The following is a 124,171-nucleotide window of genomic DNA, read 5'->3' as shown; positions in this document are numbered from 1 at the left end:
ATTCAAACTCCTCAGCATTTTCCATCCTCTGAATGTTGGTTTAAATTATTTCAGTGCAATGCCTAATATAGCCCTCAGTATTCCATAATGCATTACATTTCATCCCCACATTTGTTTCTCTGATAACTGCATTGAAAATGCTAAAGGAATGAGGCTCTGCATCATGTAGAATGGCTAGAGCAATTTAAAGTTATATCAAATGCCTTTTTTTAATGCACATTATATAACATTTTCTTTTTCAGAAAACAAACAACAAATATAAATTGTCTTTTCCCACACATCTAGTAATACCACTACTGTTTTTTAATAACACAAATATTTAAAAATAAATGTGGTTTTATTCAATCTGTGGAAAAATGCAACCTGAATAAGATCCAGATAATTAGTAATATCCCATTCCATTTTTGGAGAAGGTTATCAAAATTATGAACTTGCAACTCCAAATGCATCAAAATTAGATTGAATAACTGGATCCATCTCAGGTTTTTGGCTGGGATATGGTACCAAAGCTGTTTTGGCTCTTAGTGATATAACTGCCTAGTGAGATTGGGCCTTTGTAGCAGTGATTGCAGTTGTCTTTCTTATTGGGCCATATCAAACAGAGATGGTAGGGGACTCTCCTGTTTGACATCTTGGGAAGTGACCTATGCTGCCCCTTGTCCTCCACATTGTTCAACAGCTACATGAAATTGCTTAGGAAAATTATCTAGAGAGTTGGAACGGGATATCATCAATTTGCTGATGCTGATGACACCCTACTCTTTGCACTTACAATCTGACTTAATCCAGTAATAGGCTGTAGATGTAAGTGCTGTTAGTAATAGAAAATTAGATTTGGGAGCTGAAATTCAATCTGTTTTTGACATGGTTCAATTTTTCCTGGCGGAAAAAAGAGCAGCTTTTAACCTGGATTCACAGGATTCACTATGCCTTTCCACAATTACGCCTGGTACTTCAGTTGTAATTCCTTCATCTGGTTGGATTTGGATTTGATAACAATTGATACATGCTTTTACATTATATTCTGCATGAAGTTACTGTACTCTTAAAAAGAATCTGGAAGTTATAAACTGATGCAAAATATACTAAGTAGATTACTGCTAAACCATGCAAAGTAATGGAACTGTATTATGCCTTTATACTATTGACCCTGACATCCTTTTGGATCAGCTGTAGGGGATAGAATGGATGGCACAGTTCTGTGCTGGTTCAGTTCCTATTATTGATAGGGAGTGAAAGGTCCAGCCCTCAGCCACTATTCTGTGGTGTACCAAAGGGTACTTTTTCCACTCCTTTTCAACATCTATGTGAAACCGCTGGGTGAGATCATCCGTCACCATGGGCTAAGGTATATACTGTATGCTGATGACACTATATTTCCATATAGTTGGTGACCCAAATAATGCTGTGGCTGCCCTTTCACAGTGCCTGGAGGCTGTGGGGGTCTGGATGGGGGACAACAGGCTTCGATTGAACCCTGGTAAGACTGAATGGCTTTAGGTACGCAGGGCTCCAGGATCTGGGACTTTGTCCTCGTTGACTCTGGATGGGATGGCACTGCCCCAGAAAGATCTGACTGCAGCTTAGAGATTCTCCTGGACTCACAACTCCTGTTTGAGGAACAGGGAGCAGTTGCGGCTAGGAGAGCATTTGCACAACTTCATGTTGTGCGCAAGTTGCGGCCTTTCCTGGAATAGGATTCCTTGTGCTCAGTCCCTAGTCATCTTATGACTGGGGCTCTACATACGCTCTACATGGGGCTATCCTTGAAAAGGATTCAGAATCTACAGCTGGTGCAGAATGCAGCAGTACGGGTAATTTTGGGGCTTCCAAGAATGGCCCCTGGTCCAGGAGCTGCATTGGTTACCGGTCTGCTTCTGGGTGCAATTCAATGTGTTGATGATCACCTTTAAAGCAGGGATGAAATGCTCCTGGTTCGGACTGGATTGCCTGATCTGGTAGCGATGGTGGCGGGTGGTTCAGAGAACTGGTAGCAAAAATCCCTGCACCCCACCCCCATGCCCAGCTGAGCCGCGCGATCATCAGAGGCTTTTTTTTTTTACTTTTAAAAGCATTTTTTTCTACCACCTCTTCGGCCGAAAAAATGCTTTTAAAAGTAGAAAAAAAGCCTCTGCTGATCGCGCAGCTCAGCTGGGATCGTCAGAGGCTTTTAAAAGCATTTTTTCTACAACCTCTTGTAGGTTAGGTTGATCTATTCACATGGCCTTAGGTTTTAAAATACTAAAAACCAAACTGTGTCAGCTGTTTGATAGTAGAATGTTTTCTACTACCCTATCCTATTTTGCTTAACAGCATTATTTGAAATCTCTGATCTTTATTTACTTTGGATTTGGACCTGGGTGTTATAACTGGATCTAGTGGAATTATTGAGTTTGTCATCTGTACTTCTATAACTTTCTAGTTTGGTACAGCAACCAAACAGGACAGATACAAACTCTAACTGATAGTTAGAACTGCAGAAAAAACAATTGCAACCAGCCTACCTTCTATAGACCTCTATATTGTGCGTGTCAGAAGGAGGGCTGAGAAAATATCTACAGACCCCTCATGTGAACTGTTTCAATTTCTCCCCTTGGGATGCCACTTATAGGGCATTACATGCCAAAACAACTAGACACAGGGACAGTTTTTTTCTCTCGTTCAGCTCACTCTGCTGTACACCTAATGGTCACGGTATTGTCTTATGTCTAAGTATATTTATCCATGTTGTATGGCTGTAGTATTATTATTACCCTTCTAGTCCTCTCTACTACTCCCTTTTATTGGTATCATTATTATGATTATTATTACCCTGTTGCTTTGTATGTACACTGAGAACTTCTGCACCAGAGACAAATTCCTTGTGTGTATTGGTCAAATAAAGTTTTCTAACAGGGTTAGAAAGACAGATGCCTGGGTAATCAAGAACAAGGAAGTATAGCAGGGAAAATGAAAGAATTCACATTGTCTCATGCATTTGGAAAGTTAAAATGAACTTCTACCCTCTGCTTTTTATATGAAAAGGATCAACAAAACCTAATTTGACGTGCTTTTATGAAATAGAGGAGGAAACTGCAGAGAGTTAAAGAAACATCAAGCAAATATTCTAAAAGATCAAAACATTTTCTTCCCATTTTCTTGGGACAATATTCCTAAGTAATTACCCACATTTATTGAGTTTGGTTTCAGAGCCATATTTGGTCTTTGGGGCACTGACAACAGCTCTGAATGCAATTTTTTTTAAAATCTTGGCAGAAGCAGACAACATACTGGCAATTTCAGCCTGAACAGGGTTTATTGCATCATACACAGCAAACAAAGAGTGATCTAATCTACACAGAAAGTCACAGAGCAAGTGACACCCATCCTTGTGATAGAATGTTAGGATGGGTGGGTGGCAAAACCATTCAAATTTAGGCTCAATAGGTACAGTTGTGTACAGATTTTATAAATTCTGAGAAATAATCTGGATTATTTAGATGGGGAACTAGATAAATTTTCCTTCTCCCCTTCAGAAGCCTTAAGGTCACATCTCCATAGATGAACCCACTCTTCTCATACAGCTGAGAGATAAAAGGCAGGGAAACAGGAGCTAGGCAGTGGCTTCAGCTCACTAAGTTCCTGTGTACTCTGCACAGGGAGATGGAATAGATCCACAAATGGTCATTGTTTTCCTGAGTTCTGCAAAACTGATGGACATAAAATGTGGGACTGGCTCATGCAGAAGACCAGTAACTAGGAAGCACTTTTAATAGCCAAGGAGGCTGAAGCACAGCAGGATCTAAGGAAGATAGGGCTACACAGAATGCAATCACAGCTTCCCATCCTTCTTTCTGTAGCGAGTGCGACGTTTGGTCTTGGCCTCAATGATTTGCTGAGATTGACGCTTCAGAGCTGCCCTTGTCACCACATCAGCATCCTCCTCCCCACTGTCCTCCTCATCTGCAAATAAATAAATAAATAGACCAAAAATATCACAGCACCATAAGCCAAGGAAGATTATCCACCATGACAGGAGAATATGGTAGATGAGTTGTAAAATCTGTCATAAAACAAAGGTTAGAGTCAGAAAACCAGAACTCTATAACTGTCTTATAACTAAGGGAGATAATGTATCTGTGAAGCCAAAGCCGTGAGTTCAAGGTCACTAAGGCTATACACAGGAGTCATAAAGGTAAATTAATAGAGACCATAACCAACTGGTGTGATAAATTTGGACAATCAATTTTCAGATTAAAAATAAAGAAACTAAAATTAGCATGCTGTCTACCTTATGTAATATACTCATCATGTGCGGTTTTGCAAAATTTTATGGATTTTTTTTCACATTGTGGAAAAGCCAAAAAGAAATGCTAAGGTACTATTCCTAGCACTGAAAATTAGACCATCCAAAGTAATAAGGTTGGAGCAGTCAACAATTATATTAAATGTATAAATAAAAGAAATTCCACAGAATCTTGGCATAATTAAGATAAACAGTCCACAGTCATAAAAAAACAGTAACTTTAACTGCTGTACTCCCACCACCTGTTGAATCCCTGGATACAGAGCCACAGAAAAGGCAGCATATAGTTTTTGTTCTGTGGCCACACTGACCTCCTAATATAGGGGTGTCAAACTCAATTTCATGAGGGCCGCATCAGGGTTGTTTGACCTTGGAGGGGGCCAGGGGTGTGTGGCCAGGGTGGGCATGGCCAGCTCAATGTTACTTATGTCAGGGACACCTATGGGGGCCCAAGTGTTCTGCCAGCAAAAATGGAGCACCTGAGCTATGTTTTCACTGGCAGCGGCAATGCGGGCCAGTCCTTCACTGTTCCTAGGGCGGCCCCGCCAGATGTAAGCACCCTGTGGGCCGGATCCGCCCCACGGGTCTTGAGTTTGACACCCTTGTCCTAATCCCTGTCTAGACTTGTTTACTTACCATAATACATATCCTGCTTCTGTGCAATGGGAAGTTTCACTCTGGTATTGAAGGCAGGCAATCTCCTCTCAAGTTTAGAATGAAACTGCAACAACATAACTGCACTTTAGATTATAGACATGGGGGAGGGCATGGTGGTGCCCTGAGGTAGAGCCTAGCAATACTGATAGTTCAGTAATTGTGATCTACATTTTTCTCACCAAATTAATAGTGCTAATTCAGAGGCATTAAAGTTCATGAAACTCTAGAGTATATCCTATTCAAACAAATGAAGATCAGAAAGAAAGAACGACTGGGTAAGGTATTGAGTTTTGAGCTAAAAGCAACATTACAATTCTTTATCAGCCATGTACTTTGGTATTAGCTTACAACTAGCCTATCACAAAAATATCTATTGACTGATCACAAAACATGCTTAATTAGGTCAGTGAAAGATCTAGAAGCTGTATTTGCCTAACATGCTAAACCTAGTTACTTCTAATCTTAATTTGCTTTTGTGATTGTTTTATGCAAACCTAGCCCATTTGATTAATTTATGGTTCACTACATCCTGAAAACTCAGAAAAGGGGTTAAAACTGTGCACATGTTAAATGTGTTATACAAGCATGGCCATTTTTTTTAAAAAAAAAAAGTTTGCATGAGAAACTCAAAATCTCACCTGACTGGGCCTGAGATTTAATAAAATATATATATATATCCTTCAAAACTGGAAAGCTTTCTTGTTAGTGCAAAAATTTCAATCTAAACTTGAGCAACCCAGAGTAGGCCCAGGACCTGTTTCTATCTAGAATTATATGAATCATACACACAGCCAAAGAATGCCTTGAACAGTTTTACCCACTGTTGTAATGTCTACTATGATCACTGACCACCATGAACCTCTATAGAAGCTTGGAGGAAAAGTGCTTTCTTTGATCATTTGTAAACCAAAAAAAATTGCAAAAATCTAATTCTTCATTCAAAAGAAACTAAACTTCGGAGTATTGTTTTTAAGAATTTAACTGCTTGGTAAATTGGGGAATAGAATCTGTAAGAATCTCTTTAAACTGTAGAGTCCTTGGTGCTGCTGAAGGTTGGCTGTTTGCTCCAGATGTTTTGTTATCAGACTAGGCAACATCTTCATTGCTACTTTCTTTTTTCCATCCACTTCAATAACACTTTTCTTGCACATCTGCAAGAAAATAACTAAGCTCAAAGAGGACCAATGACTCTACAATTCAACTCTGAACTACATACATTCTCTTCTATTAATCCTTATAAAACAATAATCAAATACATTTTTAAGAAAATATAATTCTATGTTGCTCTTTAGCCTGATCTGGACTTACCTCCACTTCTTCAATTCTCCTAAGCAGCTCTGCCTTGTCTCGATCCTTCAAGAATTCTACCAAATATAGCAATTTCTCTTCTGTTTGGGTCATGAGATCAAGAACATATTCACTCGCTTTCTCATCCAACTCCATGGAAGCAAAGCGGCTATCTTCCTAGGAAAAAGAAGCGCTGCTAACTGGCCCGGGTTTCAATATAACACAACAAGAAATTCAGAAATTTGCTAGAAAACTAATCTGCTCAGGGTCATAAAGAGAACCACAACAAAACACCAAATGCATTGCTTTTTAGTTGTTATTGTTTCTAGTAGGGCAACAAATATTAGGGGTCTTTGTGGTGTTTGTTATAAACACTAGCCTCTCCTATCTCTATCTCTTTCATTCCTGCTATCTTCTGTGAAAGGACACAATTAGCTCTCCCTTTTGAAAATGTGGGGAACAGTCATGGTGTTAAATAAACAATGAAAATGGGAAGCCATGGTGGGTATCATGGGTATCAAGCAGCTTAGAGGTATTCTTCATTAGAAAGCTGATAGTCTCAACTCTAGACATAGGCAATTGGTGACTGCAAAAAGTAATCATTTAACACTCACCAGTTTGATATGCTGAACTTTGGAAGCCAAATGTTCAATGCCAGCCTTGGCATTTAACAGAACCCGGTTCACCTTGTTCAGTTCAGCCTGGGTTGCATCACGCCTCTTTTCTTCCTTTTGTAGGTGATCATGTAACTCCTTCATCAGATTCTGAGCTCTAGAGCAAAACAGGAACAGTACTGGACTCAAGAAAGGAACCTATGAACTTCAGCTCCTAACTTTCACTGCTCAGTTTTCTACTTGCTATACATAACTTCATACTGAATAGCAGAAAACAAAGGTTACCATTCTGTAAATTGGTGGCCAGTATATGCTGCTAATTACTCAGGTTCATATCTCACAGCCAAAGAAAAGCAAGTACTCACCCTACTTTCCGGGCCTCTCCTGAGTACTTAGTATGCTCTAATTCATGTAATAGCGCATCCTTTTCTTCTTTAAGCTGTTCCAAGGATATTTCATTCTCATTCTTCATTTCCTCCAGCTGTTTGAATGTTTCTTCTTGGGCCAGAAAGCAGGCCACCACATCCTATCACATGACCATAAAGTAGGCAAAGCATCATCAACCAATCCAACCTGACTTCTTCCTACTCCACAGGCTAGTCTTTGCATTCAAATCAGAGACAATGTGCTTATGTAATATACCTCTTAGGGAAGACTGCAAATATTGTTAATCAAATCTAACATATTCATCTTATTTAAAAAACAAGAAGTCCAAGAAAACTCCAAAACCAACATAGCTCTTTGGATTTATATGGCTTTTAATAACAGACTAGTCTTCAATTTACAGTTTAACAACCAAGTTGAAAGGGGAGCAATCTACAACATAGAACTATATGATGCAGATCTGAGAAAGATGGCTGTAGGAAAGGATAATGGGAGGACTCTGGCAGTATCAAGAGCAAGCTCAACAAAGGGCATCATTTCGGTTTAATATCATTGCATTCTGATGGGAAGATCCTAATGACCTAGGAATGAAAAGGCATCTAGGAGCAAGAAGAGGGTTTCTTAGTGTGACTGGTTTGGGTTTTTAGTGATTTTCTTTTTATTTATTTATTTAAATTTATATACTGCCCTTCTCCCAAAGGACTCAGGGCGGTGAACAGCCAGAGGTAAACACACAGAATACAAAAATTTAAGAACAGTTTAAAAAACATATTAAACAATTTTGGCCCAACAATTAAAATACCCCTTTTAAAATTCAAATTCAAATTAAGCAATTGGAGAAGTTAGGCCAGCCTGGCTTGTTGAAATAAAAAAGTCTTGCAGGCCCAGCGGAAAGTATGTAAATCCGGAATCCTCCGTATCTCCGGGGGGAGCTCGTTCCAGAGGGCAGGTGCTCCCACAGAGAAAGCTCTCCCCCTGGGGGCTGCCAGTCGACATTGTTTGACCAACGGCACCCTGAGGAGCCCTCTCTGTGGGAGCATACTGGCCGGTGGGAGGCTCTCGGTGGCAGAAGGCGGTCTCGTAGGTACCCAGGTCCTAAGCCATGGAGCGCTCTAAAGGTGGTCACCAACACCTTGAATCGCACCCGGAGGACCACTGGAAGCCAGTGCAGCTTGCGCAGGAGAGGTGTTACATGGGAGCGCCACGACGCTCCCACAACCACCCGCGCGGCTACATTCTGGACCAGTTGGAGCCTCCGGGTGCTCTTCAAGGGGAGCCCCATGTAGAGAGCACTCAATTTTGATTTTGATTTTGACAGATTAAATCCATTTGAGATTGGCTCATAGAACAGTTTGGGAAAAAAACCACAAGGGTTGAGACTTTTCAGTGTGTGTCTTGTTCAGAAGTCCAGTCTCACCATAAGTCACATATTCTGAGCACTGTTGGAGATTTTCATACTGTATTAATTCTATTAGTACACTGAGTAGGTGGATGACTATAAGAATGGGAAGGACAAGTACCAGGCATAAGTAAACCTCCAATGCTACAAGGCCAATGCGATAGGAAAAATTAACCCCTTCTCTAGAATAATGGAAAAAACCCCACCAATTTTGTTGAAAAAAATTAAGACCCTAAATGGATTGATGGCCCTAAATGTACTACTATGTTTCCAAATTGAAAGACTAGTGGCAGCTGATGCATGGAGTGGTAGGGCTGTTTTTTAGTCACACATGAATGTACTCTAAGCAGCTCTTGATTGTTGATGTCAAGTGTGCCTTGGTAGGGAATGATAATGGGATGGGATGGAGTTGCTACAAACAGGGCTGAAAGAGTACAGATCAGAATTGAACTTTATAACTAGCCCTTCTGATTGAGAAACAAAAAGGCAGACAGCTAAAATTATTTCAGCCTGGATCACCTTTTGCGTACATTTGATTTATTTTCTGGCTTTTTTCTCCTACTGATTTTGATTGATTCCTCCTGAGCTACCTTAAACTCTATAATGTAAACTCCTGGTGGTGGGTGGATCTGCTTGATTATTCTTCATTGACTGATCCAACAATTAAATTTGGGTTACTGTGCATATGGAACAGATTCTTTTTCCTGGCTTCAACGGTCCAAAAAACAAATATCTAAGGACTACATTGCTTACAGTATAAGCAAATATGACCGAACAGGTCATATTACTGGATCAGAGTAAAGACCTACCTAGATCAATATTCTGTATTTACCACACCAAGAGATATCAATGGGAATTTCACAAGTAGGACAAGAATGTTCATTCTATCTTTTTGGCTTCCTTTACTACTTGTTTGCATTTTAGTAAAAGTTTTATTTAGTTTTGTTCTCATTTGGACAAGATTTCTAATTTCTAAAGAAATTTCTTGCTTTAATTTTTTATTATTCATGAATATCCTCTTAGATACAATAGTATTTTTTCTTACCTGTTACAAATGTTCAAGTGTTTTGAGAAACCCCTGGTTATTCTAGAAAAACACTGGACCTCTTGATTTCAATTTCAGTTTCTATGTTACCAGTCCCCTACGTTTTGAACAGTCACTTTGTTCAACATAAATTAAACTTGATGTCACTGTAGATACTATTTTAAATTGTTCCACAGCACTCACATTTTTTGCAGATGTGGATGATATTTAGGATTAAATCCAGGGGCATTTCTCCTCCATTAAATGTCCATCTGTTCTACAATTCTAAAAGGCTTATCAGTCTTTTATCCAATTATATGAGGACTGATTTAAGTCACCAATTACCAGAAAACGCTCTCCTTTGGCTAGCTCTCCAATTTCATTTTCTAATATATGAGTACCTTGAGAATTTTGGTCAGAGGAATGACCAAAATGACATTGTTATCTACAGCACCCCCATGGAAAATTTTCCCTTCTGGGGTTTCTTGTTTGTCTGACATGCTGTTTGTGATTTACAGAACAGTACTCTCTGAATGTGCTCTTCCCTTTTCTTCTAATAGGGTTTCTAGAAGTACAACCACACTCTTCCACCATGTATGTTTGGCCATTTTATCCACTTCTTCATAAAAACCAAATATTCCAAATTCTCCATACCTGCACAGAGCTGAATGGGAAGCCAAAACCCCACACTTTAGGAAGGAATTAGAAAGGATTTGCAGCACACAATACATAAAGCTCTTACATTAGCCTCAGTGACCCCAGTGGCTGCTCGGACTTTGTCAAAGTTTTCAGATGCGGTGAGCACAGCCTGTTTGGTTTTTAAAATGTTTGATTTCTTAAATTGAGGTTCTCTAAGCAGATCTTCAGTTCCAAATGGGATACGATCCTTCTGGGAGTGCTGGAATACATAAAATACACATGGGACATGAAAACTGTTGGTCAGCAAATAACTGTTGCATGACTTTTTTGATTCCACTTTTATATATACATTTCAAAGCATAGAATGTGGTAGTGGAAACCAAATTCATAATAAACATCTCAGTTTTCAGTTAAAATACAAGACTATTTCTGGTCTTCTAGCATAGCCTGAAATCTGTCAAGCACGCATATTTTTCCAGATGGAAATTTTTCAGCTGTCCATTCAAGATAATATGCTACCGTTTCAAATGGAAGGCATTGTTATTTGGAATAAGCTATGTACAATTCTGTGAATAAAGTGGATTTCCCCCAAAGTGTTGAGGATTAGATGTTCACACATTAGAGTTGATTGGTGTCAAATTTTAGTTGTTAATGTTTTAATATTTTAATAGATTGAGTTTTATAGTTTTAAAATTATTTTATATATCTTTTAAGTTTTGATTGGGAGTCACTTAGAGTTGGTTGTGAGATAGGCTGTTATATAAATATAAATAAATAAATAAATAAATAAATAAATAAATAAATAAATAAATAGGTAGATTGACTATGGCTTGGTTCACATTATATTGTAAAATATAATATGGCTTGCTTGGTTTAATATATTATCTAGCCACTATGATCTGAAAACTATAGTTTATGACAGGATGATGTGGGCACTCAGTATTTATAACATATTTAATGAACCAAGATTAAAACAAGCCATGGTTTTAGGAAAAATCATGAATCCAATCTGTATATTGGGAAAGGGACAAGAGTTTCCAAAATGAGAGAATGACTTTCGTGCCTCATTACGTACATTATTTCTTAGCTTCAGAAATGTATAAAAATTAAGTAGATATATACAAAATACACTTTGCATGCAATTAGTAAGGGTTATATAACTCAGCCAATGGACAATTGTTTAGGATTTATTGAAACACTTTAGTGTGATTTATACACTGGTGTTGGAAAAGTGTGCTGCAATCCTAGTAAAAAAGGGAGGGGCATATTATTATCATCAGTTTTTAAAATCCAGTTTGAATTTATTTAAAATTTCAATATTAGAGTCATGAAGCCTAATTAATCTAATCTAATCTAATCTAATCTAATCTAATCTAATCTAATCTAATCTATTTATCCAACAGAATCTAATCTAATCTATTTATCCAACAGAACTCACGCATCCCAAATAATGGGGGAATTTTGCATTTTGTACACATCCTAGAGTTTTCTGAATAGTTTTTATCCCAGACCTACAATTGCACTCAACAATGAACTAAAGGGCCACCATCAGTGAGCTGTTGGACAGCATTACTTGATCTATTGTGTGGATGTTTGGGTGGTTTAGGGGTGGGGAATTTGTGATGGGTAGAGGTGTGTTTGGGGATTGTTATGTGTGTTGGACCTGGTCTTTGGGTGTTAAGTGAATTTTGTTGTATGTGTAAACTGTGTATACACGTACAATGACAATAAAGTTATTATTAATATTTGATTTGAGATGGTCAGAATGTAAATCTTATAAACAGATAAATAAACCTTTTATTTACTGAGAATAAAAGGTTGCTGCTGCTGGAAATCAGTCAGTGGGATTTCAAAATGTCTTTCAATACAACTGCCAAATAAGCTTGGATGTATTTAAATATCAGCTAAAGTCTAGACCATCTTGATTTAGGAAGGGTAGAGCTCATATCTGCTCTTTGTCTCATGACTCCAACAATAAAGGGTTTTTTTCTCTTTTCTACTCTTCCAGGACTGGTACCCTTTACCTAAACCCTATGCTATGTTTTCTATTTCTTTCTCTGCCTTTTGTGCTGCTGCTACTGGAAACAAAACAAAAATGCAGATGCAAGCATTTGCCTTTTTCTCATGTGAAAGTGGTTTCTATGAAGAGAATGGTTATGTATAAAGAGAAAGAATTAATTTTAGCACCTGATGGTTTATTTTACAGGTAATTAATTTTAATATATAGGTTTTATTCAATCAACATTTTTGGTCAGGCTTTACTTTTAAATGCTACTTCTATCAAGTTTGTATGTTCATATATATACTGTACATACTATATATAACTGTGTCACTCAGCTACATTTGTATTGATGAGTGAGATATTTACCAGATTAATTTCAATGGAAATTGGTAATTCTAGGTTGACAAAGAAATCTAGGCATCACATAGAACTTTTTCTGCATTTATAATTTTTTTCTATTTTATTTTGGGAAAAGGGCATCTTAACTTTTCCACTTTTTTGGAAAATATGGTACATCTTTACTTTTGTGCATATGCCAGGCAAAACAACCCCTTAGCTGATAATCAAAATGAAAAGAAAAATAAGCAGTCACTTCATGGATAGCAAAAAATGCTACACTACCCGTCTTTCTGCACGCTCATTCTGTGCTCTCTTTTCTTCTGTCATTTTCTTTATGTCTTTCAGTTTCTTATCTCGAATCTTTCTTTCTCGGTAGATGGTTTCTTCTTGAGTCAAAAGCTGCTCCTGCATTGTAAGGGGAAATAAACAGGACATACTGCCTGATCAGCACAGTTCTGCTATTCTTAAAGTTGTTTGAAATGGTCCACTAGATACATCGATGCAATGATAGCACTGGTTTATCCAGACCTGAGAATCCTTTTTAAAAGTTTTGGGGATTAATGGCTATTAGTGTTGATGGCAGTATGACTGCCTCTGAAGGCTATCTGCTGGGTTTCCTTGAGCAATTGGTTGGCAACCGTAAAAACAAATTGCTGGGCTACAATGGTCAGAGATAATCCAGCAAGATACTGGTTAAGTTCTTATTAATCTTTCCCCAACCTGTATGGATTTCCTCATGGAAATCCGCCCCATTTGCTCTATTTACCTTTAATGAAAACTCCGTATATTCCAGGAATTTGTCAAACAGAGAGCTTATTATTAGGCACGCTGTTATGAACACATCAGTTGTTATTTCCTGTTTGTTTTAGCAAGAGTTTTTCCTAATATGATTCTTCTAAGATGCCTCCAGATTAAATCATAATTTATTTAAAAGCTTGAAAAAAAATATGGAAATCATATGTCTGTATACAAATATAATTAATTCTGCAAAATTATGATTCCAGGTATATAACTAATAAGCTAGATCTCCTTACAGGGGCTTATTTTGGTACATCTCCTGACATTCACCTACACACTCCTGGATTTCTATATACCATGCCATTTCTTTCATATACCTTTGGCAATGTGGCTCCATCTATTGCAGCTCTGATCTTTCCTTACAACTGCTAATACCCATTAAAAATGGAGCAGTCTGGATATACCAGAAACCAATAGTACCTTATCTGAATTAGATCCTAAGCTATGGTTGTGATACTGAACTAGAGCATTGCATATTCTCTTCCATTGCTGATACCTCAACTCTTACTTAATACTGTGCTTATCCCATTCCCCTACCCTAGCAACGTTGCGAGCATGTTGTGCATCAGTGTTCACGCTTTCCAGTTCTTGGAGCTCATGGCGTAGACGTAAAATTTCTGCTTCCAGGGCATCCAGCTTGTTCTGAAAGTGCAAGCTTTCCTCCTGGAAAGGGGATGAAAATTTCAGAGTGAATGATAGAACAATCAACTTTAATGTTCCTACATTTTCCATGGGCCATAAAGTTACAGGTGTTGCAGATACAACAAAATTATTGAGTATATAAATTCCTAACCTGTCCATAATCCAGATATTAACAGGTCAGAGATTAGATACCTCCTCCTCAGGAAACCCATGAGCAAAAGCTGTCATGTTGCTTTTTGATCACTGCAAATTGAATAGCACTACACTAGCAGTGGCTAAAACGTATCTTCTTTCTTTCAAGATTATGGGGAATGCCTAGAGTTGTGTATCCTGTTTTGAAATAATCTATTTTGATGAAGGCATCATACCTGCATATGTGCTTTTAGCTTCTTATACATGTTGGTGATGCGTACAGCCTCCTCAGTCTTGAATCGGGCCTTTTCCAAACGGTTCTCCAGTGTTCGCAGAGTCTGGATGCAAAGAGCAGCAAACTAAGATAGCAGCTGAGCCAAGGATATTGAAAAGCCTATAAAACTCCATCCAATTCAATTTGATCCCTGTTGTAAAGTGCTATATAGTTGCTGAAAGGTGAGCAATTTAATTGCTTTACAGTAGCTCAATACCCCAAAGAGTCCAATTTTCCTTCTCAGTATTTTTCACATTGTGGAAAAACAACACATCACGTCTGGAGTCACTCCATATAGCCACAATACTAATAGTCTGGTCCAATGTCTGGGGAAAGAAACAGATCTCCAGTATCTTACAAAAGATTAGCAGGATCAGGACTCAAGGGATATTTTGTGCCATGGGGGAATGCTGCAACATTCCTTCCTTCTATTAGGCATAATGGTTTAACAGAAGGGTTGTAAATATGCCTACTCTATCAGACCTCTTGAGATGAAAATAAATTACTGGAGACATGTGGTCCTGTCCCTTTATATATAGTAATCAGCACATTGAGTTGCACTTGGAAGCCCACTGAGAACTAGTGAAGCTCACAAAGTAGATGCATTACACGGGTATACCAAAGTGCATTCAAAACCACTCTTGCTGCTGCTACTGGCTGAGGCTTCCAGATGATCTTCAAGAGGAGAGAGATAAGAAGATATGAGTAACAGTGAGGAAGACCTCCTAGTCTAGGAATGGAACTCCCACATTAATCACACTATTATTGAAGAAAAGTTTTCCAATATTTTTCTGAGTTTGAGGGAATTTACAAGCAAAAGAAATGGAATAGCTTGCCTCCTGGGGATGTGGCTACTCCATCACTGGAGGTTTTCAAAAACAATGTAACAACCATTTGACTCCTGTCTTGAGCAGGGGGTTTGGACTAAAAGATCTTCAAGATCCCCTCCAGGCTATGATTCTATGAGTCTGTGGTGTTGCCTTCTTGTTAGATTGCATTGTTCTGTTCTTCAAATAGCATGAACTGTAATTTGGTAAAAGTCCAGGATTTCTTATTGGACACTTGGCATCTGGTTATTCTTTTTCCCTTTTTTTCTTTTTAAATCAAGTTTTATTGATTTTTTTTCTTTCCCCCCCACTCAGCTGCATATTTTATGAACAGAGTATTGGCCATATCATATCTTATACAACATCACATGCAAATACATTTTACTTAGTTACAATTTCTGCCAAGATCATCTTTTTCCATATTTTTAAATCATATCTTAATATTTCTATGTTTATTTATATAAACAACATCTTTATTCGCCCTCAAATTCTAATTTCTCCATTTTTACTCATATTTATTCTTTTTTACTTTTTAATAATCCATTCTTTATCCTAATACATTTACACACGTTTGAGGTTGCCTTTCTTCCATTTCATCTTTTTTACTGTACAGCAATCTTTCTTCTCATTCTCTTCCGTCTCCCTCCCTTCTTTTATCCTTCCTACTTTCTTCTTTTCTCCTCTCCTATTTTCCCTACTTCCCCTTCCTTTCTCCCCCTCCTCCTCTCTTTCTCCCTATCTAACCTTCTCTCCTAGTCTTATTTCCCCTCTCTCCCTTCCTCCCCTCTTCCCTTCCTTCCATTCCTCTCTCTCCTTCTCCCTTCCTTCCATCCCTCTACTCCTTCTTTTGTCTCTCTCTATTGCTGTATTCATTTTTAATTTACTATTTTCCACTATGGTGTCCAGGCAACCCTGACTTTTCCTCCATTTATTAAATATATTTCTCAGAATTCCCCTCCTCTTTTTAATTATTAGCAATATATTTCAACTTATTTCATTTTTACCTTAAAGACTTTGCTGAGTTGGCCTTCCAAGCCTTAATCTATTTTACCTTTAATAATATCTTTCTTTTTTACTTCTTACTTATATTTCATTTCATTCTTACTTACATCATTTACTAACATTTCAATTTTATTCAGTTTTACATTTCAGTTTTTCATCTTAATTTCAATTAATTTCTTTGTTCGTCTCCATCTTTAACACACTCTTCTTTACCATCCACTATTATTTCTCTCCAATCTATACTTCTTCAGACAACAAAACATATAACCCATTCTGTCTTTCATATTACATCTACTGTTCTATTTTACATTAAAATCTTTCTTTTTTGCTTCTTGCCCACATTTCATTTCATCCTCTTATATCCCTTTTATAATAATCCCTTCTATATTTTTCTTCTAACTTACTTTTTACATAGTTTCTACTACTAATATTCTTCTCTTAAATCAGCATACTGATATTTTAATTTCCTTTCTACTATCCCCTTTTTAACCATTTTCTTTTAATCTCTCCACAATTCCATAATTTCCTCCCTTTCTCCCATTCTCTTATCTTCTTCTTTTTCTTATATCTCCCTTTCTGCCTCCTTTCTCTAATTTTTACTCTTTTAACTTTCCCTCTCAATATTTCCCCATTTCCTTCTCTTCTTTTCTTTTCTCTTCTTTTTTGAGAGATATTTCCCCTTATCCATTTTCATACTTTCACTGTCAATCCCAGTGTAATCATCTGTATCTTTATTTTCAATCATTTCCTTTTCAGTCTTGTCTTCTTGCTTCTCTTGCTTCCCGTTCATATTTTCTTTCATTTTTTTTACATTCTAACCAGTCCTCCACTTTTTTATTTCCCTTAAATGCTTCGCTTATCTTTTGAAACATCTCCCTTAGTTTCTCATATTCATCCTCCCAATTCTCCATGTTATTAATTTAAAGGGCAAGAGGTTTTAAATTTATTATTTTTTTTACATATATTTCAAATTCAAGTCCATATATTACATTTTTCAATGTATATAACTTCAATTGTATGACAGGTGATACTTAAAATGCTCTTGGGCATTTTATTTATTTTGAGCATCCCAAAAGAATAATGATTGATTTGTTTGTGGTCACAGTTCATTCTTTAGAGATGCTTTTGTTATCTAATGAATAATTTAATCATCTCAGTATTTCAGTCTGGTAACACGTTAAATAGCAACTGTATATGACCAAAAAGACATTTTATCAAAATTTAAAAGAAGTAAAAAAACCCACAGCATTATACAAATTGATTATAAATGGAAGACAGCAATATCTGGAGCCAACTCTATAAAATCCAAATATATAAACACCTGAAACTCTTAAGCTATTTATAACTTCCAGTGAAAGACATCTGTCTGTTTTTAAAATGCCATTTTTTTCTTTAAGTTATAATTTTGTTTTTCTTTCCCACATACATACAAACACACACACATAGCTTCAGAAAAGAATCATACCATAGAAATACTTGTCAGAACTTCTAGGATAGTCCCTTGTTGTATTCCAATTTAACCCTATAACATATGGCCTCTTATGTGAGTATAATGCTAGAAACCCAGGGATCTTCTCTACTCAAAACATGTATCGTTTCTTTGAATTATGGGCTCTTCCCTGGAGCTGTTGTTTATTATAAGCTAAAATGTAAAGAGCTAGTGATTATAATGTGGTGCATGCACGGAGTTAACAGCATGTATCTATGTAGGATACATAGTTCTTTATTTTCAGATGAGCAATAATTCAAATTAAAGTAGCCGAACATTCAAAATGGCAGAACATCTCTATGGAAAGACAAAGAAACCTGGTATAGAAATGAACAGTAAAGATCCAAAAGACTAAATTTTTGTCCATTGCTTGGAAATCTAACCATGTTACTCCTTCCTCATCTCTCTCTGCTTTGACCAGCTTATCTGAAATTAGAGTACATAAATCATGTCTACTTTTAATACTTAGATATAAATCTAATAGCTAGAATAAGGACAGATGTAAGGGAGAAAACAATAGACTTGTTCTTTGCCTCCCTCTTATGGTATATTTACATAACTTTACAATAATAACCAACAAACTACATATTAAAACTTATAATTAGCAAATACATGCTTGATTTTCATTGTCAAACAGAGGAGGTATTTAGGAAATTTATTTATCAAATTTATATAGGGGTCCGTTTCATAAAAAATTATTCTGGGCGGTGTAATGTAACAAGAGGAAGAGAGAATCATTACTCTCGCCACAATTCCAATCCAAATCAGCCCATCCCTCCTATAACTACCAATTGTCCCATGAGGACAGCTGCCAATAGTAAAAAATGAGAGCTGATATCTGATAATGTTTGAAATGTCTAAATAGCATAACAGCAAAATAGAAGATATCTTTTAATCATCACTGTATTCCAAGAAGAGGAGTTGCAGGAGGGCAACAATACACTCACTCATCTCTGTTTTAAAGCATGACCCTCATGCTACCTGGATGGCTCTAGATATTGGCTTTGCTCAGAGTGAAGCCATTTTCAAACCTTCATGCACTGATTCCTTTGGTCCCACTTTTGTAAGAAAAAAAGGAAGGCTAGGATCCTGGCTCTCAAGCCTTTCCATCCTACTGCAGGATGGAAGGGAAGGGAGGGTTCCAAACAGCCTTCAACACAATCTTCCAAGGTTTTATGGCAATGCTTTATTTTAGATAAACAATGAGGAAAGACTGCACCTATTTGAATATTGGGAAGGGGCCCCAGTCCATGTGAGCAATGGAATGGAATAACTCACCATGGTCAACTCGCCATGGCCAACTTGCCACAGCCAACTCAACATGGGCAACTTGTCATAGGACAACTTGCTGCTGGACAATTCAATTTCATTATTTAAAGTAATTTTTAAAATATTTTAATTTTTGCTATTCACTTTTCATTTTGTCCCTCCTTTGGCATCCTTTCTTTAATGATTCTATTCCACTATTTCTTTGATATCATTGTAAATCTTGTCCTGCAGTGAGTTGTCCTAGGGTGAGTTGGCATGGCGAGTTGTCCCACAGTGAGTTAGCTTGCCGAATTGTCCATAGCAAGCTGGCTGCAACAAGTTGGCCATGGTGAGTTGGCGATGGCAAGTTGGCTGTGACAACTCTTTCCAAGAGATTCAGACTTCTCTCACCTTGGCTGCCTCAATGTTCCCTTCTTCCATTTCTTGCATATCATTGATTTCTTGTGCCTTAGTACTGTATTGAGTCTGCAGCTCCTCCAGCCTGAGCTTCCTCATCTCCACTTGATGCTTCAAATTGTTTAATTGATTGATTTTCTCGCATAGTCGATGATTGATTATCTGAATAGCACCCTTTATAGTAGTGAGGAAAGGAAACAGTTTAAAGCAATCTGAACAATTGCACAGGCTGTTCATTTACTGGGAAAAGGAGGATTTGAATTATAGACAGATAATAATTTTTAATAGATCAGAAAAAGCCTAAATTGAGAAAACTTCCTTCCCATGTTGCAGAAGCATCTTCAGAATCCCATGGTTTTGTCAGAGTGCATATATAAAAGGAACAGACATTAAATTGCAGACATGCTGGCTCAGGAACTCTGGGAGTTAAGTCCACAAGTCATAAAAGAGCCATTGTCCTCCACTCTGCAGTAGAGGCATGTTAACTTGAGTTAGCCTAGAATTCTCAAACTTCTTTAACTCTGTAATCCCAACTCCCTAAATACCAGTTTTTTTAATCTAGCAATTAATTTCAGAAATGTTTGCATGATCAATTACCTCCCCAGTTTTATTTTTCACAGCTCCTTGTTCAGTTGGATGTTCTTGGAATGCAGCCTTAATTACTTTTTCTTCTCCCTGGAAAAAAAAAACAACATCCCAAAACAATTATAGTTATTATATGAAGGTAATCTAAATCCAATTTTTTGAAAAGAGAAATACCATTATTGGCTGGGTTTCAGTATTAATTTTCGTTGAATAAGAATTAGTAGTCTGGTTCATACATAATCCTAAAACATAGTGAATGGGTCCATATAACACACAAGGCCAAAAACAAGTAAATCAGATTATAGGTTTACATAACCTGAAGCCAGCTCATGGGTAAATGGGGGATAAGAGAAGGACATAAGCAACAGACTCTTTTAGAGTTCTGCTGCCTTCCTTCCTTCCTTCCTTCTTTCCTAATATAAAAAATGAAGATACAGAAAAAGCTTAAAATACAATTTTCTGATCAATACTGCATACTTATAATAAACCTTGCTAGAGCAGCATTAGGAAAGAAGCATTTGTGTTATTAAGTGACAAGCAAGCCAATCAGATACAATGGAAAGGGACAGGTTTTTAATAATATTGTAAGCTGTAACCCTGATTTTTTTTTATCACAGAATTTGATATTTGAGATTGTGTGTGTGTGTTTGTGTATGTATATAAGTATATATGTTTATAATATAATATAATAATATAATATAATATAATATAATATAATAATAATATAATATAATATAATATAATATAATATAATATAATATAATATAATATAATATAATATAATATAATATAATATATGCCTATGAAGAAGGCACAGAAGAGGCTGTACTTTCTGAGAATGCTCAGGAAGATAAATCTATCTCAGCATCTACTTCTGCCCTACTATCGCAGCACCATTGAGAGTGTCCTGACATACGGCGTTCTTGCTTGGTATGGGAGCAGCTCAATAGCGGACAAAACAGCTCTACAGAGAATCATTAAAACTGCCCAGAATATCATCGGACTCCAGCTACCAGCCCTGGACGACATCTTCGAATCTCGCTGTTTGAGAAAGTCTTCTCAGAGACTCTTCCCATCCTGCTTACAATCTTTTTGGACTGTTGCCTTCTGGCAGAAGATAGAGAACAATTAAAATTCAGACCACACATTTTCTGAATAGTTTTTATCCCAGAGCTATAATTGCACTCAACAATGAACATCAGTGAGCTGTTAGAAAGTATTACTTGGTCTGTTGTGTGGATGTCTGGGTTGTTTAGGGGTGGGGAATTGTGGTGGGTGGGAGTGTGTTTGGGGATTGTTATGTCTGTTGAACCTGGTCTTTGGGTGTTAAGTGAATTTTGTTGTATGGATATACTGTGTATACATGTACAATGACAATAAAGCTATTATATATAATATAAATATAAATATAAATATTATAATATATAATATAATATAATATAATATAATATAATATAATAAACATAATATAACATAATATAATATATATTATGATATTTCTAAAAATACATTGAATAAAGGCAAATGGCTGTTCCTGTCACTTTTGGAATACAAATGCAGATATACACACAGACGCATAGACACACAAAGGCAAAGAGCTGCTACAATATTCCAAAAGTGACAGGAACAGTCACTTGCATTAAGCTACCAGATCTGAGCAGAAAAATACAGACAAATTTCAGATGCCAAGAAAGTTTTTGCGTTCTGATTCTCTTCGTCATTTCATGCTTGTCAGGATCTGATCTGGCATCTGCACATTTATAGTCAATGAAACCAGAAGTTACGGTGCTTGACAAATGAATTTGCTAGTAACATGTTTTAATCTGGCAAAGCTGAAAAACAATTTGCCCTAAAGGGAGGAGGTAGTAAGCATAGCAGACTGTTAGAAAACCCATTTGATGAGGACCCAAATTGTTGGGGGGCAATATGCTGACTCTGTAAACTGCTTAGAGAGGACTGTAAAGCACTATGAAACGATATATAAGTCTAAGTGCTATTGCTATTGAACAGAGCAGCCCAAATGGAATAAGCAGAGAGCTTAAATATGTTTTACCAAGAGAAGATGAGATTAGAGTCATTATACTTTTCTTTTCCAATGTCATACTGTATGAACCCAAAGGGAAGCAATTCCAAAGAAAGGGAAAAGAAGTGGTGATTATGATTTGACAAGGGCTCACTGAGACAGGGCAGTAGAAGGCCACAAAGCTCACCGCTAGGAGGTCTGCCAACCTCTGATGCAATTTCTTATTCTCCTGCCTCAACCGCAAAATGGACTCCTTGTTCTTCTTGATGTTCCATTGGGAATTCTCATAGAAAGCTTTACGGTCACCTTCTGTAATGAGCAGAAATGAAACCACTCTGCTGATCAAGTAGTTGCTGGCTCATTGAAAAAAGCCAACAAAGCCAAATAGTTCCAAATTGACAGGTTGTTAATTTAGAATGAAGTTGTTTAATGTACCACAAAAATGAAGGAATTAATGCTGTAAATCAGAAGTACAATTGTGATGATAGAATTTCTTTCTATATGAATTTATATTTTCTTTATCTGTAGAAACAATTTTGAACTTTGATTTTGCAACAATGTTCATTTCTACGCTTCAAGCCTGAAAACAAGTGAGCTTTTACATAACGTTTTCATAAAAGATAATAGGAACTTTGTATGGTATGATATTATAAGGCAATCATCCATTGGCCATGGCAGAAATATCTCCCAAGCACTTTCACTAATTCCATATTCCATCAAAAATAAATTAAATTGAATATATTTTGCTAATGAGGACTAGTGTCTCCATTAATTTTTTATATTTTCCAATAAAGCTTGATTCTATCAAGCCTGGAAAATCCATACTGAACATTCTTCTCATATCTTCTGATACTTTTCCAATAGAATACCACTGTTTGATCCAGTTCACATGCAAACGATTTGTTATGGTTTTCTTATGAAGACCCTACCTCCCATATGTTGTGTCTTTTTAAAGTTGTCATTCTCCACATGTTAAGCTGATATTTCTTGAACAAACTTTTGTGCTTTTTTGGCCTTCAATGAATGTATTCTTTCACACAGATTCGTTCACATAAACACATGGCATAAAGTTACACATTATCACTACATCTAACAATGGACTGTATGGTACAGAGCATTATATGCTATGGACCACATTCTAGTATTAATATACCGTACTGATACAAGTTTACATAGACATTGCACTCCTCACAAGGAATTCAGCTTTTAATATTTAGATTATGGTGTAGTTGTAATTATCCCAGGTTTGGGGAAGGAGCTTTTTTTTTCTTCTATCCAGTTAAGAGGAGGATACTTGAGATCTAATTTTAATGCCAACAATGAATGAATGAATGAAGTAAATCTTTTGCTAAGTATTCTGAAACTATGATCAGCACACAATATGTGTAGGCAAACAAGGTGCAATAATTAAAAATTCTCTAAGGGATTAAAAAAGCAAAGAAGTTGGGGAAAAGTTTAAAATGATAGTTGATAGAAGGGCTGAAGGCATTAATGTATGTTTTTTCAGATGTCTTTTTTCTATCTTTGTGTTTGTTCTGTATATTTTTTAATTATTTTTTTTTTTGAGTGTGTGGTCTATTTGGTCTAATTACTCTTACTTCACCCTGGAATTTTACAAGAGCCAAGAGTCATCCTCTAGGCATAATGAGGCTTCTTTCTAAATGCCCATAGTTTTGTAATTTATATTTAGGGGCTGTACTTATCTTGTCCTTTTCCTCTCACCCTCTATATTTTCAGCACCCCTTACCTAGAAGCTGAATCTTGCTTTGCAGCTCCGATATCTGCTCATGAATAGGGGGTTTTATTCCTTCCAGATGTGTTACTGGCATGGCAGCAGTGACGGTGGCGAGAAGGTGGAGTCAAAAAAGATTAGTTGGACGGGAGAGAAAACACCAGCGTGCTTCAACCCGGGCTTCCTGAGATAACAGTAGGCAGAGCCTGTTGGGTGCAGAGGGCTAAACAGGGGATGCACTGAGAAGGAAAATGAAGTTACCACACGCATACAGACGCGTTTGACAGCAAATGGTGCTTCGGCTTGAGAAGTCTTAGAGCCTCTCCCGTTGGCCTTCCAACAAAGGCCACTGCCGCTCATCCAGGCTTTCCCCGCGCCCCTTGTCGGTGGCCGCAGCTCACTTGCCCATCAGCATCCCTACGCCTAGATGGGTCTCCATGACAACCACTTCCGACGCAAAGCGCTTATTGGTGGAAGGAGCGAGTTCTGCAGGGCACGATGGGAAAAAGGTCAAACTCTCCTTGCACCTGCCGGAAGTGAGGCCGGAAGTACCCTTCGTAATCCTCACACGGGGGATAATAAAATCCAAATTTATTATTAATTTGTCACGCAGGAGATGAAATGGAAACATTTCATTGTCCACGTGGAACAAGCAACAAATAAAAGCGAACTGCGGTTAAATCCTTGGCCAATCGTGTGGCATTGGCAGCATGGATGGAAAGGAAAGCACTTCCGCCACTCTTATGATGGTCACCAAGGAAAGTCGAAGTCAAAACGGCGACTGGGAGAAAAGGGCCGTTTAAAGTCCCCACCCCGTCCGCGCGCTTTGGAGCGGATATTTCATAACTTACTTCCGGTTTCGAGGTGGAGGGGCTTGGGACCTTTTTCCACGAGAGTTTCGGCGGGAGGCGGGTAAGGAGGGCGGCGGGGGTGGTGCATGCACGGGTAGGGGCGCGCCTGTCGGAGGTTGCTGTTGGGGGCAGATTTCCCGGGGAGTGGGGAAACGCGGAGCTCTACTGGGCTTGCCCCTCTGCTTGGCTCTCGGTGTCCTAGTCAGTCGCCACGTAGATAAGAGAGCCCGTTGGGTTAAAACGCAGAGCATGGCATGCACCGCATCGCGTTCAACACCCTGTAAGCTTACCCAGCTTTCCTTAAGCTGCTGCTGTTCTGATAACTTGTTTTGTAGCTTTCACCCTCCGTGGACAGTATGGACAGAATTCTAGTCCAGCACGTCTGGAAGGCTCTACACTAGGAATGGCTGATAATAATTAGCCATTGTTGCCTTTAATGTACGCTCCTCGTTTCAGTGCGAATTAGGTTGAAGGTCTGTCTTTCTTTCTGCAAAAAAAATATTCAGGCTTTGCATTATTGCTCACTTTTAAAGTTTAGAAAACCTAAAGTGCATTCGACTAACATAGAACAATACTTAATTGTTGATTCTTTGTCCTTTAGGTATAAAGGGCCATATTACTGCAACAGATCAATGAACACTTAATCTTAATTCTTAATAGCAAAGCTCTGGGTGAACTCAACTTTTAACAGAGTGGCTAACGTGAATGAGAAGCATTCATGTTGTTTATTTTTTGCTTTATGTGCCTATGAGGATATTTCAATTTATAAAAACTATGTGGCATATCTCAGCTGATTAAAAAAAAACTGAGATTTCAGCTTTTTTAATTTTCCAAAACTGGTTTAAATTGAAATTAAAATGCTGAGCTATAGCTTTAGACAAGTTACTGTTTCAAAATGACTCTTTGGGTGGTGTATCCAGGAATTAAGAAGTTTTCAAGACACCGAGCAATAGTTAAACTATTAATTAGGAAGATGGGAAGATAATTAAAGTTTGACATAAGCATTGCATATTTACTAGCTTAATTCTCCAAACGGAAGATTTGTACTTCAAAATGGCAACTGGTAATAGGAAGCAAGTAGAATCTTGACTGTGTTAAGTTATGATCATCATAGCAGAATTTTAAACTCAGAATGTGGGAGGTGCATTTTTCTGATTTGTACAGGTTGCTGCATTTGTGTGGTAGTTTGGAAAACAATAAAGTCTTTTGAGAGGAACTTGGCTCGTGCCAGTTTCATGGAATTATTATGCAGGATTTTTATTTTTTTGCAACATTAAGGAAGTGGTTTATCATTAAAAAAATCTGATTTAGCCTATAGCTTTTAGAGTATCTGGTGGTGTTTCATTGAAATATCAGCTGTAGAGATCTGAAATTCTAGAAAGCAATACAATGCTAAAGTTCATGTATTGTAAGTTTCAACATGTAGGAAGAATACTGCCTATATAAGAGCATTTTCAAGCAAGGTATTGCACAGTAAGGTTGGGAAAGGGAATAATCAACATTTGATTAATATCTGAGGGGGCTCAAAGTTGATCCAGCCTTCTGAGGTCAGTAAAATTAGGACCCAGATTGTTGGGGGCACAATGCTGACATTGTAAACTGCCCAGAGAGTGCTATAAAGGCGGTGTGCAAGTCTAAATGCTATTACTATTTGCAGGAAGCTTGTAGCGCCTGACTATAGTGCTATTGATTCGATTTATTTTAAAGGATGAACTGAAATCTCTCTTGAGAGAAAAGAAAAATTCCCCCAGATCCTTTGTCAGCTCTTGGAAGTTGAAGAATATGTGAAGCCATACCCAGTCTCCAGGGACCAGAGCTTATATTTGCCATGGTGGTGACACTTAGTTACTTCTATTCTGGGTATAACAACTTTATCATCTTGCCATAGGAAAAACCATAAAAATGCTTAGTGTTATGATGCTGCCCACATTCTAAGGGCCTTGGTATATTGTGTCCAGAACACAAAACTTTGTTAGCAGCCTTATGGCAGGTGCAATGAGTAATCTGATAGTTGTAGAGGCCATTTGGGAGAGCAGAGAAGCTATCTTAAATGGTTCATGTATATTCTTGTTCAGTTTTGGGATAGTCCTTAATGACACTAATTTGAGATGAGATATTACTATCAGTGGGATTGAGACACATTGGAATAGTTTTAATGTGTTCGGAGTGGTGGTCTAGTAGTAAAGACATTTGCCTCCCACTTGAAAGATAGAGAGTTCATTCCTAGGTAGTGGCAGATGCTTCCTAGGGCACAAAGAAAAAATATCTGCTGGAACTTTGCATAGGGAACAGATAGGGCATTGACCAGTAAAAGCACAGCTCCATTCAATAACCCGGACCTTACCCTGAATTAGAGGGTTATAAGATCATAAAAAGGGAGAAAGTGATATCAAAACAAGTACAAATCTTGGTCAAGAACACAAGTATTTACCAATTCTGTTAGAAACTGAAAATAAATCTTTGGACTTGCATTTTAGGCACTCAGGAGATCAGCTTCATAGAATTTTTTGACTACAGAGAAAAAATATAAATCACATGTGAGGATCCTACCTGAAACTTGGGTAACTTAATAGTTTTATTTAAAATAAAATTGGATGAGAGGAAGGAATATTCTGCATCTTCCTCCTCCATATATTCATGTTAACAGGAAAGTTATTTATTTATTTATTTAATTTATAGGGTCACCCCAACAAGTGGCTCTGGGTGGCAAACATGATTAAAATAAAAAGCAATTATAAATATTGCAAAAATTAAAATCCAAACAACTGTGAAACAGCAAATCAGTAGTACAACTAAGAAGTGGAAGTTTCTAGAGTAACAAGTCCTTTGTTTGCATTTTGTTCCAGGAGTTGCTGGTTTTGAGCTTCCGTTATGCTGCTTCTATATCTTGGACTGCTCTCACTTTCTGGCCTGGCTTATCCTGTGGAAGTGAAGCGTCCAAGAGGGGTCTCCCTAACAAGTGAGTTTTCAAGCGGATAATACAGGTAGTCCTCAACTTACGACCACAATTGGGCCCAAAATTTACGTTGCTAAGTGAAAAATTTGTTAAGTGAGTGTTGCTCCATTTTACAACTTTTCTTGCCATATTTGTTAAGTGAATCACTGCAGTTGTTAAATTAGTAACACAGTTAAGTGAATCTGGTTTTCCCATTGACTTTGCTTGTCAGAAGATTGCAAAAGGTGATCACATGACCCCAGGACACTGCAACTGTCATAAATGTGAGCCAGTTGTCAAGTCTCCGAATGTAAATCACATGACCATGGGAATACTGCAACGGTCATAAATGTGAAAAATCATCATAACTCACTTTTTTCAGTGATGTAACTTTGAACAGTCATTAAACGAACTGTTGTAAGTCGAGGACTATCTGTAGGTTAGATGACAGATTTGATCTCCTCTTACAATGTATCACTGGGAAAGTTTCATTATTTCTAGCAATCAAAGGTTGGAAATGTGTCTATGTGTTTGCATTATAAATCAAAAGATTGCATCCATGTTGTATAAGGAAACCTCCATTATTCTCCAATGTTTGTTTTCTTGGATTTAAAATGGTGGTATGAGAGAGAAAGATGGTAATCTGAAGAGAGATTTAAAGCAAATGAGTTACTGAAAAGAAAACAATTTAGTGTTTGAAGTTTGTTTAGATGTGCAGCTTCCTCTTGCCCTCAATACTGATTTGTGCTAACAATAAGCTACAGAAGTGGAGTGATTACTAATTGCATCCTGCTCAACATTTTTTTTGTCATTTAAAATATAAGTTATATAGACATAAGATATGGAATGACTTAACTAGACATGGAATATTAAATGCTGAATACTTTTCTGAATTGACATATCTTTTTTTCAGTATTTTTTCTTCCTTGAACCCAAGTGTGTGTGTCTGTTGTTTTTAGACCATCACTTCTATGACGAATCAAAATTATTCACTTGTCTTGATGGCTCTGCAACAATATCCTTTGATAGAGTCAATGATGATTACTGTGATTGCAAAGATGGCTCAGATGAGCCAGGTAAGTGTTGCATATTTAAACTTGCCTTATTTGCACATATTGCCTTCCCCATCCCAGCTCTTGTAATTACTGCTCTAAGGATGTTTGCTAGTATTGGATCTCACATCAACCAACATGTATCTCTCTTTTAATGAGGGGCAGTAACTGATCTTGTAATGTTCCCATCCCCATTAATTTTATTAGATTCTTAAGCAGTTAAACACTAATCTCTGAAGATTTTCTAAAAATTTGGTATCCAGACATAAAACCATAATATTTATCATGTAGATGATAGTAAGTGGCTTCCCACTGCAAAATAGGACACAGATGGCCAAGATTAAAAATTATTGTAATTAAAAATTACAAATTTTAAATTAAAAAATTAAAATGAAATATAATGTATATATCAATTAATAGAAACCAAATCCATTGCTGTTACGAGTCTTATTTTTTAAATCTAGAAGTTCTTAAAAATCTGCTTCAATTTATGCAAGAGTTTATTTCTTATATATTTCACAGTCATAGCTTTTGGACACCTTATGAATAGCAAGTAAATTGTGATTGCTAGGAGAAATTAAATTAATATAAATTAACCCACACATGCAAGCTCTGTATAGTAGACAGTTTGCATGTGTGGCTTAATTTATGCTTTCTTCTCTTCCCCAGCCCCCTTTCCCCCTTTTGTCTAACATACAACTGTTACATTTCTTTCCTGTCTTTCTGCACAGGAACTGCTGCATGTCCCAATGGCCGCTTCCATTGTGCCAATGCTGGATATCGTCCTATGTACATCCCCTCTTCCCGCATCAATGACGGGATCTGCGGTAAATATTGCTACTTGTTGTGAAAGAATCGTTTGGCTCTGAACAGTAGAACTCAATGACAGATGCTGATAGATAGATAGATAGATAGATAGATAGATAGATAGATAGATAGATAGATAGAATTCTTTATTGGCCAAGTGTGATTGGACACACAAGGAATTTGTCTTTGGTGCATATTCTCTCAGTGTACATAAAAAGAAAAGATACATTCATTAAGAATCATAAGATACAACACTTAATGATAGTCATAGTGTACAAATAAGCAATCAAATCATACTAGGAAACAATATAAGTCATAAGGATGCAGCAACAAGTTACAGAGAACTAATAGTTCTCCCTTTGCCCCCTTAGATTGCTGTGATACAACTGATGAGTACAACAGCGGCACAATGTGTGAAAATACCTGCAGGTAAGATGTTACTTGTTTTAGAAGAAGCCCCTCCTTTGTTCAGAGGAATGATTCAGAAGCAGACTCAAATACTAGTCATCAAATATACAACTTAGGGGAGAAGTGATTTAGAAGAGAGGATGGTTCTGCACGAGCAGCCAGCAAGCATGTGCATACAGCTCCATTTGCACAAGAGGCATGCATGTGTGCCTGCTGCTCACGCAAATGGCACACATATTCGCCCGCTGCTTGCACAAGTGACAATGTGCATGCGCACATTCGTGCTTGCTGGCTATTTCTGTGGCCCGGTTGCAATCCCCTCACAGCCCGCTAGTGGCCCATAGGATGTACTGTGCAAGTACTTGCACAGTACTTGTAAAGTACTATGAGCAGTATATAAATCTAAGTGCTATTGCTATTACTAACCTGCTTAAGAACAACTGTTCCCCCCCCTCCCGCCAGTCTCTAAAACCGGAAATGTTGGAAAACTCTGCTTTACAGCACTCTGAACAGTTTACAACGTTAGCATATTGGCCTTAACAATCTGAGTCCTCATTCTACTGACCTCATAAAGATGGAAAGTTGAATCAACCTTGAGTCAGTCAGGATTGAACTCCTGGCAGTGAGCAGAGTCAGCCTGCAATACTGCATTCTAACCACTGCACTGCCACAGTTCATCCTCCCTTTGGTAATATGGACATATCCTGGAGCTAATGGAGCAATTTGTAATTAATTACTTGTGAGCTGAAAATCCAGTTTGAAATTGCTGCTGAGATGTAAAACAGGGTTTTTTTGTGAGAGTAATAACATCATTCAAGACCCATAGAAATTGGGTCAAACTGTTTAAGATCTAGAACTTGAGTCTTTGTCATGGACGCTTACATAATAATTGTCATGGGAGTTGTCTGTTCACAATGTGGCTGCTAATAGTTATGAAAGGAAATGTCGACTACCACCAGGTGAACTTGTGAACTTGTAAGGTTGTTTTTCCTCTCAGGATACTATATACCACTCCCAATTTTCTTTCATATTTTGCAGATGGGCACATTTTCAAGTAGAACTGGACTAAAACCAGCCACAATGCTTGCTTTTTAAGGATTTCTGTTGATCTTTTTTTAAAAATTAATTGCAGAATGTGGTGCTTTGCAGCATACCAACTTTATAACTGCTCTTTTTACCTTATTTACTACTATATGGTGTTCAGAATGATGTGCCATGCTTATGAATTTGAAAAGCAACAATAGCTTTCAAGTTATTAGACAGTGTTCTGCATCCATACCATTTTCTACACTTATGCAGAATTTTTCACTTGTGCAGATTTTTCTAGGATAGAATTCCTTTCTATCCATTGGTAGATACCATGACTGAACAATATCTTGTCCTAAACCTTGGCATTCTATTCCCTTGTCCCTTTGCAGAGAAATGGGCCGAAAGGAGCGGGAGGCACTGAAGCAGATGGCCGAGGTGGCCAGAGAAGGCTTTGAAATCAAGAAGGCCCTGATGGAAGAAGCAAGTAAGAAAAAGGAAGAAAAACAGGTGAGAGGCAGCCTGTGGAGAAAATGCTTATTGCTAGCTGGTGCTGTAAGACTGGATTCTTTAATTTTTGCCAAAGCACTTTTGGCATGCTGAGAGGAGCCAAGTTATGGTTCTTCTTAGATTGGTTTTTTATATTCCTTTAAGAAAAGTAAAAACTTTGTGATTGTATAAGTAAAATTTGGGAGTGCACCCTATTTTTGAGCATCTTGAGTAGACTGGAGTCTTTCTGTACTCTGTATTGTCCTAAGTGCCAATTGTCCATATATGTTTTAAACTGGATATTGTGGAACATGTATGTTCATTATTAACATGTAATGTCATATATGTCAACACAAAATAATTGCTCAGCAGTTCTTCTCTGTCCATTTTTTTATTTTGACTTTTTTTTTTAATATATACAATTCAAAGTGGTGAACATTTATGTGTCTTCCTTCTATTTTCTCCTGTGAGGAAAATTGGAGTGAGAAAATGACTGGCCTAGTCAGTCACTCTCTCTCAATCCAACTCACATATATGCATACATGCATACAGTACATGCAACCATATTTGTATTGCCATACAAATCTGCCATATTTTGCAAGATGGGTAACTGGGATTCAAGCAGGAATTTCCTATGAAGCTATTTGAATTTGGATAAAATTCACATAGTCCTTTTCTTTCCTTTCTCTGTAGAAAAAACTAACAGAATTACAGGAGGGTAAGAATTCTGTGGAAGAACAGGTGGAGGCACTACGTTTAGCAAAGGAAGCTGCTGAGAAACCTGAAAAAGAGGCCAAAGATATCCACCAGAAAGCATGGGAAGGTTAGTCTTAGTTACTCTATTGAAGGCTTTAATGACATTGAATATTAGCATCTTTCCTCTTAAAAGAATGAAGGAGATTTTGGTTTATATTAGAACTACAGTAGATGGCAAGTTAGGAATGAAAACAATGACATTTTTTCTCATCTGAAATGAGAATTTAAGCCGATGTCTGAGAAATTTTGGGAGATTTGGGGAAACAATGGCAGATGTATGAAGCTGGTTCAGAAAGCTAAATTTCTTGTTAGGGATGTGCAAGGCTGAATGTTCTGGTGCATTGGCATGACCCAGAGGAGAAATTAAATGTTTAAGAATCATCTAAAATGTCCAGTTTCTAGAACACTTGGTTTTGTTAACACCCGTTACTGATTTTTTTGCTTTTTCGTCCCCAACAAAACAACCAAGCGTTTTAAACAATTTTTTTCATGTTCCACTGTTGTAGTTGGTTTTCTTTTTTTTCAAGTTTTTTTTTAATAAAAATGTCAAATCAATGCGTGAGCAGTGTGGCACCTGGGCACCATACATTCCAATACAAACAAAACTGATTAAATTAAACATTATTCTTACATTCAATTGACTTATGTAATTCCCATAACATTACACATCTATATTAGGTTACAGTCTATCATTATTCAATTATTCCATCTATTTATATTTATTTATTTATTTATTTATTTATTTATTTATTTATTTATTTATTTATTTATTTAATTTGTATACCGCCCTTCTCCAACAGGACTCAGGGCGGTGAACAGGTGAACAATTTCTCATTATTATTTTCATTTTATCAAATGAAAATATAATACATTAATATTCCCTTTATTTCTATCACTTATTCTAGCTTTTAATCATATCACCCTATATTAAAAAGCTTTTTCTTTCTTTCCTGTCTAACTTCTAATCATGTCACCTGCCTACAAAAAGAGAGAAAGAAAAAAGAATAGAGAGAGGAAGGAAGGAAGGAAGGAAGGGAAAGACAATTCAAAACAGCAACTGAGAAAAGGAATCATCCATCCATCATCTCTTGCCTGCTTATACTTTAATTGCTATCCTTTAAAAGAAAGAAGGGGAAAAGGAAAAGCAAGTCAAAAACAATATAGAAAGAAAAAAAAAGGAAATCATCTACCCATCGTCTCTTGTCTACTTCGATACTTCAATTGCTGTGCTTTTTTTTTACTTGCCTCCCCCATTCCTCTCTTAAGTCTCCATCTATATCTATTTCTTGGATGTCCAGTCTAGGTATTTCTCCCACCTCTACCCTCTTCAACTGCCTATCTTCTAAAGTTTTTACTGAGGCCCCTGCTTCCTTTTCAAGCATATCTTCCAACTCCCTTAATATATTTTCCCCCCTGGTTTAATTCATCAATCATTATTATTTTTGTTATAATCTCCTCCTTGTCTTCTTCCTTCTTTATTTCTTCTTTTGACTCCTCCCTTTCCTGGGCGTCGTATTTTGTAGTCATCATCCTTTGTATGGTGTTTTCCATTTTTGCGATGATATCCTTAAATTCTTTGTCCATAATGTCTTTTATATTTTGAAAAAGTAGATCCAACTCCTGGACAATTCCACTCATCTCTCCTTGTTCAGTATCTTTTTTTATTTTTTTTAAAAAAAAATGTTTATTGTTTTCCAACAGTTCAAGAATTATTTATTTAGTCTTTAAACTGCCCTTCTAAGAGTACACTAGTCCCAATTCTTTATACTTCATAAGTTAACACTCAGTTCCATTCAAATAGTCCCAAAGGTTATCAAAAACCCCTTTACAGTATATACTCTTTGCAAATTCAATCCTGTTCAAGTGTCTCTTTAATTAAAACACTTCCTGAAACTTCCGGCGGTGACGTCATCGTGTTAGGGACGAAAGGAACGGCTCTCCGTTCTCCAAGTCCCTAATATCGCCGATTTAGGAGCCGATTTAGGCACTATTGACCTCGGATAGGTCAATAGAAAAAAGGGGAAACTCCGAGGACCTCGGGGAGGACAGCAATCCCCCCGAAGGTTCAGGAAACCCCCCTTAATCCTGATCAGGGAAAAACCAGCCATCCGGCTGGCCAGAAACGTTGACAGCTGACTAAGAGGGAAGCGAAAATCAAATAAAGAAGACTTCGGTGGAAAGATCGGGAAAGAAAAAAGCTCAAAAGGTATATTTACAACCCATAAAGTGAAATTCGAAGGCGGAAGAAGTTAAAACTCCAACTAAGAAGCTAGATAGCGGCGACTGTGAAATAAGCGGAGACAGCTTCCATTTTGACAGTGACAGCGCACAATTTAGCAGCCGGCGAAAGCGGAGGAAACCCAGGAGGAGAAAGCGAGCCCAGACAAGCTTGGATTTTGAATATACAGCCACAGAGGAGAGACGGAATTTAAGGAGAGAAAGGGGGTTAATTTGACAGAGTTTGTGGAAGTGATAACGAGACATTTAACAAACATTCGATACCGGAAGAGAGAGCGCGCCAGGAAAACTTCGTTTAAAGTGGAGATCAGTGACTTTTGGAGCTAAACTAAATTAATTTAAGCGGAATATTTCTCTTGGGACTCTTGGACTTTTGGACTTTGGAGATTTAGAGGCTTGGACCTAAACTTCGGGATTTGGATTATTTTACCCTCTACTCCTTTTCTCTCCCTGTTGAAAGGTGGACACCTGGGGGTTTTGAAACTTTGGTGGACATTGGACACTCATTTAAAAATATTTGGACATTGGATACTGGACTTAGAACTTTGGACTTTGAACAATAAATAAAGAAAGATACAAATTTGGGAAGAAGAGAGAGAGAAGAGAGTGATCCAGAAAAAGAAGAAGAAGAAGAATCAACTGTAAAGTATAATTAATTGTATTAAAAGCTGATAACAAATTAGTGATTAAGAACTATAGAAGGTATTAATATTAAATGTATTGTTTGTGAAATCTATATAATCCTATATATTATATAATATATACTATATATATAACTGTTAATTTAATTTTATATTTACTCTTAATATATAACTATATTTATCTCAGTGCTTTATTTTATCTTGGTAGTTAAATATTATATCTCCCTGCATGTCTAGCTTTGAAAACTATATTAGATAGATTAATTGATTTTAGGATTGAAATTAAGGTAATTGATTTGATAAATACTAATTAATAGTACTTAACAATTAACTTAAATAAGATAGTAAATAACCAAATATAAGGATAGTTAACTGATGAATTGCTGAAGTATTAGACTTTTCCCTCGCTTCCCCCCCCCTTATATTCTACCCCTATGCTTAGAGAGTAATACAGACCAGACAGTTATTATGAATTGAAGATCTCTGTAAAATATCGAAAAAGGGAAAATAGAACTTATAGATAAATTTACATATAGATAGTGATAGTGCGACAGGGGAACCTAACCTAGTTGCTTATTTTCTTGGGATTACTGGGACTATTGAAAGCCACTAACCTTACAAAAATCCCAAAAGAAATAGAATAACCTAAATAGAACTCAGTATATGAGATTCTGGGAGAAGATATTAAAAGAAATACAAATGGCAACTACAAGCTCAACAACAATCTCTAAGTTAAGTAAGAAAATACCATCAAGCCAGATGATACTCACGGCCTCCCCAATACAACAAAAAATAGCTGAAACCACGGAAAAGGATAAAGCAGTTCCCACCCTTAGTATACCAAACATTCATTCCATATTAACGACGATCCAGGAAGGAATGAATAAAATGCAAGAGACTATGGCCTATAACCATGAGGAGACAAGGAAAAATCATGAGGAACTAAGGATGGATGTGGGAGAGATAAAGGATAATATTAGGAATACGGACGAGAAGATAGGAAAGATACAACATAAAATGGAGGAAAATGAACAGAGGATTTGTAAGGTGGAGGAGAGAATAGAATATACAAATAAGAAAATGGAGAGGATGGAATATGACCAAGCAGCTACAAATAAGGATCTAGAGGACACGGTATCATATCTTGAGATGGAGAAGGCATCCTTCTACTTAAGGTTCCAGAATGTAGAAGAGCAAAAGGAGGAGGACTTAGGAGAAATCATGACTGAGATACTCTCTGAAGTGACCCAGAGGAACAAGGAAGAGATTCGAAGTGGAATAGACGAAATCTATAGAGTCCACACGAACTACGCCCGGAGAAATAAACTGCCAAAGGAAATACATATCAGATTTACAAAAAAATCCTTAAAAGAAGAGATCTATAGGAAGATGAGAGAGGATACAGCTATGAATAAGGGAAGAGAAATTTTAACCCTCAAACAGATACCAAAAAGGACGAGGGACCAAAGAAGGAACTACAACTTCCTAACGGCACAATTAAATAAACTTAAAATAAAGTTCCGCTGGCTAATACCGGAGGGTTTACTAATTTCCTGGGAAGACAAAAAATACAGAATTGATAACGTAGGAAAAGCACAGGACTTCTTTGATCAACACTTCGCGCTGGAGGAGGAGCAAGAGAGTAGAAAAGAAGAAGGTCCTAAGAGGCAAGAGGAACGGCGGACAGAGAAAGAAGGAAGAGACCAAGAAGAGGGGAGAAGATTGGAAAGAGAAAGAATGGAGAGAGAGGGAGCGAGGGAAAAGACGCAAATGATACTCAGAAACAACAAAAGACTGCAATCAACGGATAAATAAATAAAGAGAGATGGAAAAAGAACTAAAACTCATCTCAATCAACATAAACGGACTTAATTCACCAGCAAAAAGAAAACACACATTTACAAAACTTCAAAAACTAGAAATGGATATCATAACACTTCAAGAGGTACATATTAAAAGACAGCATCAAAAACTATTGGATAATCAAAGATTAGGAAAACTATATGCAGCGCTTGGAGACCAAAAAAAGAGAGGAGTCGTAATATATGTGAAGAAATACCTAAAAACAAAAGAAATATATGCAGACACAGAAGGACGTTTCTTAATAATAGAAATACAAACAGAATCCAAAACAATACTATTAATATCTATATATGCACCCAACGCAAATCAAAATGATTTTTTCAAAAAGCTACACAATATAATCAAAGACCTGGAGTACGAAGCTATCTGTATGGTAGGAGATTTCAACGCAATCACGGACATAGAAAAAGATTATCGGAGTACCAAACAAAGTAAAACCAGAAAGAAAACTCTACCGGAACCCTTCAAGGATATGATCAATGAACTACACCTACATGACGTATGGAGAGAGGCAAACATGCAAACGAAACAATACACATATTATTCAAACCCACACCAGTCATGGTCTAGGATCGACATGGCCTGGATGACCTCAGACCTCAGAGAGGAGGTAAAAGATATCGAAATAGCAGCGAACACCTGGGCAGATCATAACCCCATTAGAATAATATGGAAGGGACATCGAAAGCAAAGGAGGTGGATGATGGACACGGGAATAATAAAGGATAAGGAATATATACAGATGATCGAGAAAGAGGTTAAAATGTTCCTACAAATAAACACTAAAGAACGGACATCACTTCAAAATCTTTGGGACACAATTAAAGCATATATAAGAGGTCTTACAATCGCGTATATGGCAAAAAAAAATAAAGAGAAACATCAGTCAAGAAATAAGTTGTTAGAAGAACTCAGAACATATGAATTAGAATTGCAGAAGGATCCCCAAAACAAAACAATAAAAACAAAATTAAACCTTATTAAACATAGAATCAATTTGACTACCCAGACAGAAATCGTACAGAAAATTAAATTAGCAAAGCAGAAACACTTTGAGCATGCAAACAAAACGGGGCGCTGGTTAGCGTATAAATTGAAAAAAGAAAAAGAAAGGAGAACAATATTTCAATTGCAAGACGAAACAGGACAAATATATTATACCAACCTAGACAAAAAACGTATAGTTAAAGATTTCTTTCAAGGTCTCTACAAGGGAGAAGAGATTCGGGAGGAAGATATTAAGGAATACCTATGTAAAACAAACATCATAAAATTAGAGAAGTCCCACAGAGAAGCATTAAATAGACCAATTACGATGTCTGAGCTGGTGGAAGCAAGGAAAAAGCAAAAAAATAACAAAGTTCCAGGCCCGGACGGGATACCAACGGAGTTTTATAAGAACTGTCAAAATGCAATGGATGAACTGTTACTCCTGGTTCTCAACGATGCATTATTAGAGGCAGAAATTCCCAAATCTTGGACTGAAACCATCATTACACTTATCCCTAAAGAAGACACAGACCCCACACAAATTAAAAATTATAGGCCGATTTCACTGCTTAATGTAGATTATAAACTCTTCATGTTGGTCATAACGCAAAGATTGAAAACAATTATTCATAAATACATACATACGGATCAGAACGGTTTTGTCCCAAGAAGACAGATCAAAAATAACATAAGAACAATTATTAATGTCCTGGAACATTACGAGAAAAGAAACGATAAACAAGCAGCCCTACTTTTCTTGGACGCACAAAAGGCCTTTGATAATTTAAACTGGAACTTCCTCATATCGCAATTAGAAATTATGGACTTTGGTGCTAAATTTTTACAAATGATTAGAAGAATATATTCCCTCCAAACGGCCAAAGTTATGATTAATGGAGATATGACTGAAAACTTAGATATACAAAAAGGAGTGAGACAAGGCTGCCCCTTATCCCCACTATTGTTCATAATCTCTTTGGAAATATTATTAAATGAAGTCAGGAAAGACCCCGAAATAAAAGGTTTGAGAATACGGAAAGAGGAGTACAAATTGCAGGCCTTTGCTGATGACGTGGTGTTTATAATGGAGCAACCGGAAACAACAGGAGCCAAACTTTTAGCGAGGATAGAGGAATATGGAAGAGTTGCAGGGCTCAAAATTAACAAACAAAAAACTAAAGTGTTAACAAAGAACTTGACAAAGGTACAAGAGATACAATTAGAAGACAAATTAGGAATACAAATTGTAAAGAGAATAAAATATTTAGGAATCTGGCTTACTGCCAAAGCAATAACAATCAGAGAAGACAATTACAATAAATTAATGAAACAAATTAGAAAAGACCTGGAAACGTGGAATAAATTACAACTGTCATTCCTAGGGAAAATTGCATCCATAAAAATGAACATACTCCCTAGATTACTCTACCTTTTCCAAGTAGCCCCAATCTGGCCAGGAAAGAATTTCTTTAAGGACCTTACTAAAATAACAACAAAATTTATTTGGAATGGGAAAAGGGCCAGAATTAAAATAAAATGTATGCAAGATACCCGGGAAAAAGGAGGCTTAGGTCTACCGGACTGGGAGCTATATTATAAAGCAGCGTCGCTAAACTGGATAAGGGACTGGATAGATCTTAAGAATAAAAGAATGTTATCATTAGAAGGCTTTGACTTACAACGCGGATGGCATGCCTTTCTCTGGGAGGGAAAGGATAAGCACCATGGGTATTTTCAGCAACATATCATTAGAGAAGCATTGTACAAATCGTGGCAAGAGGTTAGGAAACACTACACCAAGATCCCACGATGGCTATCGACAATGGAAGCACAAATATACCCCAATGCCATGGACATAGCGAAAATGAGGACTTATAAAGAACTATTGAACAGTGAAGGAGAATTACAAACAAGACAAGAATTACAGAATCAGGGTATAGACATTGATTGGTGGCCATACATGCAAATAGAATCAAGATACAAAACTGATCGGGCACAATTCGGATTCCAAAATGAACCAAATGAATTGGATAAAATATTACAAAGTGCAGATGAGAAAATGATTACCAAAATTTATAAGTACCTACTACAATACAAATTGGAAGAGGAGGTTGTCAAAGAAAGCATGATAACATGGGCCAAAAACATAGGATATACTATTGAATTGGATAAGTGGGAGAATTTGTGGAAGATAAACTATAAGATGACACTGTCCATACCCTACAAAGAAAACCTTTATAAAATGTTCTACCGATGGCACCTCCCACCGGCGCGTCTAGCCAAGATGTTCCCAAATACATCTTCAATGTGTTGGAAATGTAAATCACAGAAAGGGACATACTACCATCTCTGGTGGCTATGCCGAAGGGCAAAACAATACTGGCAACAAATCAAAACAATGATTGAAGAAATTACGAAACAAAAACTTGAAATGAGACCGGAAACCTTTTTATTGGGAATCATCACAGCAAATTATACCAAAGAAATTAAATATCTAATCATTCATATCCTCACAGCAGCACGTATACTCTTTGCCCAACATTGGAAATCTGAACAGTTACCTACAGAAGACAAAATAATAGCTAAAATTACAGAATGCGCAGAATTAGATAAGCTTACAAAAGAAATACAAGAGAAAGATGATACTGATTATTATTTAGTATGGCAAAAATGGTACGGCTGGCTGGAGGCAAAAATAGGAATACAAAGATAGTTTATGATTAATTAATGGAAATGTATAGAAGTAAATAAGGAATCAATTATATATATATATATATAACCATGTAAACAGATGATTATAGACATTAATATAAATTGAAAAATGGAAAATACTCCACCGTTATAGTAACTTCTAAGAGTCAGTCATTGGACTGAATCGATGTTTGTTAGTTTTGTATGTCATTTTATGTATTTATGTTGGTTTTGTTTTTTCTTTTTATTATTAATAAAAATTAAAAAAAAAAACACTTCCTTGTAGTTTCTTCTTTTGTCAGCAGGTGGCACTCTTCTTTTAAATTTCAGTTTACTAGTCTGTTGTCCTTTAGATTATACATCAGATTTAAAAGCAGAGTAAGTTTTATATATAGATAATTCCAATGTTTAAGAAATACCTTCCCAGTAGTGCTTCTTTCCAGTTTAGGAGTCTGTTTATCTTATAATCTGTTGTTTATTCTCCTACAGCTTTCATTTCCGGTTAGGTTCCCCTCCCCACCCAAAAGGTCCCACAATGCTTAGGCACCGCTTTAACACTCAATTCTGGGCAAATAGTTCTAAATTATTTCTTGGTATTCCATTTAAGGCAAAAGGAAGTTCCTCTCCCCCAGTTCCACCACGCTCACCTTCTTCTCTCCTGCACCAGTCTTAGCTGTTATTCTCTGGTTGTCCCAGCTTTGTAGCGGCCATCTTTAGGCTGCTTCTTCTTGCTGTGGCTGAGAGGAAAAAGAAACCCCAGGCCGGACAGGAGAGCTGTGTCTCTCTCCGACCTCACAGGGTGCTCCTCTTTGCTTCACTGCCCCTTCAGGGCGGCTTAGGCTCCCTCCGGAGCCCACAAACATGAAGCGTTCAACACAGGGAACGCCCGTTCCTCTGTGTATTGCCGCGATATCAACCGGAAGCCTTTGTTGTAGTTTATTTTCTTGCATGTCTCCCCAAATTTGGTTTTCTTGGAACCAGACTTAAGATGTTTGATGTAATTCTAACACTGATCTTGACTACTTTGTTCACTGTTGAGCCTTCCCTCAATTGAATTTGGAATCTGATCATAAGTCACCTTTTGGGATCTGTTGTAAGCTTTGAACTGTTGCTAAGTCGCCAATTGTAGATTGTACTTTTTTTAGGGAAGGATTATGAATTTAAGAGGATGCTGATATTTTGATAGCTTAATGGTGGTGTTTTAGAAATTGGTAAGCTGTTCTGTAAATTCAAACAGTGATGAGCTTTTGGGTATGGTCTAGTTTTTTGTTATCCTGATGTTTTACCAGCAGCTGTGGCTGTCATCTACAGAGGCAGAGTGAGCTGCTTTGTGGTGTACCTCACTCTAAGATATGTTCTTTAAAATAAATTATGCATCTGCTTTGCAATAGAAAAGAAAGCAGTTGAAAAAGCAGCACAGGATCAAGCCAAAGCAGAAGAGGCTTTTCATAAATTGGATGATAACACAGATGGAATGTGAGTCTAATAACAACTTTTTTCAATGGTGGAATTTTTGGGTATCTGGATTAAGGGGTAAAAAGAGCAGTTATTCTACTCCTCCCTTCCCCTAGTGTCCAATTCTACCATTCCTTTGGGGAGCATCCATTGCCACCTTCACAAGGAATGCTTTTTCATTAAATAAACCAGTAATATGAACCAATCCTTGCAATAATTCTAATTTTTAAATAATCAAGCACTTCGTAATCCTTCTACTTCCAAGAAAGAAGATTCTGTATAGATTGTCTAATCCAGTCTCAATTGCTCTCTTTCTCTCTTTTTGAGGAAAGATACTCAGTTGCCAGAAATGCCTTATGGTGTAAATCAGCAGTCCCCATCCTTTCTGGCTTGGTGGATCAGCGAAGGGGTGGGGGGGAGAGGGGATGGTTTCATGTGAGTAGCAGGCGCACACGCAAGCATGTGCAACTCCATTCACACAAGTGGAGCTGCTTGTGAGCTTGCCCACTGCTTGTACAGCTCAGTTCTGAACAGGCCATGGCCCAGTAGTAGGCTGTGGCTGGGAGTTGGGGACACCGGCTGTAAATCTTCAAAACCAATTAATACTGAAAATATCTATTTTTGATTAAAATAAAAACCAAAAAACTGGTTTCATTATGGCAGTTCCTGTTTCAAAATTTTGGCCAGCTGGCTGTCATTCTAACTGGCTTATTTCCCTTCTGCTTCTCCAGGATATCTGTTGTAGAGCTTCAGACACACCCTGAGCTAGATGTTGATGGGGATGGGATCTTATCAGAAATGGAAGCCCAGGTAAGAAAGGAAATACTTAACTATCAAGGAAGGCTCTTCAGACTCAAGCAGGAGTTTTCATCTTTCAAGAATTTTCTATTCCTTGTGATTCTTCTGTCACTCTTTCATGTAAGATCAGAGTGGGTATTACTTTAAATTTGGAGGGAAGCTAAAGTTGTGGGTACAAATCGGGTCAGATGCTCTTGGCTTAGCAGAAGTTTCTGTGAAGTCATTTTCTTTAACTAGTTCTCTTTCAGCAATTGCCACCGTGACTTACCCTATTTGTTCTCTTTATGGGTGCCTGGTTGCCTGGCAAGAGGTACTGGATCTTCAGTGTTTATTGCATTGATGACCAGTCTGTTCATCTTCCAAGGTCAAGAGCAAAAATATGCCATTTATCTGAGAGCCAAGGCTAACATCCATGTGGTTATGTAATTTGCAGAACATTTCCTATGCCAAAATTACAATTACATTTCGTTTGTGCTTTGCAATATTACTTCCTAGGGCTGTAAAAAATGTTGATTCTATAATATAAATTCATTGGTCTGTGATATAATTCTTCTCCAGTGATGCCTACAGAGACTCTTCCCAAAGTATCTTTTAGTCATGTGGCAATGAAAATTCATATGGAGGCTGAGAGTTAATTTACTTTTAATTCTTCCTCCCAAAATACTATTGACCCATAGGATCAGTATAAGGTCTAGGGCAGAACGAACATTTCCTTATTATTAGCTATAATTAAGGCTGTATACTGCCCAGAGTCACTGTGTGCGAGTTGGGCAGCTATATAAATTGATTAAATAAATAAATAATAAAAGTTGTCCAGGAATAATACTTCACCTCTTTCTCCCTGCACTAAGTTGCTCTTCCAGTAGTTAGTTGGAATTAAAGTGGATTGAAAGCTGCTCACAGCTAAAAGAAAACCCTGGGAAATACTGTTTTGCACTAGACACAAACCATTTATATGAGCAAATTCTGAAGTTATAACTATGTGTTGAATCACTTATTGAAAGGCATTTTTTTTTACTTTAGTTTCTCTCTTTTTGGAGACTAGGGAGAGAAAAAGTCATATTAAACACATTTGTAATTTTAAAGAGTTGTGCAGAATTTTAAATATTAATATTCAAAGTTCAACTCATAAGCTATCTGCAGGCCACCCAGAATCACAAATATGAGATAGGAGAAAGAAAGAGAGGGAAGGGAAGGGAAGGGAAGGGAAGGGAAGGGAAGGGAAGGGAAGGGAAGGGAAGGGAAGGGAAGGAAGGAAGGAAGGAAGGAAGGAAGGAAGGAAGGAAGGAAGGAAGGAAGGAAGGAAGGAAGGAGACTTTTAGGATTACTGTAGTCACGTTCCTTATTATAATTGGTCATATTTAAGAGAAATGCTATCTTGTTCTTGCAAATTTCATCAACATACTGAGAAGCGGCTAGTGCATTTGCTAAGTTGTATTAGTACTTTCATGAACACTATATAATGGCTTAATTCTGCTCTTATTCTTCCAGACCTTGTTGGATAACTCCTTGCAGGTGGACAGAGGCCATTTCCAGGACACTGTGTGGCCAGCAATCAAGGAGAAGTTCAAAACAGAGGTCAGTGTCTCAAATCCTTGAGAATAAGTACTTCTGGAAGAATGGTTTGGAATATATATTTAGAGCAGCTGCTTCTTCATAACAGGATTCATGCTGGGTGGGCAGACCCATTCTCAGGGGATGGCATCTTTTATTGATTGATTGTACTTTTAAATCTTGGCAGGCATTAATATTAAGCTTTTTCCTTAGGAAGTGGGCCTGTTCCACACAGTATGAAACTTAATACATAAATATATTTATATCCTGTCTTCCTAGTGTTCATGCAGCACTCAGGATAGTAAACGGCAATTAAAATTGATAAAAAAGACTGAAAATGTTAATTACAAAGAAAAGTGATACAATTAGGAGCAGACAAATAGCAAAGAAAAAAGAAGTCCAGATGAAATTTACTTTCCATGTTTAACAAATGCATTGCTAAATGAAGAATCCACCAATTGTTGAATGAAGTGAATGCCAGTTTAACTTCTTGTGACCCATATCCAGAGCAATTATCAAGTTTCTTTCACTCTCAATTGCACATACAACATATGCAGTCAGGTTATGGAGAAGAGTCTTTGATGTGGCCAAGATAGTATGGGGAGGCAATATTGAGAACTGAAGACCTTTCTATTCTATAAAGCCTTAGAGCAGGGGTGTCAAAACTGGCGGCCCACGGGCCGTATGCATCACTTGCAGGCCACACCCACCCCAGCTCTACGAAGGGGGAAAATCTCACAAAACATCATGTGACAGCAACGCTAAGGTGCAAGTTTGACACCCATGCCTTAGAGGAAAAATAGACTCATCTTATTTAGGATTCTTAAACAACATCTGTAGTACTCATTTTTCCTTGTTTCTCAAGTTGTTGAAGAGCCAAATTGAGTTGGTAATCAAGTGCATGAACAGGAGTAGTTTTAAGCTGAATTCAGTTTTCCCTTTACAGAACTTGGCTGAAGTACAGCCTCTACAAAATACTCCAGTGGAAGAGGAGTCTGATACTCAGTCTGATGCCCAGGTGGACCAGTTACCACCTGAAGAAGACTATGATGAAGATGAGGAAGATGAGGAGGAAGCTGATGATGATAGTTTGGATGAAGAGATGAAGGTACAGCATTAAACTGCTGTATGACATTTATCAATGAAATTTACAAGGAAATTTCTTATTGTATTCCTAACCTAGATTGTGTTTACAAAGTTGTGCTCCCCAGGAAAATGTGTGCAGATTTGCTTATTTTATTTATTCAGTTCTTTATGGTTTGTATGACTTGAGAAGAACTGATCAGTAAATTATGTATTGAGGATAGGGGAAAGAGATGTTTTACCAAACTTTGACCAAATCTTATGAAATATCAATAGTCAGGAAGCTTTACTAATCACAGACATTTGCAACATTACTTGCATGTATTCAAGCTTCCAAAATAGCTTAATATCCCAAATTACATAAAGAATTCTGCAAGTGTAGACTTCTAGATGATAAATAATACTATTTCATATTTAGATAGATAAAATCAGGTAGGGACAGGTTTGCTTTCTTCTTAAGGACAGTGGGAAACAGGCTTTTCATGCTATATAGAAGAAACATAGGTTGTGATTAGTGTGAGTTTGAATAATGCAATATATTTGATTTAGTGCAAATTATAAATTGATGCCAAGTTGCATTTAAAGCAAGCCAAAATCCATAGCACCAGGCTATCACATGCATAGCTGGGGTTTTAAGTGCTAATCATCCTGTGTATGAAATGTGGAAAAGAAAGATTCTGTTGAAAGAAAACTTGAAAATGAAGAGGCTCATTTTGAAGAACTATAGCAGAATACACTATGAATATGAGTTTATCCTCTTTTACTGTTACACAGTATTTCTTTAATAAGTGCATAAAATTTATATTTTAAAATTTTAATTGCCTATTTCTGTCAAATAAGAACCAATTCTGTTTTCCATAGAAATGTCACTGAGTAGTGCAAATTTGAATAATGCGACCATTTGAGGGATTCATCAACCACATTAATCGAGACCTGCCTCTATCTAATACTGAGCTTCAATAAAAACATACTGGTTTGATGTAATTTGTGATTTAAGCAAAAATAAACATTTTCTTTAATGTTCAGAACTTCTCTAAATATTAGAAAAAGAGCATGTATTCCTCTGGAAGTTACTGAATTACAATTCCCACATTTTTGATCAGGGTATCTGGAGTTGCTAGGAGTTATAATTCAGTGGCACTTCCTATACTACCCAGATCCTTGCATTGCTTTCCAAGTCTTTAAAAATAAACTAGGGAAAAAAATACAATGGTCATTAATGTCTGCCTCTTCTTATTGTGTTTTGCTTTGCTTTACTTGCATAATTTTTTCTCTGTAAAGCCAGATATTTCGTAGAGAATTATGCATGCAATAGTCATTATCTATCTTGCAAACCATTTAGACTAACAGTGCTGTCTGCTGCATGCTAAACAATTTAGGAGAGATTTAAAAGATGCCATTTGTGTAAATCAAGGGCAACCTTGGTGGCCGAGTACATCCTGCAGTTGGGAGGCTGAGCACTGCAGAGGACTAGAGTCACAAACATGAGAATGAGTTGATTTGGGGAAGGACTTTGGGAGATTTTATTTCTTTTTAACTGTAACATCTTTTTAGGGCATATATATTCACAGTTTTCTCTATTCAAAATGGTGGAAATTTCTGCTAACATTATTTTTCAGCAGTCTTGATCAGAAGAGCTCTGAGAGTTGCCCATCCCAGCATAAGAACATGCTTTTCTCATGTAGAAAAAGCAATATTTAAATATTTTTTACAATATCTATTGAAATACATTCACTCATTTGAAGCTGGCAATATTTGAAGTGACTCTTGTTTAGTGGTTAGTATGGAGTTATATATAAAGAGAGCCAGTTATATATATATATATATATATATATATGAGAGCCAGGAAAAGTGCCGGACTCGGAGAATGGAGATCCAGGTTCTCCTTTAGACACTGACACCAGCTGGGTGACCTTGGGCCAGTCACACACACTCAGCCTTGAAACAGCATCAGGCTCTGCAGCAAGCTGACTGAACAACAGATCCCTAGTTGTACCATGCAGTGATGGCATTGCTGTGTAAACTAAGCAAGCAGAATGCAAAAAAAGTGGTCCCTGCAATGAAGCAGGACAAATGATAATAAGAAAAAAAAAAAGATCTGCTACTCTTAGCTTTAGCATTGGTTTATTTTTCTTTTCCTGATTTAGTAATGCACTTTCTTTGGAAGCTCTGGTCACATGGTATCTATAAAATTAACCTTTTTTAGTCAGCTTATCCTGCTTTTTTTCTCATTCCACAAGGGTTATTGATAGCTTTCAAAAAACTAATAGTATTCTTTTGACTTAATGTCTCTATAGGTCTCATCACCCAAACCATCATCAGGTGATAAGGCAGCAGAGGAAGAAATGGAGAAGATGCCTCCTTATGATGAAGCAACTCAAGCTCTAATTGATGGTAGGCTGTTGAAAGTACTATATCCATGATGGTGAACCTATGGCACATGTGCCACAGGTGGCACGCAGAGCCCTCTATGCGGGCATGCCAGCTGTTGCCCCAGCCCATCTGCACAGTGCATGTGCTTCCCGCTGGCCAGTTCGTCTTCGGGTGTCTGCTGTGCATGTGGGGGGGGGCGCATGCGGGGGACGCAAACACGCATGCGCGGGGGGGCTCATGCGGGGGTGCTTGCATTGCATTTTGGGGGTTTGCATGCATGCTCCCCCTTTTGGGCCTGGAAAGCCGCCTGCAGCAATGTGAAAGCCAAAAATGGGCAAGGGGGGGCGGGGCACATGCGTGGGGGACATATGCGCATGTATGTGGGGGGCACTCAGCACCAAAAAGGTTAGCCATCATTGTACTATATCAAACTTCATGGTTGTGGAAGGTTCTGGCAGAAGCAGGTTTCTGCACATAATTTGAAGGTTAAAAAAGAGACAACTCTCCTGGTTATTGATTGCTCTCTTAAAACTATGTGGTAAGGATGACAGTTATAAATGCAGCATATATTTACTAATTTTGATTGCTCATATAAAACTGAACCTCCAAAATAGTCTTCTATGAATCTTTGAATAAGCAACCAAATGATGGTAAATATTTTTAAACATCAAGAGGAGTTTATAAGGATAAGAGTTACAAGGGTATTTCAAAGTAAATATTAAAATATTTGTTATGAATTATCTTCACTAGGGACAGGGAATTAAGTTACAACTCAAAGTTTTGCTTATATTGTTCCTGCTAGGGTGTTATGGGCAACATTGCCTCAGGGCTTTGGATTTATGTGATGTTTTGGCAACTTTGAGGTTATGGTATTTTGGAGAGAGTAATATGGGGTAGCCGATACCACATATGACTCTTTACATATTTATTTGTCATTATAAGCCAAGATAATGTCTCTCTTACACCTAGTGGATCTGTATATTTGCAAATATATTTATTTAATAATAAATTTACATAACAGGGATAGTTTCAACATCATGTGAAGTGATAGTACCACTTTATATTGCTTCAGTGAGACAATGCTTGGAATACTGCACCCAGTTTTGGTCACCATGATACAGCGAAGATGTAGAAAGAGTTCAGAGAACAGCAACAAAGATAATAAGGGGTCTGGAAGTTATGATTGCACAAAGTGGGTATGTTTAATCTAGTGAAGAGAAAGACTAGGGTTGACACGGTAGTCTTCTATTTGACGGGCTGTCACAGAGAAGATGGGGTTGACTATTTTCCAAAGCACCTGAGGGCAGGACAAGAAATAACAGGTGGAAAATCATTAAAGAGAGATCCAACATAGAACTAAGAAGAATTTTTCTGACAGAACATTTCATCAGTGCAGTTGGCTTACCTTCAGAAGTTGTGGGTGCTCCATCATTGCTTGTAAGAAGAGACTGGACAGTCCTTTTTCTGGAATGGTATAATGTCTCCTGCTTGAGTAGCGGGTTGGACTAGAAGATTTCCAAAGTCTCTTCCAACCAGGGATGCTATTTGACCAGTTCGGGTGATTTGAATTGGTTCGCCGAACCGGTAAATACCACCTCTGACTGGCCCCGCCCAGTCACCCAGTTGCCACTTGCCCAGTCGCCGCTCGCCCCTTCCAGCCGCTCGCTGCTCACCCCCCCATATGTTGCCTTCGCCACGCGGCCCAGCTAATCGCCTCGCCAGTTCTGCTCAGCTCACCAAAGGTAAGCAATACATGCTGCCCCCGCGCCCTTCGCCTTGGGTTGGGGGCTGGGGCCCAGGGGTGCGCCATTCCCCGAGGCCCCGGAGCCACCACCTGCTCACTGCCCGCCTCACCTACCTTCATGCCTTGGGGGCGAGGGGTCACGGCGAGGCTCAGCTGCCTTTTGCACCGAGAAGCCTCCAGTCGCCGGCAGTTGTTTTCGGGGGGGGGGGGGGGGCTTCTCTCTGCTGCAGTATTCAATGTGGCTGCTCCTCTCCTCCTCGGGCTCATACACACAGAGCAAAGGTGAGAAGGAGGTGAGAAGCAGCCACATTGACTTGGCCAGCCAAACCTTTCTGTTGGTTCTGTGGCGTGGCTTGGTGGGTTGCTGTGAGTGACATCAAGTTGGCCATGCCCATTCAGTCACATGACCCCCCCCCCCACCAAGCCACGCCTGCAAAGCCACGCCCACAGAACCGGTAGAGGGAAAATTGAATATCACCAACCCTATATTATATGTTCTAAGTCTTTTTTTGTTGTTGTTCAAAGGAAGATACTTACAAACTTGTTAATATCTTGGTTTTAAATGCTGATTTTTAGATAATTGATGTTGAGGATTGTGGCTAATCACCTCAGATGTTTCCTAAGGAATCATTTATGGTATTGATGGAGTTGCTGCTGCTGGGTCTTTTGGAGTTTCTCTTTATAGGTCCAGTATTAAATAACAGATGGCCTGGTATTGACAACTAATATTTTGAGGGGTCATATTGTAAGAGCTGAGCTGATAGCTTCTGCACTCTTACATGCAGAAGCTGCCTTGTACTGAGTAGTTTTTACTAGGAAGTTACATCCTTATTTGGCTACTCTGGGAACTTTTTTCCTAGGCTATGTTGAAGGATGATTTTTGCTGAGCAAGTGTGACCATTGCAACTCTTGGCACAGAAACTTGATGTCATGAAGTGGAAAAGGTACTGGACTTGGACCAAATTTGAGGTTCTTTTCGATGATGCCTGCTAATTGAAGAGTAGCATGCTTGTTTGTGTGTGCAAAGGTCCTTTTGGGCATTTCATAACCCCAAACTCCTCAATGAGATCATTTAGCAATTCGATGCTATACATCAAAAAGGCAGCTTTTTTAAGGATAACCAAAAGCATATTCTGCACCCAGGGGGGAAAAATTCTGTAAATAAGGCAAACTCAACTCACATATTTCCCCCCTGTTATTTGTGCTGGAAGGGTTGCTTTAAAACATTTTGCCATCTGTAAGAGTTTTAAAAAATGCTTTTAGAATGAAGATTTGTTTGATTGAGAAACAGAATTCTGAACTTAAAACTAAATTGTTATTTTGCGTTCTAGATCTATGATCACTGTCCTATCCCCAGGGCAAATCTACACTTTAAACTTCTGTTTTGGTTTGTAAGCTGTCAATGCATCCAGCTGCATGAACATTTTAGTAGAAGCTCTTTAAAGGGATTGGAGGGTTTGAGACTGTTAGTTCTTCTAATGGAATTAACTGCCAGTGATAATACCCGTGTACATATTTTGTTTTAGTAAATGTCATAAAGAGGCTTAGAGCAGAAACAAAAGGCTTCTGCTCTAAAAGGAGATGAGTAGTTGCTTTTAGTACATGGCTAAAAAGTGGGAATCTCAGAAAGTAGCACTATGGAGTTGGCAGGAGAAATTTAGGCCTCTGAGTCCAACCTCCTTAGTGCAGGAATCCCATATTAAAGCATCTCCCTGTAACCTGAATTAATTATTTTTAGTATTTGTGTTCATGGCCATGAGCTGCATAAAAGAAAACAGGTTTTACCCCTCTACCATTGTCAAGTCAAGTTCTTAAATATTATTACTAATATTTAGGCACTTATTTTGAAAACTGGTGCACTGGAAGGCCCAGGGAAGCTTACTTACCAAACAAGCAATCTAAATCAACAATCTTGATTTAGGATGGGGAGATCTGCCATAAACCAGTACTTTATTTTACAGCCTCTTATTGACAAGTATCAGTTCTGTGCATGGCATTCACTGATTTAAAATAGTTTTTGACTATTTTTAAAACAGAATTTGGAAACCTTATTGACAGGCATATGCTGGCACTTACTAAATGTTGCATGATAATACCTGCATCCAAATTAAACTTGAAAAGGTAGGAGTTTTATGTTGTGGTTCTGAATAGGCCAAATAATTATTTAAGCAGCATGATAGTGATCTTCAGAATTATTTCAGCCAGGCTCCACAATCCCTGTGTTGCCTGTCCATTACTTGTTTACTATTATACCTCAGAATTGCCCATTCCATTTGCTGGTTTGGAGGGTAGGTTTACAACTTTTTTAAAGTATATCTTTTATTAAGAATTTTGATTACAATATTAAAAACTAACACAAATTAAGTTTAGAACAAGAGATGAGAACAGAAAAAAGAATAAAAATGTAAGAAAAAGAAATTAATAGAAAAATAGAAATATATAAAGAATTGACTTCCAACCTTCATTGCAAATTTAGGAGTTTAAACAAATTTAAACTCCTTAACCTATATAAGGTTACAAACACATATCTCTTCATCCCATACCTTATCTATAGGCATATTCATGAAACATCAACCTTTTAATCCTGATATCAGCTAAAAGTCCATAAAGGGTTGCCAGAACTTTGCAACAACAACAACAAAAAGTCTTATTTAAACCTTGATCAAATAAACCAATTTTATACTCATTTCTTTTACTTAACAGTAGAATATTGTCATAGGATGTGATTTCTCTTCAATTCTTCTTTATCCCATAGAAGATTTCTTCAGGGCTTTAACAATCCTCTTTTATACATTCAATAAGAAAACATTTTCCAAGTCATTTTCTTGATTTATCATTTGTATAGAAAAAAATCTAGTGTCTTTTTCTAAATCATTCTCTTGGCCTGTCATTTGTAGTTCCACTTTCAGTACTTTCTGTCCTGTCAAAATTAGTTCATCTGTCATTCCTTCATTAACATCTTTTGGATATAATCTATCCATAGAAGTTACCATCATTACTCACTGTTGATATTGCAGTTACTAATTTCTGGCTCCAGTTTTCAAAGATCTTTAACTTTTCCAGTTATCACATTTTGTGTCATTTGTAAATCCCAGTATTAAACTGACATCAAGAACAGACTTGTAGTCCCCCCCACTTCTGCTTAGAATCTGTTGTCCCTTTTAGATTAGATTAGATTAGATTAGATTAGATTAGATTAGATTAGATTAGATTAGATTAGATTGGATTAACAGAGTTGGAAGGGACCTTATAGGTCATCTAGTCGAACCCCCCCCCCCCCCCCATTCAAGCACCATTTCTGACAAATGGCAGTCCAATCTCTTCTTGAAAGTTTCAAGTGATGAAGCTCCCACAACTTCCGAGGGCGAGCTGTTCCATTGATTGGTTGATTGATCTCAGTGTCAGAAAGTTCCTCCTTATTTCTAGGTTGAATCTCTCCTTGGTCACTTCCCATCCATTATTCTTTGTCTGGCCTTCAGGTGCTTTGGAAAATAGCTTGACCCTTTCCTCTCCGTGGTAGCCCCTCAAATTTATTTATTTATTTTATTTACTATTTATTTTATTTTTTAAATTTTTATACTGCCCCCTCTCCCGAAGGACTCGGGGCGGTGAACAGCCAAAATTAAAAACACACAATACAAACATTAAAATACTATAAAACGAAATTAAATTTATCTTTGGCTTCCCCAATTTAAAACCCCTTACCCATAAAATTCCCCAATTAAAAGATTTTTAACCCAGCCCGGCTTGCTGAAATAAAAAAGTCTTCAGGGCCCGGCGGAAGGTCCGGAGGTCCGGGATCAGTCGTATCCCTGGGGGTAGCTCATTCCAGAGGGCGGGTGCCCCCACAGAGAAGGCTCTTCCCCGGGGGGTCACCAGCCGACATTGCCTGACCGACGGCACCCTGAGGAGGCCCTCTCTTTGGGAGCATATTGGCTGGTGGGAGGTTATCGGTGGCAGAAGGTGGTCTCGTAAATAACCGGGCCCTAAGCCATGGAGCGCTTTGAAGATGAGAACCAATACCTTGAAGCGCACCCGGAAGACTACTGGAAGCCAATGCAGCTCGCACAGGAGAGGTGTCACGTGGGAGCGCCATGTCGCCCCCATAAGTACCCGCGTGGCCGCATTCTGCACCACAACATGATATGGCCCCCTGCTCCCACCATACCTGCCCCTCCCACTGCTATCATGTCTCCCCTGGTCCTTCTAGACTAGACTAGCTATGCCCAGTTCCTGTTCATTGAATGTTTTAGTCTCCAGTCCCCTAATAATCTTGGTTGCTCTTCTCTGCACTTTTTCTAGAGTCTCAACATCTTTTCTATAGTGTGGTGACAAAAACTGGATGCAGTACTCTAGGTGTGGTCTTACTAAGGCTTTATAGAGTGGTATTAGTACCTCACCTGATCTTGATTGTATTCCTCTGTTAACACAATTTAGGATTGCATTGGCTTTTTAAGGTGCCACTGTACACTGCTGGCTCATATTTACCTGATTGTCAACTAAGACTCCCAAAATCCCTCTAACAGTCACTGCTGTTAAGCCTGGTTTCCCTAGTTTATATGTGTACTTTTGGTTTTTCTTACATAAGTGTAGGACTTTACTTTTCTCTACATTGAATTTCATGGATAAGGCCCAACGTTCAAGTCTGTCAAGATCCATCTGGATCTTGAGCCTATCTTCTAGGGAGTTAGGTATTCCTGATAATCATTTCTAAAATCATAAAGTTTATCTTTGCTGTGACTTGCAATAGCCGGGATAGCCAAGATATGTCAGTTTAAGATGATTAATTCCAAAAATGATTAGAATGTAAGGTTTGTGAACTTAGTGTTCTTCAAAAGACCGCTGTGTCAATTCGCCATACCTCTCCCAGAAGTCCAGGTTTGCAACATTTCTAAAGACTAATGTCTTTACCCATTTGGTGAAAAGGAAATCAAAGCTGTTGGTGATGCACTGCTGTGTGCTCTTTTATGCAGATAATCAGGCTGCATATATATTTCTCAAATTACACCATCATATTACAGGACTGGAGATTGCAAGACTACCTATTAGCTGAACAGGAGATGGAGATCTCAGAAGTATAAGGAGCCTCTTTTTATTGGCTATGATGAAATGTAAACAGTTCCTTCAAGTGAGAGTAGCCATGTGTTGCTTTGTATGAATATAATTTAATGTAACTTCTAATGTATTATTTTAGTTACATTCAGTTTTGATGTATAAATACAGATAGTCCTCAATTTACAATCATTAGTTTAACAATCATTCAAAGTTACAATGATGCTGAAAGAAGTGACTTACAACTAGTCCTCACACTTACAATTGGCACAATGTCTCTGTGGCCATGTGATCACCATTTGCTACCTTGCCAGGGAGCTTCCAACAAGCAAAATCAATGAGGAGATTGGATTCACTTAACAACTGCTTGATTCGCTTTACAATCATGGCAAAAAATATCATAAAATCAGGCATAACTAATTTAGCAACTACATTGCAAAAATCTCTGTGCACCCCCCGCATGTCCAGCTGAACCGCATGATCATCAGAGGCTGTTTTTTTTTTACTTTTAAAAGCATTTTTTCTACAACCTCTTCGGCCAAAAAAATGCTTTTAAAAGAAAAAAAAAAGCCTCTGATAATCGCGCTGCTCAGCTGGGATCATCAGAGGCTTCTAAAAGCATTTTTTTCTGCAATCTCTTAAGGTTGTAGAAAAAATGCTTTTAAAAGTAAAAAAAAAAAAAGTTGGCCACGCCCACCCAGTCACATTACCCCCACCCCCACCAAGCCACGCCCACAGAACTGGTAGTAACAAATTTTAGATTTCACCCCTGCTTTGATTGTGTGGATCACAACAAATTGTGGCAAGTTCTTTTTTTTTTCTTTTAGTTTTACAAAGAAAAATTTTCCCCCCTCCATATTCCCCCCACCCTTTTCCCACCCTCCCCCCCAGACTTCCCAGAGCAAAATACAGGGTATTTCAATTAACAATCATAAGCTAAATTAGCCTAACTATTCTTAAACTACCTATTCCCCCGCTGAAACCTTAATTCCGCTATAGATAACATGATACTTCTAAAATAAAGTTTAACATTCATTCATAAACTATTTGATATTTTCTTGTCTGATACTTATTTTGAATATAATCAATCCATCTTCTCCATTCCAATATGTATCTTTCTTGTGTATAGTCCTTCAGATATGCTGAAATTTTCGCCATTTCCGCTAAATTCGCTACTTTCAATGTCCATTCTTCAATAGTAGGCAAAGAGTCCTTCTTCCAGTATTGCGCTACCAACAGTCTAGCTGCTGATATTAAGTTCAAGATCAATTTAGTCTCTAATACTGTACAGTCCGTCATTATACCCAATAAAAACAATTGAGGAGAAAATTTCAACCTTTTTTTTCAAAATGTTCTGCATCACCCACCAAATTTTTATCCAAAATGCCTTGATTTTCTTACAAGTCCACCATATATGATAATAAGTTGCATCATCACATCCACATCTCCAACATTTAGCTTGCAAATTCGGATACATACATGATAATTTTTTAGGATCTAAGTGCCATCTATAAAACATTTTATAAAAATTCTCTCTCAAATTTTGTGCTTGTGTAAACTTAACATTTCTGACCCAAATCTTTTCCCATGTTTACATCATCACTGGTTCCTGGAAGTTTTGTGCCCATTTTATCATACAAACTTTAACCAATTCCATTTCTGAATCTATTTCCAATAAAGCATTATACAACCTTTTAATATGCATCTGACTTTGATCTCTAATCTGTTTTACCAGATTTTCCTCATTTTGCATGACACCAAGTTTTTGATCTTCCCTCCATCTAGCTTTAAACTGACCATACTGCAACCAAGTATAGATTATCCCTTCTTCTTTCAATACATTTAAAGATTTCAATTGCAGTTTACCCCTTTCCATAAAAAGAAGTTCTTTATAAGTAATCACTAAGAAATCATTAATCATTCTTAATCATTAAGAAAACTAAGATCATGGCATCCGGCCCTCTCAATTCCTGGCAAATAGATGGCAAATAGGGGAAGAAATGGAGGTAGTGACAGATTTTATTTTCCTGGGCTCCAAGATCACCGCAGATGGGGACTGCAGCCAAGAAATTAAAAGACACTTGCTCCTGGGGAGGAAAGCTATGGCAAATCTAGATAGCATACAAAAAAGCAGAGATATCACCCTGCCAACAAAAGTATGTATAGTCAAGGCTATGGTTTTCCCAGTTGCAATGTATGGCTGTGAAAGTTGGACCATAAGAAAGGCTGAGTGTCAAAGAATTGAAGCCTTTGAACTATGGTGCTGGAAAAGACTCCTGCGAGTCCTTTGGACTGCAAGGTGATCAAACAGATCAGTCCTAGAGGAGATCAACCCTGCCTGCTCTTTAGAAGGCCAGATCCTGAAGATGAAACTGAAATACTTTGGCCACCTAATGAGACGGAAAGACTCACTGGAGAAGAACCTAATGCTGGGAAAGATTGAGGGCAAAAGAAGAAGGGGACGACAGAGAACGAGGTGGCTGGATGGAGTCACTGAAGCAGTCAGTGTGAGCTTAAATGGACTCCAGAGGATGGTAGAGGACAGGAAGGCCTGGAGGAATGTTGTCCATCGGACATGACTTCGCAACTAACAACAACAACAAATCAGCTGTTGCCTAGAAGCTGTACTTTGGTTGAAGAAATTTAAATTTATCATTAAATTTATCATTTATCATTTTTTACAGCCATCTCACAGTTTTCAGTAAATGGGTATAGGAAGACCTTTTTCAGAAGTACCACAATCAACCTCATATCTCCACCCTATATGTGTGCATTTAATTTTTGTTTCCTTAGTGGAGGACTTGTACTTCTTTCTTTCACATTTCCTTTTGTTGCTTTCAGTCCATTTCTCTAATCTGTTAATTTTTTTGTATTGTTTTTTGTATTACCATCCAATTTTCAAGTTTAATTAATCAGTGGTCTGAACCATGAGATGGGTGGCATTTTGATAATTAATTAATGGACTATCACAATCAGGTCAGCTTTTGGTGAGGCAAGCCCAGAATATTAAAAGTTGATAAGAGTTTCAAAAATATTGGAGAAAGAGATGTATATGAGGGAACGAACCTCAGAATGATAAAATAAGAATCCAAGAAAGTGATTATTTTTGAAGGGCAGTTGGGAAGTTAATGCATTACATTTGCACAAAGCTTCAAGCATCTCAGTGCCTTTAGAGGGCACCCCAGTCCTCTCAAAATGTTTATGCTAAGATAGGGCAGGGGCTTGATGGAGCCATTTCTAGTTCCCTTGGCACAGCAGCCTTGTCTCCAAAGGATGACTCCGCATAATTAATATGGTTGAAAGAAGTTATGGAAGTAACTCTCTGATCTGCTTTTCAAGAGTAATTCTTCTTTAATAGAGCTTCTATAGGCATTTTTGTTTGTTTTGTTTGTTTGTTTGTTTTAGAGTATGGCACGTGTTAGCCAGGGCTCTGTGAAAGGAATTTTTCGGGCAGTGTTATCTTTTACCCGCAGGACTCCTGAATGCCGGTAGGCAATCGGGGGAGGATCCTTTCTTGTCCCTCCATGGTTTATTTGCTCATGGGAATCAAGCCACTGACCTCAGCGGTGCGGAGGCCCAGTGTCTTACCACGTAAGCCATCGTGGCCCCGGTCTATAGGCGTTATCAGGATCAGACAACCATTTGCCACCAGCCACAATAATTTTAAAAATATTTTTCCAGGCTTCTAGGGCCACTGGGGAGTGTTGATATAATACCATCACTAAAAGGCACAAGATGGAATTTGTGGCCTTTTTTCACTACTCCTAGGGAGTAGGTGCTGAATGAAAAAAGTGTTGTAAACCTGAACATGTTTTTTTAAATTTCCATTTTTTTAATGGAAATTTGTTCAACATTTTACCTCTACCTTTTAGTGATATGAACTTGGGAATAAGGGTCAGTGGTGGGATCCTCTTGGTTTTACCATTGGTTCGGTGATGCATGCACGTGTGCAGTTTGAAGAAATCTTCACTTCCACCTTTCTTTGGAGGAGGAACACAGCTGGGGCGCCGCATTTTGCTCTGCTGCGCGAATCAGCTGAGAAGATAAAGGTAGGAAAATAGCGCGGATGGGCCCTTCTGATGTTCAGGGCAAACTGGTTCATTCCCAGCTGATTGTCGGAGCTACCAGTTCGCCCGAACCAGTAGAATCCCACCTCTGATAAGGATGGGGATTAATCTGGGATTACTCCTGTAGTAGTGGGATCATATGATGTGGTCCCGTGATGGCAATCCTATGGCACGCGTGCCCGAAGTGAAAAATGGAGCCATGTCGCTTGGCAACGTGCGGTGTCGCCCATTCCTCTTTCGGGTTTCTGGTGTGCATGCGTGCGCGACGATCAGATGGCCTTTGTGCTTGCGTCAGTGTCAGAAACTGGAAGAGCTGGTCTTCCATTTTCTGGCGTGAGCATGTGCACTGGCCAGCTGATTGGCATGCGCATGCAAGGCAGTCAGCCGGAAGTACATTTTCTGGCACATGCTCACCAGCTGATTGGTGCATGCGCATACGCGGCAGTAACCTGAAGACTTGCTGACAGTAACCTGTAGAAACTGCAAGTGCATTCTCCAGTGCGCGCACGTCCCTGGGCAACTCCTATTCCTGGTCTCCGCCCAGACAAGCGCGCATGAAGTGCTCCCTTTTCGGCACTTGGTGATACCATCGCCATCACTGATACAGTCCATGATTTGTTTGCCCCTGAAGCAGTTAGTCAGCTTGGCAGCCTATACTTGCTGATTATTCTTCTTTGCATATTCTTTTTTTCTTCCACATAATTCCTACTGTGGGAAAGGGTTGGCTCAGAAGAGCAATGGGTGGATGGTATGAAAGAGGGGGACTGAATATACATGTTCTTGGGGAACAAGCATTCTATATTCAAGGAGAAGAGAATGTACAGAACAGGTCACAAACTATAGTATAGTATTGTAAAAATATTCCAGTTCAAGCTCAAGCATGTTGAATTCACATAGGTTTATAAAGTTTTCTTCTGCATTTGAGTGATTTTCCATTGCCTTCTGGGATTTTAACAATTTCCCACTCCTGTCTATAGAACTGATTTTTCATAGTGGCCTCTTATCCATTATCAGGCAAATCTGACTCTGCTTTGGGGTTTGAGAGCAGCCAGCAAGCTAAATGTAGTCATCCAGCTGGACATTATGTTAACTTACTGTAAACTAAACAGAGATGCTGTCCTGGGTCCATTCTTGCAATTTTCTTGGCAATATTATGTAAAGCATTTTATATTTTTATAACTTGAATGACTGCATTTAGCCACCTGGAAGGCCAGATGAAGAAAGGGCAGAAAGACTTTTATCAGTTTGGCAAAATGTTTGGTGTCTGGTTTGGCTTGCAGCGTAAATAGTAGCTGATATATTCCAGTTATTTTGAACCAGTGGTGAAATGTAAAATTTGTTACTACTGGATCTGTGGGCATGGCTTGGTTGTGGTGTGGATAATATGACTGGGTGGGTGTGACCAACTTTTTTTTTTTTTTACTTTTTTAAAGCATTTTTTTTACAACCTATTCGGGTGAATAGGTTGTAAAAAAATGCTTTTAAAAGGTAAAAAAAAAAAGGCTCTGATGATCACAGCTATGTCATGCGATCATCAGAGCCTTTTTTTTACCTTTTAAAAGCAGGAAGTAACGACACCCGGGCGAGTGGGCGGAGCCTCGTGCCGCCATTGCTACCAGTTCTCCGAACTACCTACCACAATCGCTACCGGATCGCCTGATCCGGTCCAAACTGGGAGCATTTCACCCCTGTTTTGAACCTTAGTTTCCATTAGACTCCAGCCAGCTTTGCATCCTTCTCCATCTTTGGATAGATTTATTTTTTTTGTGGGGGATCATTTAATTAGAAGATACTAAGGCAAATCATATATTTTCTGCCCAGCATGATTGGAACTGATGCCTCAGTTGGGTTTATTCCCACAACCCATGTTTTTTGGGGTCCCTGGCCATGTGAAGAAGTTGGAAGGCCTTGCTGTTTTAGGAGGTCGGGGTGTTAACTGATTTTGTCACTTTTTTGAGCGCTCAAGGTAGTAGTGTTTTAATCTTACTTGAGGTTTTTTTTGTGTGTGTGTGTTCATTGATTTCTGTAAGTTGTCATGTGCCTTTGAAAGTGAGATAAAAATACCTTAAATTGATGTATTTCTTGGCCATATCTGCTGTTTTAGGGAGACCAAGCAGGAAAAGCTGAGTCACCTCCCTGGAAAGGGCAGAAGAGCTGTTAGCTTTACCTGTGTCTAAAAATAGAACTTGCCAGCTATGCGTACGTTCAACTAGATGTGTGTTGCAGTATCATAGCCACTCTCCAATTCTTCTGAATTTCCTCAGACCGCTTTCTGACTAGAGCTGAAATTCACACTCATAGCTATGTTTTAATTTCCTGATCCACGAAGTGTTGGATTCATTCTGCTCCTCGTCCTATCTGATTTTTCCTTGAACAGATTCCATTTCAATGACAAGGAGACAATGCTATGAAAATTAGCAAACTTTGCACGGGCTGCTGCTAAATAGAGAAAATATTTTATCAAACGTTTCTAAGATTGTCTAATAGTTTACGTGCTGTAATAACACTGATTTAATGTTTTTACTGATTTCTGTACATTTTGATGTATTTTATTAATGTTTGTCCACAGTTGTGCAGGTTTTATTTTACGACCAATGGTCAAAACAATAAATTGATGGATTGATGATTAATTGACTCCATTTCAGCACAGGACTTAAATTCCATATAAATGTTACTGCTCTGGAAAGACTCGAATTTAAAGTAGAATTTTAGTGGAATTTAAAGCCTCCCTGGCTTTTTCCAAACAGATAAAAACATTTCTCTTTACTGTTCCTCAAAATATTGGCCTTGCTCAGTTCTTTCAAAGCCTGTCCAACCAAGCTCGCACAAGTGCTATAAGAAGAGTTTGTCAAAATGTATCAGATGAAACAAAAAAGCAGTTTTGTAGCTATAATAAAACGAAGTAGAAAGCCTAAACCAGGTCTGCACTTTGCATTCTGATATGTGGCACCTATATAGCTAATGCCATTAGGGTTTTTAAGCAGATGCATCGTTTCTCAAGTCTCACATATCCAGGAGGCAAAGGGCAATCAGTAGTGGGAGCTGGTTGCTTAATGTGACTCCATCAGTTTAAAATGAGTCTTCTGCTTCTAGTTTCACCCTGAGTAGAGGTGGAGAATTGTCACCATGAGTTTAGCATTGGAAGCTAAGAAATAACATCCTCAGTTTCACGTGCTGCATTTGGATATCAGCAGTGGGTTTGCTCTAGTTTTCATCTGTCTGGCTTTCTGAGAAGATAACGGGGAGCCTACCTGCACCAAATAGAATTGAAATGAAAAACCAGTTTAGTTTTTATTTTTGTTCTGAATGAAAATAGTTGGATTCTGTAAGTAGAGTAGAGCAGAGTAAAATGCACATATCCAGAATAACAGTTCAGTTAAATTTTGATTTGGCCTTTTTGGCCTTTTTGCACATACCCTTTTGTTTTAGGGGATTGACAATCTCCATTACTGGTTCTGTATGAAATCCTAATCTTAGTCTCTGACTAATATTCCTGAAATATTATCTTTTGGCCACTGGCTCATGAATGATGATTATTAAGCTTGTTCCTTCTAATATCCACTAGATCAGGGGTCCACAACCTCTGGGCAGCAGACCAATACCAATCAGCAGCCCATTAGGAACTGGGCCGGCCAAGTGAGTGAAGCTTCATCTGAGCATTTGTAGATTCTAGGTAGCATGCAAACACATGCACACACATACACATACGCACACACACACACAACACACTTCCATGGAAAAATTTTTTTCCCACAGAACCAGTCCCTGGTGCCCAAAGGTTTGGGAGCCGCTGCAGTAGATAGTGTTGGTGTATCCAGGATGAGATGACGAATTCTTCTCTTCTGGAGAAATAACAGAAGTATTGGTTACGCAAATACTTTGTATTGATGCTGGCTATGAATACATATGGGTGGGGGGGAGAGATGGGGGAGTTCTATTTTACTTTAAACTGAAAGGTTAGGCAAATAAATATCTGAGTTATAAAATTGGTTCTAGGGATCCAACAATCTTTTCTTCCCTAGGATATTTTAGCCAGGGTGGATAAAACTCAATGATTTTTTTTTAAAAAAATAAAAAAAATCAGATTTTTTTTATTTAAATTGGATTTTTTTGATTTTTATCGAATGTATTTTAATAAAAAACTTTTGGGGTAAAAATCTATCGTAAGATAGTTTTCTATTTAAGATACATAAATAATTTAGTTTATTCAGCATGAAATGGAGCTTAGTTATGTAGCATGAGGCTGTATACTCTGCAACACTGGGACTATCGATGAGTCAACAGTGGGTCAAAGGAGTAGCAGAGATGACAGTTGCTCTTTAAAAATTATGATTTAAATCGATTTACTAGTGATTTAAATCATGATTTAAATTGTGATTTAAATCAACTCGATTTAAATCAAATCCACCCTGATTTTAGCTGACAGGTTTCTGCTAAATGGATCTGTAATCTAATACCACAACATTATTTCAGAAGTACATAATGGCACCTAAAAAACATGTTTTTTTTCGCATGGGGTGACTGTAAAGAACAAAGGTGCTGCAATTATCCAGTTTCTACAATAGTAACATATTGTTTGATTTCCTGGAATGTATTGTATTTAATGTTATTATTGGATTCTATTTACAAGTGGAACTGAAACAAATACAGCAGTTAGATTACTGAATAGGATGAGAATACTTCCTGTATGCTGGTTTTCAATTCATTTTGAAGCACCATTCAAAATATTTGTATTAGCTTTAACAGCTGGAATGTCTGAAGGATCACAATGTATGACTCTTCTCATATATTAAATCTGCTTCAGCTAATTTATCCAGTTCTTCCTGTCATCAAAAGTAACAGAAACTGATTTAAACTGCAGGGTTTTCAGTGATGGTGCCCCAATTTCAAACTACATTGAGAGGGAAGAACTTTCCCTAGACTTTCAGTCTAATGATGTTTTTGTTTGTTTACTGTGTTCCTTGATGATGATGTCATGTAGTTCATTCTTGTTTATTTACTGACAAAGTATAATTTCTCAAGTGCTGCATAGAGATAGCCTAATAAAGCTGTCTGCTTAAACCCACCTATAAGATAACAAGTATGGAATTTGTAAGGATTTGGGCAGGGAGAAGAAGAAAAGCCAATGAGATATAATTTCTTAAAGTAGTTAGAATACTATGTATTCAACTTAGAAAAATTATTTTAGATTTTAATTTTGCTGAGCCAAAATTTTGTTTGACTTGAAGAATATTCCATCAGATACCAATAATGCAGAAGTGAAATGAAGAAAACGTTAACCTGTAGTTGTAAGGTCAATACATTTCTTTGACTGCTAAAGCGCATCCCATTACTTTTCTCCATAGCTTCTTTCTCTTTTGTCAAGGGCAGAGGTGTCCAGAATTCCCCATGTTTCTCTTAACCTGTATCCCAAAAGTAAGGAATTTGACCACTGGTGAGCTCTTGATTTGCAATAAGAAGAAAATGGTCCTTTCACATAGTTATTAATAGGTTGAATCAGAGTAGCAAATCTATTATTTTCATCCCATGATCTAGTTTTCCCATCGCTTCTGATGGGAGGGGAGTGTCTGGCTCCCTCGGAAAGGGTTCGTAATCTTGGCGTCCTCGATTCACGGCTGTCCTTGGCGGACCATCTGACGGCTGTGACAAGGGGGGCTTTTGCACAGGTTTGCCTGCTGTGCCAGTTGCACCCTTTCCTAGACAGGGATGCCCTTTGTACAGTCACTCATGCTCTCATTATTTCTCGGCTGGATAACTGCAATGCCCTCTACACGGGGCTGCCCTTGGGGTGCACCCGGAGGCTCCAACTGGTCCAGAATGTGGCCGCGCAGGTAGTTACGGGTGCTTCCCATTACTCCCATATAACACTATTGTTGTGTGAGCTGCACTGGTTGCCGGTGGTCCTCCGGATCTGCTTCAAGGTGCTGGTGCTCACCTATAAAGCCCTTCATGGCATGGGCCCGGGGTACTTGCAGGATCACCTCCTACCGGCCTCCCACTGCCCAGTGCGCTCACATAGGACTGCCCTCCTCTGGGTCCCTTCGGCCAGACAGTGTCGGCTGGTGGCCCCCAGGTTGAGGGTGTTCTCTGTGGCCGCACCGACCCTCTGGAATGGTTTACCCACTGGGCTCTGGACGGCCCCCGACCTCTGCACCTTCTGTGCCGACCTAAAGACATGGCTTTTTCAACAAATTCCCTGATCTGCCATGTATTTTAATCTGGGGATTTGGGGTTTTAAATTGGATTGTACCATTTTAATTCTATTTATTGTTGGATTGTTTATTTTGTGAGCCGCCCCGAGTCTTTCGGGAGAAGGGTGGCATATAAATATGACAATAAATAAATAAATAAATAAATAAATAAATAAATAAATAAATAAATAAATAAATAAATAAATTTATTATGTCTTTTGTTCTTTGGACAAAAATCAGTGATGTGAAGAGAGGAAATTTAAATCATTTGTTTTTTTCTTTTTTGCTTGCATTTGAAACATGCAAAGCAGTTCCCAATGACCTTATGATGCTTGGAACTATGTCTTAACCATATAGTTTAAGGCTAGATCTAAAAGCATTAAGTTTGGAAAGGCTGAAGAGGAATAAACTTGCAAAGGAGATACTAACCACATAAGTGAATGATCTTGAATCAGATTTGCACATTCACCAAAATGACAGAGTTGAGTTCCCAGCTTCAGTTGTCCACTGTGAAATCTGTCCACTATGAAATGGGATGAATACTGCCTATTCTTCCAGCTAGCTATGATGCTTAACGTATTTTTCGGAGTATAAGACGCACCAGAGTATAAGACGCACCTACCTTTTTTGGTTGTTGTTTTTTTTTTAAGTTTTTTATTTTTTAGACAAACACACATACAAACATACAATGTATTTTCTTTGAACAGAGTGTTTGGCTGGTTCATAAATTTAAACAGTGTTTAGTCATTTCAATTAAATTTACAATTTCTATATTTCCTTTTTGCCATATTTATTCCTCATCTATTTTTTAAAAAAAGCCAATATTACCCTTCATCCTCATCTCTAATCTTAATCAAATTCAATTTTTCCCTTCTATATTATACCCCTTCCCATTGTCATCTATTTTTATATCCATCCTCACATTGGTTAATTATGTAATATTACAATTGTTTAATACAAATTCAACATTTTAATATAAATCAATTAGTTATATAACTATCTTTTTTGTATATTAATCAATATGAACATGAATATTCCAATTATTTCCATGCAATCCAATTTCTTACGAATCAATTAATTATATTTACCAATCATAATGAACCAAATAATTTCCCCCATATATTCCTCCAAACCACAACTTAACCATTTCTGCTTTCAACACAATATACAATTAATAGTATCTCAATTATTACAATTCCCTGGTTAAATAGAGCTTTTTTTCTTTTGTGTTTTAAAATCTTGAACTCTCCTCTTTTGCCCTAAATTTCCCATTGTTTGCACCTACTTTTTTTGGTGAGAAAAAAGAAAAAGAAATCTCTCTCTGCCTCATTTTGTTACGTTGCAGCAAAGAACCTGCTTTACTTTCAGTTTTGTTTTTTCAGCATAGCTAGGGAAAAAAAATCTGCTCCAGCACTTTTTGCAGCAAACAGGAGAGCCCTGCGCAAAACAGCTGAGAGCAAATCAGTTGAGAGTCGGGAGGCCGATCTAATCAACTTGTGCTAATTAACCTATGCTGAAGCTGAAAGGGGCTGTTTTTTCTTGCTCTTTGCTTGCAAGAAGGTAACTGCTGTGAGGCACAGGCCAAAGGGTGAGGGCCAGTGGGTGTGCAGGGCTACATTCAGTGTATAAGACGCACCTAAATTTTCACCCCCTTTTGGGGGGTAAAAAGGTGTGTCTTATACTCCAAAAAATACGGTAACTGGTTTAGATAGCAAGAAGAACAAATAACTGAAAATGGAAATGTGGCATCTTGAGGACTTGTTATGAAAATGTTTTTGGTTTTTGTCCATTCCCTTTCCCCTCCCCCACTAATGCTCTTTGTGAAATAGGAATACAGTATGGTGATTTAACCAGGCCCCAATACTACTGCTTAGAAGGGTATTATATGGAAAAGCAAATGCACATAATGATTTTATTCAATTTTTCAGCCAGTCATAATTTTTACCTGTCTTCCAGCTGCCCAAAAGGCCCGAGAACAATTTGAAGAAGTAGAGAAGTCCTTGAAAGAAATGGAGGAATCAATCAGGTAAGACTTTGGAGAGAAAAACTGTGACTGTTCAACTGGGTGGTGGCTTCTGTAAATACAAGCATGAATGTTGCTACTTTGGCCCATCTTTGTATGGGTTCCTGATGCATCTTAACCTCCTGGCAGTCAGTCCCTTAATAACAGATACCCATGTCTGCTCCAATGACACCCACCAACACAGGACCAGTCTTCTGACCCATTATGTTTTTGAGCAGTTCTGAATGTGGCAGTTTTCCCTATAGGTAATCTGGAAGCCCATCTTTTATTAGCTTCTGTCACATTGCTTCCCATTAGTTTCTGGCATTTATAGCTCCTGGCTGATTCCAGGAATCCAAAAGTAGATTGTCCATTTGCTTGTGGCCAACTGAGAAAGCCACTTTATTTTCATAATCTTTTCTAGAGATCCATTCATTTGTATTTCCATTCACCTATTCTTAATCTCGATGGGGAGGTGCCATTTTTTTAATCTGGGAACCTAGCAGGATGGTATTAGAAGGTTCATGGGCTTAAAATATTAACATGAATTCTATCCTGGGGGTGAATGGGTAAGCGAGTCTAAGAACATTAGAACAACAAACTAGCTTTTAAAAGTCCTCTCTTAGTCCTGATGGTCTCTATTATTTCTTGCTATCTTGATGTGTTTTAACTTGTATATTCCATTTGAATTTTCCATAAAGATGAAATGATTTGCTCTGGAGGGATGGGTGCTATTTTGTCATTCGACTCACATCTTTTTCTCCCCAGGTCTCAAGTGGGGGAGGGTAAAGGATGGAAGCCAGAAATAAATTTCAAGCTGTCTTCTATTGATTGCATACATAATTATTGCAGTAATCACACCACTCCTGAGCTCTTAGACTGGGAGGGTTGTTTCAGGGAGCAGATGGGAAACCTCGGCATGCTTAGTTTAGTTGACCCTGGTGACAGACACTTCATTTTTAGCTTTTGGGGGAGACTTAATTTGGGAGATTCTTCCTCCTCCTGAGAAACATAATACAAGATATATTGGATCCTCTGAATGCAGCCATTCTCGCTGTGCTTTTAATTTCAAAGCTCTTTCCCACTTTATCTTGAGAACAATTTTGTGTATGTTTAATCTGAATACAGATTTGTTCCAATTTAAATAGTGATCAACACAACCAGTCAGCCCTTTCTGGTTAATTTTTAAAAGTTTTCTTTACCCATACAACTATGTTGTATAATTTCTAGCAAAAATTCCACTGTGAGAGATGACTGTTTAGGTAAGTTTCTATAGTGAAATGTCACTGGAGAAGGATGGATCCTGTACATCAACTTTCTGTAATTTATATGCATCTTAAATATAATTGCCTCCAGCATAGGCTGTTGGGAGCCTCTCTTGCACAAATCATCCTTTCCTCATCATACCCTTGCAGATATTTATGTTTGGTGCCCAGTATATTTCCACTCAGAAATACATGGGCTCTTTAAGCCAAGAGATGCAGATTGCTTTGTCTCCATCAAAGGGTGGGGGTGTCTCCATTGCTGAATCTTAGTTGACCTAGATCTGTGAAGCACTTGGGGGTATGGACTTTCAGTTCCTGCAGTAGCAGTTTCTGTTTCTATAATTTGCATTCCCAAGTTTATAAAAAAGTCATATAAAAGCCACTGTTGCTTCCATTAGCAGTAGGCATTCATACCTAAGTCTCCTCCCCTACACAGAGAAAACTAGCATGTCAAGGAGAATACTAGGCTAGAATTCTTGTCCCTGAAGTTCTATTTAAATGTCAAAGATAAAATGGTTGAAGGAATTAAGGGAGAGCATTTTGTCATCTGAGGTAGTGCAAGTAAGATGCTGGATCATGACCTTGGGGAGAAAATGGCTTGCAATGGCAGGTGCAAAGCAAGAGCCTTAATTGAAGTCCTTTAAAATTGACTGTAGAGGGGGTGATTTCCATCTAGCCATAATTTAGCTGTAGCTGCAAGCACAGCCTACCCCTCCTCACCCCCTGGGAGGTCTCCGGTTTGGCCCATTAGGAAAGCTTTTAAGGGGACAGGAGGGGCACAGAGGATCCGTTAGCTAAGCATGCAGTTAATGGAAGCTGTGAGAAGCAGCTGAGACCTGTTTTGTTGGTGTCACTTTTCAAATCAATTTTTTTCTTTGGGGAATGAAAGACACCCTTCCCTATCCTCCCCCTGGAATTTGGATCCCTGGAACTCACTTTTTAGATTACCAGCCCTTTTTTCTTCAGATTTTACTGTTAGCCTCCCAGCACAGGCTTGCTCCTGTTTCCTAGGACAGGTGGGGCTGCTGCTGGCAGAGAGGTTGAAGCCTCTTCCCTCAAGTCTTGGTTAAAGAATCCATATGTGCACCAGGAGCATTTTCTTGCCAGCTTGGCTTGGGTGTATAATACAGCGGAATGGAAGGATACTGTATCAGGCTTCTGAAGAACGAAGAGCAGAATTAGTTTTGCCCAGGGAAGAGGAAAATGCCTTCCTGAAAGCTCTTTCCATCTGACTGGGGCCAAACATTAGCTAAGGGCAGGTCTTTCATCAGACAAAGAGCTTTGCATCCATCTGTGTGCCCGGGAGAGAGACCTGTAATTAGGGGTAGCCTTGGTGACAGGGCGGTAACCATGGGATTCAGCCTCCCCAACTTGCCTTCTTTCTGCTCTGTGGGGTCCCACGGGTCTGCACACAGATGATAAGGGCAAGAAACAAAGAAATCAGCTTCTTGACAAAGATCAGGCTATAAGATCTGAGCTGCTAAATAAATGAACTAATAAACAAACAAATAAATCCAGATGACCACCGCATGAAAGCAAAGAGATTCAGAAAAGCTCTACCTCCTTGTTGCCATCTAGAGATTGCCTGGAGTTTTACAATGCAGACAAGGTAGCCCTAAAGGGAGACTTTGAATAAAAAGAGCATTGATCATTGATGCAGGTAAAGCCTGCCTTTTACCATTCTGTTGGTGTTGGGGTGAGTGGGCAAAACCTATGTTCATGCTTGAGGCCCAATCATGGATGAACTGAAGAAGCTGCTGCTCAACTTAGTTCCCTCTCTGTGTATCTTAATGTTTTTATTTTTTATTTAATTTGATTTATATGCTGCCCTTCTCCGGAGACTCAGGGCGGCTTACAATGCGCTAAGCAATAGCCTTCATACTTTTGTATATTTATACAAAGTCAGCTTATTGCCCCCACAACTGGGTCCTCAATTTACCTACCTTAGAAAGGATGGAAGGCTGAGTCAACCTTGAGCCTTGGCGAGATTCGAACCTGCAGTAATTGCAGGCAGCTGTTCTTAATAACAGGGTGCTTTAGACCACTGTACTACCAAGGCTCAAATGTTGATGGCTGAACTCAGGGTGCTGCTCTTAAAAAGTTGTACCAATCAGAGTGGTCAGTACCCTAGGCAGATTGTGGATTTGGCTCAATTTGAGGCCCCTTCCCCCCAATTTGGTCAAATGCAGCAAGTTACAAGTGATCTTTTGCAGTTTTCATTTTTCTACTCCCCAATTGAGAGATGTCTTCTGCTTGCCTTTCATTTTTCTTCAAAATACACGTATTTCACAAAAGCTTTTCTTGATGGTGGCAATTCCCCCCCCCACTTCCTGTTCTTTGCCCTCCCCCCCTCCAGTTCCCCTGAGCCCATTCACATACTATGAATTCCCTCCCTAAAGCTGAAGTCTTCCAGGGGCTTATTTTCTTTCCTCTCCAGCTACTTTTGTTTTACTTTAAATAATTGGGTATCTATAAAGGTCGGCTACTCTCTGAATACAGCTTCAGCATTGTTTTGAAGGAGTCAGATATCAAGGAGAATTTATTTGGAAAGGATTTAGAACTGGGATTTTGGGGAAAAAATCATACCATATTGTGTTAAATGGGCCTACAAATATTCCATAGTTTAGCAATATGTCTTGTGATTTTTATGTAATCATTTTTTTCTTTAACAGTGTCTTTTCCTCTATTTTATGTGTTTTTCTAGGAATCTAGAGAAAGAAATTTCCTTTGATTTTGGTCCAAATGGAGAATTTTCTTACTTGTATGGCCAGTGCTATGAACTCAATACTAATGAGTAGGTCTTATTTCTTTATATTGAATTGTGTTTCTGTTGAGAGTGGTTTCAGTCTCCAGTTCAGCTACATTTGCATCTCTTTTGATTATATATTTCCCTCAAGCAATGCAGAATGTAGTAACTTTTTATCAGCTGCAGTTCTTCTGTAGTATAATAAATAGTTATTCATACGGGATTATTGAGTTGATTCAGTGCTCCTAACAGATCAAAGTATTTTGATGAAAATGAGATGCCCTATCTATACCCAGTCATATACAAAATTTGTTTCCTAGCTCTCACCAATTCTGGAAATGTTTGCAGGATACTCAACTCAAGGATGCAGCCTACCTGGTTATCTAGTAAAGCATTATAAAAGCAATTCACAACCTCAGTTTTATTGGCTTTTATTGGCAGTTGTTCTATGCAAATATTAACAGTGGCTAACTCCTGCTATTTGCCTAATTCTGAGATGGGGAAAGAAGAGAGTCCAAGGATTGCCTTTACTTAATGGACTAATAGCTAAAGGTGTTCATGCTCATAGAAGGGAATTTGCTTACTGTGAGAGATATGGAAATCATCACGCAAGGCATGATAATAATTTCTTTTGTGCTTTTTCCTTTTTTCTAGATATATTTATCGCCTCTGCCCCTTTAACAGAGTGTCTCAAAAACCTAAGCATGGCGGCTCAGAGACTAGCCTTGGGTAAGAGACTTTGATGCTGTTATACCCTTTGAGGATTGAGGGCATGGCACCCATGCTGCTCATAGCAACCAGAGGTCATTTGCTTCCTGAACTAAACTGAGAAGTGATCTTGTACAGCAGTCAAAAAGCTGAGCAATGAATTAGAAAGCCCCTAATTTAGGTTTTGCTTCTTTCCTGAAGTCCCTAAGTATATCAAACCCTAATCTAAGTGTACCAAACCGTGATCCTCCTTTCTTCCATAACCCAACCTTTGAAAAAGAAGGGTACAAGAGCCGTGGTGGCGCAGTGGTTAGAATGCAATTCTGCAGGCTACTCCTCCTGGCTGCCGGCTGCCAGCAGTTTGGCAGTTCAAGTCTCACTGGCTGAAGATTGACTCATCCTTCCATCCTTCCAAGATTGGTAGAATGAGGACTCAGATTGTTCCGGGCAATAGGCTGATACTGTGAACTGCTTAGAGAGGGCTGTAAACAGTAATGTGTTCCACTTACCTTCGCTACTGGTTCAGAATTGGGAGTGTGCATGTGCATGTGCATGTGCTTGCTTTGCTCACGCGCGGCACTTCTGCACATGCACAGAGTGTCTGTGATGACGTCTGGGCAGGTGGGCAGGGTCTCCTGCCGCCGCCACTACCGATTCGCCCGAACTGAGGCAAACCGGTAGAAACCCACCACTGGCTGTAAAAGCAATGTGAAGCGGTATATAAGTCTAAGTGCTATTTCTATTGCTATTGCTACACCTAATCTATTTTGGAAGGCAGTAGTAATAATTGTGTCAGGAGTCACATATTTAAAGCACAGATGACACTTTATATATTTGCCATGTATTCATTTTATGTATGCGTATTAAGAACATTTCCCTAATCTTCATTTAGTGAATGCCTTGAACAGTGTCCATTCACAGTTAACAATGGTGGTGAAAAAGTAACTTTGCGACCAAACTTTGCATTTACAATCTTTACAGATCTGTAAAGCAAAGGAAAGCTGAAGGAAGATTGCTAAAAGAGAATTACCTGTAGTATCAGGATTAAATTCTTCTCCATTAAACTGAAAAAGAGTCATTCACTAAACATGTTGTGAAACTTTTAAAATACTTAGCTTCAGGCTTTTCTATCTCTAAAAGGTTGTTTCTCATGACCCGACCTCTCTTGATAGAGGGAAGAACAGTGTGTATATGCATCCCAAATTTTCTTTTGGACTTTGAAATGGCTGACTTTAAGGTGGTTTTGAAATGAATTGTGCATGCTTTTCTTCATTGAACTTCCTGGATTAGGTTGGCAAGAGTTCATTGGTGCACTGACTACCTTTCTTTCTTTCTAGTACATGGGGATCCTGGGCTGGTTCAGATGATAACAAATTCAGCATCATGAAATATGAGCATGGCACAGGCTGTTGGCAGGGCCCCAATCGATCTACAACGGTGAGTTCTTTCAATGGGGCAAAATGGATACAGCTAATCTTTATGGAAAGCAAATAGTTGTAGTCTTGGAAGAATATTGACTTTCATAGACTTTAGAATTCTGAATTCCATCAAATGTTGTACTTCCAAGTGGGCCTATTAAAGGTCATCTCCAGATCCGATAGAGGAAAGGACTGTGTACGCTTGCAGTGAAGTAAGCATTAAATATGCTGCTGGAACATGGTGGAAAATGAGTGACTGTGTCTGGGCTGGCAGATATACAGAAAACCAGCTGGAAGGGTTGGACAGTGAAGATGGAAGTAGGGAGCATGTCTTCCTTGCATTAGTAATTGAAAAATTAAACAGATTAGGAGTTTTATTTGAAGTTCTGGATTGGACTGGTCTCCTGCTTGGGGATTATCCCTTCCTCCTTCCTTCATAGCAGTTTGGTGCAGCACAGATATATTTTTCTCTTTGTCAAAAGCTGAAATCAGCAATTTTGCTTGTTTGCTAATAGATTATGTGCTGTGTTGCAGTGGCTTATCCCTCGCCTACTGGAATGTGGGAGACAAATCCTCTTTTAGTGGGCAATTTTCATCTTGAGTTGTAAAGAGGTGGACATGGAACTTGTACATTTATAAAGTTCTGAGTATCACCTTGCTAAGAACATAAAAAGAACATGTCATGACAAAACTCAGCAAGTTATCTCTGTCACATGCTAGTTTTTGCTTCATGGACAAGCAGAGAGGTCTTTTGAAGACATATTTTCAAACCAACATACAACCCCTGATGTCTGAAATGGTGCAGGCTGGAAAAGCTGAACCTTTTTTTACATCCTTTCAGTATTGCTTGATGAAGATTTTGAACCAAGTAATTTTTCTGTATAAGAAATAATAAGAACTATACTGATAAGAATGGAGTCCTAGTGGACATTCACCTAAATATGAGCCAAATATGTAGCAGCAGCCAAAAAAGCTAATACAATCCTTGGTTGTATACATAGAGGCATAGATTCAAAATCAGCTGAAGTATTAGTACCACTTTATAAATCCTTAGTAAGACCACACCTGGAATACTGCATCCAGTTTTGGTCACTACATTACTAAAAAGATGTTGACACTTTGAAAAAAGTGCAAAGAAGAGGAACTAAGATGATTGAAGGCCTGGAGACAAAAACATATGAAAAACAGTTGGAGGATTTGGTTTTGGCTGGTCTAGAGAAAAGAAGGACTAGGGGGTGACATGATAGTAGTATTCCAGTATTTGGGGGACTGCCACAAATAAGGGGGGGGGGTGTCAGCTTATTTTCCAAGGCATCAGAGGGCAGGACAATAAACAATGGATGGAAACTAAAAAAGGAGAGGAGCAACCTGGAATTAAGGAGAAATTTCCTAACAATGAGAACAATTAACCAGTGGAACAGCTTGCCTTCAGATGTTGTGGGTGCTTCAAGTGGAATCTTAAATTTAATTTCAAATGTGTGCTGATAGTGTGAGGCTAGTTTACTTATTTAAATTTTTATCTCATCTTTACTATATACAACTCATGGCGGCAAGCATACCCAATACTCCTTCCTCCTCCTTTTTTCCCTATAACAACAACCCTGTGCGGTGAGTTGGGCTGAGTTAGAATGACTGGCCCAAAGATACCCAACCAGTCCTCATTATTACTACTGTCTGTAGTATCTTGTGGTATTCTCTCCTTTAATTGCTGGCTTCAATTACAGTAAGGCAATGGCATTTGCTCTGATTTTTCTCCTACTAAGGTGAAACTTTCATGTGGCAAGGAGACAATTATCACATCCACAACAGAGCCCAGCCGCTGTGAGTATTCAATGGAGTTTGTTACCCCAGCAGCTTGCCATGAGCCAAAAGATCTCGGCCACGATGAGCTCTGAGACAGGTGAGTTGTATCAGCTTAGACTCATATTCTTTGCTTAACAGCTGGGAGGAATCATGAAAGGACAAACATGTTTCAAATAATATTCATCTTCCTTCAAGGGCATTTGGGTGAATGTCACCTTTCAATATTAATCCCTTCAGTTCAAATATTGTATTAAAAAAGGATTGTTGTTGTTTCCATCTTTGTCTTCCTGACTCATTCTCCTGTGTACTACTTTCTTGCAGCTGTGTACAACCATCCCTGCCAGAGAAGCCAGATTCTAATTCATATGATTCCAGGCAATTTTATAAAATTCACCACACGGTTTGCCTCAAGATGTGCTCTTCATGAATTCCAACAGTTATTGTTACTCTTGCCCAGTGGACTTTGAGGCTTGAACTTTCATTTTTCCTGTCAGCTACTGGGACACAAGTCTTTTTCCAGTTGTGACCAAATATTGTCTGCCCTAAACACGTCCACTTAGGATTGCACAACTACCTGGGCCTTTTTTCTGCTGGCAGAAGGCTTCCTCCACTCCAAAATTTGATGCTTTTGTGAAGAAGGAGATGCATTTACTTCTTATTCATAGTGGAGAGACCTCAAAACTGTCTACCTGAAGCTTTTCCCTGCTGGCCTTTTTCTGAAAATCACTCAGTAGTGATTTTTCCACTGAGTCTGAAACTTTGGACAGGTGAAACAAGAAGAAGGGACAAAAATCACCACCTGTTTTTTATCTGCTGTTTTTCCTGGGGAAAAAAACCCCACATTCCCATCCAATAAAAAAAGAGTCCTTTCTGTCTTGTCTTTTTCTGTGAAATTGAAGGTGGGAAGTGAGCTGGGTTACATTAAAGAGCTATGGCCTAAGCAGGCCCTGTTTAGGCCAGCTGGTATCAGCTGTACAAACACATTGCCTCTCCCTCCCCTGAAATTGCCTAAAAGCATTAATGGGGATTGGGGACATGGGTTGCAGCCACAGACCAGCCTCTTCTCCGCCCACCCCCAGGGCCTTGGGGATGAAGACCTCCCCAGCTCTTCTGGGCTTCCTCTGTTGATAAAGAGGGATGGGGGGGGGAGGAAAAAGCTGGTGCCTTTCACCTGCTCTCCTTGATTGCTGTCGAAACCCAACCATTTCCATAACAAAACTGGAGGCTCTTTCTCTCCCAGCTCCATTGTTTTTCATCTGAACCCTTCTTCAAAAAAGCATCTGCTGCTTTCTGGGACTGGATGGGGAAGGGGTGGGGGGAGGAGGCAGGCAGCCTTCTCACAAAAGGCCCTCTGGTGATGAGGATTACATTTTACTGTATGCCTTCAGATCTCTGCTGGAATAGTGGGTTGGAAAGGAAGGAAATTCTGTTTTACTTTGAGCATATTGGATGATATTTGAGTGAGGAAAATGCTCTGTCATTTCTTAGGTTATGTGGCATTTCCTACTAATGGGGAGGGCAGCCATTAAATTGAAAGAACTGATGTCAAACAATGTCAAAAGGCAGACGACTAGGTGTCCTCCAGATATTTTGAAACTTTTTCTGCCCTAGCTAGCAAGGCAAGTAATAGGGGATTACATATCTGAAAGGTATCAGCAGGTTTAGATATGACTTACGTATATGAGTTCATTTGAACCAGTTTCTGATTAGCAGAGAATGGTAAGGCTCCTACAAATGATATTTGGGAGGTATTTCTTCCCAGAAATGTGTGAGTTCTACATCCCTTCAGATAGGCAAGGGGTAAAGCTTAAATTACCATCTCTGAGGGCTGCTTTATTACTTTAGTATTTGAGAAAATAAGAGGATAATCCTTGGTTGCCAAAATGAGATGTTTATAATAGGAAGACATATTTCTGTAGCTGGAAGAACCACTATCCCTGATCCAGGATACAGATATTTTTATCGTATCACCAATGCTACTAGAACACCAGGTTTACTTTACAACAGAGATATTTGGATTGTGTGACACCATCGGGTCTTCCCATTGTTTTAACCAGGATTTGTGAATTTAACTCAGTGTTGTGGTTTTTATATAATACACCAAACTCACTGATCAGTTTGCACATTTTTTTTCTTGTGCCTTTGAATCAGACTTTATTCCTGGTGGCTGCCTGGACAAGTCTCTGCAAATTTCTTGGTAATATTTTGGAAGTGTCTGCCCTTGCCTGCTTTCTCAGACTGAGTGACTAGCCCAGGATCACCCCTGCTGGATTTGTATCTAATGTGAGACTCGAACTAAGTCACCCAGTTTATAGCCTGATGCCTTAACCACACTGGCACTTTTGAGCTCCATCCTTAAGAATGCTCTTTACTGATGTCCAGCAGGTCTCCTTGCTTCCCTCTTAAAAAGATGCCTGTACTATCCCAGGCATCATAGGATGCCTGAATTTCCTCTCAGTGAGCAGAGTGCTCCACAGGGACAGCCAATGTTTCTCCTTCTCCACCCTTTTCTCTTTCCAATTCTGAGGATGCATTACATCTGCTAATCTACTCTGATCTGGAATAAAATAGCAACCTTGGTCTAAATTATTTAATAGCAAAAATGAGCGAAGTAGCAAAGTTTGAGGCTTGTGGAGGCAGAAATTTCAGAGGAAAGCAATGTTAACAGAATTGCTGTGACTGGGGAGCCAGACAGTCGCAGACTGAGAACCAGTCTTAAATTTTAGCCAAGTTTGCTGTTTGTGATATAGTAGATACTTTTCCACACCTGCTTACATTTGCAGCCCTGGAATAACCGCAGGCTCTGATGTAGTTCTGTGTATTAAGCAAGCCATTATTTGTTGTTAGTTTTCAAGCGTAGAGGGTAAACCCCAGAAAGCACACAATTTATTTTTCTGTTCCAAGTAAAAGTAAGGGGCAATCTGCACAGGTCAGTGCTGTTTGGAAGTACAAATCCATGGAGGTTCCTGGAATTCTCTTCAATACAAGACACAGACTCTCATAAGATTCTGAACTTTTTATTTTCTGGCATGAAAAGTACAAATAATTAAACAATTCCATGTAAAAGTTTCATACAGCCACCGTGCCTGAAATCCCAGTAATAAATAGTCTAAACTAAATGCAAAGTGTCATTTTTATTTTTATTTTTTACAATTTTTAAACCTTTCCCACATCAACTGACTCTCATTTTTTTTAAATATATTTTTAAAAACTGTCCCAATCCATGTGAAGCTTCAAGGAGCTCTGGGGGCAGGTACTCCAGACCTATCCTTTTCTCCCCTGAGCCCTGCCATACCCCATGACTAAATACATTGGTGGGAGGCTAAGGGGCATGTAAAAGTTATTAGGAACTCTCCATGACAACAGACAATTCTTTTAACCCTCTGCTACCTTCAATGTTGCACCCTGACCCACCACTGGCAAACAGTAAGGACATCTCATGAGCCCTTCTTGCTCTGATGCCACCAGGCAAAGTGCTTTAATTTCCTCCCTGCCCTCATTCAATCCTTAAACAAGCCACTTCACTTCTTAGTAAACTTACACTAGCACTTATTGCTACTTGAAAAAATACACTTGAAAAGGCTAGATTGCTGTAGCTGTTTGGTAATCAACAGATCCTAAAAGAGAATTTTGTTTGCCACTAAATGCCCTTGTTGCAATGCAGGATAAAGTTACAGGATTAGACATTTAGTAGGATCTGACCAAAGGCAAAGCAGGCGGTTCACGCAGCTGAAACTGGTGGCAAAGCTCCTGCTATTAGTAGCTGTGAATGCCAGTTATGCAGCTTGACTTGGTGGCTCCAGTTCATAACAGCTCTTTAAGCACAGAAGTAATTTCAAGGGATGGCAAAGAAATCTTTAAAAGGCTGTGTTTTGTTTATGTCGATATCCATTTCACATCTTCCTTGTTTTCAAGGTCTAGCCTTAGGTATTGAGGCATCTTGAAAAATGGGGACAAGGCAAGTGCTCTACTGCTGTGATGTTATTTCTGAGAACAACCCGAAAATACCATGCCTCATTTGTGCCAAGTCTTAAAAGAGGCGACCGTTCCTATTCTGATCATCTCTAAGGCACCAGACATAGAGGATTAGTCTTAGCCATTCCCTTCTGAGTCTGGTTAGTTGCATAAATGGCTATTGCTTGAGGTACACTGAGAAACACTATCCTTTCTTGAATGAGAACGCAGTTATGGTTGTAATGCACATTTTTATAATAAAAATCCTTTTGTAAAGTACCCCCTGCTATGCAGCACCTGTTTTATGTGCCATTCTTCAGTAGTCTGTTGTCCAGATGAAAAGCAAAAAGGTTTCCATTGTTACACATTAAAAATTGGCATTATGATAACATAAAGCAGGTCTGTGTTTGCTATCTATATGGCACAGCAGATTTCATGCTAAACAGTGACTAGCATTTCTGCACATGCGCTAATTAGAACACGTGCCATGAATCAGCTATGGCCATTTCTCACTAAGTGGAGAGCATGCCTAAGCCTATTCATCACATTGGATGGCTGCAGAGCCTGGGCAGGAATTGAGCTTCCAGATGAATTCTTGACAGCCTGACCAACTACTGTATCAAGGATAGTGGGAGTGTCCAACATCTGCAGGAAGGGCTGTTCTGCAGAGCCTTTTGTGGAGCAGCGCAGCGGCTTCAAAAGGTGGTGGCTTATGTTTGGGGGCACAGTAAGTTTCCAGAGTGCCAATTATTTCTTTAACCAAACCATTAGCTTTTCTGTCCTATCTGAATGCAAAGCAGCCACAATTTAGGATTTGCAGAAGCCAGCATTTGTAAGTGGCTTTGTCAAATAATACTTTTAACAGTAACCCATCTGATTCAGACATACTAACAATCCTGTCATTTGGCTGAAAAGTCGAATAAGTGGTCCTTAACTGAATTCTGAGTTGAGTTCTCCAGAAGACTGAAGTGGTTTAGTTGTAAGAAATAACTATTAGTAAATATGTTTTTAATCAGCCATGAAACTGACTAAGTGGAGGAGAAAAATGCATTCTTACAGCCCACTTTCTAGTTAAAAACAAGGAATATGATATTGTATCCTTTGTTTTGAGGGCTTTATTATGCAAACTTTCAAATCTGTTTTAATGGGGGTAAACATCCAACTTTTTTTTTATTTCAGCAATTAGGAAATCTACTTTTAACTATTGGAACACTGTTTACAGGAAAGAAAAGTTTTTTTTTTTTCTCAAGCCACATAACTCTTTAGAATGGAATAGTTTCTCAGTAAATCTCAGTGTTGATAAGAATATGGTACCAAGTTAGACAACCTATTTTTGGTCTTTTTTTTTTTGTTTTGTTAGAGGATTATCTTTAAATCACGGACATCATCCGTTTAGAAAAAATATAGCATGGCTTCCAAGGCCTTTTGCACTTTTTTTCAAAATCTGGACTGATACAGATTCTCTTTGCCTTGGAAACATATGAGACCTTGACTACTTTGGCCACATACCCCATTTCCTGCACATAAAGCAGATGCCCAAAGGGGTCTTTTCCATGCCTGGGGTTCCCACCCCCTTAATTATTGCATGATTCTAAATCATCCATGTGGCAGGGAAGAAATCAAAATAAGCTGGAAAGATTGATTTTCAATGTGTTTCTCTTTGTTCAGAATAATTTAGTGTAACTCTTTTCTCAAATTGTTACCTGGGACTTTAGCAAAACAGTTGCATTGATTCCAATAATAGGGACCATACATGGCAGCTAAGAACTGTTTGTATGCTTCAAGTACCCTTAATGAGCGGCCTAGCATTTTGAAAAATCACTTACTACATTATCCATAAGGAGGAAATGCATGTTTAAAATTATTTCAGTTCTACTCTTCATATGCAAAGTATTGTGAATTCAATAGGACTTTTCCCCAGGTAAATATCTACAAAATTTAACACAAGGTGCTATCCATGTCATCTAACCAAAACAAATTTCCCTTTGTGCTTAAGGATCTCAGTGAATCAGAGCCAGAAAAGGTTAGGAATGTCCTTTACATTAAAAAAAAAAATCAGTTGCCTGTGATGCTTACTTAAAATATTTAAAATAAAAAAGCAAATTGTCACTGAAATAATTGTTGTTAACATGTGGGAGGGATGCTGAGTGGCAGCATGTGAAGGCCAGAGGGTACAGAATACAAGAATAGAAAAAATGACAAGCTACACGTTCCCTTCCCACCCACCCCATAACCTTCTAATAGAATGAACTCAAAATGTGTTTTTTTCCAACAAGACAACAAAACAAACTTGTCTATAGATTTTGCTGTATATGCCACATTAGTAGGTTGTTTTTAAAATGTTTACCTCTGTGCACTTTGCCCTGGTGGAGAGCCTGTCATTTAAGCTTTTAGTATTGTTTCAATTTTGTTTGTTATTTAATAAATAAATAAGGAATAATTATTTTCAGCAAATTAAAAATATTTCCCTTTTAACTTGCAACTCTGATGAGAACATAAATATACACAAATGTATTCTTACAAGGCAGTAATAAATATTTAAGTTAACAATAAGTTAAAACTACAAGAAGCTAAAATTCGCAAAAAGATACAAGAGTTAATGGTGCCAGTTTTTTTTGTTCTTTTTCTCATTTTATCGCAAACAGAAGCTGCCACAGACTCTTACAAAACACAAGTGAACACATTTATTGTCAAAAAATCAAGAAATCCTAAACTAATTTCTAAATCATTAAACAATTAAAACTCGAACTAATGCTAAAATGTTTAATTATCATAAGTTCGTCTTTTAAATGTTGTTCATTTTTTTCCATTTTTCCTTTGAGAGCAAACGAAAATAAAGTCCCTTGCTCGAGTGCTATCGATGACTCATTGTTTTTAGCCAACCAAAATAAATAAATAAATAAAAATGGAAATTAGGTCATGTGCATTTTCAGGATGTGTTTGTTAACAGAGATCCAAAGAGATGCCTTGGGAAAGGCAACCACAATTTCATCCCCTTTTACAATTAGATTTTAAGAGAAATTCTCATTCCCTTCAGCATGTGGGAAGGAAGAAGGGGAAAGGAAGGTAAACCTGGGTGTCACTGGAGTATAACCTGTACAAATAGATTCATCCCACTTCAAGGCTCCAATCTAAAGGGAGATGGCCATAAACATAAACAGTTTTTTAAGCAGCAGCCCTACAGAGAAACAATTTGACATTTTAAAAAATCTTTCTGGGTTCTTTTGGCTTAATTTGAGAAACAGGGTGATCCTTCTGAAGAAATGGTTAAAACTCCAACAAAAGTATTTATTCAGCATTTATGGCAGCCAGGCAGGCTAAAAACTCAAAATTTTCAGCTTCCTGCTTTTAAACAAACAAACAGAAGCTGGCTAACATTACAGAGCACTGTTCTGAGAAAAAGCCCTGGCCTGTATCCTTACCCTCTGCTTTTCTTCCTCACCTACCTACCGACAGCCAAGGTTGAAAAATGGTTTGTTGACAGCAAGGAAGAAAAGTTTCACTTCTGCCCCTTGACATCTAGCTTGCCACAGCACTTTGTTATCGCAGGAAAACTTGCATACTATAGGATGACACCCTCCAGCATTTGTCTTAATTTATTATGAGGTCACTGAGAATACATTCAGCACGAGGACCTACCAGGAAAGCATCCTCCAACCCAAGGATCATAAGACAAAGGCCAGGTGGTAAGTATTGAAGCAGCCCATTTTTTTTCTTTTTTTAAAAAAACAACCTTTGCATCATTCTGACTTTCTATTAAAAAGCATCACCCCACACAGAACAATTAAAAGGTAGGGGTGGGGCGAGTTTGTTTTAGCTTCACCCTGACAAAAGAGTTTTAGGTTAATGAGATAGAGACAAGAATGGCCTTCTGGACAGGAGTCTCTGTTCAAAGCTCTACAGGGTTAGCTTGGTCTGTTAAAAAAAAAGAAAAAGGAGTGTCATTAGAGACAATCCCTTCATTAATTTTGGGGAATCATCCCTTGCCAGGAAGTGATATTGGGAAGAAGTTTATCATTTGTGATAGTGATTCATCTTCAAATAACTGAAAGCAAGACTAGAACGGGAGGCTACTTGGAAGATTTAGGCTTCCATAATATGAATCTATTTTAAAATCCCGTTGGATAGATTTGTGGGCACACTACCACTCCAGCCATGTTTTTGCAGGTAGACATTAGTGCCAAGGATCCAAGGTGCATGCGTTTTGACTGGCAGATTCTGAAAGTGTGATACTCTGGTGTTTTCAGGAAAAGGATCCACACAGCAGGAACTCATAGCTACATTATTGGCTGCCCCAAAATCTTAGCTAGGTCAGTATGTTTGCCATGGATGGATGGTATGGATATAGGATTGCTGCCTCTCTTCCCCACATCTGCCCATACATGCACATACACACCCAGATGTCTATGTGGTCCAGTATCAAAGTACAGAGGAGCGCACATGCCGTCAGGTTAAAATTAGAGAAAGAAAATCAGGCTGAAAGCTAGATGTCTGACAAGAAGACATGAAGCGTGTCTTTGGCAAGGACCAGAAAGGTAGTCTTAAGTAGCCCACCTAACTGTGAGATAAGCACAAGGTAATCATGCTGGCCTGTACTATAACCAGCAGCCCATGCTGCCTCAGACTGCAAAAAAGACCAAGAGCCCAAGCAGGAGTGTTCATCTCAAAGGACTAGAAGATTTATTGCTGCCACGAAGAAAAGAGAAGTCCCCTGAGAGAAATCTTAAAGCATGGGAATCACAAGGCCTTCTTATGGTCTGATTGCTCCACAATTGCTTTACAGCATAGAAGAGAAATTGGATCCCTTCATCTAAGAGTCCTGCACATCAGCTAGCATTGGGTGGGCATCAGAGCAAAGTCTCAGTTGTAGTAGTCCATGATGCTAAAGTGCAGTGTTGCTTACAGAGATGATTGGCATTGAGGAATATATTCTTTCTTGGGGATGATCAGCCACTACATAGTGGCTCTAAATCTAGTTGAAGGTGTGCACCGTTTCAGAGCTGGGGATTGTGTTTGGTTAATTTGGATAGAAGGAAATATTAATTTAAGTGGGATGGAAACCTAAAAAGATTATAAAATTCTAGCTAAAATGGGAATATTTTAGTAGTTAGTTAAGATCCTTAGATTTTACCACTGTCTGCATCACAACCTGCTAATAATTCATTTGGGAAGTGCAAGGAACAACGAACTATGCCTTTTACTGAACATGCTGCATCACTATGTCTTCTCACATCAGCATTTTCTTCCTTTCCTATACAAACGGCAGTAGACCTGGGAATTATTTTGAGCCCCCTTCCCCAGACAAGCAAGAAAGGTTCTATTGTGGGAAGGGGTTTACATTCAGCAAGCAAAATAAATGTGGGTGTTAAAAGAGACAACCAAATCTATGTTAAAGTCCGAATTTCAGTCCGAAAGTTCAAAAGTTAGAATTAGTCTGGGGTTGCAATAGTGTGTCTGGAAAGGGCAAGTGGCAAACATTCCACTGAGATCTATTCAAACTGTATGGAAAGAGACAGGTGGGTTAGAAAGAAAGCAGTGCCTTCTAGCAAACAGCCCTTCCTTTCAAGATAAGGTAATTTGGGAAAGAATCCCACAACGTCCCAGAACCAAACTGACCTGCTGTAGCTATGCTCATCTGAAGGAGTAGGTCAGCTCTTTCAGATGAGCATAGCTACCTCACTGCCATCCTATTGTCCAGAAGGGTCCTTGGTTGCTTTTTTAGGGCAGCCATGCCCCACATTTAGAAGTAGGACCCTCTTTATGCTTAAAATGGTAGGGAATCCAACCTTAGTAAGCTAAATTTATTCCACAGAAACTTCCCAAATTCTCTCTGGCTCTATCTTGCAGTTGTATATTAAGCACAATCTCTGCATGGTATCCTCACCCTAACAAGTTTTGCTTGTTTTCTCCTTTATCAGGTACTGTTAACAGTATTGAACCACCCATTTCTTCCCCTCACTGTTGATGGGGACTTCCAGGTCAGTTCTGGATTCCAGAGTTCAGTTGCAGCAGAAGGAGCAGCTGACTTCTGTGCCCTGGTCAGAAAGAGAGCAATGCCTTCTAAAGAGATTGTGCATATGGAGACAGAAATCAGGGTCTGTGCATAAACTGCATTTCCTGGTTTGGGAGAGTTTTTAACCTTGCTGAATAATTTTGTAATACCTGTAGAAAATATTTTTGAAAAAGAAAGCTATGGAAGTTGATGCGAGTAAAAGCAGTGGTTATATGATGAAGCACGCAGTTTTTATTTTTGAAACTTTTGTCAGTTTTCTGTCCTTTTGGTTTTTGGGATAGCGAGATAATGGTGGTGCTGAAAATCTACTAATACAATCAAGTTATTATAGCCCTCTACCCCCTCCTCACCTCCCACAAGAAAAAAATGCAAAGGGAAAAAAGGAACAGAAAGAAAAGGAGAATAAAAGGAGTTGTCTCCATTTCCTGACTTTGATAGTTGGGACAAAATCACCTAAAATCTTTGGGACCTGAGACACAAAGTGTTGCTTTTGCACAAGAATCTGAAGGTCTTTCCAGGCAACTCACCCCCCACCCCCAATACACAGTTTAAAACATGCACTTGATGCTCAGTTGTTTTAAATGGTGTAGACAGATTTTTGCAATGCTCCCTATTTGAGGAAAATGCCTTGTTTCCACATCTTCCCATTACTGTTGAGAAAATGTTGAGTAGGGAGACAGCTACTTTTTCTGGGCTTGTGTCCATGACACCTGGTTTGAAGAACCTGATTTTCTTCTGGTGTCCATCCCTCTGCTTTTTAATTGGTAGGGTTTTGTAACTTTTTAAAGTGTCTCATTTGTTGTGTGCTGCCCTATAAATCATGGGATACTGACCCACTCTATGTTGGTCTAAGATATCCTACATATAGAAGACAACTCAGCCCCACCTCTGAGCTGCCCTACTTTTTACTAAGCGGGGTGGAATGGACCAAGAGGAAGATGCTGGTTTTGGGATGGACCCTTTCTAACTTGAACTAGAAAAGCCAACAGTCCTTGGCTATCCTGCCCCCACTCTGCCAACAACACAGTTTACAGCAATACTAACACTCCTATCCTAATTCCGTGCATGGGGAGTGATGCCAAAGATTTGCTAGCAATCTCTGTAGGTGTGTGGTATCTTTGTTAATTGTTTGAAAAGGCCCACTGGAAGGAATGATTGGACCATGCACAGCAATCGCACTTAGTGGCTTGTTTGTTTCCCCCCCCCTTTGGAATTTGTTATTGTGACTGTGTATGAAGTTCAAGAATCCCAGTAAAAATTTCCAGCAAGGTCTCTTTTCCTTTTTTATAAAAATAGATTTTTAAAATCTTTTTTAAAATTTTTGTTGGGTTTTCTTCTTTGTTTCAGTTTCACCTTTTAAAATTTATGATTTTCCCCTTGTTTGGTCACTTATTTGTTTTAAAAGAGAAAGGAAGACCTCAGCCATACTAACCATCTTCCCTTTGCCCAAAACATCTTTCAATCTACTCAGTTGTCAATGATCACAACTCTGGGGCTGATTTCCTTCCCCTGTGCTTGGTTCTATAAATTCTTCATGAAATATCAGTTTACAACAAAAGAAAAACATTTCATCTTGGGGAAGAAGAAAAGAAGAAAAATAAAATATTTAACTTACTGCTCCATAACGTCTCAAATAGCAAGTCCCTACTTCTGACCCGTAAGAAACTTATCTAGTCCTTACAACCTGATTAGAAGCCATAAAGACTCTAGAAATCTTGGACTTTGTGCCAAATTCTTGACTGCCCTTTTTTACATCACTCTGGCCCAAACTTTCATTTCAATGTAAAGTAGTTAAATAAATAAGCAAATATTCAAAACCTGGTCAGCAAATTTTACAGCATACAAGTGTAAAATGGTTCTTCTTTTCCCAGGGAATGAGTTTTCTCTGGAATCAAATAGGAAGTACCCTCTTTTCAGACATAAAAGGTTAGATTTATTTTCCCAAATATGGCATCATTCTAATTAGGGGCCAAGGTAAACAGTGGGATTAAGAACCTGTATCACTAACATATTAGACCAACAGATGAGATGAGTGCAATCTCCTCCAACCACATTTGTTCTTTTTCTTTCTTTCTTTTTGCATTGTAAGAGAACAAAGGTGGTGAGCTGAATCTTTTTAATTCCTCCCCCTCGGCTAGCTCAGAGTAACAGTCATGACCTTCTTGGATTTGTTGGTTCACAATGTTTTAACATGAAGGGGACATTTCTATCACACCTTACTGGGAGTGTTTTTTTCATCCTCCAGGGTCAGAAAAACTGTCCACCAAAGAAACCATACAGGTGTGGAATTCATAGAGGGAAAGATATATGGACAACTCGAGAAAGCTTCAGACCTGGGCATGTATGTTAGAAAGAAAGCCTTGAAAGAGGGAGGGGTCACCAAGCATAGAAACAAGAGAGGTATCCTATTCTGAGCAGATGTCACCCCTGCATGCTGTCAGAACAGGGTTTAATTTTCAAGAAGTGGCTGACAAGTTGCTGCATCCGTGCTTCCCGCTGGGCTGTCGGGCATGGGGAGAAGGAGGGGGAGGAGCCTCCTGCTTCCCAAAGATCACGGTGTCTGGCGGTTGAATATTCTGCAACATTGAGTCAATGAACATTTCCGTTCTTGTGGCGAGTTGGGGAAGAGAGCTGTTTCCAGCACACTGTTGCTCCCCCCTCCCCCCATCTCTCTGGCACATTTGCTCACTCATGCCTTGTGTTGCTTACTGGTCTTGAAGGAAACCTGGAGGATTCGGTCACCCAGTCGGTAGCCATTGAGGCTGGCGATGGCCATGGCGGCTTCATCATAGTTGGTCATGGTGACAAAGCCAAAGCCTTTGCACTTGTTGGTGGTGAAGTCGCGGATTACTTTGACGTTGGTGACAGCTCCAAAGGGCCCAAAGAGCTGCCAGAGGACGCTCTCATCTGCCTCTGGAGAGAGGTTGTACACAAAGATGCACCAGCCAGCACTGGAGGCCCCGGTCAAATTGACTCCTGCCAGACTGGTCATGCTGTCGATCGTGATAGGAGAGAACCTGGAGATCAAGGAGAGAGGACTACTTTGGGTGTAAGGCTGGCATTCTGCCAGCATAAGTTCAATGCATTACAGAGAGGTTAGGGACAGTGGTGACAACCCCCAGCAAAAGGGAGCAGTGCCCGCTTTCATCTAGCATTCTTAGCTCAAAAGGAAACTCATCAGAGAGGCAATTTCTCTTAAGATTTTATCTATGCCAGGAAGCTGGCATAAATTGTATGATCCTATTTCCATAATTCTTTTATTTGCCAAGACAAATCCAGAAGCTAACATTTGAATTCACATTCTTCAAATATATTTCTCCCTATCTTGGGCTCTTCTTAAGGTTTAGTTCTGCTTGCAAGATGGAAGAAATATTTGATTTATCTATTGGGCTTCCTGAGAGCTAAATAAATACACTAGCATATTATGAAAGGGTTTGTAATAAAATGAATTGTAACCATCATTTTTGCAAGGATGGAAATTGGAATCTGGTGTATTGTTTGCAAAATGAAGATCTTAGTTTGAGATAACTTCAAGGTAACAAAGTATAATTGCAACGTAAGTACCAAAACCAGATGGAGATTTAGCAAACCTTCTGACAATGGCAGGGGACAGCCCACCACACATTTCTGTTCTGTCTTCCATCCATCACAATCTCTCCCCCCCCGCCATGCCTTGTCTACCGCAACATAATTTTCACTAAAAAGTTCTTGAATAACTTAAATTAATGGATTAATTCAGAAAAACCATCTCTACCGGGATTTAGACATTGTGCCAAGTCTAAATACAGTTTCCTTATCTGTGGCTTGTAGGGCTGGGTAAACATAACAACAATGGGTTATTCAATAAACTATAGTTTTGGACAGTGTGCAAACCATTTCTATACCCAGCTGAATCAACTTTGTTCTAGGTCCAGAAAGTGGCTTGTAAGGTTGGGCAAACATAGCCACTGTGGTTTATTCAATAAACCATGGTTTTACACAGTGTGCAAACCTCTTTCTGGATCATACCCAGCTGGATCAACTTTGTTCCAGATGCACAATGTATCTCGTTCGCATGCTACTAAGCCAAACATTTCAAACAGAAAGTGACTGACAGGGATAATGGCTCAGTCAAGCTACTTCCTCAACCTAAACTAGCCGAGTAAAGTTGCCTGAGTCAGCATCAGTGTTCAGATTTAGCTGACTGCTGCTAAAGGCCCGTGCACACTTACTGGAGGAAGCCCCATGGACCTCAGTAGGACTTATTTCTGAGTAAGCAGGCATCAGATACTGCTCTTATATTTTTGAGTGCAAAATTTGAACATAGATGCATGCTTTCATACCCTTGATAAAAATTCTCCCCAATAGTCATGTTGGGAGTTGATATGGACTGAATCGGGGCAGAGTTACAGAATGGGCAGCTTTTCTTTGCCAAATCTGAGGAGGCAGCTGAATGTTGCCAGGAATCTCCAGGGCAGACTGGAGCTCCCACAAAGGAAGTTAAGGCAGCAAATATTTTAAATATCAGCTTAAAATGAAGAGTATGGTCTGATACAATGAATATTTTTAGTTTAAATAAACAATGCTACAGCACTGTTGAACATAATAACATATGAACTGGATATGTGTCTGGACAGGAGACTCCTGACAGTTTCAGAAGCCATGCCAAATTTTCTATGGAAGAGTTGGTTATCTGGGTAAATGTCATTGTTCAAACAAATAAATAATCTTTTGGGTCTCAAAGGGTGCCCACAAATTGAAAAACAAAATGGGTTATTGCTTTTCTGATATACTTTTAGAACAATCACTAACTTCTGCCTCACAAGCAATGGAATTAAATGAAACCAAGAAGCACCCAACACAATGAAATCTAAGAAACACAGGACCAAAAATCATAAAGAACAGCCAGTCATCTGAGCAAACAGCAAGCCCTTCTCTCAGCCAAACCCAAAACAGAACCAAAAGAACACATGAAAGACTATGGTGCGTCCTCAAGACACACACATTTGAATTCCACAGCCTAAGTCAGAAATTGGAGGGATTTTAGCTTTTCTTTTTCAATTCCCGTCTTCACTGAAGAAAGTGTGGAAGGGTTATTGGGGTTTTTGGGTGATTAAAAAGAAAAGATCAATATACAGTGAAAAGCACTGAATCAAGCAACCAAATGTTGTCTATGTGATGGTTTAAACATGGCTCAGACTGGGAAAGAAAATGGTCCTCCTCTATAGGAGACTCTGCCCCCTCCAAGTCTCAGTGCTGGGTCTGATCAATCACAACCCTCAGCTTCTTTCAGGTTTCTACAAAATGGAAGCATGGCTGTGTTGCAGGGAGGCCTTGGCAAGGCAGAAAAGGAAGTTCTTGGCTGGGGAGCGGGGTTTGCCCTGACCAATCACCTTTTAAAAATCCAGCCAAGATGGGGAAGAGGAGGGGGCGAGGAGCGTAGGCTTTGGAAGGCTATTTACCTCTTGACGCCGTATGCCATGTTTAGCAAATTGTCGAGCCTGTGGGAGGAAGAGGAAGATGAGGAGAGGCCATTGTTAGTAGACAATCTCGTAACAAAAGGGTCCTGTGAGGTTATCTGACCTGATTGTCAGTGCAGCAGAAAGGCAGTACATGGATTCTGTCACTGCCACATCTGCCATTTAATGTGTGTGCACAACCGCATCCTGAGTCCCTGGTGTCTTATAGTTTGGTTGGGGGAGGGAAGTTCAAAAATAATAACAAGGATCAGGTGCTCTACGTATTTTTACACATCTATTTTTTCATGATGCTAGAAAGTGTTGGAAATGGGAGGCATTAAGTACTAAAGGGCGGTGAAAGTTGTATTTCAAACATCACAATGAGGATGAGGATGTTTCTGACACTCATTCCTTTTAAAAACAAGACACATAAAGAATAGAAGCATACATGGCAAACATGTTTATAGTTTCATTTTGGCATCCCAGCCCCGTTTTCACAGTGGACTTTCCTTTCCACCTGGTGGCCCAGATTTTATATAGTAACTCTCTTGACATGGGATCTACATGCTGGCTTTATAGTACAACAAGATTCCCATTATCCTGTAAGATCAAAAGGTTTTTCTTTCTTTGGCAATATATAATGACTGTGGTTGCTAGACAAAACCTCTAAGTGCCTTGGTTGTTAGAGCTTTCAGCTGTCAAAATCAAATAATTTAATCCTTCTCAGTTAACTTTCCTGAATTTCTAATTGCTCTGTGCCTATGTTAACTCAAGTGTTCATCACCTGTACTGATATGCTTTTCCAGAATTCTAGTTCTTCAAGGAACCTTGTGTAAAAAGGAAAATATTTTAAAAGCTTCCTTTCACAAATTGTGCATTTAAAAGAATAGAAATATTTGCTTGCTTTGTACAATGTAGCATTTTTTCTACTACAGATTTACAAGTATTGCCTCAGAATTACAGTCCTTTTAACTGGGGCATTTTGCTGCTTTCCATGTGCAGCAGTTAACTGTGTGATGGCAGAACTACATTGTCTAGGCTCAAGAATTTTGGTCCATATATTATGGTTTTATCCAAAAACTGTAAAATTAATTAGCCAAGGCACAGGGAAAGGGAAAAGAAATCCTTATGTTCACATGTTCCATGGGTTTGTATGGATTTTACACTATATGCCATGCAGATGCCATGCTTTTATATGTGACGTTTATGTATGGGTAGAAATGCATGAGCAGCAAATTCAAATCAAGTGATCCTGAACTACCATTCGGCCCAGTCTTAATGCACATACACAAGGCATACACAGCTCTTCATCAAACAGATTGGAAAAGTAACTAAATTCCTAGCAAATTCCTTTTTTCATGGATTTACATCTACTGAATATAGATTGTTTTAGCACAGTGGTTCTCAACCTTCCTAAGGCCGCGACCCTTTAATACAGTTCCTCATGGTGTGGTGACCCCCAACCATAAAATTGTTCCTAAGACCATTGAAAATATGTATTTTCCGATGGTCTTAGGCGACCCCTGTGAAAGGGTCGTTCGACCCCCAAAGGGGTCCCGACCCACAGGTTGAGAACCACTGTTTTAGCAGATCTGGTAAAAAATAATTGCTGGGTACTTGAGTATTCTGATTTTTGGGGCAGATTTATATACAGGATTCCTGGATTCTATCTATCCATAACTATAACTTGAGACTATTGGAGAATTATTTGATGGTTAGAGTATCATCTAGACAAAGAAAAAGGAAATACTTGTGCTGGGTTGCTATTTTTGTCTTCTGTCTCTACAAATCAAGCCAAATATAATGCAATGAAGCATTACATGCATTTTCAAAATAATTTGAACATGAATTGCAAGCTATTTGACTCCCAGACAGACATGATGGTAATTTCACTGATAATATTAAACATGGACCATTTTACCTGAGAGGTAATCCCCAAATCCATTACACACAGGTTTAGAAGTACCCCATTGAAATAGGAGAAACTGGACTAACATATTTTACAATTGTGAGCAGCTGCTTTTTTTAAAGTCCTTCAATGAAGAATGTTAAATTAGTCATGTTATCACACAAAGCTAGTTGGCAGACAACTAGAAGACAAAAGATATAATTCAAAGAACACTTACTGACTCTGTTCAACATGTAGTGACCACTACTTTAAAATGCCTTACAATTTAGTCAGAAGGGGCAGGACAGTTATAACTGTTTTGCCTTCATTTGACCTACAAGGAATCCCCTGAAATTTACATTTTGGGGGCTGTTTTCTTCAGGAATTATCTCTCCCAGCTCCTGGATAATAGACATTGGCTGCACAAAATATTAATCCAGAATCCTGGCATTGCATCAGGGCTAAGTTTGCTGCTCTACAGTGTCTGATCACATTCACAGTGTGGGAAGTCAGATGTCTGAGATGAGTTCCTATCTCAGGATTTGGATCAATAAATTTCCACAGTGATATTTCTAACTATATAGCTATTGAGTTTGCAGGACAAGTCAAGCAAGGATAATCAGGCAGGTAGCAAGCCCTAAAAGTATATACATAGCAATCAGCAGGATTTTAGAAATTTCAACTTTGCCTCTGATGTAAAAGTGATTGTTATAACAATCGATCATGAGACATTCTTTGGTTTTGCTCTTCAACTAAGCCACAACTGATAAGCAACTCTCGATTAGCATACCAGAGAATTACGGTAGATTACCTATGCTTTATAAAAGAATGAAAAAATGAGCTGCAACAAAAATGCGCAATGAGTTAAGATATTGTTTTTTTCTTTGTCTCTGTTTTGTGGTCTCTTAAGTCCGAAACACCAAAAAACACAATACAAAATCATTTACAGCTCCCAATAGATTGAGAACAGAAAAGACTAAGCCCAGGTCAACCTCTTAGAAATAAACATCCTTGGATTTCATCTCACAATGCAGCAATAATCTCCAGAAGCAGAAGGAAACATCTATAATGGATTTTTTTTTAAAAAAAATCAGAGGATAGAAATGCTCACTGTTTTAGTTCTGTCCTCTTCCACAAGCAGTATGATATTTTTAACAGTCTTTTCTACCAAAATTCAGCCTGCATAATTATATCATATCAAAATCCCTTATTCTTGGCAGTACTGCCTAGTATGGAACTGCCTAATAAAATCCATCATCCATGCTGTCTTGACCTCCCTTCAACAGTTACATCAGCTAGCCATGGAAAGTACAATTTCATAAAGAGTCATCTGTAACATAATAGCTCCCTGCTTCAGACCATTCCTGAGGAGGCTTCTAGTCTTGGCATTTCGTACCACAAGCCTATACTGGTGGGTAGGAAATATGATAGACTCATAGCTAAAAAGGTAACATTGTGCCACCAATATAGACTATGAGGTGTTCCATCATCTCAGTTGTTCATCTGAGTCATAAAATGGGACCACTAGCTACCATAAATTGGAAGGATGAACAACTGCTGAGCCTTGGAGATACCATGGGTGATGAATAGAAATACCATATGAGTGCCACACAATGTTACATGAAAAGGGATAATCTCACATGATTATTTTTCTACAAGAATATGGGGAAAGGATATGTAAATCCATGTACCTCACACTACCAGAAGTGAAAATTTAATATATCTACTTCTCCAGTTGTATTTCAATGTTTAAACCATGATTACAAATGGAAAAGTAAACATCTGCATTATCTTTACATAGAATGGGCAGCTTTTCTATACTGCTGTGTAAAGAAAACATTATGTCTGATAGAACCCTAGCACACAAAATATGTGAGAAACATAGAAGAAAATATTGAATACTGAATATGTGCTATATACACAGATTTCAAGCTGCAAGCAGACATTCCAAAACAAAATGAGTGAGAGTTTTACACCATTTTTGTTCTGGTTATTCAAGTATCTTCCAAACTGATCAGAACATAGGCTAAAGAATTCTGCAGGGCAAAATCTATTTCTGTTTACCTGTAGGGTGAAAAAGATTCTACGAATTCACAGGTAAATGTTTCAGGAGCCTTGGTTCTTCCTCCTTGACAGATAGCATTGCCCAGACTGTTCTTTTTTGTGGCACTCTAATTATGGAAGAGAAATCTGGCAACACTCTAGGTTCAACATTAAAACTCAATCTCCAGTTACATTAGTAGAGTTAGAATACTAGAAATTCTTGGGTAGGCCAATAGAGTCACTGCTACAAAAATTGCTAGGAGAAAGATATTAAAGGTATTAAAAAGCTATTTGACTCAGAACTACCTGTCCTACTCTCTCCTTTATCAAAAGCAATTTTCAGATGTTTGTTCTACCTTTGGAGTATTTGTTCCAGCAGACTCCTCCTTGCAGCAGCCTAGCCACCCAGAGGACTCCTCATAAAAACGAAATCTTTGCAGACTAAGTAAAGCATAGAAAGAGTTTTGTCCTTCCCTTTTACAGGGAAGAACCATTTCTCTCCTTTTGCACTGTTTTGTGGCCATCAGCTGTAAATATAAGGCTTTATCAAGAAAAGAAAGAGAGCCAATGTATCTTAAGGAAGAGTCTGCAGCATGAGAACTGTTTCTCTGACCCAAGCCCCATGGATTATTTTTTGCAAGAAACATTTTGTTAAGAAGCAACTGGTATGATTCTGCCATGGGGCTGTAGAAGGAAACAAAAGCATTTCCTATTGTATTTGTTTGTGGACTAATGGTACCCAGATAGGATAGACTAAAGATGAATGTCTCCAAGTATGGGATCTGAAAACTACAGCTCCCTTAAGCAGAGGGACAACAGCTACAAGGCACTGGGTGAGGAGAAGACCTGACCACTCAGCCTTCCAACAAAGGAGAGGGCAACTTGTCTCACCTGAATCGCTGAGTTTGGTGATGTAAAGGCCCTGTGTACCGCCGGGCTGTGGTCTGATACAGGTGTGTGAGTAATGCTTGCCCTGTCTTCTGGCTGGGATTATTGGCAAACTTGACTGTGATGGGCTCACTAGCACCCAGCGGTTTCTGTCCATTCAGCCCCTTGATGGCTTCCTCAGCTTCTATCCTCTTGTCAAAGCGGATGAATCCCACACCTCTAGACACACCTACAAATGGAAAAACGGGGGAATTAATGCTGATTACTGCATATTCTGATTGTTTAGGCAACAATGTCTCCTAGCTAAAGCAGAGTAGCTGAAATTGGTTGTAATGTTGAACATTGTTACTGATTTTAATTTTCCAGAGGAAGACAACTGTTTGCAATGCATTCGGCAATCTTTATAGATCAATTGCTACTCTTAGGCATTTCCTTTCTTTTCTTTTGTTTTTCCTAGCTTGAGTGGGAACCACAACCTATTTTGCTCAGTGGTTCCAAAACAAGTCGACTCAGCTGAGTCAAAGCTCAGTCTAGGAACATATTTAAATGTTTTTGGGCACATATAGAATTTAGAAGTTTCTCTGTGACATTATGAATGATAGTTCTCATTTATTTCTAAAATGAGAACTATCTGGCAGAGTTCTTTGCTTGTCACTGCAGAAGTAAGAGTGATTCATATATAACAGAGAGATACACATCAGCAGTAAAATATATACATTTGAGCACATGACTTAATACAAACAGTATCATAGAAAGTAATTATTTATTTTACATACGGGTAAGTAACAATACTTACAAATACATGCACAACCTTCAATGTGTAACATAGCCTGCTTTCTTACACTGCCCTGCTCCCTGCTTTATATCCCCTGGCACTCAACTCTTAACACTGGCACCAGTGTGGAGTAAAATCCCTGCTCTTGTGTTACCTGTGACCTGATCCACAAGGATGCGGGAGGTGATGATGCGTCCATACTGTGAGAAGAGCTGCTCCATCTCTTTCTGGCTCATGGTTTTGGGTAGGCCACTGACATAGAGATTGGCATCACGGATAGAAGCAGAGCTCGGCCGTGCGTAGGACACCTGGTGGGAAGAAGGGCATAGTTACAAGAGCCATCGAGAAAGAAGCAAAGAACAATCTTCTGAATTCTATTCTCACATCAAAAGAAGCAACCTTCTATCATAAAACAAAACAAGCAACACTTTCTTTGAAGGGGAGCCAAGATTCCTATTTAGTGGTACCTTTTCTTTACCTCTATTTCCTTTCTCTACAAGCCTTTTTCTGCAAACTCTTAACTGTGGGCTCTGTAGGGCAGAAATCATTTTTCCGTGAGCATTTGGGAAGGAAATGGCAATGTCCCTGTGTATATTTAGAAAATAAAATCTTCTAATTACAAAATTAGAAGCTGGCAGACAGCAAAGAGCTAGCTTCTAGCACCACCCCTCTTTCCATGGAGCAAATTGGGCCCCAGGAAACTCTTTGAAAATAAAAGTGAAGTAAGGCTGCAGCCCAGTGTTTGGTGGGAAAGTGTGCCCATAGTAAGTAGGGATAGTAAAAAACAAAAAAACAAAAACCACTCCCTTTGGGGCCAAAAAGCAAAGTGTTACCATCAATCAATGTTATGTAATAAACTATGCCTATGCTGTATTCTCAAAACTCCAAATGAGCCACAGTCCCAGAAGATTAAAGATGTAGTTCTTTAAAGGTGTAGAGGGGGAGCCACAGGGCTGAAATACTACCGGTTCGCACCAGTTCAGGCGAACCGGTAGTAATAAAAGCTACCAGTTCGGGTGAACTGGTAGTAAAATAATGCTACCGTTTCGTCCAAACCAGTATTTTTGACGATCAGCTGTGCTGCACAATTTATATTCGCTAGAAAGCAGGAAATCCTGCTTTCTAGCGAAACTAAATTGCGTGGCAGAGCTTTTCCCCCCCTCACTGTTCTACTTACCTTCTTAACCATCCTTTTTCTGCACAAAGCACATGTTTGGTGTGCACAGCATGTGTTTGGAGTGTACCGAGCATGTGTGCACACGTGTGTTTGGCACACACCACGCATGTGTGGGCAGTGAACCACTGGCAAACTGTGGAGGATTTCACCACTGGGGACTCAATTTGGTGTAGTAGTGAAAGTATTGGCATAAAAGCTAGGAGATTCTGAGTTCTAGGCTTGCCAATTGGGTGACTTTGGGCCAATCATTCTCTTTCAGCCCAATCCATTATACCAGGTTCACAGTGGGTTAGACATGATTGGGCACAAAAATAGAGAGTTCCTGTCCCTCCTGAGCTCTGCTCTGCCTTTAAGAGGAGTTTTCCCTCACATCCCGTGCTCCTCACCTTGATTGTTTTTGTCTGCAGTTTGAGTCCATTCAAGGTGTTGATTGCTTTGTCAGCATCATTGGAATCAACATAATTGACAAAGCCGTAGCCTAAACTCTGCCCTGGGAGTGCAGAGAAGAAGAAAAAAATACAGTAAAGATGATGCTAAGCAAAAAATGGGAATAAATAATTTTCTCTGACAAACCTACCCTGAACAAAAATAATCAGATAATAATATTTCAAAAAAGACACGATGACAGTATAAATGTAAACTATTTCTCAGTTCAGGAATATGCAAAGTTTGTGCATTGAACACAACATCCAATCTCTGGATGACGAAAGCAAACACTTATGCTGGACAACTCTCAAATACAAAAATACACTAAAATAAAATTCTGGTAAAGCTTTTATCTCAAGAGAAATCTACTTTATTCTCCAAGAAATAACTGAAAGGGAACAAAAAGAGTACTATAAGTTGTGGGAGAATACAGTAAGTGGCTGGGTTCATATCACAAGTTTTTTCCACTTCATTCAATATGTTCAGTAATAATGTCACAATCACACAATATGCCTCAATCAAGTCCAGGTGTCTATGGTCTAAAATTTAATTTCCAGCCAATATAATTATTGCAGATGAGATAGCAGGTTTGATTTAGATTTTTAGATTTAGATTTTATTACACTTCTATACCACCCTTCTCCCAAAGGACTCAGGGCGATGTACAGCCATCTTAAAACACATATACACTTACAAAATTTAAAACAATTTAAAAACAAATATATAAAAATTTGGCCCACAAAATTAAAAGCTAACAGACACCCAATTTAAAATTCCTATTAGGCCAGCCCGGCTTGTTGAAATAAAAGAGTCTTCAAGGCGCGGTGAAAGGTACGCAGATCGGGGATCATACGAACCTCTAGGGGCAACTCATTCCAGAGGGCTGGTGCCCCCACAGAGAAGGCTCTTCCCCTGAGTGTCACCAGTCGACATTGGCCGACGGCACCCTGAGGAGCCCCTCTCTGTGGGAGCGTATTGGCCGATGGGAGGCTATCGGTGGCAGAAGGCAATCTCGTATATACCCCGGTCCTAAGCCATGGAGCGCTTTAAAGGTGGTAACCAACACCTTGAATCACACCCGGAAGACCACCGGGAGCCAGTGCAGCTCGCGCAGGAGAGGTGTTACATGGGTGCGCTGTGTCGCCCCCATAATCACCTGCACGGCCACATTCTGGACCAGTTGAAGCCTCTGAGTGCTCTTCAAGGGGAGTCCCATATAGAGAGCATTACAGTAGTCCAGACAGGATGGGACGAGGGCATGAGTGACCGTGCGCAGGGCATCCCAGTCCAGAAAGGGACACAACTGGTGGATCAGGTGAACCTGATAAAAAGCTCCCCTGGCCACGGCCGTCATATGATCTTCCAAAGACAGCAGTGCATCCAGGAGAACACCCAAGTTGCGAACCCACTCTGAGGAGGACAAGATCTCACCCCCAATAGTCAGCAATAGAACCAGCTGACTATATCGGGACGCCGGGAACCACAGCCACTCGGTCTTGGAAGGGTTGAGTCTGAGCTTGTTTCTCCCCATCCAGATCCACACGGCCTCCAGGCACCGGGATATCACGTCCAGGGCATCATTGGGCTGGTCCGGGATGGAGATGTACAGCTGGGTGTCGTCAGCGTACTGGTGGAACTTTACCCCGAAACCACGGATGATCTCACCCAGCGGCTTCACATAAATGTTGAACAGAAGGGGCGAGAGGACTGAGCCTGGTGGCACCCCACAAACAAAGCGCCTCGAGGTCGACCTCTGTCCCCCTGCCAACACAAACTGCATACGGTTGGAGAGGAAGGAGGAGAACCCACCGCAACATGGTGTCCCCTATTTCCAATCCCTCCAATCGTCGCAGCATGATACCATGGTCGATGGTATCAAAAGCCGCTGAGAGGTCTAATAAGACCAGGACAGAGGAGCAGCCCCTGTCCCGAGCCCTCCAGAGATCATCAACCAATGCGACCAATGCCGTTTCCGTGCTGTACCCCGGCCTGAAGCCCAACTGGAACGGATCTAGATAGACAGCTTCATCCAGGTACTGGGGAAGTTGTTGCGCCACCATACTCTCAACAACCTTCACAACAAAGCCAAGGTTGGAGACTGGACGATAGTTCACTAATACAGCCGGGTCCAGGGAGGGCTTCTTGAGGAGGGGCTTCACCACCGCCTCTTTCAGAGAGGGAGGGAAGAAACCCTCACTCAAAGAGCATTAATAATCCCCTGGAGCCAGCCTCGTGTAATCGCCCGGGAGACCAGCACCAACCACGAGGGACACGGGTCCAATAAACATGTGGCAGCGCTAAGCCTACCCAGAATAATGATGCAGTATCTGTGTGATGGCAGTAAATAGATTAGGTTTTTTCAGATGATTCAAAATTATTGTACTAGTATAGAAGAGATTGTATTGTACTTTGCTTCCTCCTCTCTATCACTTAGGTAAATTATATTACATTCCATTTTGCTTGTCCTATAAGAATATTCTTGGGAGCTAAGAATGCTAGAATATTTATTAATCTAGAGTTATCAACTCTACATGGAATCAATTCTGCCCATTCCATCAATCCAGCAAATGGATGTCTGCAACACACTTATATACACACTATACAGCTAGTCTCCGCATATGGACAGTCATTGGGACCAGAAACTCCAACACTAAGCAACATGGTCTAAGGCATAATGCCACATGATCATGCTTATTTATGACCACAGCTCCAGTGGTCTCCTTTGCCATTATTAAGCAAATCCTGCATAGTGGCAATGTCCCAGTAGTCACATAATCACCATTTGCGCCCTTCTGCTGGTTTCCCCATTGAATTTGCTTGTTAGAAGCCAGCAGAGAAAGCTGCAAATGATGATCACATAACTGCAAGATGCTGCAACATCATATCTGCAAGCTGGTTGCTAAATGCCTGAATCATCATCATGTGACCATGCAACAGTCACAACGAGGACCTGTCCTACGTACCCCTCAGTCAGTGCTACTGTATCTTTGAACAGTCACTGAACTAGTGGACATTAAGTGAGGATTACCTGTATAAATGTATGAATAAGTCATCTCCTATTTGCATATAACCATTCAGTCTCACTCAAATAATGCTCCCTATGCTCTCCTTAAAGAAGCACAGAAGTATATATCAATGGGTAATGGCCTAGACTAGAGGCAACCTACATTTTCCTATATCAATCAATCAATCAATCAATCAATCAATCAATCAATCAATCAGAATAGAGCTGGAAGGTACCTTGTAGGTCATCTAGTCCAACCCCCCCACTCCCACTCCGCCCAAGCAGGAGACCATACACCATTTCTGACAGATGGCAGTCCAGTCTCTTCTTGAAAGCTTCCAGTAATGAAGCTCCCACAACTTCTGAAGGCAACTTCTGTTCCATTGGTTGATTGTTCCCATTGTCAGAAAAATTCTCCTTATTCCTAGGTTGAATCTCTCCTTGATCAGTTTCCATCCATTATTCTTTGGCCTTCGGGTTCTTTGGAAAACAGGTTGACCTCCTCCTCTCTGTGGCAGCCCCTCAAATATTGGAAGACTGCTATCATGTCTCCCCTGGTCCTTCTCTTCACTAGACTAGCCATGCCCAGTTCAAGTTAGCCTCCAGTGCCCAATGTCAAGGTTCCAAGTAACACCCCCAATGAAAGAAAACTCCAAGGTTTGAATTTCCTCAAAGTTACATTTCATTAGAGATGTCATATTGGCACATCTGGGATAAAATTGAATCTGAAAGTTTCCAGGTTTTCCCCACCCAAAGAAAAGTTAAAGTCCCTGCCCAGCACCCACAAGTCCATCACAATCTTTTGTATTAGGCCTTCAGACCTGCCACCCTAATCATCTTGGTTGCTTTTCTCTGCACTCTTTCTGGAGTCTCAACTTTTTTATAGTGTGGTGACCAAATCTGGATGCAATATTCTAGGTGTGGTCTTGTTAAGGTTTTATAGAATGGTATTTGTACCTCACTTGAATTTGATTGTATCCCTCTGTTAATGCAATTTAGGATTGCATTTGCTTTTTTGGCTGCCGCCATACACTGTTGACTCATATTTAATTGGTTGTCCACTAAGACTCAAAGATCCCTCTCACAGTTACTGCTATTAAGCCTGGTTTCACCCAGTCTATATGTGTACTTTTGGTTTTTCTTACCTAAGTGTAAGACTTTACTTTTCTCTACATAAAGTAGAGAAATTTCATTTTGTTAGATAGGGCCCAGTGTTCAAGTCTGTCAAGATCCATCTGGATCTTGAGCCTATGTTGGCTAATCCTGCCAGTTTAGTATCAGTGGTGGGTTGCTATTGGTTCGCACCGGATTGGGAGAACCGGTGGCAGCGGCGGTGGGAGGCTCCGCCCACCTGCCAGAATGCTTCTGCGCATGTGCAGAAGCACAGCACATGTGCACCCGTGAGCGCGCACGAGCGCACATGTGCGAACCGGTACCGACAGGATTTGGAACCCGCCCCTGCTTAGTATCATCCGCAAATTTCATACGTTCCCCTTCTATTCCCTCATCAAAGTCATTTATCAGTGACCTCAATCCTCAAACACCTAACTTTCTCCAGGAATTCAGGTTCCTCAGCAAAAAAAAAAAAAAAAAAAAAGTTAAAATTAGCTATATAGCACTGGGTGCCATGATAATGTCAAAGACAAACATTTTCCAAAATTTTTAATAGTGACATTCATCAACATATTGTAACCCTCCCAGAGTTACTTCTCATGAAATGGGCTGCTATATAAATTTGATTAATAAACAAAGATATCCACAGAGAAGAATTTTGGGTAAAAACATTGAAGCAAGTGTGCTTTATTTTTAACATGTTAATATAGCAAAGCCTCCATAACTACTGTGAAAAAAATAGGAAAATTTGTCCTATTATCCTGATTTTGGATAAGCAGCCTAATAAAAAGTAAGACTCCAAACAACTCACTATTTGTCTAAATAACTGAGCTTATCATCACAATGGACAGGTTTCATAGCATTTGTGCTGTGTTTGGCTCTCCACAGCCTGATGTTGAGATTTTAAGAAGTTGCCTTTGGTATAATTTCATTACCTAAATCAACAACATATTATCAATAGCAAAGAAAACAAATGAAATTGGAATGTATCACAAATGTTGAGATGTAGTTCAGTCCTGCCTAAAAGGAATGATCCTATTCAGAGCTTTGTGGTATTACATGAATTCCAAAACCTCACCAACACATGTTCAAGCTTTTTTATTCCAAACACTTGCAAACTAGAAGCAGCATAGCCACTGATTCTATTCTATTTTATTTTGATTCTATTCCCTACTTTTTCTTCACACATTTACAGATCTCAAAATGAATTTATCTATCTATGCATCAGCAAACTGATTTACAGAATGCTAAGTATATTTCTGCCAATAGCATATTGGCTGCAAAATAGTGTTAATCCCATCTAATAATGATGTCACCTGAATTTATGCTGGAGGTTGGATTATCAATTTTACATAAAAGATAATAGAGCAGATTCATTGCAACCTGCCCAGTCAAAATCGGAAGATGATTATTAGCCACCATCTATCCAAGCATAACCTTCTTTTAGATCTAGAACCAGGAGGGAAAAAACTCTAGATTAATGGCTGTTTCTTGAAGACTAACACTTATTTCTTCATTTGTACACATGCATCATATTGAATTTCTCATTCCTAGGCCTGACAACAACCAGACCATATGCTAGCCTGTTTGTTTCACATTTTGCTTCAGAAAATAATCTAAATTATGAACCTGCAATCAAGCAGCATCTTGTTTCAAACAATATTTCTTAGCAATTTTGTGTTGTAGATCATTGTTTGACACGATGAATTTTTATACTTTCTGTCAAGTTGCATGCATTGTGATAGCATATATTTTAAACCACCAATACAAATCACGGTGTTCATGAGCTCATTATGTAAACAATCATAATAATTTCAGAAGGACTTTTTCTTCACATCTTTTACAGATCCCAAAATGCAATTTATCTATGCATCAGCAAATTGATTTACAGAATGCTAAGTATATCTCTGCAACCAGCATATTTGGACAGTACAATCAGATATCTTAAAGAAAAGTAAATGAACCTAATATTCATATCTGTATGCTGGGTGGTGAAGGAGAATAACTACAATTGTAACTAATGCTGATTGCATAAAAATCACAAAATTAAATATTTATCTCAAAATCAATTTTCTGCAGCTGGTGTCTATGCCCCATTTGTAGATAAGTGACAAAATACAATCTAGAAGATGAATTTGGCATACTAAATTATAAGAGTTAAAATGATGCATGCAATTGATGCATGAGTGCTTCTGTAACTACTCTAATGTTATCTGGATCAGATTTCAATCCAGTGAAATACCTAAAGCTGCCTTTATCTGAACACCTGTTAGGAAAGAGTCAAATTAGCTTCTTGTTCATTATACAATACAAGATATCTGTCATGTTCTACTACGGTCTGTTCAAATTTCATTAAGACCTTCAGAACCATGTAGGAATTCAAAGCTATAGCAGATTGTTTTAAGGGAAAGGACTAGAAACTTGGAGACTGTGAATTCTATTTTTGCCTTATGCACAAAGCCAGCTGGGAAGGAGACAATGGCAATCCATTTCTGAAAAATCTTGCCAGAAAACTGCAGCGAGTTGTCCAGGCAGTCATTGCCAATGCTGGTGGCACCATAAAAAAGAAGGGGGAGGGAGAGTATTTTTTTCTTGAGATTATGAAAAGAGAGAGAGAGAAAAATAATCAGTTGATGAAACAAGATTACTACTAAAAGGAAAATATATTTCCAACAAAAATCTTCACTCAGAATGAGTGCTTTCAGTACCACACAAAACTTGGTTGCTTTCAAATGGGGTTGATGAAGAAGATGCTGTTCTTCTTTGTTTAGAGAAAATTCTTCATGGCATAAGCTGGCAATTTCTTTAACTGACAGAAAATCATGGCAATTGCCAACCACATAGCAAATACTGTGGAAGGAATCAATCTAGTGCTTCAATGAAAGGGACAGGTTGTGCAGGTTTTATAACAGCAGACTGCAATAATGAATGTCTTTTGATGAATCTAACAGATAAACATCTCCAAATGTGAGATGCAATGCTCTTATTGTGGAGCATACAAACATACACAGCATACAGCTGAATATACTAACTGCTCACCAAGGGAAACACAGCAGTGTGAAGTTGCTCAATGAAGTTTCCCTAGGGGATAGAATGGCCAGTAATATTGTGCTATTTTTTGCTGCAAGAAGGATTTTTGAGCTGTGACATCAAGACACTGATGTCACAACTCTTCACCTCTGCTACTTTCACACTGCCTATGTCCATTTACATGCAGTACTTTAGGAGTGAAATACTCATAGTTCCACACAAAGGTAACACAACATTTGAGGTCAATCTTATGGCATTTGAGTTCTGTTTTGTACCACAGAAAACACCCATTCTGGGTGAAGATTTTGTGGCTTTTCATGGAAATATTTAAAGGGGATATTACTTCAGGGTTACTCAGAAATATTACAATACATGCATTATTCAAACTTTTTAGTTACTTACAATACAGGCAAACCATTGGCGGTAAATATTTAAGTCATAAATATATTAGATGTAATGTGGGGCAATACATGCTGGTTGCCATACGCTGAATTAAAAGAATATAATAAAATAAAATAAACCCACTAACATTGATGCTATCCTGTTTTCCCCAAAATAAGACATCCCCTGATAATAAGCCCAATCGGGTTTTTGAGCACATGGCAATAAGGCCAAGTGCTTATTTTAAGGTTCAAAAAAAATATAAGACAGGGTCTTATTTTCAGGAAAACTCGCTATTAACATTTTCAAATAGTTTTTCCACAACTATTGTGGCATAAGTGAAGACTTGACATTCCTTGTCCTGTGGTCTTGAGGAAGTTGGACAAAATGATAATCTGTCACACATAAATCTTTACTGAACTATGAAGGGCTTATATTATTCACTTCAAACACTTCTCCTGTCTTATTACATGATGATAGCAGAAATGGCTGATTTTACTAACATGTCCCATAATTTAACACTAGCTCTCAGTTTCTGATTCGAAAACCATCTAAAACCATCTAGGAATTTAGTATTCACTATTAGAATCTAGAGCAAGACAATTTCCTTGGGGGTGGGGGTAGGAAGCAATACAGCATCTTCTCTACGATATTAAATTATTTCAACAATGACACATAATAATGTATCTTAAAGCAGCAACATATTGATCTACAATTCTGTTTTCTAGCAAAATTTGTATTTTGGTTAAATATATGTTTAAAAAATGTAAACATTTTAAAAAGTCTTATCTACAATAGGCAAATTATACAATATTCTCAAAGCTTCTGCTTGAGTTTACTCGCCTCTGATATTTCACTAGATATGAATATTCCAATTCAAGAGCTCAGCAGACTCATAGGTTTATCTAAAAGGGCTCATCTCATTTCCACAATTAAATTATTGTAGTTTAATTGTTCCTAAACCGAATGAATTATGTCACCAGGAGTCAAGTGCAACTCAAAAGCATCTTTGATTCTGTATACAGAGAAAATTTTTTGTTGCTTGTTTATGCCAAATTAACCAAAACTGAAAAGTTCACCTGCACTATAGCTCATTATTATTAAGAAATTTCAAGCATTGTACAACCCTTATTCTTTATGTAGTCCTAAGATTCACAACACTGAAAATACTGAAGTGAAAATAACAAAACAAAGAAAGCCTATAGCAGCAATTAAGATACTATTTATTATATTTATATCCCACCAGAATCTTATACAAACTCTTAGTAGTGTTATCCCTTAAGCTAATAGCCAGTGATTTATTTATTTATATTTATCACACTTGTTTGCCACCATCTCACCTAGAGACGACTCTGGGTGGTTTACAAACATTGCAAATAAAAAATTGAAGCAATAAATACTCAATAATAATAATAATAATTAATTAAAAAGACAGGGAGGAAGGAATCAGGATGCACATAGGGAGAGTGAGGTCTGGTCTTAATCTGTCAGCTACCTCCAGCATGATGCACCCCCATTAGGACCCCAGGCCAACTGGCAGAGCCAAGTCTTTGGGCCTTTACAAAATGGCAGGAGGGTAGGTTCATATCTCTCCAGGGGAGGGCACAATTAATTCCAAAGGGCAGAAGCCACAGCAGAAAAGGCTCTTCTCCAGGACCCTGCCAAATGAAATTCCTTGACTGAAGGGATCTGCAGCATGCCCAATCTGCCAGCACTGGTGGGACAGCGTAATGCCATTGGGGTAGAACAGTTCCTCAGATAGGCAGCAGCATCCTTCCACCTCTTCTGACAGTAGCTTTGCGTTTATGCAAACTTAACTAAAAAGGGAGAAATTTGGGGTTTTTTCCCCTTGTCCACTCACTGACAGGTACTACTTTATCTGATGATCAGCCTTTTCACATTGTCAAATTAATTCATAGAATATAATCTTTACTAAATGATATATTACATCAAGGTATAAAATGTAGTGGTGTATTAAATTATGGTAATGGTCTAGTAAAGAATCAACTGAACCTTGCACTCTCTGCTGAAGAGGAAACTCACATTTTGAGATTAAACAAAGATAGTTAAAGTGAGACTTCCGGTTTGGCATCGTGGCGAGATAGTCAGGGAAATAGCAGGCTCTGATGAGCCCCATGAAAACCCCGGCTGTTGAACCATCACCGATAGGTCTTCGGACCGAACCCGTCTTGCAGGGATGGGGGAAGAAGAGGGGTGCCTCGGACGACCGAGAGGAACAGGCAAGTTCTTTATTGCAGCTAAAGTAAATATAAAGATCTGTAGCAAATACACAAATCAGAATGGGAGGGTCTGAAGCATAGCTGAGTACCCCACAACAATGATTCAGAAGTCCTTGAGATCTGACACTTCTTGGCTATTCATCAAGATTCACATCTTTTTTCTGCGCAGGGTGGATAAAAATCAATGATTTTTTTAAAAAAAATCAGATTTTTTTTATTTAAATCGGATTTTTTAAAAATAAAATGCTTTTTGAGGAAAATATATTACCATCCAAAGGTTATTCCATCATGAAATAAAGATTAGTTTTTTAATTATGTAGAATAAGGCTGTATATATTTAATTTTTTTGGTAAATAAATTCCATTAATCCATTCACAATGTCATGCTCTTCCAGAGGTTTTTGTAAGATTATTGGGCAGTTTCTCTGCCTACAAGATATTATCACAGATGCTTGGTTTACTTTTGCAGTTCTCAAAACTGAATTTGACTCAGCAGAGATCACATGCCTCTTCTTCACAGCAAAAATGTTATAACATGAACAGAGTTGAGAAAAAGACCTTAATCCTATTGTTCTACAAACCTATGAATACAGAATCAACCCCTTCAGTGCTAAGTTTCAAGAAGTTCAGTGAATAGAATAGAAACAATATTTTTCTGATTGTTTGGAGTGGAATAGATCTGCACAAGAAGAAAGTGAAACTAAGTGTGAGGAGGAAGGGGCAAGCAGACAAGCAGTACAAAATGAAAGTGAAACTTTCTGAGCACAATACTGCACAGCCACAGACAGACAAGTCTTTGGATCTTTTTGTGTGTATGACCTGAGGTTTATCACATTCTTTCCTTGGAGGAAAAAACCTATAATGGCAGCAGGCCGTAAAACAAACTCAGTTTGGCAATATTTTAATGAAGTTCCTTTACCTATTGATAAGGCAGGCATGCATGCAAACTGCAAACACTGCAACAAAGAAATGCAAGGCCTGGTGGCCCAAATGAGGCAACATCATGAGAAGTGCTGTGATAAAAGAAACACATTTGAACAGGCAGGATCTTCAGGTTGGTAAACATTTTTATTGAATCATATTTCTAAAGACTGCCTTGAACTGTCATGTTTGATCAAAATTATATTTCTTATTATTACTGCATGTTACTATCATTTGGTACAGTTATGAAGAAAAGCAAATATTCCTTTTGGGGCAGTGCTGTGTACAATAAGCAGAAATTGTATAAACAATAAAATAACAGCATTGACTTTTTTGTTTAGGGGAATTCATGGATTCTGGAAACTATCCCCCTTTAAGATCACCATCTTCCTGTTCTACAGTTTCAGAGTTATCTATCCAGGATAGTGCTTCATTAGCATCATCATCATCAGACACCCACAGCCACATATCACTATCACCTAAAAGAAAGAAAAAACCCTTCCCTCCTGGAACCACCATAGATAAGTTTGTGATAAAAACTAGCAGATTAGAAAAAGAGTTAATTGATGAAAAAATTGCCCAGTTGTTTATGCAATGAACTCTTCTTTTCGTCTGACTGAGAACCCACATTTCATTAATATGGTTCAGTCACTGAGACCAGGATACAGTTCACCCAGCAGAGCAGATGTTGCAGGGAAACTGCTGGATAAAGTGTATGACAGAGAAATGGAGCAATGTGCAACAGCTCTGGAGGGTAGAATTGTTAACCTAAGTATTGATGGGTGGAGTAATGTCCACAATGATCCTATTGTATGTGCTTGTATAACAACAGAAGAAGGGAAAGTCTTCCTTGCACTAACAACTGATACGTCAGGAAATGCACACACAGCAGAATATTTACAAGAAGTGGCAGTAAAAGCTATAATAACATGAACAAAAATTCAAATGTCTAGTACGCAGTTTGGTCACAGACAATGCTGCAAATGTATCCAAGATGAGAAGAAATTTAGAAGAGCAGGAAGGGAATACAAAGCTAATAACATATGGTTGCAGTGCTCATTTGCTGCACGTCTTAGCCAAAGACTTAAGTGTTCCAGAAATAAAGACTAATGTTGTTGAAATTGCTAAATACTTCCGTAACAATCATTTTGCTGCAGCAGCTCTGAAAAGGATGGGTGGAACCAAGCTAACGCTCCCACAAGATGTTAGATGGAACTCTGTGGTGGACTGTTTTGAGCAGTATATCAAGAACTGGCCTATTCTGATGACAGTTTGTGAAGAAAATCAAGATAAAATAGATGGCACTGTCACGGCCAAAATCCTCAGCAGTGGGCTTAAGAGAAATGTTGAACATATGCTGAGCATCCTGAAACCCATCTCTGAAGCTTTAAACAAAATACAGAAAAATAGCTGTTTTATTGCTGATGCTGTTGAAATTTGGAAGGAGTGAACACTTAAAAACAGAACTACACATGGACAGAATTAAATTACAAGCATTAAAAAAACGAATGGGACAAGTACTGTCTCCAGCTCATTTTTTGGCAAATATTGTCAATATCCAGTATCAGGGTCAAAACTTAAGTGCTGAGGAAGAGGAGTTAGCTATGACATGGGTATCCAGCAATCATCCATCTGTAATGCCAGCTATAATAAACTTCAAAGCTAAGGGGGAACCATTCAAGAAATATATGTTTGCTGAAGATATTTTAAAGAAAGTCACACCAGTGAACTGGTGGAAGTCCCTTAAGCACTTGGATTTAGAGACTGTTCAAGTAATGATTTCACTTTTAACAGCAGTAGCTTCTTCTGCAGGCGTTGAAAGAATATTCTCTTCCTTTGGACTCATTCATTCTAAATTGAGAAATCGTTTGGGACCCGATAAAGCAGGAAAGCTTGTTTTTCTTTTCCAGATTATGAACAAAGAAGAAGATGAAGATGACGAGTGAGCTACAGAGGGCAGTATTTAAGTTTTTCATGTGTAGGCTGGGCTGACAGTCTAAGTTTCTTAAAATATATATATTTTGTTTAGCCAAATTAGTTAACAAACATGGAAGTTTGTTTAAGCAAATAACATATGCTGTAATGTTATTGTTTCAGTTGAATAAATCTATTTAAATTGTTATTATTAAGGTAATGATTATTTTTCTCCTTCCTAAGTACAAAGTTGTCCAAATATGAACCTATTAAACTGGGGATAAAAAAACTAATATGAAAAGTTGTTATTCTAAAAATCTTCATCTACTTGCATATTAAAGTTATACCAGCAAGAATTAGTCTTTATGTAGAAAACTATGATTTAAATCAAGCCTTACTGACTAGTGATTTAAATCGTAATTTAAATCAGTTTGATTTAAATCAAATCCACCCTGATATATACTGATCTGGGAAATGAGATGGCTGCTTCAAGAGGCATTTAAAAGCAGCCACATGTTTTCTTTTCATGCTCAGCATCTTGCAAAAAAACCCAACAACCCTCATATATTCTATCAACCACAAAAATCACAGTCTTGTAGCTGACTTTGTCTGATTCTGAAAGATGGTGCTATATTGGATCTGATGTGTATTTAGACAGAAAATCATCAGGAAATCCCGTGGCTAGGGGACAGCTAGCAGCTAAAAACTACCCGGAAGGCAATGGCAACCACTTCCCCTATTTTTGCTGAGAAAATAACATGGATATATTCATGCACTCACCATCTAATAAAGTTTAGGATTATATTGCAAACATATCTGTGACACAAATCATATTAATTTATTATGAGAAATAATTTAACAATCTCAACATGTTAGATGTTGCTAATAGAAACACTACAGTTCCCTCCTTTCATATTATAGGGTTCAGATGTCTAGTTTTCAGTATATGAAGAAATTTCAATTAAAATAGAAAATATTTTTATCTGATATGCATCAAAACCAAATAGGTATTATATCAGTAATGTGTAAATCCATTTCTTGAAATCTTTTGACTGAATGATTGACTAAACCTAATCTCCCTTCCTCTGTAAATTGTAAATACATTTTGTATGCTTTGCAATGAAGTTTTCCAGTCTTACAACGAAGCTATGTATGAAGGCTATTGCTTAACGTATTGTAAGCCGCCCCGAGTCTCTGGAGAAGGGCCGCATATAAATTAAAGCAAAAAAAAAAAAAAATAGAATAGCAAGGGGGGAGCAGCTGTGCCACGTGATTTAGATTCACTAGAAACCAGGATTTCCTGCTTTGTAATGATTTTAAATTACGTGGCATAGTTGATCGTCGGAAATACCAGTTTGGACCAACCGGTAGCCTTTTTTTTTACTACTGGTTCACTGAACCGGTAGCTTTTATCACTACCAGTTCGCCTGAACCGGTGCGAACCAGTAGGATTTCACCACTGGTTCAGCCATAAGGTACCTCTCTGGTATTTGAAGACCATGCTCTTCAAATACCAGAGAGGATATTACACTAAGAATATGCCTTGGCCATCTTCTATCTTCTCAGAAGGCAGAATAAAATATCTGAGGAGCTGTCACAGAGAAGACGAGGCAACCTATTCTCCACAGCACCTGAGGGCAGGACAAGAAGTAACAGATGGAAGCTTAACGAAGAGAGATAACCTAGAACTAAGAAGTTTCCTGACAGAACAATTAATCAGTAGAACAATTTGCCTCCAGAAATTGTGGATGCTTCAACACTGGAAGTTTTTAATAAGAGATTGCAGAACTATTTGTCTGGAAAGGTATAGGGCAGGGGTATCAAACTCAAGGCCCGGGGGCTGGATCTGGCCCACAGGGTGCTTAGATCTGGCCCACGGGGCTGCCCTGGAAACAGTGAAGGACCAGCCCATAGTGCTTCTGCCAGCAAAAGCGGAGCTCGGGAGGGCTGTGGGCGGCCCTTCCGAGCTCTGCTTTCATTGGCAGAGGGTTGCAGGAGGCCATTGCAGCCAAAAACGAAGCTCATGAGGGCTGCGGACGCCCCTCCAGAGCACTGTTTTCTCTGGCAGAGGGTTTTAGGAGGCCGTCACAGTCGAAAATGGAGCTTGGGAGCCTGTTTTTGCTGGCCGAGTCCTCAGACCACTACAGTTACTCTGATGCAAGTGACATCAAGCTGGCCATGCCCACCCTGGCCATACCCACCACAGCCCCCAAGATCAAACACAACCCTGATGTGGCCCTCAAGGAAATCGAGTTTGACAAACCTGGTATAGGGTCTCCTGTTTGGCAGCGGATAGACTAGAAGACCTCCAAGATCCCTTCCAACCTTATTCTATATTCTATAGACTGACATTCAGCTGAATATTAGGAAAATTGTCTTGCCAGAAAGGACAATTGATTACAATCACTAAAAGACAAATGTAGCGTTTGGCAACTGAACACACATTCAAATTCTCACTCAGCTGCAACATTTGTGAGTACACTAATCAACCTCCATAGCAGACTTTTGAAACTGAATTTATAAAAGCAAGGTAGTATGAAAAAGTAGATAGGATTTTATTTGTTCTCAAATAGTATCCAAAAATACCAGTCCTGCTTTTTCAAGTACTTAAACAAATGTAGTTAATACTGGGCAATGGATACCTCATAGATATGTCAACAGGGGTTTTGGACAGTTACCACAACTGGCTTGCAAATGCCTTCTTTTAGGCTGTTATAGACTTCCTAGTCTAGCCTACAACTTCAAGATTCCCTGGGAGTTTCCAACTCAAATACTAACCAAGCTTAGCTTTCAAACCCAAAGTAGTTCAACCAGGTGCTGCCACCTGCTGTGACAAAATATTTAAAGATATTTCTTTATTTGTTCTACAAATATGCGGATCATTAAAATGCTATGTTTTGCTATGTAAATTTAATGGTTCACTAAATTTGTATTTACTTCTTAAGAAACTCTAACAGTAATATAAAATGCAGTCTGGATGCAAACACCTTGATACCTTCTATAATCCATAGTTTCATAGATGTATTCTATTTTACAATTTCTAAAATATTATATTTCATACATTTTCTAGTACACACATGCTTGCCTTTTCATCAGAAAGCCACTATATTTTCTCTGCCACTGTTAATGTAATTTGCCAGAAGGTAAAGGTAAGTTTATTTATTTATTAAATTTATATGCCATCTATTTTCAAAAGCAACACTAATATAAAACCAAAAAATCTCCCAAATCCTAAGAATTTATCACCTAAGGGCCATTTATGTCCTCTGTAACAATTCCAAAAACCTAGAGTACCTCAATTCTAATATCATACTGGTCTGCTCAATGAAAGCTTCTTCTTCTAATCCATCCTTACACTTCTCAAAAGCAAGCAGCATTTTCTACTACAGAATTAGTATTTGAAGTATTTTAATCTGGAGGTTTATGTACACCTTCACCAATAGCCATTAATAATCTTCCTTACATATTTTTGTTAGTTTAAACTTAGTTTATTTATCATATTTTAAGTAGTAGCAAATTCCATAAACCTATTATGAGTTTACTCAGTAATACAGTGTTTATTTTCCTTTATTTATTGGCTATTTATTTTCCTGTGGGGAAAATGCTCGTTAAATTAGGTTTTTCTTATCTCTTTCCAACTTTATGGGGTCATTTTGGAGATAGAGTGATAGCATAGCATGTTTACAGTGGACAATTAAGATGTACCCAAGATATATTCCAACATAAAACGATCCTGAGAAGTTTTCATGCCCTATCAAATAATCAATAGCATGGAACTATTTTCATATAGTTTTCCATAGTTGCTGCACTGTGCGAGTGTATTGTGACACAGAACACTTCTTCAGAACCCCACAGCTCTTTGAAATTTCCCAACACCGTATGTATTTTCATTTACCATGGGTTTTTAGTCAGATTATCTTTCTATCTCAATTTTTCTTTCTTTTTAACCCATACAGACAGACATGTACAGTCTTACCTGTGATTTTGTCTCGAACCAGTTTGCATGATTCAATCTCTCCAATACTTCCAAACAGACTCTTGAATTCCTCTTGTGTCATGTTCTGGGGCAAGTAGTTGACTATGAGGTTAGTTTTGGAATCATCGGTGGCCCCATTGGCACTGATCAGTGGCCCATTGGGGAGGGAACTGTTGCTTGTGGGGCCGTTGGACACCTGGGTCTCCATTGTGCTGATTATCTGCTGAAAACAAGAGGGAGGAGGGAAAAGTGTTACGGTTATGAAGGATGGGAGGTAAACCCAGCAGCTTGTATGAAATTGTTCATTTGCAATGTAAGGGTTGTTGAAATGGATTAGGCTTATAATATATTTGTTTCAGTGTTTTGGTTTCACAGAGGTTATATCAATGTAGTATATTTAAAAAAAATATTCTGTGAGTGACCATGACACAGACCTCTCAAGTAGATTTTATGCAATGATGATACAGAAACAAATGGAGAAGAAAGAGAGAAAGGAAATGCTAGAAAAAAAGGAAGTGCCAGAAGGCACATGATGGTCCCACTTTGTTCACACTAGTCTACTATTTCCATGTGATGCAGCTCCCAAAAAATTACTTCTACAGGAACACTGTGCTCAAGCAGAATAAATATTACCCTCTGCTGAACAACCTTGCCTGAACTCAGAGCCTAAGAAAGAGCATTGCTAATACTTGGGTGGACCAACAGAGAAAATCAGTAGGATAGATGAAGAAAAGTTGGAAAAACATCCCCAAACCACCTCTGCAGTTTTGTCAAAAACTGTTAGATATGCGCATGAAATCATGCGCATGAAAAACTGTAGATATGCGCATGAAATCACCAGGACTTGTATTTAACCTGAAGGAGATTTTAAACTACTTTCATTTAATTTGTCATTTTTCCATGCATAAACAAATTCCTTAAGCATATATATTACTTCAAGTGGCTGGTTACAATTTATTTATAGTGCATGTGGTGGGAGGGTGGTGTAAATTCAGGACCTCTCAATAATTACTGATCAGTGCTTCTTTAGGCAACAACCCCACTCCCTTTACAATCCATTTCATTCCCTGGACATTTATTCCGATTGCTACAAAGCCTCTGTGCCAACCATCCACTTCACTATGCTTTCCTGCAGGCTGCTCTTCTGTTAGCAAAATGCTGATTCCCTCTTAAACTATTGATCAGGCCATTGATTCTGCCATTATACTCCAGCCTCAGGCCAGGAATGAATATCATCAAAGAAAAATGCATCACTAATTTCCTGGGCCTGCCAATAATCTGCTTACAAAGATGGTTGAGGACAGGATGCTCTTCTCTCACTATATGCTATTTACTAGGCTTTGGAAATTTAATTTTGTATATAAAGATAATTTTTATTTTGTTGAATGTGGTTCCATATTTATTCTCTACTTCACAGAAATAAATAAATAATAAATAAATAAATAATTTTATTTCTATACCGCCCTTCTCCCGAAGGACTCAGGGCGGTGTACAGCCTATTTAAAAACACAGAAACAAAACAATAATTAAAATTTAAAATCATTAAATAATTAGGCTCCAATTAAAATCCCAGAAATTTAAAATACCCCAATTTAAAACGTTATGTTAATAGCCCGGCCTGGCGGAACAACAGGGTCTTCAGAGCGCAGCGAAACACCCGGAGGTCGGAGATCTTACATATTTCCGGGGGCAGTTCATTCCACAGGGCTGGGGCTCCCACAGAGAAGGCCCTCCCCCTGGGTGTCGCCAGCCGACATAACTTGGCCGATGGCACCCTGAGGAGACCCTCTCTGTGGGAGCGGACTGGTCGGTGGGAGGCTATTGGTGGCAGAAGTCGGTCTCGAAGGTACCCGGGTCCTATGCCATGGAGCGCTTTAAAGGTGGTAACCAACACCTTGAATCGCACCCGGAAGACCACTGGGAGCCAGTGCAGCTCGCGCAGGAGGGGTGTCACGTGGGCGCAACGAGTTGCACCCATAACCACCCGCGCAGCCGCATTCTGGACCAGTTGGAGCCTCCGAGTGCTCTTCAAGGGGAGCCCCATGTAGAGAGCATTACAATAGTCCAACCGGGAGGTGACAAGGGCGTGAGTGACCGTGCGCAAGGCGTCCCGATCCAGAAAGGGCTGCAACTGGCGAATCAGGCGAACCTGATAAAAGGCCCCCCTGGCCACGGCCGTGATGTGCTCTTCTAAAGACAGCCGTGCGTCCAGGAGGACACCCAGATTGCGAGCCCTCTCTGTGGGGGGCAAAGATTCACCCCCAATAGTCAGCGATGGCACCTGCTGACTATATCGGGGCGCCGGAAGCCACAGCCACTCGGTCTTGGAGGGGTTGAGTCTGAGCCTGTTCCTCCCCATCCAGGCCCGCACGGCCTCCAGGCAGCGGGACATCACATCAAGGGCATCGTTGGGGGTGGTCTGGGGTGGAGATGTACAGCTGAGTATCGTCAGCGTACAGATGACACTTCACCCCAAAACCACGGATGATCTCACCCAGCGGCTTCACATAAATGTTGAACAGGAGAGGTGAGAGGACCGACCCTTGCGGCACTCCCCATGCGAGATGCCTCGAGGTCGACCTCTGTCCCCCTGCCAACACAAACTGCGAGCGGTCGGAGAGGAAGGAGGAGAACCACCGCAGAACGGTGCCCCCTATTCCTAACCCCCTCAACCGCTGCAGCATGATACCATGGTCAATGGTATCAAAAGCCGCTGAGAGGTCTAATAGGACTAGGACAGAGGAGCAACCCCTGTCCCGAGCCCTCCAGAGATCATCCACCAACGCGACCAATGCCGTTTCTGTGCTGTACCCCTGCCTGAAGCCCGACTGGTACGGGTCCAGATAGATAGCTTCATCCAGGTGCCGGGGAAGTTGTCGTGCCACCACGCTCTCAACAACCTTCGCCACAAAACGAAGGTTGGAGACTGGACGATAGTTGGCTAATTCAGCCGGGTCCAGGGAAGGCTTCTTGAGGAGGGGCCTCACTACCGCCTCTTTCAAGGCGGCAGGAAAGGCACCCTCACTCAAAGAAGCGCTTATAATCCCCTGGAGCCAGCCTCGTGTAACCTCCCGGGAGGCCAGTACCAACCAGGAGGGACACGGGTCCAATAAACACGTGGTGGCACTAATCTTACCCAGAACCCTGTCCACATCCTCGGGAGTCGCAGGATCAAACTCCTCCCAGATAACATTCTCAAGACCTGCCCTCGTCTCCTCCCGTGGACTCATCCAGACGGAGTCCAAGCCATCCCGAATCTGAGCGACTTTATCATGCAGGAATTGCACAAAATCCTCAGCACGACCCTGCAAGGGGTCTTCCCGCACTCCCGCCCGGAGAAGGGAGTGGGTCACCCTAAACAAGGCGGCTGGGCGGTTCTCTGCAGATGCGATAAGAGCAGAAAAGTGGTTAGACTTTGCCGCTTTTATCGCCACTAGGTAGGTCTTGATATAAGACCTCACCTGTGTCCGGTCGGAATCGGACTGACTAGTCCTCCAAATCCTCTCTAGGCGTCTTTTCCGACGCTTCATCTCTCTCAGCTCCTCAGAGATAGGTTATAGATGGTTCTAAAAGCCATCATTCAAAAGCCATATTACATATACTAACATAAACACTAACCAAGATTATGTCACACAAAAATACCAGAATGATGCAACCAGACCAAGTTGTTGCAACTTGCCAATAATTTGCAAACGGTGGCATGTTTGGGTCACATGTAGAAAACCTTAGGAATTTATGTAAAGATATAATCTGTAAAGCGATCTAAATACAAAATGTATCTGAAATAACTAAAAAGAGATGACCAGTTTGGGTAACAGTCAAGATACACAAATTCAGAACAAAGCAGGGAACAGGGGAACAGATAGGAATATAACAATATGAAGTCTGAAATTCTGTTCACATTTATTCAGAGGCTCTGATAATTATTTATAAATGTCTAATTTTATGCTGAACACTTATTACATTGCAAAGATTGTCAACAAATTTCATGGACATAGATTAAGCTTACCGGTAGGAGCAGTTTCATACACCCTCTAATTTATATACACAATTTGTACTTTATAGTTGTAATTGCTGTATCAAGTACAAGTGGACATCAGCTACATACCAGTCTCTAGGCAAGCCTCCCCAAACCAAGATACAAAAACATGTTATCAGAAGCATTACAATATATCCTGTCAATTTATTGCCACATCACTTTTTAATCTATGCTTTTTAAAAAAAGACAATTTAAGATGTTTCTTAAAAAAGAACTGTTGGGTGATTTATCTTTCATGTTGGTTTCTTACTCCCAGATTGCCACTCTCTTGAAGTTGGCATAAACACCAGCTGTGGTGCTTATTGGAAAAAAAACCCCCACCTTGATTTACTGATGTTTTGTTAACTTCCACATTAAGAGTCTAGTATAATAAATTTAGAACGTCTTAATAGACTGGGAAATTTGTTTTCTTATATTTAATAAGTTTATTATATTAGCCCCATTCTATTTTATAAGCAACAGTCAGTAAAACAATAGTTAATTAAGCACAAAAACTTTAGGCCTCAAGCACACATGGGAAGCTTACCAAAAAGCAAGAAGCAAATGCTCAGCCACTGTCTCTGAAGAAAAGCAAGGCTGGGCTGAACAGCATCACCCCACTGGCTACTGTTTTATAATGATTCTCTGATTATTTTGTTTAAAGTACTTGTAAGCCAACTTCAGTTCATCTTGCAGATGAAAGTTCTACCAGACAATGGATCTATTATGTCACCTAGCCACCCCTGTGGTGATAAGAACCCTTCGTCATTAGTGATTTCTTGCTGGATTGATAACTAAAAGAATTTAAATTCCAAGCTAGAGACTATAGACCATCCTGGCTCAAACATCAAACATCCCACTAGCCATGGTTAAAAATGACCAGAATAAGCTTCAGAGAACCTTGGGCTTCCCTATTATCCCCTTCCCTCTTACAAGGACCATTTTATGCAAAAAATGAACAGAGGCTGAAATAAAACATGCCAGCCACAATTAAAATTAGTAATAGCTTGCTAAACAATAAGCAGTAGTTTAAAAACTGGGAGCCCTTGCTTCTGAACTTCCATACTTCCAACTTCGCAACCATACTGGTGACAGAAAATGAAGGGCAACTCTGAAACCCAAAGCAAGACAAGATTCAGTTGTTCTTGTGGCAAGTTCCTTAGAGAATCAATGCTAAATTGCCTTCCTTTCTAGTCTCTTGAAAAGACCCCTCAGTCACAGACTGGAACCCTTGAAAGAAAAACTACATCCATTTTGAAGTGCAATATACCCTTTTTACTTTTAAAATAATTTATTTTCAACCTGGCATTCAAAGAACTGCCAATCTTCTCAGAAGCTGCTAACTGAATCACATTCTCATGTCAGCACCCTCTGAGCCAGATATTAGCCAGTTAAGTCCAGGAGCTGTATAGAACCAAAACTAGCTCAAGCTTTATTGGTTTTTTTTAAAGATATTATGTGCCAAGGAAGAAACTTGGTTTCTTGTTATCAAATAACTTAAAACTGGCAGACCAAGAACAATTGGGTTTACAATACCAGCTTTTAAAGAGTACTCCAAATAAAGAAAGATCCCCTTTTTAAATGAAATTGTTAAGTACTGTTAAGTAATTTCTAGCTTATTTATCCACTTCAGGTGGTAGAAAGAAACTATGAACAGAATGCACGCACTGGGACACAGTACAGAAAGTCCAAATGCTCAGAATCCTGGCTCATGCTGTTCCATGTGAATAGGTTCAGCATGATTGACTTCATGGCCAAAGCATCTAGACAACCTTAGCTAAACTTGGAAAATAAGCAAGGCAAAACCTAATTATTGCTTAAATGGAGGGCATCACATCATCCCCAGACTACAGGCTAGACTGGCAAATTTGAAAAAACAAGCAATGCAAACTGTTTCATATTGCTGCCCCTAAAATTACCTGTGAACATGTCCAAGTAGTCACTATGACTCAAGACTGATTTGGAATTTTTCTTCTAAGTGTTTTAGAATACAGGGTTAGTTATTCTATTATAATCAGTAATTAAATGGTAGATTATCGTAATCAAGATCACATTGCACATCAATTTATATAAGACTTATTTTCAAGTTCTATAATTTCTGTCAGTCTATGCTGCACCCACTAACTTATATCAGAATCTAAACTTTTCCAGATCTCACTGAACACAACAGTATGTCAACTGCTCCTCAAAGAGAGAAATACTCTGTGCCTTCTCTGTGGCGGCCCCTGTCCTATGGAATACCTTGCCCCCAGAGGTTCGGCAGGACTCCACCCTGTTAGCCTTCCATAAGGCTTTAAAGATCTGGCTTTTTCCCACAAGCACTGGTAGTTGTTTAGATGATGGCACGTTAACACAGATTGGATTTTTGTTTTTAATGTTTTATGTTTCAACTGGTTGAGTGTTAGTTTTTAAAATGCTTTAATATGCCTTTTCATTTTTGATTGGGAGCTGCCCAGAGTTGGCTGAAAGATGGGCAGATGTATAAATCTTATTAATCAACCAATCAATAAAATAAAATAATCTAATACAATAAATTTCATAATCAGAATAACAAAGATAGTAAAGTCTGCATCTGTATTTAATATATGAGAGATTGATAGGAAGATAAAAGGTAAAATGGAAAGAGAATGGAGTTGAGCCTAATAACTTCCTTGAAAACTTTGCTAATTCACTGTAACCTATTTGGACCAACAAACATAAGGGTGAGAATACTATATACTGATAGTGCTATCCGTCTTTTGCTTGTTACCCCTTGTTACCTAAGAGATGGAAACAACTCCTTTTGAAGCTTTCAAGACAAGGACATGTTCTACAGATAACAATGGGTCTGTATAAGCAGCAGAGTTACCCATGTTAATGGATGTCCATGTGTCAAAAAAGTCAATACTCCAATGTTACCTCTTATGCCTGTGTGAAAGAAAGATTTGATAGATGTGCTAAGGAAAATATTAGAGCAGCTGAAAATGTGGATTCCTCTCTTTTATATAATTAATACAAGGTTAGGAAGTCTTGTTCTTCATTGCATCTATGTATCTCACCAGAAAGCAAAACTGGCAGAACAGATACATAGGTGCAGTTCCTTCAATTGGAATAGAAAATCAATGTGATGCAGTATAATATATTTTAATTAGAAACCAAATTCCTATTCATTTAGGAAGGCCCCTAGGCAATTGTTAACAAATCACTAGCATTTAGCATCCTCTTTGAATTCCAAGGAAAAAGGAATTTGCAAATTAAATTATCAAAATGTCAGTCAGGACAGGTAATTTGCAAGGCTGAAACATGTTCTGAGTGACTTGAAATGAACTGTAGAATAAAAATGTAACAATGCAACAAAAACTCTCGAAGCCCTGGCGAGCCCATGCTGACGAAGCATCACAGTCCTAGTGACAAAATGCTATTTATAAATTACAGTTAGATAGCCAGGAAGAGTATAAGAACAATCCAGTGCATTGCACTGTGTATTATGTATTCCTTTTGGGGAAGATATCATGGTAGTGTGTAATTGGTATAATGAGTCAAGATAGCTTGACTGGAGAAGCAGAGAAAAGCAGGAAGATTGACAGAAGCAGCCTTGGGGTGAGATCCCAGCATCCTACTTGATCGCAGCGGTCACAGAGAATGAAGCTTTCAAAGTAGGAAGAAACCCCTCCAAGGAAGAGGGAGAAGATCTGTAGAACACAGAGTTCTTGGAGGGCAAACAAATATTGTCATGCACTAAGAATCTGCCCCTGGGGAGACCTAACAGTGGGGGAGTCTATTATTATTTAAACCGAGTCCAGGGAAGATCAGGGTGAAAACTTTTGTAATTGTTTCTCTAGTATGTATCTGGAGAATGAGTATATTAACAAAGCACAAGGGTAACTATGCACTCCACAGAAGATCCAATTGCAAGACTGTATATTGATGTCTGCATGAAAATGCCAGGCACCTCTAAACCAGAATGGGAGAGTTAGCATGCTTAATGTTGGAAGAAAATATAAACACTTATAAAAATATAAGTGGAATGGAAATAATGGAAACAGAGGAATCCTTGGACAATAGAAAACAAGGTGATTGTAGAGTTTTCTTTAATTTGTTGAAAGAGAAAAGGGAACAGATGAGGCTATAGAGAAGCCCAATAATTAGGAGGGACTTAGATTGAGGAAAATACAGGTAGTGCTTATTTAGCATCTCTTTGTAATAATTAGTGATGAGAAAGTAACTTTATGACCAATCCTCATATATACAACCTTCATAAAGGAAAGCTAAAGTAAGAGTATAAGTATCATCATGGTTTCACTTTCTGACTGCTTTGCTAAATGACCAAGCTGCTGGTGCAATTATCATTGTTAAACAAGGATTATCTGTATTGTAAATGAATTTGATGGAGAATCCAGAATGCATGAACACTAGCAGTAGCTTCCCAGCATTTGTTAAAGTTACTTATCCAATGGAATCAAGTATTCCAATATCCTGTTCTTTTAAAAGTAGTTGCGCTGCTTCCAGTTCTTATAGGTATTTAGCAGTCTGAGGAACAGGAGGAGGAAGGAATGTTGTGGACAAGCGGTAGGGATTAAGCCAAAGGATTCTGGAAATTTGTTAATCATTATATGCAAATTCAGCTAAAGCAATAGTTCTGCAGGAAAGTAACATAGCAATGAATATAGTGCTCTTTTTTCTATCTTATCATCTGATTGTGGGTGATATTAACTTTAACCAATTGATACAAACTTTCCAAACATGGTACCAAGTATACTAAGAAGTTTCCTGACAGAACAATTAACCAGTGGAACAGGTTGCCTCCAGGAGTTATGGGTGCTCCAATCACTGGAAGTTTTTAAGACACTGGACAACCATTTGTCTGAAATTGTATAGGGTAGGGCTGTCAAACTCATGGCGTCACAGTGGCATAACGTGATGTATTGGGACTTTCCCCCCCTTTGCTAAACGGGGCGTGAGCGTGGCCAGCATGTGACACATCCAGCCTGCAGGCTGGGAGTTTGACAGCCCTGGTATAGGGTGCTTCCGCAAGGGGTTGGACTAGAAGACCTCCAAAGTCCCTTCCAACTCTTTTATTCTATTTGAAATAGTATGACTAATCATACCACTGTAATGGAATAGACTGTCAACAAACAACTTAATCTTTGATTTAACTGGAAGACCCTTATAAGGAAGAAAGTTTGCATTTTGGTAAAAGAATAAACACCATAGCAACCAAAACAGAGGCTTTGGATTCTTGGCAGTTCAATAATACAATCCCAAAGGTACAATATGCTCAGGTATTTTAGAGAGGGGAGGAAGATATAACAATTCAACTGGATTGATTATTAAACTGATAAATGTCACAGGAGAAAATATCAATCTTTCTCATATAATACCAAAAAATTAGTTTTGAAATAATTAAAATGTCAGCAGTCTGTGATGACTGAGTTTCAAAATTTCTTTTGAGGGCAAGACGAGTGCAAAGATGACACTGGATAGTGGCATCCCCCTTCTCAGGAAAAAGGGAAAGAAACATCAGAAGAATGCTTCTGAAGGTCATCTATCAAAGCTCACTGATATGGATTCTGCTCTATTAATTCTTTAAGTAAAGAGTACATCTTCCATTCTCCAAAACCTCAATAGCCAAAAGTTAGGCACTGGAGGCAAAAGTGCCTGGTACATACACAACTGGTGTGCACAATTATTTTGGAAGATTAATTTTATTATTGAACAACTACCGAGCTCTCAGTCAATCTAAAATGTTAATAAACCTCAAACCTGAATATTTGAGAAAGTAAAAGTGAGGTTTTGGCTTTCTTAGGAGAATTATGTGGCAACTATTAGTGTGCAGAATTATTACGCAACTAAATGAAACATGAAAAGTTTCCCATCTCACTCATTTATTTCCATCTGTTAAAGTGAGAATAATAAACAAACAACCCAATGTACAAATAAACATTTCTGACATTTAAAAAAAAGATCAGTGACCAATATAGCCACCCTTCTTTTCAATAACGGTCATAAGCCTTTGATTCATAGAGTCTGTCAGTTTCTTGATCTGTTGAAGATCAACTTTTTGTGCAGCAGCAACCACAGCCTTCCAGACACTATCAGAGAGATTTCCTTAAATCTCCCATTTAAGAAGGGCCCACAAGTTCTCAAAAGGGTTTAGGTCAGGTGAGGAAGGGGGCCATTCCTGTCATTA

The 124,171-nt window shown here is 38.8% G+C and overlaps 3 protein-coding genes across 6 annotated transcripts; 1 reads left to right on the top strand and 2 right to left on the bottom strand.

The window, feature by feature from the left end:
* Positions 1–3,323: 3,323 nt before the first annotated feature.
* On the bottom strand, positions 3,324–23,952 carry ODAD3 (outer dynein arm docking complex subunit 3). The gene is made up of 13 exons (XM_070935265.1): positions 23,815–23,952; positions 22,255–22,376; positions 20,057–20,134; positions 19,454–19,633; positions 14,439–14,540; positions 13,966–14,091; positions 12,913–13,035; positions 10,393–10,548; positions 7,209–7,369; positions 6,844–7,000; positions 6,251–6,406; positions 4,922–5,006; positions 3,324–3,942 (listed from the first exon to the last, which is right to left on the bottom strand). Exons 1-13 carry the CDS (start codon positions 23,894–23,896, stop codon positions 3,812–3,814), a joined length of 1,659 nt encoding a protein of 552 aa, XP_070791366.1. The 5' UTR covers positions 23,897–23,952; the 3' UTR covers positions 3,324–3,811.
* A 645-nt stretch (positions 23,953–24,597) lies between these two features.
* PRKCSH (PRKCSH beta subunit of glucosidase II) lies at positions 24,598–75,676 on the top strand. 3 transcript variants are annotated; one of them, XM_070935264.1, is made up of 19 exons: positions 24,598–24,711; positions 27,128–27,187; positions 27,497–27,609; positions 28,545–28,661; positions 29,369–29,464; positions 29,816–29,873; positions 31,271–31,388; positions 32,061–32,190; positions 41,938–42,022; positions 42,733–42,811; positions 44,291–44,377; positions 45,300–45,461; positions 47,734–47,830; positions 66,820–66,889; positions 70,835–70,924; positions 71,531–71,605; positions 72,922–73,021; positions 74,766–74,902; positions 75,127–75,676. In XM_070935264.1, the coding sequence occupies exons 3-18, from the start codon at positions 27,522–27,524 to the stop codon at positions 74,895–74,897; spliced, it is 1,584 nt and encodes a 527-aa protein (XP_070791365.1). In that variant the 5' UTR covers positions 24,598–24,711; positions 27,128–27,187; positions 27,497–27,521; the 3' UTR covers positions 74,898–74,902; positions 75,127–75,676. The 3 variants fall into 3 exon arrangements, with proteins under 3 accessions (XP_070791365.1, XP_070791364.1, XP_070791363.1); XM_070935263.1 differs by having other exon boundaries at positions 27,128–27,211; XM_070935262.1 differs by lacking the exon at positions 27,128–27,187 and having other exon boundaries at positions 24,599–24,711.
* An 11,785-nt stretch (positions 75,677–87,461) lies between these two features.
* On the bottom strand, positions 87,462–114,204 carry ELAVL3 (ELAV like RNA binding protein 3). Of its 2 annotated transcripts, XM_070935260.1 has the most exons (6): positions 113,985–114,204; positions 97,368–97,471; positions 95,959–96,112; positions 95,033–95,258; positions 90,214–90,252; positions 87,462–87,789 (listed from the first exon to the last, which is right to left on the bottom strand). In XM_070935260.1, exons 1-6 carry the CDS (start codon positions 114,190–114,192, stop codon positions 87,462–87,464), a joined length of 1,059 nt encoding a protein of 352 aa, XP_070791361.1. In that variant the 5' UTR covers positions 114,193–114,204. The 2 variants fall into 2 exon arrangements, with proteins under 2 accessions (XP_070791361.1, XP_070791362.1); XM_070935261.1 differs by lacking the exon at positions 90,214–90,252 and having other exon boundaries at positions 113,985–114,201.
* Between the last annotated feature and the right edge of the window lie 9,967 nt (positions 114,205–124,171).

Source organism: Pituophis catenifer, unplaced genomic scaffold (assembly GCF_029215685.1).
Source record: "Pituophis catenifer annectens isolate HBS135680 unplaced genomic scaffold, rPitCat1.0.hap2 SCAF_2, whole genome shotgun sequence".
In the NCBI taxonomy this organism is placed as follows: Eukaryota; Metazoa; Chordata; class Lepidosauria; order Squamata; family Colubridae; genus Pituophis; species Pituophis catenifer.
Note: the sequence above shows the minus strand (reverse complement) of the source record. Positions and strands in the feature narration are given on the sequence as shown.

Bases quoted from the DNA above. Each gene is read 5' to 3' on its own strand.
- PRKCSH (XM_070935264.1), top strand. From the start codon at position 27,522: ATGCTGCTTCTATATCTTGGACTGCTCTCACTTTCTGGCCTGGCTTAT. The intron at 29,465-29,815 runs GTAAATATTGCT...TTGCCCCCTTAG, and splicing joins CATCAATGACGGGATCTGCG to ATTGCTGTGATACAACTGAT. The intron at 44,378-45,299 runs GTCAGTGTCTCA...TTCCCTTTACAG, and splicing joins AGGAGAAGTTCAAAACAGAG to AACTTGGCTGAAGTACAGCC.
- ELAVL3 (XM_070935260.1), bottom strand. From the start codon at position 114,192: ATGGAGACCCAGGTGTCCAACGGCCCCACAAGCAACAGTTCCCTCCCC. The intron at 97,472-113,984 runs GTAAGACTGTAC...CTGCACTCCCAG, and splicing joins GGTTCGAGACAAAATCACAG to GGCAGAGTTTAGGCTACGGC. The intron at 96,113-97,367 runs GTGAGGAGCACG...TCTTCCCACCAG, and splicing joins TGCAGACAAAAACAATCAAG to GTGTCCTACGCACGGCCGAG.
- ODAD3 (XM_070935265.1), bottom strand. From the start codon at position 23,896: ATGCCAGTAACACATCTGGAAGGAATAAAACCCCCTATTCATGAGCAG. The intron at 20,135-22,254 runs GTGAGCTTTGTG...TTTTTTTTCCAG, and splicing joins GGTTGGCAGACCTCCTAGCG to GGAGAAGAAAAAGTAATTAA. The intron at 5,007-6,250 runs GTAAGTCCAGAT...ATGTTGTTGCAG, and splicing joins GGAGAATTGAAGAAGTGGAG to TTTCATTCTAAACTTGAGAG.